At 35.0% G+C, this 144,179-nt stretch overlaps 6 protein-coding genes, 3 long non-coding RNA genes and 1 pseudogene across 15 annotated transcripts in view; 7 read left to right on the top strand and 3 right to left on the bottom strand.

The window, feature by feature from the left end:
* LOC147388487 (putative disease resistance protein At4g27220) overlaps nt 1-2,256 on the top strand; it is a 4,624-nt gene extending 2,368 nt beyond the window's left edge. The window contains exons 1-4 of the mRNA XM_086419245.1: nt 1-1,164; nt 1,285-1,419; nt 1,524-1,727; nt 1,898-2,256. The exon at nt 1-1,164 is cut by the window's left edge and continues 2,368 nt beyond it. Of these exons, the coding sequence (XP_086275371.1) occupies nt 1-1,164; nt 1,285-1,287 (1,167 nt within the window). The 3' untranslated portion in view covers nt 1,288-1,419; nt 1,524-1,727; nt 1,898-2,256. The remainder of the gene's footprint in view (nt 1,165-1,284; nt 1,420-1,523; nt 1,728-1,897) is intronic.
* A 22,441-nt stretch (nt 2,257-24,697) lies between these two features.
* Nucleotides 24,698-32,143, top strand: LOC147388486 (putative serine/threonine-protein kinase PIX13; annotated as a pseudogene). The gene is made up of 10 exons (XR_015170618.1): nt 24,698-25,336; nt 25,587-25,654; nt 26,424-26,563; nt 26,663-26,991; nt 27,240-27,518; nt 30,087-30,139; nt 30,278-30,349; nt 30,870-31,009; nt 31,102-31,223; nt 31,683-32,143. The product of XR_015170618.1 is annotated as a putative serine/threonine-protein kinase PIX13 (transcript).
* Nucleotides 32,144-33,465: 1,322 nt separating this feature from the next.
* On the bottom strand, nt 33,466-34,248 carry LOC147388485 (uncharacterized). The gene is made up of 2 exons (XR_015170785.1): nt 33,974-34,248; nt 33,466-33,806 (listed from the first exon to the last, which is right to left on the bottom strand). It is a non-coding gene; the product is annotated as an uncharacterized LOC147388485 (long non-coding RNA).
* A 15,180-nt stretch (nt 34,249-49,428) lies between these two features.
* Nucleotides 49,429-100,571, top strand: LOC147388481 (putative disease resistance protein At4g27220). Of its 5 annotated transcripts, none has more exons than XR_015170414.1 (4): nt 49,429-53,066; nt 99,555-99,690; nt 99,795-100,008; nt 100,175-100,571. XR_015170414.1 is itself a non-coding variant. In XM_086417580.1 (2 exons), exons 1-2 carry the CDS (start codon nt 49,863-49,865, stop codon nt 53,187-53,189), a joined length of 3,207 nt encoding a protein of 1,068 aa, XP_086273706.1. In that variant the 5' UTR covers nt 49,432-49,862; the 3' UTR covers nt 53,190-54,166. The 5 variants fall into 5 exon arrangements, 1 of the variants encoding a protein (XP_086273706.1); XR_015170413.1 differs by lacking the exons at nt 99,555-99,690; nt 99,795-100,008; nt 100,175-100,571 and adding exons at nt 53,187-53,322; nt 53,520-53,606; nt 53,771-54,165 and having other exon boundaries at nt 49,432-53,066; XR_015170412.1 differs by lacking the exons at nt 99,555-99,690; nt 99,795-100,008; nt 100,175-100,571 and adding exons at nt 53,187-53,322; nt 53,420-53,606; nt 53,771-54,165 and having other exon boundaries at nt 49,432-53,066.
* On the top strand, nt 80,311-87,426 carry LOC147388484 (putative disease resistance protein At4g27220). Its single transcript, XM_086417577.1, has 4 exons — nt 80,311-83,625; nt 83,754-83,891; nt 85,618-85,698; nt 86,937-87,426. Exons 1-2 carry the CDS (start codon nt 80,371-80,373, stop codon nt 83,766-83,768), a joined length of 3,270 nt encoding a protein of 1,089 aa, XP_086273703.1. The 5' UTR covers nt 80,311-80,370; the 3' UTR covers nt 83,769-83,891; nt 85,618-85,698; nt 86,937-87,426.
* On the bottom strand, nt 89,221-90,473 carry LOC147388483 (uncharacterized). Its single transcript, XR_015170856.1, has 2 exons — nt 90,304-90,473; nt 89,221-90,015 (listed from the first exon to the last, which is right to left on the bottom strand). It is a non-coding gene; the product is annotated as an uncharacterized LOC147388483 (long non-coding RNA).
* LOC147388482 (uncharacterized) lies at nt 93,221-95,503 on the bottom strand. Its single transcript, XM_086417583.1, has 7 exons — nt 95,430-95,503; nt 95,111-95,180; nt 94,814-94,970; nt 94,219-94,256; nt 94,013-94,083; nt 93,649-93,718; nt 93,221-93,319 (listed from the first exon to the last, which is right to left on the bottom strand). Exons 1-7 carry the CDS (start codon nt 95,501-95,503, stop codon nt 93,221-93,223), a joined length of 579 nt encoding a protein of 192 aa, XP_086273709.1.
* An 8,572-nt stretch (nt 100,572-109,143) lies between the features above and the next one.
* LOC147388480 (putative disease resistance protein At4g27220) lies at nt 109,144-113,665 on the top strand. Of its 2 annotated transcripts, none has more exons than XM_086417579.1 (4): nt 109,144-112,640; nt 112,761-112,896; nt 113,022-113,205; nt 113,373-113,665. In XM_086417579.1, exons 1-2 carry the CDS (start codon nt 109,380-109,382, stop codon nt 112,761-112,763), a joined length of 3,264 nt encoding a protein of 1,087 aa, XP_086273705.1. In that variant the 5' UTR covers nt 109,144-109,379; the 3' UTR covers nt 112,764-112,896; nt 113,022-113,205; nt 113,373-113,665. The 2 variants fall into 2 exon arrangements, with proteins under 2 accessions (XP_086273705.1, XP_086273704.1); XM_086417578.1 differs by having other exon boundaries at nt 112,850-112,896; nt 113,373-113,664.
* A 10,392-nt stretch (nt 113,666-124,057) lies between these two features.
* LOC147388479 (putative disease resistance protein At4g27220) lies at nt 124,058-128,521 on the top strand. Its single transcript, XM_086419626.1, has 4 exons — nt 124,058-127,379; nt 127,500-127,635; nt 127,732-127,952; nt 128,189-128,521. The coding sequence occupies exons 1-2, from the start codon at nt 124,164-124,166 to the stop codon at nt 127,500-127,502; spliced, it is 3,219 nt and encodes a 1,072-aa protein (XP_086275752.1). The 5' UTR covers nt 124,058-124,163; the 3' UTR covers nt 127,503-127,635; nt 127,732-127,952; nt 128,189-128,521.
* A 12,874-nt stretch (nt 128,522-141,395) lies between these two features.
* On the top strand, nt 141,396-143,347 carry LOC147388478 (uncharacterized). Its single transcript, XR_015170410.1, has 3 exons — nt 141,396-142,767; nt 142,890-143,026; nt 143,207-143,347. It is a non-coding gene; the product is annotated as an uncharacterized LOC147388478 (long non-coding RNA).
* Nucleotides 143,348-144,179: the final 832 nt, after the last annotated feature.

Below are 144,179 nucleotides of genomic sequence, written 5' to 3'. Positions count from 1 at the left end.
TTGGGAAACTTGACAAAGTTTCGTATATGCGGGAGTGGGAGAGGAAGCGAATGGAAGCCTAAATTCCCGAGGGCAATGAGACTAAATATCACATCAGCTCCACTTTCAAATTGGGTTAAACTGTTATTGAATCAAACAGAAGAGCTCGATCTTTACGATTGCCCGCGTCTCAAGAATATTGTCCAACTTGATAGAGGAAGATTTAACATCTTGAAGTTTCTTCGCATAAGACAATGTATTGGAACGAGATATCTTATGAGTGTGGTGGAGGAGCCTTCGGAAGCTGCTTTTAGTAACTTGGAGGTATTGGACATTCAGAGTATGAATAATTTCGAGGCAATTCATTTTGGACCACTCCCAAATGGATTCCTTGAGAAGCTAAAACTGTTATCTCTACGTGATTGTATCAAAATCACGAATGTTTTATCTTCTGATTTGTTGGCAAGGACGCAAAATTTGGAAAAATTGGAGGTAGAGATGTGTGATGAGTTGAAAGAGGTATTTGACTCAGAGGAGCTTGAGGAAGGGCATGCTTCAATCCCCAACTTAAAAGAGCTACATTTACATGATCTACCGAAACTGACAACCATATGGAAGGGAATGTGGAAAATAATACAATCAGAGGAAAATGAAGAAGAGGGTGAAATTATGGAAGAGGAGGTCCTTGAGACTACGGCTAGTTCATCCACCAGATTAATGGAGAACAAATATTACTATGTCTCTAGCAATTTTCCATCATCTCCAATCTTCCCAAATCTAAAAGTGCTGGAAATCTCGAGTTGTCATACACTAAAGCACCTCTTCCCAATAGAACTAGTTCGAGACTTGTTCCGACTACAAGTACTTAAAATTAAAAATTGCGAGGAGATGGAGGACATAATTTTAGGCTGTGAAGAAGATGAAGAGGATAAGAGGGTACTACCTCAATTGAAGACCCTGGAACTAGTTTATCTACCAAAGCTGTCCAATGTGCACCAAGGGGGTATACTTTTTGATTGGCCTTCCTTGGAAGAACTACGCGTGGAGGAGTGTCCAAATTTGAGCAGGATCCCTTTAGGCTACTGTGGTGCACCCAAACTAAGAAAGATTGATGGAGTTAATGTTGAATCGTTTGATTGGGAAGGCCCCAGGGTCAGGGAAGGCCTACAACCCCTCTTCAAGCAGGTAATTCTTTTGGCTTAACCCTTCTGTTTCTCCTTTAAATTTCATAAAACTAGATTGACATTTTTTTCTAATATAAATCTGAAATTAATATCTTTTCCCTTTCCCATTGCCTGTTAACAGTGACATTTTCCATAGCTGTCCCCTCTGTCCTTCTGGGTGCCATTGCCAACACACTTTCTTTGCACTCAGTATCGCCATCGCCTCAAAGAAATGAGAGATCCTTTTTACACCCATTTGACTAGAAATGATATTCAGGTTTGAGTTCATCTTTTTTGTTTTTATATTTGGTGGAGATTTGTAGTTTTTAAATTTTGTAGTTTTATGCCATTATATTTTCCATGCCTCACTGCAAAAATCAGGTTGAGATTGCAAGGAAGTCCATGACAAGACCATGTGACAAGTGGGGAGCTCACTCTAGAGGGTATCAAGATTTTCTATGTCAATGTAGATAAGGAAGAGTGGAAGCTGGAGACACTATGTGATCTCGATGGGCCTTTTGGCCATCACTCAAGAGTGTCATCTTACGTAAAGTCGACATAAATACTCCTTATGCACAAATTCAGGTCTGGGTCCTCTCTAATTCTTAACAAGTATCCTTAGTCATGGGTGGTTCAAGTCTAGCTTACCCATAAAAATAAAAATAAAAACTCATAAGGATTCTTGTAATTTGGGTTCTACTAATCAAAAATTTTGTTTTCATCAATCATTAACAATGATCTGTAAACTCAACCAGATAACTACATTCCACCGAATTGGAAGCAGTAACTTGGCTTGGAGGAAAGGCGTTGTAATCAACTTTGTGACACATGAAGACGTTTATGACAACCAAAGGTTTTATAATGTGGTGATCGATGAGTTAGTTGCCATCTAATGTAGCGGATTTTCTCTTGTATTGGAGAGCTTTGTGTCAATTGAGTCACAGCAGCACTAACTATAAATTTGATCTGTTACTAAAATTCTCTTTTATAGATTTGATTTGATTGGTTTAAAAGGCATCCTCGGTCTCTGTCGCTTGATGGCAGCATTCCTACCTTCATAGATTAATTGATCTCTATTTTTAAAATCCATAAATCATGTGTGATCTGTGATTAATTTTTTGATTGCGGCACTCCTACTTTCTTGATTTGTGATCATGTATGATCTATGGTTAATCTTGATTTAAACTTGTGATTAGCAATAGATTTTTTTATCAATGATCATGATTGGTGATGATATCTCTTAATTTATTTTTTTTAGTATCATTTTATTGATGGGGATGCAAAATGTAGTTCCAAATATAATATATGCCTTAGGAAGACCTCAAAATATCAATTGATGGCTCGGCTCTGGTCATTTTGCCAAAATCTAATAGTTTTGAAGCTATTTTTCCCTAGCAAGTTAGCAAACTAGCATTTATTTCAAATGAGATTCCAAATTTCAGAAATCGGTCTTCATGTGATCCGAGTGACGATCAAAGATCGAGAACTAAAAATTCAGATCTAATGAGATTGATAAGATAATGAGATGTAAACATATCAGCCATTGATGAGGACGGTTAAAGTTGGAGTGGTTTTGTATTATTAACATAAAATTGAAAGTACGATATAATATCTTAATGTAAGTTTCAGATTATAATATCAATGATCATGATGGTAACGCAACAATAGTGCGGGGGACCACTAAAGCATCAAATAATATCTTGATAATCTGACTACCCCTTGTCACAAACTCAATCGACTATCTTGACGTGACAAGTTTGGAACCATAGATCTGTACTCCTTGGTATACACAATTGCACCTCCCCATAAAAATAAAAATAAAAGTGTATGCCGAAGAGCACAGGTCAATGGTAATCAAACTTGTCACGTCAGGTAGTCAACAGAGTTTGTCACATGGGATAATCATATTATCACAACTCAACTTTTATTTTATTTTATTTATTTATTTATTATTATTATTATTGTTATTTTGATAACTAAGGGTATCCGGGCCAACTTTTATGGTGGAAGCGAATCTATATCTATCTATTAATATAATAGCAAGAAATGTTGGGTCACAAATTGGTCAGAAATGGAGACTTTTCTTCTTATGCTTTTAGTCATGATCCAAAGTTAAATATATAGTATCATATCACTTGTTTAGAAATCATGGTTCGTGATTATTATTTTTTCTCATAACGTGAGTCCAGTTGGGCCTCCCCTAGAAAGACCTTGGCCACAACATTGGTTTGCTACAAATTTTAAATAGGGAAAATTATTTAAAGGACCTTGGTGGAGGGGTTTCTTTTTTAATAGTTCTCAAGTTTTGTGCAGTTTGATAGTCCATTTGGTAAACCTTCTATCTTTTAGTCATCCAACTTCATCTCACGTTATAATGTTTTTGAAATACTGCAACTATCATTTTTCTCATCTTCTTCACCTACTTAGGTTTTTCACCGATGATTGCAATCATTTCCTACATTTGTTGATCAAGAATGATAAATAAAAATGATATACTTCTAATTTTGAACATTTAAACATATTTTTTATATATTTATTTTGATGATTTATAATAATAAAAAATGAATAATGAAGTTCATATTCCAATTTTTTTTATAATGTCGAGCTTCCCAATTTTTTTGTTGAGCTCACTAATTTTTATTGTCGAGTTCAACATTTTTTATTGCTAAATTTGACAATTTTTTAAAAAATGTTGAACTCAACAATAATAAATTGGTGAGATTGACAATAAAAAGAAGTAAATTCGACACTGTAAATGTGATCCTGATATATATATTTTTTTTTCCTTATTTCCGACTATGATACTAGATAGATCTTCTCAAAATACTTAAAATGCATATATTATAGTTGTGAAATAGGAAATGAATTTAAAGTTACGTTGAAATCTTCAAAAAAAAAAATTAAAATCTCAATTTTGTTCTTCATTTTTTGTTATAAATCATTCAAATAAATCGAAAAATATATCTAGATGTTCAACATATATTAGAAACATATCATCTATATTGATCTCAATCCCTGTTGGAAAACTTAAGTATATGAAGAAGGTGAGAAAAGGGTAGCTTGTGTATTTTAAAAGCATTATAATGTGAGATGAGATTGGAGGGATCATTAAGAAAAGAGTCAATCTATTTGCACACACCGAAACGGCTCATTGCACCCACTTAAGTGACTTTTGTTAAAAACAAATTACCATTTTACCCATTTTGTTTTGGCTTATTACACACATCACCACCTACCGAACAAAAACCCACTTTCTTTTCTTTCTTCCTCCTTCCTTCATCGTCGTCTTCTTTTTCTTCTTCTTCATATTCATCTCCTTCTAAGTTTTATGAGAGATTGAATCAAATCCATTAGGTTTTAAGTTTTTTTTTAAATTATCTTGTTTCCTTATTTTTTTTTTTTTGCATTTAATCATTTACGAAGAAGAAAAAACTACTATTAAAAATCTCAAAACACAATTTTGAATTGGAGAATTCAAATATTTTAAAATAATTCAGTTTGGTAGGTTCAAACCGAACTTGTTATAGCAAATTCAGTAGGTACCTACTGAATATTGCTAAATAGACTTATTAAGTACCTACTGACAAAAATTTATACCCACTATTGTAAAATCGATTCAATAAGCACCTACCAAACATAACTTTCTCTTGTGAATGGTTTTGACTCGATTGGAAGTGCTAAGGTAAGAAAAAAAAGATCAAAGCTTAAAATCTTTCAAGATGCAAAGAAGAAGAAGAAGAAGAAATGTGTGTGTGTGTGTGTGTGTGTGTGTGAGAGAGAGAGAGAGAGAGAGAGAGAGAGAGAGAGAGAGAGAGAAAAGAAATGAAGAAATGGTATGGTACCTTTAGGTATGTACAATAAGCAATGACGGTTAAAACGGATTTATTAGGTGTGTGCAAAGGAATATTTTAAAGTTAAGGTGGGTATCGCAAATAAGTTGGTGAAATGAGCCATTTTGGGTGTGGGCAAATAATCCACCCTGAAGGACATAAAATTTTATTATCCTCCCATTAGGGACCTTTATGTAATTTTTCCTTTTCAATATTGATTTTAACATACCGTTGGATGTTTTGATTAATTAATATTTTAGATACATCCCTGAATTTTCAAACTAATTAACATATCCCCTTGCCTCCATCTTTGAAAAAAAAATTCTTGTTTCTTATTCACAAAACACCCCCTTAATTTTTATTTTTGTGATACTTCAAATTAATCTAACATCTTCAAACCCTCAATTTTTCTAACAAAAAATCATCTTCTTCATGTCCCCAAAATTCCTATCTTGATCTTGAAAATGGAGATGAGGGTATTTAGCTTATTTCTATTAATTTATCTTAGAAAAGGTAGGTGTACATTTATACATTTGGAGAACTACTATTGCCACACCAACTTTTACTAATGCCACACCAATTCCTATATAAATCACCAACAAATTGCACATAGTTGGTGTGGCGTTATTAAAAATGATTTGGCAATAACAACTATCTAAATTTGGAAATAGAGGGGTATATCTAATATTTTAAAAAAGAGTGCTAATTTTTTTAACTCAACCTGACAGGGAAACTCAAAAACTCACTAGCATGGCATGGGCAAAGAACCGTAGATTTTGTCCCTTGGGATACACAATTAACTTGATAGATCGACCCAAAATCGGCAATTGTGTATCTCGAGGGTATAGTTGTGTATCCCAAGCGAAAGAATCTATGGTTCTTTGCGCATGACACGTCGGTGAGTTTTGAGTTTGAATTTCAGGTTGAGTTCCAAAATCATTTGTCTTTAAAAAATCAAGACGGGTACTCTCTAAATCACCAGTTTCTTAACTAAAGTTTATGTCCAATGATTTCAGTCGAGTGATTGTTTACTCACTGCCCAACACCTATTTGACATATGGTGTTGATGATAAGAAAGAAATTTCCCTCTCCTATCTGCACATCCACTACCCAAAAATCTTAATTTTTAGATTTCAAATCTTAAAAGGAATACTGGGATCCACATGGATTATCATACTGGCAGTCGAGCACCATAGCCTTCTAGATTTCATGAAAAAACTCATGGTAAAAAAATGGAAAAAAAAAAAAAAGGTTTTTTGAGCTTTTGCTATGGATAGCTACCAAGCACTTAAATTTAAAATTAAAATACAATGGTGAAAAATAACTTTTTTGTTTTTTGAAATTCATAGAATTTCATCATTGTAGATGTATTGGATCATATTTTTGAATGCCACAAAGTGATTTTACCAGGAAATTTCATTTTTATGACTTTGTTCAGGATAGAGAAAAATCTTCTACCATTGCTTATGTCACAGCACAGTAAAAACGGTGCTGGACTGTCAGTAAATTTCCTGGTAGTGTTGTGAGCAAACAATCACTCTGTAAGTTGTAACCCAAACAAATCACATTCACATGCGCTTCATCTAGCTTTGTTATTTGTTATTTGGAGATTTTGGTGCTTGTTTAATTGTTCCTCTTGGGAGTTGGGCATCAGGTCGGTTATCTTATCCATGAAAAAAGAAGTTTTCAATGCCTTATGCAAAAAAGCAGAATATTTGGAAAGAAGTAGAGATACTATCAATCCCATAGTTGAAGCTAGCGTGGCTAAGAAAGGTTTACGAATTTCCATATGAGGTCTTAGTATTAATTTAGAGATCCGAAATGATCAATGGCTGGTTCAAAGGATGGAACTCATCTCGAATTCTGCGTAGATAAGCAAAGAAGTTGATTACCATCGTCAACGATTTCCTAAATTAACGACGATCCTTCAGGTCTATATCATATCCTGCACTTCCTACAAACAACATTCATGGAATCTGTTTCGACAAGTTGTGGGTGATACTGTGGAATCTCCTGCCTTGCTCAAATTTGCTACGGAGGTTGTTAAGCAATGTTGTAATATTAGGCTTAGATTTAATGAGTCTATTGCCATGTGCTTGTGGTGACTTGTAGTGAGGTGTCATTACAGTTAGTTGGTTATAACAATCTGTTAATAACATTTTGTTGGTCAGTTATAATAAATGATATATATATATATATATATATATATATATATATATATATATATACATATATAGGGGGTTAGTTAACCAATGATAAATGGTACTCATTTTGATCTTATTGTACAGCAATCAAGATGAGAACTTGTGATTGTATGAGTATTCAATAAGATTGATAGATTTGTGTTCTGTTTTCATTTTTTTTTTTTTTCTTTTCTATTTTATTCTTTGATTCTTAGCTGTTCTTAGTCTAAGCTATAACCAAAATGAGTTTTTTCAGCAACAAATTGGTATCAAACCTTTTGGGGAAGGACAATAGCGTCCACCAAGTTTGACATAGAGAAGTTCACGGGGAAGAATGATTTCAGCCTTTGGAGGTTGAAGATAAGAGCCTTTCTTGTTCATCAAGGGCTCGAGGAGGCACTTACAGGAGAAAAGAATCTACCTCCAGCATTGACTGAGAAAGAGAAAAAGGATATGCTGGATAAGGCTCATAGTGCTCTAATCTTGAGTCTAGGAGACAAAATGCTGAGGGAAGTATCAAAAGAAAAGATTGCAGCAGCTATTTGGTTGAAATTAGAGAATTTGTACATGACAAAATCTCTAGCAAATAGGTTGTTCTTGAAGCAGAAATTGTATACTTTGAAGATGGCACCAGGAAACTCTCGTGAAGATCATATGGATGACTTCAATAAGATCATTCTTGATCTTGAAAACATCGAGATTAAGGTGGAAGATGAAGACCAGGCATTGTTGCTACTGAGATCATTGCCAATTGAGTTTGAGAGCTTCTCTGATACGCTGATATATGGCAGGGATTCATTATCATTGGAAGAAGTCCAAGCTATTTTGTTCTCAAATGAGCTCAAGAAGAAATCTAAAGCAAGAACAAAGGATGGAGCAGGAGAGGGACTTAATGTCAGATGAAGTACAGAGAAGAGAGACTTCAACTCAAGAGGAAAGAACAGATCAAAGTCAAAACATAAGAAGAAATACTTTATATGCCATAGAGAGGGACATTTCAAGAAGGATTGTCCAGAAAGAAAGAAGAAAAATGGAGAGAAACAAAGGGACAATGGAGTTGCAGATATTGCCTTGGATGAGTATGAAAGTTCTGATTTGCTGTGTATTACAACATTCAAGACTGATCAAGAATAGGTCTTAGATTCGGGGTGTTCTTTCCACATGTGCCCCAATAAGACATGGTTTTCAGAATTTAAAGAATGCAATGGTGGACAAGTTTTGTTAGGAAACAACAAAACCTGTCATGTTCTTGGAATGGGAATTGTAAAATTAAAGCTTCAAGATGATTCAGTCAGGATCTTAGAATCAATGAGGTATGTACTAGAATTAAAGAGAAATCTGATTTCTCTTGGTATGCTAGATTCTCAGGGTTATAGTATTAGGGCTCAATGTTGAGTCTTGAGGGTTTCAAAAGGGTCATTGACGATGATGAAAGGGAGCTTGATGAATGGACTGTACATTCTAAAAGGGACAGTAGTACCTGGACAAACTGCTATAGCAAAAAGTAATGAGATCTCTAAATCTCAACTCCAGCACATGAGTACCAATGGCCTGAGGGAGCTCAGCAACCAGAACTTGCTCAATGGAGTTAAGCTGACAAATTTGAAGTTTTGTGAGCATTGCATATTTGTGAAGGCTAAAGAGTGAAATTCTCAAAGGGCATTCATAGCACAAGAGGCACATTGGATTATATCCACTCGGATCTATGGGGAGCTTCAAGGGTGCCATCTCATGGAGGTGCTAGGTATTTTTTAACTTTAATAGATGATTACTCAAGGAAGCTTTGAGTTTACATTCTTAAAAATAAGAACGATGCTTTTGCCAAGTTCAAAAAATGGCAGGTGTTAATAGAAACGCAAATGGAAAAGAAGATTAAAAGGCTTAGAACAGACAATGGTCTTGAATTTTTCTCAACATTGGAAGGAGAAGAGTATTGCTAGACACCACACTGTGAGGAAGACTCCTCAACCGAATGGTCTTGCAGAAAGGATTAACAAGACAATATTGGAGAGGGTGAGGTGTTTGCTGTCAAATGCAAACCTTACCAATCTTTTTGGGCAGAAACTGTTCTTACAACCACTTATCTTATCAACAGGAGTCCATCAAGGGCCATAGACATGCTAACGCCTGAAGAAAGATGGTTAGGGAAGCCACTAGATTTGTCAAATTTGAGAGTTTTTTACAGCATTGCCTATGCACATGTTAATCAATGAAAACTGGAACCTAGGGCAATAAAGTGCATGTTTATTGGTTATCTACAAGGAGTCAAGGGCTACAAGCTCTGATGCATAGAGAAAGGATATCCCAAGACTTTTATAAGTAGGGATGTGGTGTTTAGAGAAGCTGCTATGTTTTATGGCAAGCTAGAAAAGACAAGTTCAGACATTGAAGAATCTGCTCAAAGAATTCAGTTTGAGGTGGAGCCCGAAAAGAGGTCTACAACATCACCAACCGATGATCAAGAAAAAGATGGAGCTAGTACTGAAGTTCTTGGTTCAATAGAGAATTACTCGTTAGCAAGAGACGGGGTGAGAAGGAATGTAAAACCACTTGAGAGGTTTGGCTACGCAGAAATGATCTCTTTTGCACTGATAACAGCAAATGAGATTGAAGAGGAAGAGCCAAGAAGCTATAAGGAAGCTATTATAGGGAAGCATTCAGAAAAATGGCTAGTAGCCATGAAGGAAGAAGTGAAGTCACTTCATGAGAACCAAACCTGGACTTTGGTGGAGAGACCACAAGGTTAGAAAGTGGTAGGCTGTAAATGGGTGTACAAACTGAATGAAGGAATTCCATGAGTTCAACCACCTAGATTCAAAGCTAGGTTAGTGGCTAAGGGGTTTACTCAAAGAGTAAGCATTGACTATAATCCTTAGTTGAAGAACAAGAAGATTTACGATGCTTTTCTTGATAGACAACTATCTTGTCCTAAAGCAAAGAAATAGAAAGAGGCAAAGAAGAGCTACGGGAATTTATATAAGCAACTTGAGGAGCAAATGCACAAGGCTTGTGATGAGTAGAGGGATCGAGTTTTGTCCGAACTTGGACTAGATAAGGATAGGAATACCATGGTTTCCCAAAGAGCTAATAAAAAGGGAAAGGAGGTAGAGAAGACTTTAGCGGCTTCTTCTGCTCTTGTTGTTGATGACACAGATCTAGATCGCAAGATTACTATTGCTACTACCCCCGAGACTTATGATACTAAGGATTATTCTTGAACATTTTTTTAGGTTTGTTTATCTTGTTTTGCTTTGAGTACTATGTCAGTCTGACTCTTTGAGCTATTGACTCTAATAAATTATGTTTTTATTCTAAATGTTTTATAGTTTGTACTCTCTTTTTGAGGAATGCTTGCATAGTCAAGGGTTATTCTTGGAACTTGAGCTCTATATGGTATGTACCTTTTTTGGAGAATATGGGCTCTTTTGTTTGGCAACGTGGGTTTCCTTCTTCCTGGCAAAACGAGGGACCTTTGATTGAGAAGCAAGGGCTTCTTGGAGAGCGAGGGCTTCTTTCTTGTTGGCGAAGTGAAGGCTATTTTGAGGGTAAAGGCCCTTTGATTGAGAAATAGGGGCTTCTTAGAAAACGATTAAGGGTTATTTAAGGAGAAGTGGGGGCTTCTTGGAGAATGAGGGCTCTTTGAGGAGAAGCAGGCGCTTCTTTGAGAGTGAGGGTTCTTTAAGGAGAAGCGAGAGCTTCTTTAAAAGCGAAGATTTTTGTTTTTATAGTGACGGTGACTCAGTGCCATGTCAATTTTGGAGCTATGATTCATCAAATTTATATTTATGGTGATTTGGCGTCACGTTGACTTTAGAGTTGTGGCTTTTTGATTGAGAAGCGAGGACTTCATCATGAGCTAGGGCTTGTTGTATCGTACGTATGTCACCATGTCGACATTTCAAGTTGGTTCTATTGGAAGCACTTCTGTTAAATAGATTCCACTGGTTGCTAAGTATGCTTAAAAGTTTTTAAGGATTTGACTGTTTGACCATAAACAATCTGTTTGCCAATAAGTTACATTGGGATAATTGAAATCAGGGGTGGACCTAGAGAACTTCAATTGTTGGGCTGAACTAATAGTGCAAAAATGAGATTAAAAAATTATAAATAATAAGAGGATTAAAGAAAAATCAATTTTCTATAGAAATAAGGAGATTTAGAAGAAAAAAATTAAAAACTTAGAAAAGATGGCTTAATAGCTTCTTGCAACTCAAACTTTCGGAGTAAAGGAGTACAAATCTTAACAATTAGTCTCATGCCATTTTGATCAAAATAACCTTTTATCTTTGAACCCCCACATAATTAACCTTTTATTGAATCCGAATGATAATGATCCTCAAACAAATGAAGAATTAATGTATGATCTAGCCTCTGAGATTTTAAGCACACATTCACAATTCAACATTCTTTATGTTGAATCCTTTTTCTTTGTTATGTGTTTCTGTTATGGATTTTATGTGGTTATGTGATGACATAACAGAAGTATTATGGATTTTAAAGAAAAAATTCCTAAGTATTCAATTGCAATCGATTATCTTCTTTATGATGAGAAGATCATCCTCACAAAAAATCAGCTCAATCTGAAGCTTCTATATCCATCAAAAGTGAGTTACAAATTATTGACAAAAATTGGCAAAAAATCGATAATGGTGGAGGATATAATTCCTGTATCGGCTTCTTGCCTGGTTTATGATCAAATACACTAGAATTTGGATCTTTCCTCTGAGATCTAACCGCAACCCCTTGCAGCGACTACATTAAACTCCATCGAACACTGATCCATTAGGCGAAGCTCACATTCCACACTCTCAAGTTCCTTAACAACTTGCCATACTCAGATCCTCCAACGAACTCGTCGAGGATGCGATCTCAATAAGACCTCCAACGAGACTTAATCAAGTCATTCCTGAGTCAACGAGCCTTTTCCAGCGAACACCAAAAGTTCGTTGTTTTCCTACCCCTTTCAATAATATTTACTCCCCATTGGTTCTTAACTTAGCTCGCTTTAACTTCAAACACCTTAAGTTACACCTGGATTAACCTTGTCCCTCCGCTGATTTGCACAAACTCATTAGTTATCTTCTTTACTTTCTTATCATTGTTGTCCTGTAAGTGAAACTTTATGTGAACACCATTTTAGGATTCTTGATAGTGTTCTGCAAAGAAAGTGAAAACAATCATACATTCACTAAAGTGGCTCCCCTTTCGCTAAGATAGACAAAATATCGAAGTAGAGAAAGGACCACCTAACTTGACAGTGGGTTACATATCACCAAAAGTATCATTGTGTCCGTCACACTCACACACACCATAAACACCTCCAAACAAAACTCAAATAAACAATGCTCCACTCCTCCCTTTCTCTAGTTTTATACTTACAAGTTAGTGGTGAAAATTCAGAGCAATTGAGCCAATAGGCTCGCTTAGCAACAACAAAAAAATAGAGTCAATAGGCTCATCATCCAATGAGCCCCACCTGTATCGTAGGATACATTTGTTATTTTATTCTAACTAACATACAAAATAGCTCTTATTTACTTGGACTAAAACTAAGTTCTCACTTATCACATTCCACATATCACATAAGATGACTTCTCAACTAGACAAATCTATATAGGCAATGGTGCAAGTAAACAACACTTACTGTCTCAAAGTTACATTTACATTTTAAAGCCAAATAAGAAATTGACCTAAAACAAAAATACCTCGACTAAGTTGAGTCATTGCCAAAACAAGTCAAGTTGGGCTCACATATTACATTTTCCCAACAAGAATCAATGGCCTCCACTGCATGGGTGCTAATAGTGAGACACCCAAGGAACTTGAAAAAGAAAACGTAAACAAAAATAAACCAACAAACACACAAGCCTGAAGTCACAATGGAAGAAAAGAAAAACCAGCATACCTTAAGTTGAAAATCTTCATAAAAAAAAAAGTTAAAACTTAACCAACCAATTGTTCACATAGCTACACAAAACCACACATCTTTTTCCCATGTATCCCCATGAGAATGATTTATTGTTCTGTGTCCTTGCCACGTTAGCCACGATATAAAAACTTGAAAAATGAGTAAATCTGCTTTTTTTATTCGTGAACATATTTAGAGACAAAACTCTTTTTTTATTTCTTCATTCACAACTACAGAGAACAACACCACATCCTCTATTTAAACACAAAGACTAAGTTAAGAAAAATACATTGAATACTGTATAGCTGGTAGCATAAAATTTGAGATATGATCCAAGATATGCTCTTGTTTAAAATCTATTATTTGCTCAATCAATTTGTTGAGATTTCCTTATCTAATCAAGCTATCATTTCGGGTTGAAGTTGTTGCCATAGATATGATCCAAGATATGCTCTTAGAAAATATCCCAAGATATGGATTTGCTTAATCAATTTGTTGAGATTTCCTTAGCTAGTCAAACTATCATTTTGGGTTGAAGTTGTTGCCATTGATACCCCTTCATCCTTCAACGTCTCTCCATTATTGTAGCTTGAATTGTGGGAGTTTTGAACCTTATCACTTCTCTGAGTCCCACAATTCAGGCTGAGATGCTGGGTTGTGCCAATACCCTCCCTCAAACTGTGTCGTGGCTGGAGGCAGAGTTTGGTTTGAAAGTTACTGAGTGCAACCTTTGACATTGGTTTGATGAAGAGGTCCGCTACTTGCTTTGTAGTGGAGATATGTTGAGTTATGAGAAGTCCTAGTGCAACTCGTTCATGCACAAAATAGTAATCGAACTCGATGTGTTTGCTACGAGCATGAAACACCGGGTTTATTGTCATGTGAAGAGCACTTATGTTGTCGCAGTAGAGAGTTGGTGTAGATGCCAATGGAATGTGAAGATTTTTAAGGATAAATGACATCCATGTGAGTTCAACTGATGTATTTGCCATGGCTCGATATTTCGCTTCGGTGCTCGATCGAGAGATTGTATGCGATTTTTTTGCACACCAGGAGATGAGATTTCCTCCAAGAAACGTACAGTATCTAGTGGTGGATCGCCTTGTGGTGGGACATCCCACTCAATCTGCATCAGAGAAAGCACAAAGATCAAGTATGGTATTGGAAGTAAAATGCAAACCTATGTCAATTGTGCCTTTGACATATCTTAAGATCCTCTGAATCATTTTTAAATGCACAACAATGGGAGCATGCATGAATTATGATGCATAGTTCACACTGTATGAAAGATCTGGTCTCGTGAGAGTTAGGTACTATAAAGCACCAAGAAGTCCTCTGAAATAACTCGGATCTTATAGCAAGACATTATTTGATGAGGTCTTGGTTTTGGCTTCAAGAGATGTGCTCATAGGCTTGCAATCGACCATGTTAGCTCTCTCAAGGATGGTAAAAGCATAGAGAGATTGGGATAGGTGAAGACCATCTGTTGTTTGAGAGATCTCGATGCCAAGGAAGTGATGAATTTGGCCCAAGTTTTTCATTGCGAATTCAGTGCTCAAGAGTTGAATGAAGGTTGATACTAGAGCTGTGGAGGAACCTGTGAGGAGTATATCATCTACATAAAGGAGGAGAATTAATGATCCAGGGTTAGAGTGAAAAAAAACAAAGATGGGTCGGCTAGGCTACAAAAAAATCCATATTTAAGATGAAAGGCACTAAACCGATCAAACCAAGCACGAGATGCTTGTTTGAGACCATAGAGAGCCTTTTGAAGTTACACACTTGTTTTGGATGTTCGGGATCAACCATTCCTGGAGGTTGTTCCATGTATATGTCTTCTAAAATTAAACTATGAAGGAATGCATTTTTTACGTCAAGCTGACATATGGGCCATTTTTTAACAAAAGCTATAGTGATGACCATTCGAATAGTTACAGGTTTGATGACTGGAGAGAAGGTGCCGGTGTAGTCTAGACCATCTACTTGATGATACCCTTTTGCTACAACACGAGCTTTAAGGCAATCTAAAGAACCATCGGGTTTGAGTTTTGGTTTGAGTACCTATTTTGAACCAATAACATGCATATCTGAGGTGCATGGAACAAGCTTCCAGGTTTGATTTTTATGCAAGGCTTTGAGTTCTTCATCCATTACTACTTTCCACCCTGGATGAGCTAGAGTAGCTCGTATGTTGTGGGGTTAACGAGGGATACTAGCTGAGTATGTGGATGAAGTCAAGGCATATTTTGAATTGGGTTTAATGATTCCTCTTTGAAATCGAGTCATCATAAAATGTGAAGGTTGTGTTTGTAGTGTTTGATTTTGGTGAGTTTGGGATTGCAGGCCGGGTTGACTGGGTTCGATATCAATATGAGGTAATTCTTGGTCAGACGATTGCAGAAACTCCATCTCAAGTTCAGGTTGTGATGTTTCGTGTGTGGAGGGTTGCGACACATCAGACTCAGGTGCAATCTTGAGCTACTGACTTCCATGCATGTTTGAGGGGGAACTTGTGACAATGCTAGAGACCGAAGTGACTAATGGTATTGCAGGTAGTGGACTTGAACATGGTGGTATTGATGTTTGGGACCCAATTTCAACAGTATTAGTGGAGTTGGTATGAGGCAACCATGAGTCAAAAATTCTTATGACATGTGATGTAGGTGGTATAAAGCTTTGGTTCCGAGTGTTTTTATAAGGAAAAAATAGTTCATAAAAAACCACATGGCAGGATATAAAAAATGTTCTGCTTGATGGATGAAAGCACTTGTATCCTTTATGTTTATCACTATATCCCACAAATATGCAAAGAACATTTTTTGGATCAAACTTGTGTTGCCATGTATCCCATGTGTAAGGAAAAAATTTGGAACCAAAGACACGAAGTTAAGTATAATCAGGATGAGTGTCATGAAGTGTAAAATATGGAGTTTCAGAGTTAAAAGCAGATGAAGGCAAGCAATTTATTAGGTAGATTGCAGTAGAAAAGGCTTCTACCCATAAAAATAGGGGAGCACCACTATGAAATAACATGGTCATTCCGAGTTCTCATATTATCCTATGCCGCCTTTCAACCATACTTGTTTGCTATAGAGTATATGGACATGATACTTGATGTATAATTCCAATGGAGAGGAAGTGTGGTGATAACTTGGAGTTTATGAATTCTCCTCCTCCATCCGAGTGAAGAACCTTGATCTTTTGTTACATTGTCTGTTGACATATTGTTCAAAGGTTAAATAAGCATTTACAAAATCAGATTTATGTTGTAAGGGAATGATCCAAGTATACTTAAACCAAAACTACATTGAATACTGTATAGTTGGTAGCATAAAATCTGAGATATGATCTAAGATATGCTCTTAGAGAATATCCCAAGATATGCTCTTGTTTAGAATCCAAGATTTGCTCAATCAATTTGTTGAGATTTCCTTAGCTAGTCAAGCTACCATTTCGAGTTGAAGTTGTTGTCATAGATATGATTCAAGATATGCTCTTAGAGAATATCCCAAGATATGCTCTGTTTAGAATTCAAGATTTGCTCAATCCATTTGTTGAGATTTACTTAGCTAGTCAAATTACCATTTTGGGTTGAAGTTGTTGCCATTGACTCTTCATCCTTTAACGTCTCTCCACTATTATAGCCTGAATTGTGGGAGTTTTGAACCTTATCACTTCTCTGAGTCCCACAATTCAGGACGAGATGCTGGGTTGTGCCAATACCACGTACCATGACCATGTGCATTCATCATAACTTTTTAATTTATAAAGTTTTTGGGAGTACCTGAATTACCTTTTTTTATCTCATTTCCAATGATTCCGATTGTGGATGATATACTCCTAATTTTGACACTAAGATGTATATTTCGATCTATTTTGACTATTTGAAACAAAAAGTGACAAATGAAGTTAGCATTCTAAATTTTCAAAGATTTCAACGTAACGTTTGATTTGAGTGTAAGTTTCACAACAATAATATATGCATTTTGGGTATTTACAAAATATCTATCTAGTGTCAAGGTCGGAAAAACGAAAAAAAATCTGAGTCACTTTGTAGTGTAATGTTACAACATTTTTTATTCTCGAGTTCACTATTTTTATCGTCGAGTTCAATTTTTCTTGTCATAATACAAATATTGATATCAACAATACCAACGATGATATTAGAATTTTTATTTATTTATTTATTTATTTTTCACTTTCTTTCAGAGTTACTTCTACTTTTTTACATTGCATCCCAAAAGGTAGAGAGTGAAATGAGCAAAATAATAATAATAATAATAAAAACCTGAAATTCACCTTCAAGAATTTTTTTTTTTTTTTTTTTTGTTCCTCTCTTTCAAGTCTCAAGCCCCAATATGAGGATAGGATTCTCGGAAAGTTAAAGAATATAATTTTTGGTAAAAAATAATAATTAAGAGTTTGAATGTAATATAAATTAAGTAGTTTAATATTCCAAACTTTCACAAGAAAAATCAACAGGTTTTCTGCTAGAAGATTTTAATCTCTTTCAAGGCTAAATCCCCAATATCAAGATAGGATTTTTAGGGGAGTTGAAGATCAAGAATTTTTTTTGTAGAAGATAAAAATCAAGGTTACGATGATGGTAGATTAAAAAGTGCCCAATCGAGACAAAAAATGATGGAGAGATCCAAGTCGCTATAAAATAATGTACCCGATGGAAGAGGTTTGCCTCTAAATTGTCCTTGAGTTTTAGACTGTATCTTTACAGTCCATTCTGTAAACTTCTTATATCTAAATGGTTCTTCAACCCCATCTCCCTTTATAACATCATTTGAAGTTCCTAAATTTCTTTTTTTTAAATATCATTTCCGGTAACTTTGACTGTGAAAATTCAATTTTCATGTTATAGACACACCGCTTTTTCTGTACCAAGGGTGAGAGAGCCCAAAAATCCTACAAAATAAAGGTTGCACCAAAACCCTTCAAGAACATAAGGTGCAAGCCTGGTACATGCCCAGTGCAAGCCCCAGAAAAGCCTAAAATAAATTAGGTCTGTGCCGAAGGCATAGACCATTGCATTTTGCAAAGATCCTTGCCCACATGAAGGACTAGAGGTTTTCAATTATTCTTTCTTGGAAATCCTAGTCCGATGTGTTACAAAGTTTCATTAGAGTACCACCCACCCACACACACATTAAAGTAAGACAATGATGCTGACTTTTGGTCAAGGTGGCTTACATTTTGCTGAGGGAGGGGTATCCTATTATCTCCAATTTTGTAAGTGTCTTACTAAAATTTCTTTAAAAGATTATTTATCCTAATTAAGTTTAAAAATTAAGATTTTAAAAGAGTTGTTCCAACTTTTAAGGGAAAATCTGTAAATCGTGCTTGGATTTGGGAGTCATGAAAAAAGTTTCCATTTGTTGTGGTCAATTATTGTAAGAAAATTTATTTAATTATTATTTATTAAAAAATAATATTTTTTTTAAAAGGATACTTACTAGTAGGTCATTGGACCGCCTTATTACAAAAGAAGGTCCTTTTGACCAGCTTGTTTGAACAATAAAATCTTGAAATACCAAAAGACCTTTATTATACGTTATTTAATTCGAAAGGTCATTTGAACATCTTGTTATGAAATAAGGTCATTTGACTAATAAAATTTGAGCATCACCACCAATGTATGTTATATCTTCACAATAACCTCAATATCGACATACAATCATTTTTCAAACCATTTATAAGCGAAAAGTTGACTATTGAACCGTCTTTTTAATCCAATTGTCTATTTCACAACTATAATATATGCATTTTAGGTGTTTCGGGAAGATCTATTTAATATTGTAGTTGAAAAAATGAAAAAATAAAAAATAAAAAAAATGTAGATCACAATTATTGTATCGATGTCACCACTTTTTATCATCAAGCTCTCAAATTTTTATTATCAATTTCAACATTTTTTTTTTAAATCGTCAAATTTAACAATAAAAAGTGTTGATCTCGACAGTAAAAAGTCATAAGTTCAACAATGAAAAAGTTGAACTCAACAAAAAACAAAAAATAATGGTGAGCTCGGCAATTAAAATTGTTTAGCTAGACATTGTATATATTTTTTGGCATCTAAACTTCGTTATGCATTTTTGTTATGAATCTTTGATCTAAATTAAAAAATACATCTAAATGTTCAAAATTGAAAGTATATTATTTACATTTATATTCACAATATATAAAAAATGAAAGTAATGCATGCAATCGTCGGAGGTACATCCAAGCACTTGAAAAAGATGAGAAAAATGCTAGTTTAAGTATTTCAAAAATATAATAGCATGAGATGAGGTTGAGGAACGGACCATTAAGAAATAAAAAGTTTACTAAATGGACTGTCAAGTTACTATGTAACACTTGGGGACTATTTAGAAGGAAACCCCCTCCCAGATTCCTTTAAATAATTTCTCCTATTAAAAAATGGTAGCAAACCAATGTTCTAGGGGAGGCTTAACTGGCCTCATGTTCAAAAAAATTTCACCTACCATGATTTCTAAACAATTGATTTAAATATTATTGTATATAACTTTGGATCATAACTCGAAGCATATGGAAGAAAGTCTCGATTTCTGGTCAATAATTATATAGAGAGATTTACCTAACAGACTTATCTATTGCAATTTTATTATAAAAAAACTCTCTTACTTTATTTAGTTTTTTGCTGAACAAACCTCACTTTACTAATCAAGCTAGCATGACTAACTTAGCAAGATTTCAAATCTTACTAAGGGTCATTGGGCCTACATGTATTATCAAATTGGATGCTTTTAGGGACGGCAATTTTGTCCCCTTATATAGGTTTTGGTTTTCACACCTTTAAATGAAGTGATTGTTTGCTCACAGCTCAACAACTATTTGACATGTGGCGCTGATGACGTAATTAATAGGAGAGAAATTTATCTCTCCCATCCGCAACTCCACAGAAGCGGATCTTTTGTAGCACACAGTTCCTGTAGTAACTCTGTAGCATATTTTCAATGTCATTTAAAAAGAAAAAAAAGCTAACATCTCAATCTCTTGTGATCATAACTTAGATCTATTTTTTTTTTTTCTTTTTTTCTTTTTTTACAAAAAAAAAAAAAAGTGTTTTGATGCTGATCCATGTCTTTTAAAATGAACGGCTAGTGAACTACCCAAATTTTAAGTGTGAGAGCTAATTTTTATCATTAATGCAGTGCTTTCTCAGCTGTTAAAAGCGTGCTACAGGAATCGTGTGCTATAGAGAGGATTCACTTCCCACACCCACTACCTAGAAATCTTAAGTTTTAGATTTCAAATCTTAAAAAGAATTGTGCATCTCTTTAAAGACTTCAAATCTACTCTCTCTAAAGGTATCTATTTTTCTCTCTAAACCTTAACCCTAACCCTAACCCTAGCCCTAACTCTCTCTCTCTTTCAATCAAAATTCTAATCATAATTTTTTTTTGATTGGTAAATTCTAACCATAATTTTCTCTCTCTCCCTCTCTCTCTCTCTCTCTCTCTCTCTCTCTCTCTCTCTCTTCTCTTAGTTGAAACCCTAAACCCAACCCTTAACACTTGATGCTTACATCTCAGAACCATTGAAATAAATTTTTTTCAAGTTCTTCTATTCTACTTCTAATATGTTCATTGCCTGGAACTAGCTTACATATCACTTCTTTATTGATGAAAAGGTAGTGTAGACACCCTCATTTTGTCTAGATTGAGTTTGAGAACTCATGAAATGTTATGAAAAAGGATTTGGCCTGAATATCTGACACAAAAAGGGCTCAAAGGCCCTATCAAAAGGAGATTTAAGGACCACAAGACTTTCCAATTAGGCTAAAAATACCATGTTTGTACCTTACATATTGATGGGCCAAATTTTGGCTTGTCCTCACAATTTTCGTTTGTCCTCACCTTAAGTACGAACATGCTAAAATTTGGCCTATTTATACCTCACTTATGGATAAGAGAATTTTCCCTCTCTTAACCTCACCTACAAATACTAAAGAACTATTGTGAGGACCATTTTACATTTCACCCCACTAACCCTATTTTTTCTTGGGACCATAAAACCTTTTACCACTTTAACCATATTTTATCTCACATAACACTTTTTCTTTTGTTCTAAGCTAATTTTGACAAGATTCTCATTTTTGACCTTTGACCAGTCTACCTCTCACCTCACTAACCCCTCTTGCTTTTGGGCTACAAGTCTTTTACCTTAATAACCTTATTTTATCCTCACTCAACACTCTCTACCTTGGTCTTAACGTATTTGTTCATTGTGTAAGATGTCTCTTAAAATTAAAAACCTACTTTAAATTGGTAGGTAGAATTGTTCCATTGAGGATTGGGGGGACTAGTATTTCAAATTTTAGAAATCAAATGAAAATGATGTGATTTTGAAAAACAAACTAAATTTTTTTTTAAAATAATTAAATTAACTAAAAAAACTCTAAATTAGAAAACATATAAGGAAATTGAATTCACCAAGAAAAATTTATTTAAATCAATTTATTATTATTATTATTATTATTTTGATAACTCAAATCAAGTAATCGACAAAGATTTTTTATTCGAGAAGTTTAATAATAAAAATCCTTATTTCTTTATAAATCTAAAAATTAGCTAAAATTTCATTTCCTTCAAAAGTTCAATTGCCTAATGATCCTACTTCATGGCGAGCATCTGATTTAATGGGTTCTTCTCAAAAGTAATGGATCATGCTCAAGATGAGGAATAAAGACAAATAAATAATAGAATTTTAGAAATATGGTTTGTTGAAAAAAAATCTATTAAGAACTTTGAAAAATATGTAAGAACTTTAAAAGTAAAAGAAATTAAAATTAATTAAACATCTTGACTCCATCACTCTCCCTAGATTGGGAAGTTAGTTAAGACTTATTCTAAAAATTTAACAAATAAAAGATGAAAAATAACTTATTATTTATTGATCTTTAAAATAAATCTTGAACAAATATTTATCTTTCAATTCACCGAAAATAATAACTAATAGTTATAAAAAAAGAGAAGAAGAAGAAATTATGATAGGAGAGATAGAGACATTAGAAAAAGTTAGGAGAAAATCCTAAAAACTTAGGGCTTGTGTGGATTGACTTTTTTAAGTACTTCTGACTTTTGCGGGGAGTCAGAAGCACATTAAACGTGTTTGGATAAATAACTCCTGCAAAGAACTACTTTACTGTGGAGTCATTTTAGTGCTTTTTCATGGAGTACCAAAGGTGCTAGTTTTTTAAATTACTCTTGCACGGAGCCACAAAACATTGTCAAAATTAAGGGATTGGGACAAGTATACCCCTCATAAATTTTGAAAATTACAAATCTAGCCTCAAAAAGGCAATTAGAATAATATTATATTACTATCCATTGATATGGTGGTTGCCTTTTGGTGTAACATTTGAGACATGTATACCCATCATAAATTTTAAAAATTACAAGCATACCCTCAAAAATGCAATTGCAGTAATACTATATTACTATCCATTGATGTGGTGGTAGCTTTTTGGTGTACCATTTGGGACAAGTATGCCTCTCATAAATTTTGAAAATTACAAGCATACCCTCAAAAATACAATTAAATAATATTTTATTATTATCCATTGATCTGGTGGTAGTCTTTTAGTGTAGCATTTGAATTTGGATTTCTAGCTCCCCCAATTGCTCACTCAATGATTTATCCATGAACATTCCAACTATGGTTGAAATTTTCTTATTACAAGATTGATGTGATCAATTACACACAAATTTACTATCCATTAATGTGGTGAAAGCTTCTTCATAGTTTTAGTGGTTGTATATATTTGCTCACAATTTCTTCTATTTATTTATAATTATTGTGTGTTTATATTAGTTTTTATGAATAAAAACAATAACTTTTATTTCTTTTAAAAAATAATTTGTTGAGTTATAATGGTAAAAATAGTAACTGATACTTATAAGGGCATTTTGATCATTTTAACAGAATCCAAAATAGTTTTCAAACACAAAACTCTATCAACAGTACTTCTGACAGTACTTTTCAGAACCTGCATCTAAACGCACAACAGTTATCCACCTACTCCAGACAGTACTTCAAAAAGTACTTTTGAAAATACTTATATTATAAGTACTTCTAGCTCCTGTATCCACACGGGCCCTTAGAGTGTTAATATTTTTTTATATAAAATAATTAATGTTGCTTTGGCAACACGTTTTTGCCATTTTTTGTCTAAATTGAATCTTTTACATGAAACAGAATCCTCTTACCCTCTCAATTAGAGTTCTAATCCCTATTGACCTTGTCCTATTTTGATAATCACGTCAAAATTTACTTCCAAAATGGTGAAACGTAATAGATTTGAAGTTTTTGATTTGTTACCTATTTTTAACAAATTCAAAGTCCAAATTGGTTTTCTTTCATAAACTACGAATTTGTTATCTTCGAAATTAATTTTCTAATCTCTAATCTCGTCTTATTTCAATAAATGAGTCAAAAGTTATAGGTAAAATGGTATGACATAATAGATTCATAACTTGATTATGTTAATTCGAAACCATCGAATCTCTTGGATCGTACTTTGACTTTGACTTTTGACTTCAATAATTTTTCCACTATTTGATTATGGAATTTCCATCTATTTTGAAATCATAGATATCCCTCTATTTTTCAAATTTATGATGATATATTTGAGAAAATAACCTAAATACCCTCACCTTCATCTTCAAGATTTTTTTATAAAATAATGCTGAAGTGACCTCAAGCTAGAACCTCACATAGCACTTCATGAAATGAAAGTGGATAGGAACTATAGATGCTTTTTCACTCGTATCTCAATGAAAAGAATCTATGATTCCCATCCACTTTCACGTCATAAAGTGCAATATGAGGTTCCAACTTGAGGTCACTCCAGCACGACTCTTTTTTATGTTATTTAAATATTAGATCCCAAGATAAATATAATATTTTCGAGTGATTGAAGAGGAATTTTGGTAGAAAAATCAAGATTTTTTATATAATATAAATTAAATATTTTGAATATTAACAATTTAGGAAGAAAAATCAATTCGTTTTTTGTTAGAGCAAATCATTTGTTTTATTTTAATGCTACAACCCAAAGACCAAGATTGGATTTTTGAGGGAGTGGAAGAGGAAGAATTTTGACAGAAAAATCAACCTTTTTTTTTTTCCGAATATAGTTTTGATTGATAGAAAATCAAGTTTTGAATACCTCAAATATCGGGAAGAATAATCAAAGGGTTTTAGACTACAGGTTGAAGATGAGGGAATTTGTGAATAAAAATCAAGGATTATCTAGGCAAAGAGAGGAGGACACCTTAAATCAGTTTGAAAATGCAGGGATACATTTCAATTATTCACCAAAATATGCGAAGAAACTTGAATCTGATTTCAATCTGATTTCAATACTTTGTCCTATGCGAAGAAACTTCAAGATATTAAATCTTCCTCTATCAAGTTGGACAATATTCTTGAGACCCTCTTCTGTTTGATTCAATAACAGTTTAACCCAATTTGAAAGTGGAGCTGATGTGATATTAAGGCTCATTGCCCTCGGGAATTTAGGCTTCCAGTCGCCTCCTCTACAAAACTTGGTCTAGTTTCTCAAAATTATGGAGATCTCTTTGGACAAACATCTAACATCACTTATGTCTATATCTAGAATAGTTAAGTATCTCACTACGTGAAAATCCCCAATTTTAACCAAAAAATTTGTTGGGCCTGACCCGTCAAATTTTGATACCGAAATTCCGCGGCCTTCGGACCACGTTTCTAATCTCACTCTCTCGATCTCTCTCTCTCTCTCTCTTTCTCTGTCTCTCGATCGATCTCTCCATATCTCTCTCTCACAGTCTCTCTCTCTTGTTCGACATCGCTCTCTCTCTCTCTCTCTCGATCGACCTCTCCATCTCTCTCTCTCTCACAGTCACTCTCTCTCTCTCTCGATCTTTCTTTCGATCAGTCTCCCTTGATAGATCTCATCTCCCACTCTATTTGATCGATCGATCTCGATCGAGAACTTCTTTCAAACAGTAGTTATCAAATTTGTTTCCAGAACTTCTTTCCAACCCTAGATATCAGTAGATCTGGCTCTGAAAATCGCAGCATTTTCGATCGATCAAGACTTGAATGAGGGGCATCTGAAGATCGATTACAAAAGACAAACAATATGCAGAGTCGAGGATCGAATAACCGATTAAATGGTTTGGTTATCCGATCCCGAGTTTCTGCTTTCATGCTCTCTATGTTCGCTACAATGGCTATGATATATGTTGCCGGCCGGTGAGTTTCCAATCTTGTTCGCATTTTTGTTTGATCGATTTCACTTTTTGTTGTTAGTGTTTTTATATATCGATGTTCAAATGAAATCTGTTTAATTTACGTAAATCTGAATCTTAAGTTAAATTATTTTTCGAAAATTTGAATTGGCTATTATGTAATTTTAGGCCCTGTTTGATTTCCACTTTACGATGCCAAAGTGATGATCCAAACAGGTCCTTAATTTACTCGTTTTTTATGTATAATTTTTTAGGTAGACTATGGCAGGATGCAGAGAACAAGGTTTATTTAATCAAAGAGCTTGATAGGATTACTGGTTAGGTAACTATTTGTTTCAATTTTTTATTTTTTATTTAGGTTGAAATTCAGTTATTTATGGAATTACTGATTGGTAACTAGGACCAGTGATTTTAGCCACTAGCTAGATCACTATCATTTTCCTTGGGTTGGACAGAATTTGACCACGAATTTGGCACCTCTCCATCTGAGTTATCACCATGGTATGAGATAAGGTGCTTGACATTGATGATATAATGTGGTCTTCTATCTAACAGTTTGGAGGAGTACAACTTATGCCTCAACAAAAGAATAGGTTTTAGGTTTTTGTGACTTACAGACCTAGATGATGAGATATTATTTGATCTTTTCCAACTACATGCCTCAACTGGTATGTTCTCATAGTTTTTGTTTTGTCATCACACCCTTAGATCCTTGGGGTTTCCAAAACAAACAGTTGGTGAGCATAAAGCAAAAGCTTAGTTGGCTCTCCTTCAAGCATAACCAACGTTAGAAAAGATCACATTTGGAATAGGCATCTCAATGGAACGTGTTTAATTCACTAGTTGGCAGATAGATGCACATTCTTTGCATTGCATGCAACATGAGTATTTCAAGTTTGCAACAGTACTTCAAGTCTACCATGATATAATGACACAAAACTTAGGATATATTATTCCACAACAGTATTCACAATCTCAGAAGAAGTAAGTAGTGTTTTTATTGAGGAAACTTGCAGGATCCAAAATAAAATTGGTTTGGCCTCTCTTTGGTATCAAAACTTCTACAAAATGCATTTTTCCTCCATGTACAGATGGCAATCAGTCATCGGGGTATAGCTTCAAAGGTGGTTCAACTTTGAATCCCAATTCTTTCATGAGAGATCATATCTGTGTTAGTTCAGAAACAGCATGAGACATTGCAATATATTCCGCTTTTGCAATGTTTTACGCCGTGAGTATACTCTTTTGAATGTTGAAGTTTCTTTCCATTTGATCTCCTATGATATGCATCTCTTTGAAGGTTGTTGTTTCTTGGGACACTATTTTTCAGGGTTCCAGCTGCACCTGCCCCTGCCCCTCCCAATTCAAGATAACTCATTTTGGTGGATCATCACTGCCAGGGCACTCATGCAAATCAGCTAAATTGAAGATATTAGAGATCTCATCTACAAACAAACCATTCTGATATGCATTGCTCTCTGTTGTCTTCAACACCTTGAATCATCTCACTTTTCGACCATTGGTTTGTTGTAGGTTTCCATCGGAAACATCTCCTCTGTGTAGCTTTCGTCCAGATTTTGTCATGCTTTTTCATGTACCTTTATTATGTTCATGGAAATTGCTTCGTGCCCCTGCTATCTTTCATGAAGATTGCCAAAGGTACCAAATCTAGGGGATAGTCAGATTTACTTCCATAGTCAGCCTCCATGGTCTCTTGCCTGTTGATTGACTCTTGAAACTGTTTTGGGAGATGAAAACTTTTAGTTGTTGAATTATTACTGCAAAGAATGGATGACTAATCTTGTAGGATCACCTTTTTGGATATGATATGGGAAAAAACTAAAATGATCTGCAAAACCTGGAGAACTCAGAAATGTTTCTCTCATTCATGCCCCTCCATGCTGCAGGTATGCAAGGCAAATTTTCCCAATCTTTTTGGCCCTCCAAAATATCCAGAGAAGATACTGTTCTGTGGGTGGCGTCGCGACATAGATGATATGATCATGGTAATTTGATTGTACATATTTTAGATCCTTCAGTATCACATTGAAGTCGTTTGTGTAGTTTTGATAATAGTTCCCTTTAGTTGTTTGGGTCCTCCGCTTAAAACCAGGTCTCAACGCCCATTGGATGAAGATTTTCATCCATAATCATCATGAATTCAGCTCTAATCAGGAATATTAAAGGTATGATTAAAACTTCTCCTTCCTCTGATTCTGTTTGCATAGTTTACCTAGAATTTATTTCTAGACGAGCAAAATCAGTAGAATAGGACAGGTTTAAATAGAATTTGAGGCCTAATCAATGTTCACAAAACATTCCTACCATATACCACATCATGGAAGGATTATAAAAAGAAAATAATTTACAAAAAAGAGCAATCAATTTTTAAAGGAAGGTTTCCTTTTGAAATCATTATATTGTAATTGCAAAAGGAACTTTCCTTCAATGTAGTGGGGGAGATTTATTATAACAAGAAACCATGTCTCCTAAGGAACCTTTGCTTGAAGTTGTCTTGATGTAATCTCTCAATAAGGCTGGAAGAACATTTGAGGTTATTGGAGAATGTGCTCCGTGACATCATGAACTTCCATCTTGGCCATAGATGAGTGAGCCCCTTGCCACCCCAAGCCTCAAATGAAAGATGATTAAGCCCAAATCAATACTGTTGTGCGGAAGCGTAATAAGAGTAAAAACAAAGAAGGAAAGAACGAACACGAGAACACAAGATTTACCTGGTTCAGCAAATTGCCTAGGCCCATGGAGGAGAGGGAGAAAAATCCACTATGAATGATAAAGATTATAGACTCTGTCTGAGCCCATACTTCTTTGGGGCAAAACCCCTTTTAATACTGCCTTACCTCTTGCTGTCCAAACCCAATAAGAATACTAGATATCTCACAACAAAGATTTTGCCTTGCCTTTGGGAGGTCCAATGCAGTCCAAAGTTCTTACCATGTGGCAGGGCATTCCGGGCTTTCCAGAGACTGTTGAGAAAGCTCAATGCTTAAAGTTACTTCAAAACTGAGAGCCTGTAAAGCATCCATTAAAGAGTAGAAAGTATTCCTTTGGAAGAATTAATCAGAGGACTGAGATGGATTGTTGGAAGCTCCAAGATATCCAAGCTCAAATTCAAGCTCGGCCCCTTGATCCCGACTTAGCTATTGTAGAAAGGAAAGCAATCTTAGACTCTAACAAAGAGATGGATCTGGAAGACAAATTTGTCAAGAAAAAATGTAGAGTTCAAAGGTTAAAAGAAGGGGATATGAACTCTAGACAGATTTGGAGTGGAGTCTTTATTGCTAGCTTTTTGGGAAATCATAAAGGAAGACATCCAAAAAGCAGTCCTAGACAATTTCTCTCATGGGAAGATTTTAAAAGAAGTAAACACTGTAATTTTCTTGGTCCCCGAAGTTCCTAATGCATATATATTAGAGCATTTCAGACCCATATCCCATTGCAACTTTCTTTATATAGTCATAACAAAAATGCTAGCTAAGATAATTATATTTCTCGCTGCCTTCCTTCATTAGTCTAGCCTAGCTACAGAGAGGAAAGAGTAATGCTAAGAGAAAGCACATTTGACAGTGTTCGATGGGATTTTCTTGAATCTCTTCTTATTCATGTAGGTTGCCTCAGAATTTGCGTTTCATGAGCCATGGAGTGTGTTTCTATGCCGAAGTGTTCAATTCTCCTAAGTGGGTCATGCCATGGATTTTTCTCTAGTGAATGTGGGCTACACCAAGGCAATTCTTGTCCTCACTGTGGAACGTCTCTTTTACCTTGACATTTATACATTTAAAATCATTATGAGGGCTACTACATACAAAAAATACACAAGGACTGATTTTTGGTTCAAGTTTTTGTGGAGAGAAGTCTGAAAGGTAAGAAAATCATAGGCATCCAAAGATTTGAAACATATAATAAGAAGGATTCTTACCATATAGAAGAAAGTATGGAGATGAGTGTTAGAGAATGGTGGTTGGAAACCGATTAATGATGTTGACTAGAGGCAAAGGTTCTACCCATAGGCAAGTTGGGCAATGCCTACAAAATAAATGAGTAAGACATTCCAATTATGCTCTATTTTAGTTGGGGATTTAGGATCATACCTAGTAAATGTAATGGATTAAACTACAAATATTAAGATATTAGAATTCGTATCTCAATGTACACTTGTTTGTATATTGTTCATTTAACATCTTAGCATCCACTTTCCTTCAACAACAAATCTGGACTAATCAAAATGGGGGTAAGAACTAAGAAATTTCTTAGTACGTGTTTGTATATTGTTCACTTTGTGTTGTCTTTTTATATTTTTCCTCTCAGTAGACCCCACATGAAGACTTTCTCTCAAACTCTACCAACCAAATGTAATGATCTAGAACTTTAAAATCAAATCTAAGTGCCAACTTAATTAAATTGATAAAGACATAGGAAGACAAATGCCCACTGAGAAGTGTTCATGAGGTTGATAACATCGATTGCCACTCCTTAAGTCCTTATTCCTCAAACCAAACCCAAATCAAAAGCGACAGAAACGCATCCTTCACGTTGTCTACAAATGATCATGAATGTTTCAGATTGCCTTAGAACGTTTCTGTTGATCAATTTTTATCCTTACTTGAAACATTGTCTCCACTTCTCTGTTTCTAGTTCATAGCCTTATAAGTTTTAGTTCACAATAGAATTGATGTACTTCAATGTGTGTTTCAAATGTTGATTAGCATTTCAAATTTTCATATTGACTTTAGGATGGATTGTCCACTATCCAGACATTTGCTCATGATCCAAGTAAATAAAGGAGGTATGTTTGCTCAACTTTTCAGTCTCAGCTTTTGATCTGTGCAGTCTTTGCAGAGTGTTGTTTTCAAGGAGGTATGTTTTTTTTTATTATCAAGTATCTTTTTTTCTTTTTCTCTTATACTTTTTTTTGTTGTTGCAGTATATCTCTCTGTTATTCATTGGGATGTTGGTCGTGATCTCTGTCCGGGGCTTCTTAACAAATCTAATGAAGGTAGACTTGGTTTTTCTGCTGCTTCATTGATTTTATTTATTTTTGTGAATTAGAAGAGTTTTCTTAAGATACAATACCCCTTTTACTCTGTTTTTTAAAGAAGGCTCATGGGGCAAAAATTATTTTTGAAAAGTTACAGGAAGACATATTTTTGTTATTTGTACATCCATATGTATTATGATAAGTTCAATGATTTAGCTGGCATGATTTTAAAACCTGGGTTTTTGAATCTTCTTAGTACTCACCGAGACCTCTTCATGTATCGGACAAGTCAAAACACTTCCAAACCAATTCAAATCATGGCTTTCAATTACGGTTTTGTGTCTTGTTCACGAATGATACCTAGATGGTTGAGAGAGACATCTTGGTTAAAACTTGGTGGCCAATTGCTTCCAATTTGGAAAGTCACTTATTTCGAAGTAAGAATCATGTTGACACGTGTGTACACACACACACACACACACACACACATGCACTTACAAACCATATTGTTAGTTATGCAACATTATTTATTGTGCAGAGGGTTCAGTCCAACCTCTTTCATGGAGCACACGACTCAAGATAGCCATAGGTGCAGCTCAAGGCCTAGCATTCTTGTACGCATCCAAAAAGAAAATTATCTATAGGGACTTCAAGTCGTCCAATATCTTACTCGACGAGGTAAATGTACTAAATCATCACAAAATTTGATATTCAAAGAAAAAAGTGTGTTTAATGCAATTAAATGTGCTTTTATTTTCTTTCTTTTGTAGTATCTTAATGTAAAACTATCGGATTTTGGTTTGGCAACAGATGGCCCATTGCCTGGTGACACATGTGACAACACGTGTAAATGGTACATATGGGTATGCAGCTCCTGAATATATTACTACAGGTAAAAAAAATATCCTGGCTCCTCTTCTGATCCCATACTACATAGCCATTCGACAGTCACCCCCGCCTAATGGTTTGATGTGCAAGGGACCGAATCGTGTTTTTCAAATCAACAGGTGAAGTTGCCCACATGTCACGGTCGTGCTCATGGGAATAACCATGACACAGTTTCCAGGCCCCTGACATGTGAATGTGTGGATCTACACAACAAAATCAGTAAGGGCTGTCAATGGGTGGGTTAGGACTTGGATGAGTCCTAACCCAAACCTAAAGAGGTAGTTACCTACTGAACAGAAGTCCACTGAGCTCAAATCCAATCCCAATGGGCCACAGTTAGGCTGATCGGATTTAATTTTTGATTTAATGCGTTTGAGTCATCTGAATTGGTGTGCATGCCCACAAAAGAAGAGTTAAAAATACTTGATATTGAATGAATAACAAATGTGCCCAAACTGAACAGGTCATTTATATGTGAAGAGTAATGTATATGGTTTTGGAGTAGTGTTGCTGGAGATGCTAACAGGCCAACGAGCAATTGACACAAACCGCCCAAGTGGGCACCATAATTTGGTGGAGTGGTTAAAGCCATCTCTATCGGAGCGAAGAAAGCTTTCGAATATAATAGATCCACGGCTCGATGGTCAGGATCCTGTCAAAGGAGCAGTACAAGCAGCTCAACTCACTCTCAAATGCCTAGGGACGGATCCAAGAAACCGTCCATCGATGAAAGAAGTTGTGGAAGCTTTGGAACGGTTGCAAGCCATCAAGGAAAAGTCCAAGGAATCCCAAAACGATTGCTTATTGGTGCCCAATTGCTTTGAATTGTAATAAAAAGCTTATCGGTGCCTAATTGCTTCTATTAGAGCTTGTTTAATAATGGAATTTCAATATATAATATGAATTTTGAGTTGTTTAGCTTAATTTGGAATTTTTTTATGATTTTTCTTTTGTTTTTTTTTTATTATTTTGATTTTTTTTTTATTATTTTGTTTATTGTGATTGGTGAATTAGAGGATCGTGCTATTGTTTGTTAAATCTCCAAATTCGTCATACTCTATGGAATTTTTTTTGTTTTTTTTGAAGCTCATTCTCCAATAATTTGATGGTCCAGGGCTGTCAAAAAAAAATTTCTACAAGAAAATATTTGACGGGCATATTTGATGGGAGGGTCCGTCAAATTTCTCAAAATTTGACGGGCTAAGACCGTCAAATATGGGCTTTTTTCACATAGTGTCTTAAGGATACCAACTCGGTTAATCTTGCTTTACATTCATCTCTCATTCCATCAATCTCCCACGCATCAAAGCTTGCCATCATGTATAATTCTTCTAAACAAGAGAAGCTCGAAAACACTTTTGATAGGATGGTTTTAAGAATGCGGTTTTTTGACAAATCTAACAACTTCAGATTGGTCAATTTCCCTATTTCTGTTGGCAATCTTTCTATTTTATTGTCACTTAGAGAGAGTATTTCGAGTTCCTATAGTTCTGTAACTAGAGATGTATCACTTAGTGAAGTTTGATCTAGAAGTAGTGCACGAAGGTTTATGAGGCATGAGAGTGATGGTGGTAGTGAGGAAATATCAGTCCCGAAGAACCTATCAGGTAGTCTCTCGAAAGAAAAACTCCGCGATGATGACAAGGTCAAGAGTCGTGTGTATTCAGGTTGATTAGGGAACTTATTGATTTCGTTTTTGATCAGTGACATATGCATGAATCTCCTTAAATTTTCTGACACTGGACAGCGTCTCAAACCCACGTCGGCTTTTACGATAAATCCATCGAATTCTTCATGTGCAATTGATATCGCTGCACTCTGAACAACTTCATGCATCATTACTTTTCCATCCTTCTCTTCCTTTGATAACAAGCACGAAGATACAAGTATGTCAAGCATCCCATGCAATCTATTCCTTGCTTCCTCTAAGGTGGCTTCATCTCGAAGCAGCTCGTCTCCCATCACATACAACAACAATTCATCCCCGGTAAATTTGAAGTCTCCTGGGAAAAGACAACAAAATAAGAAGCATCTTTTGGTTTCTTCCCTTACCACGCAATCGTAGCTAAACCTGATTTATTTAAATAGTTTGCTAACTTGCTAGGGAAAAAAACTTCAAAACTGTTAGATTTTGGCAAAATGACCAGAGCCGAGCCATCAATTGACATTTTGAGGTCTTCGTGAGGCATACATTATATTTTGAACTACTTTTTGCATCCCCAACAATAAAATCATACTAAAAGAAATAACTTAAGAGATATGATAACCTATCGTGATCATTGATAAAAAAAAATCTATTGTTAATCACAAGTGTAAATCAAGATTAACCATAGATCATACACAATCATAAATCATGAAAGAGAATTTTAGCAACAGATAAAATTTATAGTTCGTACTGCTGTGACTCAATTGACACAAAGCTCTCCAATAAAAGAGAAGATCTGCAACATTAGATGGCAACTAACTCATCGATCACCACATTATAAAACCTTTGGATTTCATAAACGTCTTCGTGTGTCACAAAGTTGATTACAACGCCTTTCCTCCAAGCCAACTTACTGCATCCGATTCAGTGGAATGTAGTTATCTGGTTGAGTTTACAGATCATAGTTAATGATTGATGAAAACATAATTTTAGATTACTAGAACCCAAATTACAAGAATCCTTATAAGTGTTTATTTATATTTTTATGGGTAAGCTAGACTTGAACCCACGACTAAGGATACTTGTTAAGAATTAGAGAGGACCCAGACCTGAATTCGTGCATAGTGAGTATTTATGTCGACTTTACGTAAGATGACGCTCTTGAGTGATGGCCAAAGGCCCATCGAGATCCCATAGTGTCTCCAGCTTCCACTCTTCCTTATCTACATTGACATAGAAAATCTTGATACCCTCCAGAGTGAGCTCCCCATGCTTCACAAGAATCGTCATGGTCTTGTATTAACGTGGCAGTGGTAAGAGAATCATGGATTTTTTTCCTTGATACCAGGGACAAAAAATCTAGGGTTCTCTCACCATTGCCATATCAGCCAGTGTCAAAGGACAGTAGGATGTGGGCCACTGAAGCACCAATGCCAACACGCTATTATCTATTCCATAATACTAATCATAAAATGACTTAGAAAAACATACGTGGTCAGTACTTGGTTGGCGTGACAAGTGCATAGAACCGTAGACTTTTTCCTTACGTACCCCTGAAGAAAAAGCTTCATAGGTCTATGCACCTGTCACATCAACCAAATACAGACTGACTACGATTTTTTCATAAACAATGAAATATTGGGTCAGATTCAAACACAGTGGTTATGCGGTAAAATATTAGAAATGGAGACTTCCTTCACGTGCTTTTGAGCTGTGATCCAATCCAAGTTGGTGCCACCTAACTCAAGTTGGGAATGCAGAGCTTCTACAGGAAGCACATCTGTTAAATAATCTCTTCTGATTGTTAAGTATGCTAAGTTTATTTAGGATTAATTGACCATTTTAGTATAATACAATTTATTTGCTAGCCGAATATTATATTGGGATGACTCTAACATAAAAAATTGAAACATTATTATAAAATTTGGGTTATTTTACTTCTTTAATTTTTACGACTTCTTGTTTTTAAATGAAGCGATTCCAAATTCATTCCCAAACGCTACTTATATCTTTTTGATATTCATATTCAACTAACGTCAACTAGAAAAAGTCAGGACTCAGGTGGCCAACTTGTATGGAATACTTTCATATATAAATCTATTGTATATAAGAAATCATGGGTCAATAAAATAATTGGCTTGCTTAACATGAGGACAGTTAAGCATTCACTATTGAATATTTTTTGAAATGTGATTTAGACTAATGTTTTTAAAATTCAATCAATGACTATTAGAAATTTAGGTAAAAATACTTAATGCACCTGCAGGAGGGCTTATTTATAAATCCTCCATACTTTTGAACAATAACTTGATAATCCAATTGGTAAACTTTTTCTTTCTTTATACACCCTCACCTTTCCTTTCACAAAAGTTTAGAAGTACCAAAAATATCCTTTCTCATGTCTCTTTTAAGAAACTTAAGTTTTTCAATTGCCAACCATTATGTAGATTTGTTAAGTGATCATGGAGAATGATATACTTTTTATTTCAACGGTTGGGATCCGTTGATTCTTAAGAATAACTCATGAAAAAACACTTGATCCCAACCTTTAAACACAAAATCCAATGATTGAGTATCTTGATGACACTAGTCCCAGAGATACTTATCCTGAGGATAAATCCCAACCATTGGATTTTGTGTTTAAAGGTTTGAGACCATGTATTTTTTCCATGAGTCATTCTTAGGAGTCAAAGATCCTGACCCTTATTTCAAAAATTTAGACATGCCTTTCAATTTGTCTTGATGATATGTGAGAATGAATAAAATTTGTCCGAGAATGATTATTCTTTGATTCAATTTGGTTGGATTGATTTACATTTACTAATATTAGTGAAAATGTATTTGCTTTCCTTCTCAAATTACTTTCATTTATTTTCACTTAGAATAATGCTGAAGTGACCTTAGGTTAGAACCTCATGTCACATTTCTTGACGTGAAAGTATATGGGAACCATAGATGTTTTTCATTGAGATGCGAGTGAAAAAGCTTATACGGTTCCTATTCACTTTCACGTCAAGAAGTGCAATATGAGGTTCTAACTTGAGGTCACTCTAGCACGACTCTTTCACTTAAACTAATATTCACAAAAAGCCATGATTCATCCACTTTTTTAGAAAATCTTGAAGAACTTGATCAACCATTGGTTTGATTTGATACAATTTTTTAAAATATCGATTTTGAAATACCCCTCTGCATTTTGGAGTATTTTTTAGATACACCCCATGTTTTCAGACTAATAACATATCCATGTTGTCTTCGGTAAAACTAATGTTTTAAAAATCGGACCTATCATTGATCCGTATGAATGAATGGGTTGGTCCAATAGGTGGGTCTAACCTATTGGACCCAAATATGAAATATTCAATAAATATTTTCGGTTTCTTCCTAAAATAAAGTAACTTTTACTTCAAAAACATGATTTAGTGTCACAAAATGATGTAGATTATAAGATTTTAAGAACTTTTATTCTAATTGATATTTTGGATAATGGACAATATGATCAATTGTAATTAATTGGAGTTTCTCTATTTAAAGGCCTTAAGGCCATTGTAAAAGGGGGGGAGAGGAAAGAGGAAGAGAAGAGAGGGGAAACAAGGGGGAAGAAAGATGAAGAGGTGGAGAGGAGGCTATGTAAATCTGAGATCTATAGTGAAACAGCTCATCGAGCCCGTGGACGTAGACACGTTTGCCGAACCATATAAAAAAACCTTTTTGTGTTCTTTCTCTTTTTTATTTTTTCATGATTTATTGGTAAATGATCTTGTTAAAAATTAAATCTCGAGATCAATCACAAAAATTACCTCACACATTTTGTATCATTATGTGTCAGATTGCTATAAAACAATATGTTTTTAAGTAGATGTGTAGTTGTATATAATGTCTATATAATGCTGAAAAGCTAAAGCAAGTGTATATTCTTATGAGAAACAGAATATAAAAGTAAATTGGAACCGATATAAGTTCACATAGTTTTCGAGTTAAGAGTTTTCTACCCTTCTACAATATATGCATGTTTACATAAATGAAAATCCTTACCCCTCTGTAAATATCACAAAATCAAGTCAAGTATGACAATGGTTGTCATGAAAAGAACCTACGGAGATGAGCTGAAAAATATTCTCAATTGAAAATAAGTTCTTTGAAGTAGTTGTTGAGAGAAGAGGAAAGCTGTGCTAGATGAGCTGAAAAATATTCTCAATTGAAAAGAATTTCCTTTTTCTTTAATACAAATGATTGAACATGGTGAGCAAGTCTTTGTTAGGATCATTTATTTTTGTAGTAAGTTTGTGGGTTTAATTTTATTTTTTAATTGTATCCGCAGCAACTGATAGCTTCGGCGCTTCAGCTCCACCAATGGTACAACCTACTCCAAGGAAAAGTTGCTGTGGACTGCTTGATGTTCTAATGGGTTGCCTGCAATAGATAATTCTAGGGGAACAAAACTTGTCTTGAGAAATCTATTTGTTTATTTACACAATTACTTCCTAAATATGTGGAAGCTTAGTTGTGTCAACGATCATCACAACTAGTTTTAAAGTGCTAGATGGTCACAATAACAAAGAAGATCTGAACCAGGACTCAAAAAGAAGTTTATGTTTCAAAATTTCTGTGGTATCAGAAGCATAGGCACGGACCATGATTTGTCTGCTAATGGCTCTTTCTTCACGAGGTGTGGCACAGCTCTTTGGACCCACTTACATTATGTAAATTGTTTGTGATTAGTGGCCATAAATGTTGTTGATTCGACTCAAATTTCACCTATTTTATAATATTTCTTCATGTGCAAGTTACTATTTTATTATTATTGGTGGGTTGAACCTATTGGCTTCTACTTTTGAGTCAGTTGTAGGTCCTACTCGATCCAATCCGAATCATAATCCAACTATTACGAAGTTGGATCATAATATCTTAGTCGTTGATCAATAAATGATTTGGGTGATGGAGATGCCGAAACCCAGAGTGGCTTCATTGTAATGTTTTTGGTTATTTTCTTTTCCTTAAAATTTTAATCTTACATCGACCAAATAAAAGACAACTTTTCAAATTGTGACTTATCTTCGAACGCAAATGATTTGTAGTGTACCAAGCAGGGTCTCAATAACAAATCCATCATATGGGGGCCAATATATATTATTCCGCCAAGTAACTACCATACTAGTCTCCAGTTTGTATTAATTAATCAAATTGCCAAAGCTTAGGAGTTATCGTCTTAGTGACATATCATAGTCCATCCAACAAATAGTTTAAGTTCATTCAATCAATTGGATTTCTTGGTCTATCAGCTCTCTTTTATATGGAATCACTAAGGGACATTTAGATTGAATTCTAGAATCGTGATTTTTGCTCATAACGCAATTTTAAAATCCGATATTAAGTTTGGTTCTGACCAGAAAAGTGATTCTCAAAACATTTAGAATTGGAAGTCCGCTAGAATAAAAAAAAAAAATGAGTGACTTTTTGCTCATGGTGATCATAGACTCTTCCCTACGTGCCAACGTCAATCATATCAAGGTAGTTTTGTAGGTAAGAAGGGTAGTTTTGTAAATTAGGGATGCCATTTAATCCACGTGGCTCATGTGATTGGTGGATCCCAGATTTCTGTGAGCTTTGTGAGAAAAACAAATTTCATAAAAAAGGGTATGAAACTTGTTTGGTACATTTTATGACTATAAGAAGACTATGATTTTAGATTCTAAAATTAATTTTCGAAAACAATGTAATCAATTCCAAATTATTTCAATCAATTTTCATGATCTGACAATTTAAAATTTGAATCTAAACATCCGAATCAAATGCTCCATATGAATTTATGGCACATGCATCACAATATGAAAAAAGACTGAATTTGACAAACCAAGGGGTTGAATTGGCGTCAAACTTTTCATTGTCAAATTCAACAGATCGAAACTATAAAATTAATGAAGGATGGGGGAAATTCAACAACTCTAAGCCATCAAATCTAGGAATATTAGGGATTTTGACAGTTCTAGACCGTCAAAATTCAATTTCTAAAATTCGTGGGCCTTGGCCCATCAATTTTTTTTGTCGAATTTTCCAATTTTTACGTAATGCATCCACATGGTAAAAAGAAATAAATGATAACACCGACATGAGTGGAAACACAATAATAGTGGGTGGGGCCACCGAAGCATCAACCAATGACTTTGAGATAAGAGCAAATATTTAAGGGAAAAGTACTTAAAGGATTCCCATGGAGGGACTTCTTTCTAAATAGTTCGTAAGTTTAGGATGATAGCTTGGCAGGACATTTAACAAACGTTTCATTTCTTTTCTTTTCTAAATGGTCCCTCCTTATTGGTGAACTGACCGTTTTTTTTATTTACTGTCGAGTTCACCACTTTTTGTTTATTGTCGAACTCAGTGCTTTTTATTAACTGTCGAGTTCACAATTCTTATTGTCAAACTCACAGCTATTTACTATTGAATTTAATACTTTTATTTATTGTCGAAGTTGATGCTTTTTATTTATAGTCGAGTTCACCACTTTTTAAATAAGAAGTGGTGAACCGGACACACGTAAAACCACCCATTTTCAATTTTTGAGTTTTTTCGACTACAATACATGGAAACATCGACTAAAAACTTGATATAATGACTTATTTAGACGATTTCAACTCAAAAGAACCATTCTTGATCGATTTTCATCCAAAAACTAAGCAAAAAAAGGTTAAAAAATCCTAATTCTTTTTTATATACATCTTCAAAATATTTGAAAATCCCTTTGAAAAAAACTTCTTCCTTCTTAAAATCTTTCTTAAAGAACGGAGTATTCGAAACTTGATTGAGATGCTAAAAATCCAATTTTTTTGGATGAAAACGATGGGTTTGAACTGTTAGAGCATTCAATCGTGAGAAATATGGGAGATGAGATCCAAGAACTATTAAGAAAAGAAAAATTTACTAAATGGACTATTAAGAAATTGCCTAAAACTTAGGAACTATTTAGAAAGAAATCCCTCTAGTGAGTGTGCTTTAAGAAAATTTTCCAATATTTAATTAATATTGAAAAATATACTTTCCTTACTCACATAGTAAAATTTTAACTTTCATTAAGGGTCGTTGAGCTCAAGTGGATGACCACATTTGCAATCCAACATGACAACCCTCTAGATTTCATGGAAAAACTCAGATACTAAAAAAAAAATCAAAGGTTTTTAAAATTGACAGCAACAAAACTTCCACAAAACTCCTAAATATATAGAATTAAAATTCAATTGCAAAAAAAATATTTTTTTTTCTTCAGATTTCATATAATTTTATCCCTCTAGAACTCTGTCAGGGGTAGAGCCAGGATTTTCTTGTAGTGGGGGCAAACTATGATTAGTTGTATAGTTGAAAAACTTGAATGGAGGGTGTGAGGAAAATTGGAGGGAGATGAGGGTGTGAGGGAAAATGGGGAGAGAGGTGACGGAGTGGAGACAAATGGGGCATGTAATTAGTTGAAAATATATGGGTGTCTCAAAGTTTTGTGGGGGCAATTGCCCCCACCAGCTCCTTACTAGCTCCACCCTTGAACCCTGTGGCATTGGATCATGTTTTGGATGCTACAAAGGAAGTTCAACAACCCGTCGTGAGAGTTGAAAGATCTTATTAAATTTGTAAGGCTAGTAATATGATATATAAAATGTTGTCGAAGTGGCAAGTAGCTATCAGGTTCACCTAAAATAAAAACAATGCCAAAAATTTGAATGTGTCGATGTTCCCCCTCGAAGTCTCCTCTCCACACCTTTATTTTTTTGTGATAAGTTCTTCAAAGTTGCAACCCCTATAATATATATAATTAGCGCAGTGTGAAATGCAGTCACTTCAGCATTACTATTTTCATATAATTCTTTTGACTTCTTCAAGGTAGTGTGAACCCGAAGACCTGCAAGCTTCAGAATTTTTTGATGTCCGCATGTCTTGTAGGGCCACTGAAGGCGACAAGAAGTCGCACCAATAATAGCGGGTGAGGCCACTGAAGCACGACCATTGACCTCTAGTCGTTAAATTAAAAGTGAAATGGTCCTTCTAACCTTACTAACTTAGTAGGGATTTTACCCTCATTAAGGTCCTTAGCCATTCAAAAACATTATCCGATGCTTCAGAGTTGTAGAGAAAGAAGTTCTATGAATTTGAAAAAAAGATATTAAAAAAAAAAAGGTTATCATTACTGAATTTCTTTTTTAAATTTGAAAGTTACGTAAATGTTTGGTAACCGTTCATTTTCAAAACATAAGTTCTAGCTCAAAAAAAATTATTTTCTGAATATTTTTTAGTCTAAATTTTTTTATGAGACTTAGAAGACTATGGGATTGGATTTCTGATGTAGTAATCAATTTGAGCAGAACAAACCCTAGTAAGACGCACAATCTTACTATGTTAGTAAGGAAAGGGTTTCACAAAGTGAAACTCTCTCCTAAACTACTAAACTCTCACTCTCAGCTTTAACCTTAAAAAAAAAATAATAATAATAAATAAATAAATAAATAAAAGGAAATGCAGATCCACTCACATTTTTGTATCACAAATTACATTAGTTTGTCAACTTTATTACTCAACAAACCTTACTTTAGGAACCAAGCTAGACTAAATACTTAATAAGATGTGAAATCTTAATGAGAGTTGTTGGGCCACAAGAGTAATCACATACACCACAGCTTTCTGCAAGACCTGATGCATGCGGTGTGAGGGGATTGCGTGTAACTCAAAAATTAGTCGGGTGCTCTAAGATTATTGATATTTAACCTATAAAAAGAAAAATAAAATTATTGATATCAATAATCTATGAGAATTGCCAAAGTTAAAGTGATTTTCAATTAACATAAAAGAGTCCACATCCTATGCACCCAGGGTGAAGGAATGAAACCCTCCTCCCACACCTCAATACATGACACATTAGGCACATTTCAAGGAAAATCTGAAAATAAGATATTTTAGGGTTTAATTCCTTGAATGCGGCAAACGTGATTAGAGAATCATGGATTTTTTTTCCTTGATACAAGGGATAAAAAATCTTGGGTTCTCTCACCATTGCCATATCAACAAAGTGTCGAAGGATGATGTTAATTTGAAAATATTCAATGCAATAATAGGATGTAGGCCACTGAAGCACCAATGCCAACGTGTTATTATCTATTTCATAATACTAATGATAAAATGACTCGAAAAAACATACGTGGTCCGTACTTGGTCGACGGGACAAGTGCATAGAATTATAGACTTTTTCCTTGTGTACCCCGAAGAAAAAGATCCACGGTTCTATGCACTTGCCACATCAACAACATATAGACCGAGTACGATTTTTTCATAAACAATGAAATATTGGGTCAGATTCAAACACAGTGGTTATACAATAATTGATTAGAAATGAAGACTTTCTTTCACATGCTTTTGAATTGTAATCCAATCCAAGTTGGTGCTACCTAACTCAAGTTGGGAATGCAGAGCTTCTACAGGAAGCACTTCTGTTAAATAATCTCTTCTGATTGTTAAGTATGCTAAGTTTATTTAGGATTAATTGACCATTTTAGTATAAAACAATTTATTTGCTAACCAATTATTTTGGGATGACTCTATCATAAAATCTCTTACATAAAAAATTGAAGCATTATTATACAATTTGGGTTATTTTACTTCTTTCTTTTTTACAGCTTCTTGTTTTTAAATGAAGAGATTCCAAACTCATTCCCAAACGCTAGTTATATCTTTTTGGATATTCATGTACAACTAAGGTCAACTAGAAAAAGTCAGGACTCAGGAGGCCAACTTGTATATAAGAAATCATAGGACAATAAAATAATTGGCTTGCTTAACATGAGGACAGTTGAGCATTCACTGTCGAATATTTTTAGAAATGTGATTTAGACTAATGTTTTTAAAATTCAATCAATGACTACAGGAGGGCTTCTTTTTTAAATCCCCCATACTTTTGGACAATAACTTGATAATCCAATTAGTAAACTTTTTGTTTCTTAATACACTCTCACCTTTCTTTTTACAAAAGTTTTCAAGTACCAAAAATATCCTTTCTCATGTCTCTTTTAAGATTTCAATTGCCAACCATTATGTAGATTTGTTAAGTGATCATGGAGAATGATATACTCTTTCTTTCGAGGGTTAGGATCATTCATTATTTCTTGAAGTTCGATCTCTCCCCCGAATGAACCATGTAGCCAAGAGAAACCATGAATCATAATTAAAGTGCTTGCCCCACCCATGAGTAAATATTTCGTAATAGTCTTATTAGACCGTATAACTCTCTTGGTATAACCAGATGAAAGGTAGGAGTATAAATTGAAATATTCTAAAGCTACAAAGATAGTTATTAAATTGTTAGCACCACATAAAAGCATTCCTCCTAGATTAGCTGTTAATACAAATAACAGACCTTGTTATAGCCATTTATATACATTCAATATACTCTATGAATAGAGGGCATTGTCCCTTAGTTCTTACCAACCTTCGATGTGTAATCGACATGTTGCTAGCTTATTATCGATCGAATAAGAATCATTGATTCCCTCTGCTATGACTCATGAAAAACACACATGATCCCAACCCTTTAGACACAAAATCCAATGGTTAAGTATCTTGATGACACAAATCTCAAAGATACTTATCCCGAGGATAAATCCCAACCATTGGATTTTGTGTGTAACGGTTTGAGACCATGTGTTTTTTTCATAAGTCATGCTTAGGATTCTAGGATCCTTACCCCTATTTCAAAAATTTAGATGTGCTTTCAATTTGTCTTGATGATATGTGAGAATGAATAAAATTTGTCGGAGAATGATTATTCTTTGATTCAATTTGGTTGGACCGATTTACATTTACTAATATTAGTGAAAATGTATTTGCTTTCTTTCTCAATTTACTTTCATTTATTTTCACTTAGAATAATGTTGAAGTGACCTTAGGCTGGAACCTCATATCACACTTCTTGACGTGAAAGTATATGGGAACCATAGATATTTTTCATTGAGATACAAGTGAAAAGCATATACGGTTCCTATCCACTTTCACGTTAAGAAGTGCAATATGAGGTTCCAACTTGAGGTCACTCTAGCATGATTCTTTCACTTAAACTAATATTCACAAAAAGCCATGATTCATCCACTTTTTTAGAAAATCTTGAAGAACTTGATCAACCATTGGTTTGGTTTGATCTAATTTTAACAATATCAATTTTGAAATACCCCTTTGCATTTTGGAGAAATTTTGAGATACACCCCATGCTTTTAGAGTAATAACATATCCATCTTGTCTTTGGTAAAACTAATGTTTTAAAAATCAGACCGGTCATTGACCTATATGAATGAATAGGTTGGTCCAAAGTGGTCCAATCAGTGGGTCTAATCAGTTGGACCAAATATGAAATATTCAATAAATATTTTAGATTTCTTCCTAAATTCAGGTAACTTTTACTTCAAAAACATGATCTAGTGTCACAAAATGATGTAGATTATAAGGCTTAAGAACTTTTACACACACACACAAAAAAAAGGAAATTTTACACAAAATAATAATAATGATGAATAAAAAAAGGAAATGTCTCCTGTAGATTTGAATTTGAAAATTAAATTTAAGAATTTAGTGGATTTTCATTTTCAAAGCATGGATTAAGCCTGAACGAGACTTGGTGCTCTAAGCTGACTTTCTTTTCGAAGCTAGTGGATTGGTTCGACCTTCAAGGTTAATTTTGAAGATGATAGATTGACTAGTTTGAATATCCCAAATTTCGAGAAGAAAAATCAAGAATAATGATTTTCTAACTCACCCCTACGCTTTCATCACAAAATTGCAGATCATTTGCATCAAGATATGTAGAGTCATAAATCTTTTTCTTGTGTATCCTAGAGGCAAATGATCTATAGTTCTGTGATGGGAGTGGCAGGATATCACAAGTCAAAAATCAATTATTCTTTTGGATTGAAGATAAAGATGATAAATTGATTAGTTTGAATATCCCAAATTTTGAGAAGAAAATCAAGAATAATGATTTTCTAACTCACCCCTACACCTTCATCACAAAATTATAGATCATTTGCATCGAGATATGTAGAGTCATAAATCTTTTTCTTGTGTATCCCAGAGGCAAATGATCTACAGTTCTGTGATGGGAGCGGCAGTGAAACAGTGAAAATGGCATGAGACTAATTGTTAAGATTTGTACTCCTTTACTCCGAAAGTTTGAGTTGCAAGAAGCTATTAAGCCATCTTTTCTAAGTTTTTAATTTTTTTCTTCTAAATCTCCTTATTTCTATAGAAAATTGATTTTATATAAATAATAATAATAAAAAATAAATAAATAATTAATTAATTAATTAATTATCAAGTAAAGCTAATTGGACTAAGTAAGTTTTAAAATTATGATTTGTTGAAGCATATAACTAGTTAGTGAAACAGTGAAAGAACTTTTCTTTCTTAAGATTTTTTATATAAAAGAGTAAGCTTGGCCTTATTAATATAGTATGATTTCAAATCTTACAAAGGGTCGTTGAGTTTACCTTATGACATCCTAAACATGATCCAATTCCACAAGGATACAGAGGACAAAATTCTACAAGCTTTTTTCAAAAAAAACTTTAAAAAGATTATTTTTCACCATTAAATTATAATTTTAAATTGCGAGTTTGATAGTCGGTCCATTTTCAAAACCTTGGATCAAGCCCCAAAATAGTTGTTGTTTTTTCTTTTCTTTTTTTGAACTGAGTTTTTACATGAAATCTAGTGGCCTGTGGTGTTGGATTGTCAATTTGGTTATCCATTTGTGTTGAATGAGCCTTAGTATGATTTGAAATCAAATCATACTAAGTAGAGTATTTCTCTACATACTAATATGCGGGATTTAGTCGACAGAACTAATTGTTGTATTTTTATTACAAAAACTCCCTTGGAGTTCTGACAGCTCCAAGAGAACCTTATTTCGCATCAATTTGTGGCATCCAACCCATGCCACAAGGCTATAAAAGACAAAAATTTAAGAACTTAAAAAAAAAAAAAAAAAAAGTTAATTTTCACTATTTTATTTTAGTTTTAAATTTGGAAGTTCGGTACCGTCCATTTTCAACACCTTCGATTAAGTTCCAAAATGAATTTGTATTTTTTAATGTTTTTCTTTTGGAAAGTTTTTCCATGAAATCTAGAAGACTAAGGTGTTGGATTATCAATTTGATAATCCATATGGGCGCCAACGACCCTTGGTAAGATTTGAAATCTTTCTAAGCTAGTTATGCTAGCTTGATTCATGAAGTAAGGTTTGTTTAGTAACAAACTTGATAGTGTGAGGGAGTCTTTTTAATATAATCTCTAAAAAAAAAAATTTTTTTTTGGAGGGGGGGTATATGAAAAACATATTTTGAATTTTTTTGTGTGGGCCATTCCCTATCCCTGTATAGTTCTCCCCCGATTGTAATATCGCTTACATTAAAAAAAAAAAAAAAAAAAAAAAAAAGCTAGGTGGCATATTTAAAATCACATGTATTTGAAAGGGCTTATTTATAATTTAAAATATCAATTAAAGAGTGATTTCCAACATAACACAGTAAATTGGATTTTTTTTTGTTTTTTTTGTTTTGAAATAACCTACATTATTTTATAATGATATGGATTGCAAATTTTTTGTTTTGTTTTTTTTAATAATCAAAATGACCTTTGATCATATTAAGTTTAAATGTTACAGTAAGGGCATTTTTTGAAATCCAAATTTTAATGTCGAATCATTTCTACTCCATCTTCAGTCATTATAATGGTAAAGAAATTTAAGTATTATTATGAAATTGGAGCCGATTTATTCATAACAAATAGAGTTAATTTATTTTCTGCTTTTTATTTCTGCGTGGAGCAATTCCAAGGCCACTTTACTAAAAACAAGGTAAATAGCTCCTGAAAAACTATTTTGAGAATCAAAATAACACGAGAAACGAGGTCCAACCTCATTCCAAACACTACCTAAATTGAAATACTGCCTGCTAGAAAAAGTCAATAAGAACTTACCAAAAGAAAAATAATAAGGTCAGTAGGAGGCCGGCCTAAATTACTTAATAGACACTGTGGGAGGGGCTTCTTTCTGACCATTCCCTAACTTTTAAGCGGTAGGCCATTATTCCATTTAGTAAACTTTGTATATCTAAATGGCCTCTCGTCCTCATCTCTTCTTATAATATTTTTGAGTCCCAATTTATTATTTTCTCATCTTTTTACATACTTAGATTTTTCAACAACGATTATAATAATTTATGACATTTTTTTATTATCCTGAATGAAAAATAGAGAATAATAAACTTATAATATTGAAGCTTTTTAGATTGATTACAATAATTTATAACAAAAATTTTGAAGTAGATGGGATTCAAAATTTTATAAAGATGTAGTCATTATTATAATATTATATATAAACGTTACCAATTCAGGCTAGCCTCCTATTGACCTTTTTTTTTATTGAATAATGATGAATGCACGTGGTATTGGTACACGATTGACAGGGCAAAGAAACAGAACCATACATCTTTTTCCTGTGTATCTCAATGAAAACGTTCTATGGTAATGTGCAATGAAGATACTTTTGGTATTTCAAGATTTTATTGTCCAAACAAAATAGTCAAAGGACCTTCTTTCCTAACAAGGCGGTCCAATGACTTAGTAAGTATCCTTTTTTAAAAAATTTAAAAATTATTATTTTTTAATAAATAATAATTAAATAAATTTTCCTATAATAATTGATCACAAATGGAGACTTTTCTCATTAGTCCCAAATCCAAGCACTATTTACAGATTTTCCCTTAAAGTTGGAACAACTCTTTTTAAAAAAATCTTAAAATTTAAATTTGATTAAGATAAATAATCTTTTAACGAAATTCTAGTAAGACACTCTTACAAAATTGGAGATAATAGGATACCCCTCCCTCAGCAAAATGTAAGCCACCTTGACCAAAAAGTCAGCATCATTGTCTTAATCTGGGCAAAATGCACCGGCCTATGCCTTCGGCACAGACCTAATTTATTTTAGGCTTTTATTGGGCTTGCACCTTATGTTCTTAAAGGGTTTTGGTGCAATCTTTATCTTGTACGATTTTTGGGCTCTCTCACGCTTAGTACAGAAAAAGTGGTGTGTCTATAACATGAAAATTGAATTTTCACAGTTATATATATATATATATATATATATATATATATATATATATATATATAATTTACCAACTTCAAATGATGTTATAAAGGGAGATGAGGTTGAAGGATCATTTAGAAAAATCACATCCATAGGATACATTATTTTATAGCAAGTTGGATCTCTCCATCATTTTTTGTCTTGATTGGGCACTTTCTAATCTACCATCTTCGTAACCTTGAGTTTGTTTTCTACAAAAAAATTCTTGATCTTCAAAGAGATTAAAAACTTCTTGCCGAAGACCTATTGATTTTTCTTATGAAAATTTGGAATATTAAACTACTTAATTTATATTATATTCAAACTCTTAATTATTATTTTTTACCAAAATTTCATGTTCTTTAAACTTCCCCAAAATCCTATCTTCATATTAGGGTTTGAGACTTGAAAGAGAGAGAAAAATAAATCTTGAAGGTGAATTTGAGAGTATTTTTTATTTATTTATTTATTATTATTATTATTATTATTTTGCTAATTTCACTCTCTACCCTTTAGGATGCAATGTAAAAAGTAGAAAATAACTCTAGAAGAAAATAAATAAAAAAACTAAAAAAATTATAATATCAACATTGGTATTGTCAATAACTGTATTTGTATTACAATAACAAAATTGAACTCAACGATAAAAATAGTGAACTCTAGAATAAAAAATGTTGTACCATGACACTACAAAGTGACTCAGATTTTTTTTGTTTTTTCGACCTTGACATTAGGTATATCTTTTTGAAATACACAACATGCTTATATTATTATTGTGAAACCTACACTCAAATCAAATCTTACATTGAAATCTTTGAAAATTTAGAATGCCAACTTCATTTGTCACTTTTTGTTTCAAATCGCCGAAATAAATCGAAGTATACATCCAAGTGTCAAAATTAGGAGTATATCATCCACAGTCAAAATCATTGGAAATGAGATTTGAAAAAAATGTAATTTAGGTATTTCCAAAAATATAATAAATTAAAGAGTCATGATGAATGTACACGGTCATGGTATGTGGCTGATGTGGCAAGGACATAAAATCATAGGTCATCTCCATTGGGATACACAGGAAAAAGATATGCGGTTCTGTGTCCTTGCCACTTCAATCGCGTATCCAATCGCGCGCATTCATCATTATTCTAAATTAAATGGTGATGGGGTTGAGGGACTATTAGAGAATGGACTATCAAGATACAGTCCAAAACTCTGAGGACTAGTTAGAGATAAAACTCTCCCACAAGGTATTTTAAGCATTTATAGTAGCCAAGTTGGATCTCCTCATCATATCAAATGGACTTCAGGTATATAATCATAAATTTAAAAATAAAGAGGTGTATAAAGTATTTTAAAATATTCAGAGGAGTAAACTCTAAAATCTAAAACACCAGTTTCTCCACCCCAGGGATCCCATACTTTCTCAGTCCTCTGCCTCTCTTGTAAACCAAACAGAGTGTTCTCAGTCCTCTCTCTTGTAACCAGTAACCAGTAACCAGTAACCAGTAACCAGCAACCCAAACAGAGTGTTTTGGTGTGTATGCGCTACTTCCAGCTCCCACGCCCTCACCTCCCTCCGAATTTCTCCCTAAAATCATTCATCTTCAAGTTCTTCAACCATACAACTAACCATAATTTGCCCCCACTACAAGAAAATCCTCGCTCCGCCCCTGCTTCTAGCTGTGTTCTTCAGAGATTCTGTTCTCAAACAATCCCTACGCCTCACCTCTTTCTCACAGTTTTTTTTTTCTTTACCAACTCTAACTCTCCCTCTCTCTCTCTCTCTCTCTGAAACAAAAGCTACTCATCATTCCCCCTTGTTTGCGTCTCAAGCAGAAGCAGCAACAGAAATGGAGGTAGCTGTTACATCCGCTGTAGAAGTTCTCACGAAAACAATTTGTGCTTTTGTCCCTAACAAGAGAAATTTTCAATCCCTTATGCATAAAGTGGACAATTTGGGAAAGATAACAGAGGAGGTAGAACAATTGGTCCAAATAGCTCGGAGGAAAGGAGATATTATCAATCGAGGAGTTGAAGCGTGGCTAGAAATGGTTTACCAATTTCGACGTGAGGCAATAGAATTAATTGAGAGATCCGAAAATACCAATGGCTGTTTCAATTGGTTGTTTTCCGCTTTTCATTTAAATAAAACAACAATGAATTTGATTGACATCGCAGAAGATCTCCTAAATGAACGACGATCCTTCAGTTCCATATCATATCCTGCACTTCCTCCCAGCAGCATTCAATCCATTATTTCCAGTAGTACTGGATATTTTCTGGATTTTGAATCCATAGAATCTGCCAAGAACCAAATCATCGAAGCTTTGAAGGATGAGAAGATCAAAGTAATTGGTGTATATGGGATGGCTGGGGTAGGCAAAACCACCTTGATGAAACAAGTTGAAACATTAGTGCGACGAGAATATCTTTATGACGAGGTTCTGATCGTGACCGTGTCTCATAATCCAGTCTTGAAAAACATTCAAGATGAAATTGCAGAGAGACTCGGGATGAAATTTGAACAGGAGAGCGAACGGATGAGAGCACGAAAGCTATGGATGAGATTGGAGCACGAGAAACGGGTCCTTATAATCTTGGATGATCTGTGGAAGCGTCTGGATTTAGCTGATGTGGGAATCCCTTACGGAGATTACCACAAGGGTTGCAAAATTGTGATAACCACCAGAAACCTAAATCTATGTGGTCACATGGATGCAAACTCGACAATTGAAGTTAATGTACTATCGGAACAAGATTCATGGAATCTGTTTCGACAGGCTGTCAGTGGTACCATAGAGTCTCCTACTTTGCTCAAATTCGCTACGGAGGTTCTTAATCAATGTGGAGGTTTGCCGTCAGCAATTATGACAGTTGGAAGGGCATTGCGAAAAAAGGACCAAATTGTGTGGGAGGATGCAGCACGACAAATGAGGCTGTCTACGTTTCATGATATGCAAATTGTCAACTCCTCGATCAGGTTGAGCTACGATTACTTGGTAAGGGAAGAAACCAAAAGATGCTTCTTATTTTGTTGTCTTTTCCCTAGAGGCTTGAAATTTACCAAGGATGAATTGTTGTTGTATGTGATGGGAGACGAGCTTCTTCGAGATGAAGCCACCTTAGAGGAAGCAAGGAATAGATTGCATGGGATGCTAGATGTCCTTGTATCTTCATGTCTCTTATTAAAAGAAGATGAGGATGGAAAGGTAATGATGCATGATGTTGTTCGGAGTGCAGCCATATCAATTGCACATGAAGAAATCAATGGGTTTATCATTAAATCCGATGTGGGTTTGAGACGCTGGCCAGATGCAGAAAATTTAAGGAGATTCATGCACATGTCTCTTATCAAAAACAAAATCAGTAAGTTCCCTAATCAACCTGAATATCCACGACTCTTGACCTTGTCATTGTCACGGAGTTTTTCTTTTGAGAGACTGCCTGATGGGTTCTTTGAAAGGATGACATCCCTTGTCACTCTAGATCTAAAAAGGACTGATATTTCATCACTACCACCATCACTCTCGTGCCTTGCGAACCTTCGAACACTTCTTCTAGATCATACTTCACTAAGTGATATATCTCTAGTTACAGAACTGAAGGAACTCGAAATACTCTCTCTGAGTGACAATAAGATTGAAAGATTGCCGACAGAAATAGGGAAGTTGACCAATCTAAAGTTGCTAGATTTGTCAAAAAACCGCCTTCTTAAAACTATCCCACTGAAAGTGTTTTCGAGCTTCTCTTGTTTAGAAGAATTATATATGATGGGAAGTTTTGATGCGTGGGAGATTGATGGAATAGGAGATGGATGTAATGCTAGATTAACCGAGTTGGCATCCTTAAAATACTTGACTATTCTAGACATAGACATATGTGATGTCAGATGTTTGTCCAGAGATATCTCCATAAATTTGGGAAACTTGACAAAGTTTCGTATATGCGGGAGTGGGAGAGGAAGCGAATGGAAGCCTAAATTCCCGAGGGCAATGAGACTAAATATCACTTCAGCTCCACTTTCAAATTGGGTTAAACTGTTATTGAATCAAACAGAAGAGCTCGATCTTTACGATTGCCCGCGTCTCAAGAATATTGTCCAACTTGATAGAGGAAGATTTAACATCTTGAAGTTTCTTCGCATAAGACAATGTATTGGAACGAGATATCTTATGAGTGTGGTGGAGGAGCCTTCGGAAGCTGCATTTAGTAACTTGGAGGTATTAGACATTCAGAGTATGAATAATTTAGAGGCAATTCATTTTGGACCACTCCCAAATGGATTCCTTGAGAAGTTAAAACTGTTATCTCTACGTGATTGTATCAAAGTCACGAATGTTTTATCTTCTGATTTGTTGGCAAGGATGCAAAATTTGGAAAAATTGGAGGTAGAGATGTGCGATGAGTTGGAAGAGGTATTTGACTCAGAGGAGCTTGAGGTAGGGCATGCTTCAATCCCCAACTTAAAAGAGCTACATTTACGCGATCTACCGAAACTGACTACCATCTGGAAGGGAATGTGGAAAATAATACAATCAGAGGAAAATGAAGAAGAGGCTGAAATTATCGAAGAGGAGGTGAAATTAATGGAGATCAAATATTACTATGTCTCTAGCAATTTTCCATCATCTCCAATCTTCCCGAATCTAAAAGTGCTGGAAATCTCGAGTTGTAATACGCTAAAGCACCTCTTCCCAATAGAACTAGTTCGAGACTTGTTACTACTACAAGTACTTAAAATTAAAAATTGCGAGGAGATGGAGGAGATAATTTTAAGCGCTGAAGCAGATGAAGAGGACAAGAGGGTACTCCCTCAATTGAAGACCCTGGAACTAGTCTATCTACCAAAGCTCTCCAATGTGCACCAAAGGGGTTTACTTTTTGATTGGCCTTCCTTAGAAGATCTAAGCGTGGAGGAGTGTCCGAATTTGAGCAGGCTCCCTTTAGGCCACTGGAGTGCACCCAAACTAAGAAAGATTGAAGGAGTTAATGTTGAATCGTTTGATTGGGAAGACCCAAGGGTCAGGGAACGCCTACAACCCCTTTTCAAGCAGGTAATTCTTTTGGCTTAACCCTTCTGTTTCGCCTTTAAATTTCATAAAACTAGATTTACATTTTTTTCTAAAATAAATCTGAAATTAATATCTTTTCCCTTTCCCATTGCCTGTTAACAGTGACATTTTCCATAGCTGTCCCTTTTGTCCTCGTGGTTGCCATTGCCATTACACTTTCTTTGCACTCACTATCACCATCATCCTCACAGAAATGAGAGATCCTTTTTACACCCATTTGACCAAAAATGCTATTCAGGTTTGAGTTCATCTTTTTTGTTTTTAAATTTGATGGAGATTTGTAGGTTTTTTGTTTTTATTCCATCATATTTTCCATGCCTCGCCGCAAAAATCAGGTTGAGATTGCAAGTAAGTCCATGAACAGGACCTTGACGATTCTTGTGAAGCATGGGGAGCTCACTCAAGAGGGTATCAAGATTTTCTATGTCAATGTAGATAAGGAAGAGTGGAAGCTGGAGACACTATGTGATCTCGATGGGCCTTTGGTCATCACTCAAGAGTACTCATTATGCACGAAATCAGGTCTGGGTCCTCTCTAATTCTTAAAGTATCCTTAGTCATGGGTTCAGTCTAGTTGACCCATAAAAATAAAAATAAACACGTCCAAGGATTCTTGTAATTTGGGTTCTAGTAGTAAAAAATTATGTTTTCATCAATCATTAACTATGATCTGTAAACTCAACCAGATAACTACATTCCACCGAATTGGACACAGTGAGTTGGCTTGGAGGAAAGGTGTTGTAATCAACTATGTGACACACGAAGACGTTTATGACATCCAAAGGTTTAATAATGTGGTGATCGATGAGTTAGTTGCCATCTAATGTGGCGGATCTTCTCTTTTATTGGAGAACTTTGTGTCAATTGAGTCACGGCAGCGTGAACTATAAATTTTATCTGTTACTAAAATTCTCTTTTATAGATTTGATTTGATCGGTTTAAAAGGCATCCTCAGTCTCTGTCACTAGATGGCAGCATTCCTACCTTCATAGATTTATTGATCTCTATTTTTAAAATCCATAAATCATGTGTGATCTGTGATTAATTTTTTGATGGCAGAACTCCCTACTTTCATGATTTGTGTCATGTATGATCTATGGTTAATCTTGATTTAAACTTGTGATTAGCAATGATTTTTTTATCAATGATCAGGATTGGTGATCATATCTCTTAATTTATATTTTTAGTATCATTTTATTGATGGGGATGCAAAAAGTAGTTCAAAATATAATATATATATGCCTTACGAAGACCTCAAAATATCAATTGTGGCTCGGATTTGGTCATTTTGCCAAAACCTAACCGTTTTGAATCTATTTTTCCCTAGCAAGTTAGCAAACTAGCATTTATTTCAAATGAGATTCCAAAATTCAGAAATCGATCTTCATGTGATCCTTCTCTCCCTATTAGTTTTTTTTTTTTTTGGAGGTCCCTCCGTGCTAGGAATTCTTCTACAATTTGTTCTACATCAATAGATCTGTACTCCTCGGTATACACAATTGTACCTCCCCATAAATTAAAAGTTGTATCCCAAGGGAACCATGTATACTGAAGAACACAGATCAACAGCAATCGAACTCGACGCATCAGGTAGTCGACTGAGTTTGCCATGTGGGATAATCATATTGTCACGACTCAAAGTGGAAGCGAATCTGTATCTATCTATAATATAAAAGTAAGAAAAGTTGGGTCACAAATTGAACAGAATGGAGACTTTTTGTCTTATGCTTTAAGTTATGATCAAAAGTTAAATATAATATTTAACCCCTTAATTATTCCCAATACTAGACATTTTCTGGAATTTGAATCAAGAGAATCAGAGGCATTGAAGAATGAGAAGATCAATGTAATTGATGTATATGGGATGGCAGGGGCAGGCAAAACCACTTTGATGAAACACATAGGGAAACAATATTTGCCAAGAAACTACCATCTTCTTTTCGACGAGGTTTTGACGACGACTGTGTCTGAGAAGCCAGTCTTGAAAAACATTCAAGAACAAATTGCTGATAGATTGGGGTTGAAATTTTAGAATGAAAAATTTCTCCACAAGTCTAAGGCTCAGCAGGCTATTTGTAGCAGTATTGATTATAGCAATAAAAGTTTTACTAAATAGACTATTAAGAGAGGCACTAAAACTTAGGGACTAATTGGAAAGAACTCCTTCTGTCAGGCCCTTTAAGTAATTTTTCCATTTTTTTTTTTTTTTTTTTTGGGTTGAGGAGCGTAGGTTGTCGTGGGTAATTGTTTGTTTTTTTTTAAGAATTATCTGACAGACTTAACTGTTACAATTTTATTATAAAAACTCCCTTATTCGATCAAGGTTGTTACCAAACAAAACCTTACTTTATGAATTAGGCTAACATGACTAATATAGTAAGATTTAAAATCTTACTAAAGTTGTTCAGCCCACATGGGTTATCCAATTGGCAATTCAACACCACAGATTTTTATATTTTATGGAAAAACTCAGATTCAAAGAAAAAAAAATCCTTTTTAAGGTTGATCAAATGTTTTGAAAATGGATGGCCAACAAACTTCCAAATTTAAAACTAAAATTCAATAGTGAAAATTAATTTTTTTATTTTTTTTCTAAATTTCTCAGAATCTTGTCCTTTATAACCCTGTGGTATGAGATCACATTTTTCGATGCCAAAAATTTATGCGGTTGTGGAGGGATAAAATCATCTCTCATCTAGATCATTCATTTCACAACAATAAATGGGAATCTTGAGATGGATACGTGAAATCGTTTGAGAGGATTCTATCTAATTAGGGAAGAATCCCAATTTAAGAAGATTATTTCATTTTTAGATAATTATTAATTTGAATAGGGATAAATAGAGAAATTAAAATTTAATTAGAACCAAGATTTTATTTATTTATTTATTATAGTTTTAAGATTTTTTTCTATATAAAGGATTAAAGGCCATTGTAAAAAAAGGATAGAGAAAATAGGGAGACAGAGAAGAGGAGGTCATGTAACGAACTTTATTATAGTGGAAGGATCCCCTAAGTTCGATTATTTTTTAAGTTTAATGATGTGTTCTTGATTCAACTCATGATCTTAAGGTGTATCATAAAATACACCTCTACAACGGTCCTAATCCCCTCTAAGGTATGTTAAGTAATAAATTAACGGCATTGATTTAAATTTTATGACATGAATCCCCACTCCAAGATTTGCTAGGTAACAAATTAGAAAAAGTAAGGTTTGGTGAGTGACAAACTTCATAAAGTGTGGTTATGAGGTTCTCTTGGAGTTGTTAGAACTCCAAGGAGTTTTTGTAATAAAAATGCAATAGTTATGTTTGCCGGCTAAATCTCTTATTCTTATTCTTTTTCTTTTCACATAAAAGAAGAGAAGTTTAGCTTTTAACTCTGATATATCAATCACATCTCTCCCCTGTGTTGAGGGAGTAATTGTTTATTATTTTTAAAGAGAGAGAAGAGCAAGCAAAGGGAGAAAAGCTGGCCAGCGTCTTATTTAAAGACTGTAAGGAAGAGTGAACGGTGGCATTTCCATTGAAATTGTCGTCCTCCCTTGTTTTTTTATTGGAAAGTTGCCTAGTAATGTGAAGAGGCCGGAATAGCTAAAATTGTCTTGTTTTTCGTGAAAAAGGTTGAATGTGAACGGTGACATTTCCATTGAAATTGTCATCTTCCCTTATTTTTTTATTGGAAAGTTGCATAGTAATGTGAAGAGGATTAGTTAAAATTGTGCTGCTTTTTGTGAAAAAGGTTGAATGTGAATGGTGGCATTTCCATTGAAATTGTTATCCTCCCTTGTCTTTTATTGGAAAGTTGCATAATAATGCCAAAGGAAACATCTCACCTCCTTAATGGGGGTATTGTAGGGGGATAATTTTTTATTCTTTCTCCTAAAAGAGAGAATAGTAATTTATATTTTAACTCATGCTCAAAGATAGGTTTGTTTGCATAATATAAATCATCGGATCCGATTTTAATATGATCGGATTAAAGTTAATTTGAAATTGATTAAAATTTTCATGGATCTTAAAGCTCAATCTGAAAATTTAAAATCTTAATCCAATTTTTTCCTTTTCTTTTTTTGGATAGGAACAAGTTGAATACGGGTTCAAATCTAGATCATTGCTAGCCCTACCTTGAAATAGCTTTTTGTAGCTTTGGTCATTTTGTCAAAATTCAATGAAACTATTTTTCTCAAACAATAGGGTGGCACTATTTGCAAGCACCAAAAGTACCCTACATACCCACCTAACATTAAAATGTAAAAATTAAAATTTACATCTTTGCCCTTTTTTGAAATTCTCTCTACACACACCCTAATATATCAAACAAAAAACTCGTTTCTTATATACATAGGGTGGTGTTCGAAGGCCCTAAAGAGAGTCAAACATTGTGCCAAACATTTTTTCAATGTATAGGATAAAATTTTTGAAATGGGTTGATTTTTGGTGAGGATGATCTCCTTGATGTAAAGATCATCCTTACCAAAAATCAGCCCATTATGAAACTTTTAACCCCATCAAAAGTGGTTTACAAAAAATGGATGGTCCACGATCCTTCAACTTGTAAATTAGGGTTAGAAGTTTCAGAATGAGCTGATTTTTGATGAGGATGATCTCTTCACCATAGAAATCCTCCTCACAAGCCGATTCCCAAACTTCTAACCCCTATTTTGAAAAAGGTTTGCCACAATGTTTGACTTTCTTTAAAGCCTCCGAACACTATATATATGGGGACGGATCATAGGACATGCGTAAAAACAATGTAATAATAATAAATTTAAAATATGGGTTAGAGGTTTTGGATTGAACTGATTTTTTTGTAAGGACAATCTCTATGTTGAGAAGATCATTCACACAAAAAAAAAAAACATTAGTTCAATCTGAAAGTTCTAACCTCATCAAAAGTGATTTAGAATGTGGACCGTCTATTTTTTACCAATAATTTGTAAACCATTTTTAATGGACTTACTAGTTTTAGATTGAGCTGATTTTTTTTTTTTTTTTTTTTTTTTTTTTGAGGAAGATCTTCTCATCATAGAAACCATATTTTGGAAAATCATTGTTTATACACATGTTTTTACACATGTCCCATGATCCGTCCCTTATATATATATTCATCTCATTTTGAGTTTTGGGAGAGACTGAATCAATGGAGATTAGGTTTTAGGGTTTCTCTTTCAAGTTATCTTATTTCTTTAAAATTATATATATTTGCATTAATTATCAAAGTAGATGGAAAAACCACGAAACCTCTAAAACGAAGAATTTAAATCGAAGAACTTGAAAAAAAAAATGATAGATTTTGTTGGGTAGATTCAAATCAAACTTGTTTGAGAAAATTTGGTAGGTACCTATCGAACAAAACTTTCTCATGTGATGGTTTCAACTCTGTTTGACGTGTTAGGGTAAGAAAAACAAGTAAGATTAAAGCTTAAAACCCTCATTGAAACTTTTCTAAATGCAAAAAAGAATAAACTTTTCAACGATTGCTACAAAAAAAGAAGAACGAAATTGGGATTATAAATTTTTGAAGATTTCGTTGTAACAATTGAATATCCATATTGCAACGATAATATATACAATTTGGGTATTTCGAAAAGATCTATCAATATGTTGAAAATGATATCTTTTGAGCTTGATCCAAGATGTTGAAAATGAACGGCTACCAAACTCCCAAAATTTAAAATTCAAATTCAACTGTGAAAAATAATTGTTTTTTTTTTTTTTCCAGAGTTCTTAGAATTCCATTCTCTATGAGCCCGTGCCATCAGATCATGTTTTTGGATTCCCAAAATGTGGGGCCACGACTCTTATTAAGATTGAAGTCATTTTTCAACAAATGAAAGATTTTGTGAGTCCTTACTCACTAAATTTTAGGATAACTAAAACAACATTTGTCCAATTTTGACAAAATATGCCCTTTATTCTAAAGAGAATCAGTGGAGATGCTCTTAGTGCAGGGGAACACCAGAAGCACTAAGAAATGTTGAGTCACACCTGTAGTTATAGATTAGTGGAAGTTATATTAACATGCCACTCACTTCTAAGGATGGGCCGAACTTAAGATCAAAGGGATTTTTCTCAAAATGTTCGCAACTTATGTCCAAATTCCAGTTTTGATACATTGTTCATTTAAATTCCCAAAACATGTATTTCAAGTGAATTCGCCACTTTTATAATAAATGAAATTGCTGGTACATCTACAAATTCATAGATATTTAAATTGATGAACTCAGAAATTTGTAGATTAAAAAAATGACAAAGTTAGTGAAATTTCAATAAGCATTAGGCCACTTGGGCCTCTCGTTTATGGTCTCAATTGGGACTTACTAATTAAAATATTTTTTGAAAGATAAAGGGATTGCTTTTTTTTTTTTTTTTTTTTAAAGTCATGATAATTAGATTCCCTCACGTGGCATACTCAAAATACTTTCCTAACGTGGCATGTGCTAGAATTATAGATTTTATGCCTCGGGATACAAAAATAAACATTCCCATATATATATATATATATATATATATATTTGTGTGTGTGTGTGTGTATCCAAGGGAGTAAAGATCTATGGATCTAGCACATGCCACCTCTGGAGAGTATTTTGAGTATGCCACGTGGGGGACTAAAAAAATGAATCGTGATAAAATGACTCTCCCATGTGGCATACACAATTGCTTCCCCTTAATGTGACACGTGTGAGAACTGTAGATTTGTACTCCTTGGGATACACAACTGCATTTTTATGGGGATATGTAATTATGTATCTTGAGAAGTACAGATCTACGATTCTCACTGTAGACACTGCATTTTTGCTTAGACTGAGCCCGAGAACATGTAGAATCTTTTAAAAAAGAATTTAACTCAAGTCAATTTTCTAGTGGTTGCAAGAGTCTTACATCAGAGGCAACAGATAAATTGTATTTATTTTTTTAGCCTGATATGTAGGTAACCAACGGTCAGACTTACTTTTTAGCTTGGTCATAGATTACCAACGGCTAGAAAAAAAAATGCACCGTATAGAGATAACCAACGGTCAGGCTTAATTTTTAGTTTGGCCATAGGTTACCAACAACCAGAAAAAGAATTACTTAGTATGGAGGTGACCAACGGCCAAAAGGAAAATTTGCATTGGCCATTGGTCACCTAAGACTAGTTCTATTAGGCAGTTATGAGTCTCATGTGCACTTAAATTTTATGAGAGTTAATTACCCTTTAACCCATTTCTTAATTGTTTTTCCCCTAAGAAAAACCCTCATTTTACCCTTTTACCCATAGTTTAATTTTCTAATAAATCCATTCAAAGTTGTTTGGTAAATTCTCATTTTCTTCTAATTAGGACCTTTGGTCTATTTGTTCCTCACATAAATGTAATTACTACTCTAACATCAAGTTGTTAAAGCCTAATTTAGGTAGTTTACACTTAATGCACCCTAAGTCTATCCTCAATCTTAGAAGAGTCAATATAATTAAACAAAGTTCTAAAGGTTTTGACAACTTTGCCCAACCCATAGATTTCTCTAGAACTTATGAGAAAAGACTAGACTAACCATAAGTTGTTAAAGAGTTAGTTGAATTAGATGACTCTAATATCCAAAATCCTCATTCATATTTACATGTCATCTAGTCTAATTTTCTAGGATTTGACTCAAAGCTAAAGACCTAAGACTTTTCTAGTCTTCTTAAAAAATTCTATAGAAAATAGAACTTTTTACAATCCTACCCTCTTGATCATCATGATTGGTGAGACCTTAGGTAAGTAAAAGACCTTTAAGTCCAAGGAAAGTAGAAGTCATTTGAATTTTCTCTAGAGGTTTATTTGCAAATAATGGGAACCTCAGAGTTTAGGACAAGTCTATCCTCAAGGGTTTCCCAAAATCCTATAAATAGGACCCTCATTTAAGGCAAAAAAGGATAGGAAAATGATCCAAAATTCAATCCAAATCTCTCCTCAAAGGACAAGGAAGTGATCCAAAATTTTATCCAAGTCTTTCCTTTAAACTCCAACCTATCTAAACTCTATCCAAATCCATTCCCAAATCTCCAATAAACTTTTAGCTAAGAAGAAAAAAGAAGAGTCCAAGGTGAGGTATTAGCAAAAATTTTAGAATTTCCCTATGTGGTTCCCCTCTAACTCCCCCCTTCTATCTATTCCCCTCTTTACATTTAAGGAAATTTATATTCATGCTTTCTTTGCTTACAATAATGTAAATCTTAAACTTGTTCTTGTAAGGCTTAGAGGTAAAGAAAAAAACCTCTTAGAAGCAATCTCCTCCTATAAGCTCTCAAGAGAGTTAGAATAGTTATTTTTTTTTTTTTCTTAGCTTTCTAGCCATATTTAAATTCCTAGAGTAATTGTTTTACTTTCATTGCAATTTAAATTCTAAAATATATATTTTGCTTTCTTTCTTAATGACTTAAGAGCTAAAGAATAATCCCTTTTGAAGGTAATTTTCCCTTTTTAAGTCTATTATATGCATACACTACATACACACACATCGCTTTCGCTTTCATTAAAATAACTAAGGGTTAAAAGTAAGGATCTACCTATATCTACACCTAATTTTCTAAGCTAACAAAAACAATTCCAAAGATAACACATTGCATGCATAAGGTCTCTAGTCTTTGTACAGTGGTGTCCAACTCATGAACACCTCCTAAAAACTAAACGAACAACAAAATGCTCCCAAGTGAACACATAAACTATAAAGAGCCTTTGGATCCCAAAAAGGTGAAATCCGCATGGATTTTCATCAAAATCCTAAGCTCATAAAAAATTCCAACACATTTTCCTATTTTGACTTGTCCATTGGTATAATCTCTGAGTTTCCTAAGACTAGACTATAGTTGTTTGATTTCTTAATTTTTTTTCATAATTTTTTTTTGTTGTTTTCAAAATCAAGTTAATCTTTCAAAATCACTCCTATAGTCATATATTAGTAACCATCTTAGGAAGAGTGGAATAATGTGCCTAACACCTTCTTTATCTCTCAACTGAACCTCCTTGTCATAGATCTTTAAATAGATCATTTCCCTTATCTTTTGGATATGTGAATCACTAAAAGCCAAAAAAAAAAAGAATTTAAAAGAAAATATTTTTTTATAATGTCCATTTACACTTTAATTGAATGGTGACGGCTCCTAAACCAGTGAGCTGAGCTCAAACCTCCCCAAATATTTCGAAACCCACGTATCTATACTCACTAATGTCATGTCAAGGGAGTTGATTAAATATGCCACGTGGGGGAGTCATTTTTTCATTACTCTAAAAAAATCGAGAGGTGTAGTCTCTAAATACCACGAAAGTAGCATTGTGTTTTCATGTGTCATATGCCCTCCTACATTTGAGATTCTATGCTCAAACAAACTCTACGCCCTCACAGTTTTCCTTACCAACACACACATTGTCTCTCTCTCTCTCTCATTTGTTTGCATCTTGAGGAGATGATCGGCAATGAATCTCTTGGTTACCCTCATTAGAAAAATTGGTGATTGTTCAATTGTTCCTCTTGGGCGTCAGACCGGTAACATTGCTAATTACAAGACAATCATTAAATATCTTCAAATAATGGTTGAATATTTGTTAAGGATGGTAACTGATGTAAAACGATTGGTAGAAGTAGCTCAACGAAATGGAGATTGGTGACACCGAAAGGATCAATGATGGCGGATTCAAAGGTGGGTGTTGCGCTCATCATCATCATCGTCATCTATATAAAGAAGTATATATGAAAATGCAAAAAGCATTGTATTTTATGTTGCAATGGAAAGAGGGAAAATGCATAAATAAATAAAAATCCTTATATAACAACAAAATTTATCCAAAAGAACTTTAAAATTTTCCTCAAATACTGTAAATCCTTGTAGAAAAAAGACACCCAGGCATAGACTAAATACAAATTGAAAAAAAAAAAAAAAAAACTAGAGAGAGAGAACTTTAACTTTCATTATCGAATAAGGTAGAGAGAAAAAGAGAGCGACGTAGTTTAAGGGAAATTTTAACTTGCTTCCAAGCTAATGATTCTTGTTAACTAAAATTTCTGCTGGTTCGAAGATTTTTTTAATTAACATTAACATCAATGAAGATTATCAGTGAGATCTTAGGATTTAAGTGATAAAAGAACTAATTACAAGATACATGGAAAGATGAGAATCTTAAGGCTTTTATGCTTCGTGGCTTCGTAATTCCATTATTTTGGGCCTTGTATGTCAAATTGTGAGCCATAAAAATCTTCAGCTTCTCATTTTTCACAAGTAAAGAAATTAGGAGACGTGAAATATAACAAATATTGAGAAAAAGTGATGATTTAAAATATGAATCATGCTGGAGTGACCTCTGCGAGGGACATTTTGACATGGTGGTGCACACATGTATGTAGATGTATTTTACTCGTATCTCGGAGAAAATGCATCTTCTGACATGCACGCATCACCATGTCAGGATGTCCCCGTGTGCCCCCCATTGAGGTCACTCTAGCGATAATCTTAAAATATATATAAATGTTTGCTTTTTTGTTTGTTTTCCACTTCTAAACATCCCACTTCAAATCATCATGAAGTAAACCGACAAAGATGTTCTAAATCATCACAATTCTATATCAACTCGAGTTTTGAATCAGCTTAATCGACCGGTCATCTTAGTCTTACATTTGAGAGAGGATGCCTCCAAAACAGCGAGAGAGAGAGAGAGAGAGAGAGAGAGAGATTATTATTATTATTATTATTATTATTATTACATAAGAACTGAAGATTATGAATTTGCGAGTGATGAATAAGTATTTTGCAATTTTTCAAAAACGAAATTAAAGCTAAGAAAAGTTAAAACATAAAATCAAAACTGAAGATCAAGAGCTGCAGCACGAAAAAAAAAATAAGAAAAAGAAAGGGGTTTGGGATCAATCTTCGCACTGATTGATCCAAACAAAAGAAGAAATTCCAGCTTTTCGGTGTTGCACTAGTTCCCATTGGAAACTGCATGTGAAAAAATAAAGTAAATAGAGGATGAGAACTGATAAATTTGATTTAATGTATTGTTAAAAATTGAGAAGAATAAGTTTTGCAAGTTACAGAGAAGGGCTTGGAGAAGGTGAAGAGGCAATGAAAGACCAAACCGACATTTAGGATACAAAAGGAATTTATTTTTAAAGAAGAATTTTTTTGTCAAATGAAAAAATGGAACCAAGAAATCTCTTTCTATATATGTAATATATAATAGATAATAAATATCATTTTATTGATGGGAATGCAAAAGGTAGTTCCAAGCCGTCGAGGGGCTAGAATTCCAAGGGGACAACCATGTTAGCAGGAAATTTATTGAAGGGGGAGAACATGAAAGCGCTATAATAGAAGATGTTGCATAGGAGACGATGGGTATGAATCATTCTCCATTGTTCAAGGTAGATATGGAAGATAACTTGAGTAATTGGGGTGTGAAAGGTCAAAACATCAGGTAGTGGAATTTTTAACCGATTAGATCATAAAGAATTTGAATGAGATTAGTTGGTCTGCCGACTTGATCACAGAAAGACAGATGGAAGGGTCAGATATTCTATTAGAATTGGCATTAAATAAACGTGACGAGATTGAATTATGCTATGATGCAGCGATTAATGAGGAGGAGTCACCAAACAAAGAATAAAGTATCCGGGACAAGGTGGAGCTCATTCTAAGAGCAGAGGGGGATTAGATAGAGATAAGACAGCAATGTTGTCTGAGTAAAGGGAAAGAACTAGAGGTGGTAGATGAGAACAGAGTTAAGAAGTTAAGAGTGAGACTAGCCAAAGAAGTCTAGGAGCTGCAGAAAACAGGAGCTATGATAAAGGCCGGAGCGTCTTTAATTTTAAGGAGTGGGCAAAAATTAAATGTTACAAATGTCGATTAGATTCCTTTCTTGGAATGTGTGTGGCATTAATGATAGAATCAAAAGGGTTTTAGTTAAGTCAATACTTCAAATGTACAAACCTCACATCGTGACTTTATAGGAAACGAAAATGAGTAGTGAATAAAGTTGTCTTGCGAGACATTTGGGGTAATTGGAACATGGGGTGGAAATATCTGGTAGCTAATAGGACAGCAGGGGGAATCTGGGTTCTTTGGGACAAAAAGGTGATTGAGGTTAATGATTCTTTAGTGGGAGCATTCTCTGTGTTAGTCCTATGCAGGTGTGTAGGGAAGGAAGACAGTTGGGTATTCTCGGGCGTAATGGGCCTACCAAATAGTGGGAACGAAAACAATTCTGGGAGGAGTTAGATAATATGAGTGCTTATTGGAATCGTCTATGGTGTTTGGGTGGGGATTTTAATGTTATCAGGTTTTCTTATAAGAAACAAGAGGGTTCGTAGTTAACAACAAAGATAAGAAGATTTAGGAAATTTGTAAACAGGAACAACTTGGTGGATATTCCTCTTCAGGGTAGAAGCTTCACCTGGTCCAACTATCATGATGTGCCTACCCTTAACAGATTAGACAGGTTCCTCGTCTCAGATGACTGGGCATTGTTGTTCGATCAAATTTTCCAGACGGCTATTCCAAACTCAGTGTTCGATCATTGTCCTATACAGTTGAAAGTAGGGTCATTTCGTAGAGGCCCTATCCCATTTCGTTTTAAAGTTATGTGGTTGAAGCACCAAAATTTCAAGGAGTTGGTGATAGAATGGTGGATGAGTTTTGTTTTTACAAGTACAGTAGGGAGGTGTTTAGAAAGAAGTTGAAGGCTCTAAATGAAGTGCTAAAAAAATAGAACAAGAAATCTTTTGGAAGGGTGGATATGGAGAAAAAAGAGGCCCCTTTGAGAATTGAGGAGTTGGATAAAATTAAGGAGCTGAAACAGATCTCGACAAGCGACAGGTCAACGAGAATTAGCCTTCAGGAGAAATACTAGTGGATGGCTCTTATGAAGGAGATTAGTTGGACACAGAAAGACAGAATTAAGTGGCTTAAAGAAGGGGATGATAACACTAAAATTTTTCATTACATGGCTAATGCCCGTAATAGGAACAATCGCATCACAAGAATAAATGTGAATAGGGAGAGGTTGGAAGGGGAAGAGGAGATTGCTAAAGGGATCGTAGACTTCTATGCGAAATTGTATACCGATGATATGTGTATCAGACCAAAACCCGAATTGCTTCAATTTAATAGAGTTTCTGAGCCTCAATGTGATTGGTTGAAAAGATCCATGGAAGAAGATGAGATCTATGAGACTATTTCAAGCATGAAGAATGATAAAGCCCTGGGCTGGACGGTTTTCCCATGGAGTTTTACAAAACTTGCTGGGAGATCATTAAGTGTGATTTTATTACAGTAATTGAGGAATTCTTTAGAGATGGAGTGGTTGATCTCGATTCTACTTGTACTTTCATCGCTTTAATTCCTAAAGTTGGGGGAATGGAAGATGTAAAGATTTGAGACCTATCAAGTTGGTGAACTCTAGTTACAAAATTATCACGAGTATCTTTGCGAAAAGATTAAAAGACGTCATCTAAGGACTTATAGGATGCAATCAAAGTGCGTTCATCAAAGAGAGGTAGATTTTGGATAGGGTTCTAATAGCAAACAAATGCATTGACTCTAGAATGAGATCTGGCAAAGCGGGGGTGGTTTGTAAGGTGGACCTTGCAAAGGCTTATGATTACGTCAATTGGCAGTTCTTGGAATACATGCTTGTTAGAATGGGCTTTGGAAGGACATGAATCTCCTAGGCTATGGTATGCGTCTCTTTACCATCCTTCTTAATCTTGGTGAATGGAACACCCCATGGTTTTGATAAGATCCTAATAATATCATTTTGGGACCGTAATTTCACCGAGATTACCATCGTATAAATACTAGTTCCCTTAAAATAATAATAAAATTTATTAAATCCTAAATTAATGTGGTTAACAATAGTTTGTTACTAATTTTAGGTGAAAAGGGCACATTCGGAAACCAACAAAAGAAATAACAATTACTGTTACAACATACGAGCAAAAAGGAAGCATCCGGCAAAATCTCGAGGATTTTGGGCGCCACGTCACCGCGCCGCGGTCAGTTCGAGGAATTTTTCCTCGAGATTTTTACAGAAGCTTCGGTGGTTGTAACTGATTGGGCCATTCGAATCGAATTATCCGCCAAATCATCCCGATTACCCGAATACGAACATTATAAAATTGAGGGTTGATTTCAAAGAAGGGGTCCCCTCTTGGGTCCCTCTTAGGCTCTTCTCTTCTATAATTTTCTTTAGTTTCTTCTTTTAATTCTCTGTAATTTTTCCTTTGGGTGAGCTTTTGAGAGGAGTGAGAACATCAAGAGTAATCCATTAGCTTTATTGTAACTCTTTTGAGAGATCATCAAGGAAGGAATCAAGTTGCAACACTATTCTACCTTCTCTTCTCCATCTATCATCTTCTTGCTTTTATTATTGTTGCAATATGATCCTTGCGATGATCGGCTAGATCCTCTTTAGAGAAATCAAGGATGCCAGAGCAATTTCATCCTACCAATGTTGTTTGATTCTTTATTTCTAGTTTACATTAATTCTGAAAATCCTCTTAGGATAAGATTAGCAAATTTATACATTCAAATCAAGCTTAGATGATTGTTACTTAGATAAGCTCAAGAACAATCATGCTATGTGAAGAATTGAAGTATAAGTCAGCTACACTTGTTTGAAGTTGGGATTCTCATGAATACTCTTCGGTTACCATCAATGTTTAATTCGATTTATCTTCCGATCCACGAGCAATGACTTGCTACGTGGATTGAGTTATAATTAGAATAAATCAGCATTTTGGATGACTTGCAATGGTAGACTTGAGCTCTCTAAGCCCTTTCTCACTAGTTTCAATTTCTCTTTTCTATTACTAATTTTCATTTTCTAATTTTCAACAAATCTGTTTTGTCTTTAAAAAAATCTATTTTCTAATTCTGTTTTGCCTTCTAACCGAATGAATCTTTGAATCTAAACAGTACCTGTGGAACGAATTCGACTTGCCCAAAGTCTTAGTTCACATCTTAATCTCTGCATTTATTTAGCAAGATTTACAATCGATCAAAATGGCGCCGCTGCCGGGGACAGCGAGTTGATTCATTTTTCAATTCGGAAAGTATCCGAAACAGTTTTCGAAACAGAACCGAATGTGTTTTGCTTGAAACAGAAGCCAAACGAACAAAAAAAAATTGAAAAAAATTTCATTACAATCCTCAAGATATCAGAAACCATTTCCAATTTGAAAAATCGATTTTCATCAAAATTTTACCGCGCTGCGGTTGCCCCTGGGTGCTCCGCGGTGACGTGGCAATATTTTCTGCTGATTTTTGTTGAAAAAGCTTCTGGCATCATGGACATTGTAATGGTCATATTTATTTTTGTCCTTAGTATTCTGATTTGAATAAATTTGTTATTTTCAGGTGGAGGACTCAACGGAAGTCAACGAAAAATTGGTGAAAAAGGCGACACGTGGAATTTTTATCCACTGAATTGATTTCCTCACCAAGAAGATCAGTAAATTCAAATTTTCTCTGCATTTTTATTTTTCTTAGAAAACAACTTATATTAGGAACTTGAACTTGTATTAATTTTTAATTTCATCCGAGAGAGCTCGGATTGTAATAGATTTAAGGACGGACGATAGTGGGACGAAACTATCTCAGTCCCTCGGGTTCGTACACCAAGTTTGGTGTTGGTGGCCCGAGTCGACTCAACTCGATCATCCCCCGTCTAGAACGGGAGGTAAATTTCGAAACACTCACGCATCACTCGCTAGTGAGTTTCTGTATTGTTTTTGAGTGACTAATCTATACAAATTGGATTGCACATAGTAACAAGGGCACCCTTACGAGGATGGCACCATAAGATAAGAATCGGAGTTCATTACCGATATCTTGCCCTTCTAGGAAAATCAAATTCACAGCAAATTAATTAATTAAAATTAATTAGACTGGACTCTAGGTTCCATCGAGCTCATTAAGCAAAGCTAATCAAAAGTTGCACCAATTGCACTTCTTAATCGTGAATAGTGCTTAAGCGCAATCTTGCCCTGCAATTCTACGTGAATTCAGGGGATAGACTACGTCTATTCAAGACGAGAGGTGATCTAAGAGTGCCCTTGCTCAGCATTGTGCGCCACCTCCCCTCTGGAGATTAAACTGGCTGTTCCGATTTCAGAGATTTGGGTTGGAGGCTTTGATTAATCCTTTGAACCAGTTAGGAGCTGTCTAGTCATAGGCACCCAATTTTCACGTGTGAATTCCTTCCTCTTCTGTGTGCAATTCAATAGTGTATGTTAGGTTAGATATATAACCTCGAGCAGATTTATATCGTCATGAAATTTAGGAGAAAATCATTGATCTCGTGCGGCTTATGTGATAATTATGGTCATTCTCCCGAGCATTGTCCGAGTCAGCCCATGTAACAGGCCAATATGCATCATTCTCAAAACTCGTATTGGATGCCAACACCTAGTTCATTCGACCAACCCTACAATGTTGATAATTTGTTTTCCCAAAATTCCATACTGTGTCAGAACGAGTTCACTCAGGGTAGTCATTTTGGTAACCATGAGGAGTTTTATTTGCATAACACCTTGATGATGAATCCAACCATAATTTCCCAACAATCCTATGATTCTCAACATTTCTCCGATTACAGAGCTACAGAGCCTGAGCCAACATCCACTCACTCATATTTGTCTTCTCATCAATCATCGTCATTAGAGTCTATGATGTCTGCCTTCTTAATTCAACAACAACAGTTAATCCAACAACAACAGCTCCATCAACAAATGTTGGTAAATCATCAACAACAATGGGATATGGGTCAAGCCTTAGTCAACATAGGAACTCAACTGAGTCACCTAGCGTTATCCTTAGAAGAAGGAAAATTTGATAAATTCAAAAATGAAGATATCTCAATCCCGGAAAATCCACCATTCTTTCAAAATAACCTTAGTGACCAGTTCTACTCTTTTGAAGATTTCGATGATTGTCCATCAACAATTGATAACCCTGTCTTAATTGAAGTTGAAATTCAAACCAATGAGGTTACAATTCCAACCGAAGCAACGATGGAAGTCCAACTAGGTCAGCTTATTGTGCCCTTAGAAGAAAGAGAGAATGGTCAATTTTTAAATGAGATAACCCATGAGGGCCAACCAATGTTTCAAAGTCCTAATAAGCAAGGTGATTGTACAAATTTGGCTAAACAAATTGATCCGCCATCAGAGGAGACTGTTGTCCAAGAGGAATCAACAACCAATTCTAATTTGTTAGTCACACCAATTCTGACCATTATTGAGTCAACTTCGTATCCTATCCAACCCATCATTTCACAAAAGTGTAAAGACCCTTCATGTCTTACAGCTTCCATTCTCTTTAAGAATACGATGATTGAAATTTATTTTGAAAATGTGATGACACTAAGAACTGAGGACAAACGAGGGTTGTTGATCATTTTTAAAAATAATTTCCAAGTCCTAACGATGGTAAAAATTTGTCTACCTATCAATTGGGGTGGGAAGTCGATCGTTGTGTCCGTCAAAATGAATGTTAGGAAAATTCCTATATATCAGACCTTTTGATAGGTCTGGCTGAAGACGTTAAACTTAGCGTTGCTTGGGAGGCAACCCATGTGCTTTTATTTTAATAAATAGCGTAGTTAGGAAATAAAATTTTTCTTTAAAAAAAAAAACCTCTAACCTTAATCCCTTTCTCATTCTCTTCATCTTCAAATTCACTATCAAAACAAATCAATGAGTGTCACTAGGACTGCAGCCTGGTCACTAATTATTGATTGAGTAGCAGAGATAGATGTTAGCTTATATTGAGGAGAAAAAGGCACAGACCACTGAATGTTCGGATTAAGATAGGTTTAAATTTTAGATTAGGATGTTTTTAATTTCTTAATTTCTTAATTAGGTTATTTTTCTATTTTAGGAAGGATTTCTTTTATGAAAAAAAAAAACTGCTTCGAAAATTATCATTGTTATAATTTTCATTCTTTTTAGAGTAGTTGTAACAAGACTTTGCACATTAATGCCCAATCCGTTTCAGGTGTGATCTAACATTTTTATTTTTTCTTACTGCTTGCATATTGAGGACAATATGTCATTTAGGTTTGGGGGTATTAAGTTAGCTCACAATTGCATTGCATTGCATCTCATTAGTATTTTAGGTTCATGTTTATTTCATTGCTAGTTTAATTTCATGTTTAAAAAAAAAAAATTTCAAAAATATTCAACACTTTCGAAATATTTTCTTCAAAATCTTTGTATATATTTTTTACATATGAATTTCAAATCTCAGGCCCACGTTCTAACTTTTGATCAAAAGTTCTTTTTGGTTATTCCTCATTAAGAAAATTATAAAAGAATTACTTTAAAAATTTACTTCTGATTAAGTATTTGGAAAGATAAGATTTTTTGGAATAAAAGTTGACCCACTTCTCTGTCTAGAGTGTTAGGGAAAATCTAGTCTAGTGAACTATGACTTCTTTGTCCCTTGGTTGGCTTGTTAGAAGAAAAACAGAATTGAAGTTAGTATTACTTGGATAACAACCATAGGATTAGACTGGGTACCTTGAAAAGGGCTACCTGCTTTTTGTAAAAAGAACATCAGAAAATGGTAAACTGTGATAAAATATAAAAAAGAAACAGAAAATACGAGAAAAATGTCAAAGATGGCTAGAACTGCAAAAATGAAAAAAGAGTCCAATGAGATCAAATAGTGCAGTAGGGTGAAAGCCGTCAATGGTAAAAATGTGAGTAAACTGGAATATCACAGATAAAGCCCCTTAGAGGTATTAAAGTGAATATCCACACCCTCACAACCCCAGACAGGATGCTTAGTTTTGAGTTAGAACTTAGGTAGAACCAACCATTCTTAGCAGTTAGGAGGTGAAATCTTATTCCTAAAAAGATGTTACTTTTAAAAAGAAAAAAAAATCAGAAAATCACACAAGCACTCAAGTTATCTTTCAAATTTTCTGAAAATGAGGAATAAAAAAAAAACTTAGAACTTTATTCAAACATAAATGACATTTGACTGATTTATGAAAAGTCGTTATGTTCACTTTACATACTTTGATTTTGATTTTAATATTTTTGTAAAATGTTAGAATTTTGTGAGTATATTCTTTCACTGCAAACCCTCACGAGTCAAACTCGTCCACTAGGGGTAACCTAGCGGTTTAAGGGCTTACTGCATAAGCTAAATGCAGTCGGGAACCTCACGAAAGAGGAGTTGTTTAAATTTAAGTTTTGCTCAGGACTAGCAAAATTGAGGTTTGGGGGTGTGATAAAGTCCCAATAATATCATTTTGGGATCGTAATTTCACCGAGATTACCATCGTATAAATACTAGTTCCCTTAAAATAATAATAAATTTTATTAAATCTCAAATTAATGTGGCTAACAATAGTTTGTTACTAATTTCAGGTGAAAAGGGCACATTCGGAAACCAACAAAAAAATAACAATTATTGTTACAACATACGAGCAAAAAGGAAGCATCCAGCAAAATCTTGAGGATTTTGGGTGCCACGTCACCGCGCCGCGGTCATTTCGAGGAATTTTTCCTCGAGATTTTTACAGAAGCTTCGGTGGTTATAACTGATTGGGCCATTCGAATCGAATTATCCGCCAAATCACCCCGATTATCCGAATACGAACATTATAAATTTGAGGGTTGATTTCAAATAAGGGGTCCCCTCTTGGGTCCCTCTTAGGCTCTTCTCTTCTATAATTTTCTTTAATTTCTTCTTTTAATTCTCTGTAATTTTTCCTTTGGGTGAGCTTTTGAGAGGAGTGAGAACATCAAGAGTAATCCATTAGCTTTATTGTAACTCTTTTGAGAGATCATCAAGGAAGGAATCAAGTTGCAACACTATTCTACCTTATCCTCTCCATCTATCATCTTCTTGCTTTTATTATTGTTGCAATATGATCCTTGCGATGATCGGCTAGATCCTCTTTAGAGAGATCAAGGATGCCGAAGTAATGTCATCCTACCAATGTTGTTTGATTCTTTATTTCTAGTTTACATGTTAATTCTGAAAATCCTCTTAGGATAAGATTAGCAAACTTATACATTCAAATCAAGCTTAGATGATTGTTACTTAGATAAGCTCAAGAACAATCATGTTATGTGAAGAATTGAAGTATAAGTCAGCTATACTTGTTTGAAGTTGGGATTCTCATGAATACTCTTCGGTTACCATCAATGTTTAATTCAATTTATCTTCCGATCCACGAGCAATGACTTGCTATGTGGATTGAGTTATAATTAGAATAAGTCAGCATTTTGGATGACTTGTAATGGTAGACTTGAGCTCTCTAAGCCCTTTCTCACTAGTTTTAATTTCTCTTTTCTATTGTTAATTTTCATTTTCTAATTTGCAACAAATCTGTTTTGTCTTTAAAAAAAATTTGTTTTCTAATTCTATTTTGGCTTCTAACCGAATGAATCTTTGAATCTAAACTGTCCCTGTGGAACGAATTCGACTTGTCCAAAGTCTTAGTTCACATCTTAATCTCTGCATTTATTTAGCAAGATTTACAATCGATCAGATTTCTTTAGGAGTAGTAGAGGCCTCAGGCAAATGAATCATCTATCCTCATTCTTGTTTATTATTGTGGAAGAAGCACTTGGAAAAATGATGGATAGAGGGGTGGCAAATGGCTATCTGTCGAGGTTTGACGTAGGACAAGGCACTATTTCTATTTCACACCTTCAATTTGCAAATGATATAATAGTCTTCTTAGATGACTCTATTGATCAAACAAGGAGAGTAGGAGGTTTATTATATTGTTTTGAAGCGGTGTTAGGCATCTCAGTAAACACGAGGAAAAATAAGATATTCCCGGTAGGCAGGGTTAGATGCGTCACTCTTCATGCGGCGTCGTTGGGATGGAAAGTGGGTAGTCTACCTTCCTCTTATATAGGGATTCCATTGGGAGCTCCATATAGGAGGGTGGCGATATGGGATCCGATAGTAGAATGAGTAGAAAAGAAACTAGCGGTGTGGCAAGCTAATTATCTTTCCAAGGGAGGTAAACTGACTTTGATTAAAAGCGTATTGTCTAATATCCCAATCTATTTCCTCTCTTTGCCCCGAAGTGTGGAAACAAGGCTAGATAAGTTATTTCGTAATTTTTTATGGCATGACAGAAATGTGAGTAGGAAGCACTATTTAGTGAATTAGAAACAAGTGTGTTCAGCCAAGAAGTAAGGCGGCCTCAGTATTAGGAGACTCGGGGAGATGAACATGGCTTTGAAAGGAAAATGGCTTTGGAAGTTTGGGACAGATGTGAATAATTTGTGGAGAAAGTTGTAGAAAGCAAATACGGATCGAGTCAAATAGGGTGGGAAAGCGGACCAGCTAGGCAGCCCCATGGTTGCGGGATGTGGAAAGGCATTATGAAGGACTCCCCTTTATTCAAAATGAGAACAAAATTCAAAGTGAGCCTAGGCAACCAGATAAGATTTTGGAAAGATATTTGGTATGGCAACCGGTCCCTTATGGAAGTATTTCTACATTTGTATTTCATATCCTAAAAAAAATGGTGTCCAATCAAATCAATCCGACGTCCTATGGGTGGAGAATGGGCATGGGATTTTGGGTTTATGAGAGAACTCGATGAATTGGAACTTGAAGAAGTTGGTAAATTAGTTGATGGCACTTCACGTATCATTTTACATACGAGTAGAAAATATGTGAGTATGGATGGCTAGTAAAGATGGAAAATTCTCGGTTCGCTCATTCTATCATTCTTTGTGCCATAATGGAGATGTTTCCTTTCTTCACGTCTCAATTTGGGGGTCGAAAGTGCCAAGTAAAGTTGTTTTCTTCACATGGACGACGTTTTTAGGAAGGATTCAAACAATGGACTTTTTGATGCGGCGTGGGATGTGTGGGGCAAGTTGTTGTGTGCTTTGTATGGATAATGGAGAATCATCGGACCATCTACTTCTTCATTGTAAATTTGCGCATGGTGTTTGGGCTCACTTCTTTAAGCTATTTGGATTACTAACTTGTTTACCGAAAACAGTAAATGACATCTTCACGTGTTGGTCGTCAATTTGTTTCTCATTTGGTGGAGCGATGAGGTTGTTGTGGAGCATTACACCATTCGCAATTTGTTGAGGAGTGTGAATTGAGAAAAATAGGCATATTTTTTAGGGGAAACAGGAAGATTGTACGACAACAATTATGTCCATCTTGAGTCTTATCTTTTGTTGGTCCAAAGTCTATAAGGAGTTTAGGGGGATTTTCTTTGAAGATTTTATCTTCAATTGGGATGGGATTCGATGTATTTCTAATAAGTAGCGTCATATCTGTAAGGTTTTGCTAAGTTGGTCACCTCGACTAGCCTAGTGTTGTTATTAATGAAATGCTATATATATATAAATATATGCCTGACTAGCCCTCAAAATGATTTGAAGTTATTTTTCACGAACAATAACCTAACTACTTTTGAACGCAGCATAATACTTCCCCCAACGTACGATCAAATTATAATTTACCAAAACACACTTCTCACCTTTTGTTTCTAGTTTTTTCCAATCACAATAACTAGCATCATTACCAAATATGCCTAATGCGATCAAATGAGATTCCAAATTTCAGAAATCGATGCCACATGATTATAAATGACAAGATTTTAAGAACTCTGAACAAAGAAAATTGATCGATTGTAGATCTTGCAATAGAGATGCAGAGATAGAGATTTGAACTAAGACTTTAGGCAAGTCGAATTCGTTCCACAGGGACAGTTTGGATTCAAAAATTCAATCGGATAAAAGTCCAAAACAGAATTGGAAAACAGATTTTTCTTAAAAACAAAACAGATTTGTTGCACAAATGAAATGGAAATTAACTTGCAATTTGAAATAAAAACAGAAAGTAGAGATTGAAGATATAAGAAATGAGGTTTAGAGAAATCAAATCAGCTTTTGCAAACTATCCATAATGCAGATCAATTCCAAGAATAATTCAATCCATGTAGCAAGTCATTGCTCATGGATCGGAAGGTGGAGCGGTTTAATTATCAAAGGTAACCAAGAGACATTCATGAAAATTCAGATTTAATTGAGATTGCCTAGCTTATATTCAGATTCTTCACAGAGCATAGCCGTTCTTGAACTTATCTAAGTAATGGCTATCAAAGTTTGAATCAGAAATATAAGTAGATCATCTAATCAAAGTAGAATTTCTAGAATAGTAAACATGTAAGTAAAATAAGGAATTAAAACTATATTAGAGGGATAAACTTACTTCGGCATCCTTGATCTCTCTAAAGAGGATCTAGCCGATCATCGCAAGGATCATATTGCAACAATAATAAAAGTAAGAAGATGATAGATGGAGAAGAGAATGTAGAATAGTGTTGCAACTTAATTCCTTCCTTGATGATTTCCCAAAATAGTTACAATTAAGCTAATGGATTACTCTTGATGTTCTCACTCCTCTCAAAAGCTCACCAAAAGGAAAAATTAAAGAGAATTAAAAGAAGAAACTAAAGAAAATTATAGAAGAAAAGAGCCTAAGAGGGACCCAAGAGGGGACCCCTTCTTTGAAATCAACCCTCAAATTTATAATGTTTGTATTCGGGTAATTGGGGTGATTTGACGGATAATTCGATTCGAATGGCCCAATCAGTTACAACCACCGAAGCTTATGTAAAAATCTCGAGGATAAATTCCTCGAAATGACCGCGGCGCGGTCTTGGCTAGCCGCGGCGCGGTGACGTGGCGCCCAAATCGATCGAGATTTTTCTGGAAACTTCCTTTCGGCCCGCGTATTGTAACCGTAATTGTTTCGCGATTTGATAACTTCCACGTGCGCTTTATTTATCTACAATTAACAATAAAATCTCATTAGCTCTATTAATTTGGATAAATAATTTAATTTTATAATTATTTAAAGGAACTAGCATTTATAATGTGATAGAATCCGAGAAATTACGGTCCCAAAGTCAAGTTATTGGGACCTTATCAAAAATGGAAAAAAAAAAATTAATTTTCACATTTGAATTTTACTTTTAAATTTTGGAGTTTGGTAGTCATCCATTTTCAACACCTTTGATTAAGGTTAAAAATGATTCTTTTTTGAATTTTGATAAGGTCCCAATAATTCGATTTTGGAACCGTAAATACACGAAGATTATCAACGTTTAAATGTTAGTTCTTGTAAATAATTACAAAATTAAATTGTTTCTCCAATTAATGAAGCTAATGAGATATTATTGTTAAAATACAAATAAATAAAGCGCACGTGGAAGTTACCAAACAACGTAACAAAGTCAGTTACAATGTGCGAGCAAAAAGAAGAAACTTCGTTGAAGATGAGCAACAAAAGCTGCCACGTCACTGCTCTGCGGTGGCTCCCTAGTGCTCCGCGGTGATCTAAAGCCATCTTACCTCGATATTTTCACAAGATGTTCTAGATACTTCGGTCATTGTAACTGATTGGTTCTTTCGAATCAAATTATCCGAAAAGTTGACCCAATAACCCAATTACGAATGTTATAAATTAAATGGTTGATTTCAAAGAAGAGATCCCTCTTGGGTCCTTCTTGACCCTCTTCTTCTCCCTAATTTCTCTGCATTTTCCTTGATTTTTCTTTTAGAGAGAGTTTTTGTGATAGTAAGAGGATCAATTGTTTCTTTAGTTCTTTTTATAATTCTTTGGAGAACCATTTAAAGAAGGAATCAAAAGTACAGCTTCATCTTACATCATCTTCTTCATCTATCATCTTCTTCCTTTTGTTATTGTTGAAATTATGAACCTTGCAATGAGTGGCTAAATCCTCCTTAGAGAGATCAAGGATGTCGGAGCAAGTTTATCCCTCTAATGTAGTTTTAATTCCTTATTTTGCTTACATGTTAATTATTCTGAGAATTCTCCTATGATTAGATAATCTAACTTATATTTCTGATTCAACTTTGATAGTCATTACTTAAATAAGTTCAAGAACGACTATGCTCTATGAAGAATCTAAATATAAGTTAGGCAATCTCAATCAAATCAGGATTTTCATGAATAAGTTTTGAGTTATCTTTGATGATTAAACTGCTCTACCTTCCGATTCATGAGCAATGACTTGCTACATGAATTGAGTTATTTCTAAAATTAATTTGCACCATGGATGGTTTGCAAATGCTAAATTGACTTCTCTAAGTCCCTTTCTTATATCTACAATCTTTACTTTCTGTTTTTATTTCATTTACAAATTAATTTCTATTTCTATTATGCTACAAATCTGTTTTGTTTTCAATCAATCTATTTTACAACTCTATTTTGATTTTTAATCTGAATGAATATTTGAATCTTCATTGTCCCTGTGGAACAAATTCGACTTACCCAAATTCATGTTTTAATCTCTATCTCTGCAATCGATAACAAGTTTTTACAACGATCAAAATTTTTTTTCTTTGAGATCTGAGTTTTACCATGAAATCTAGAAGATTGTAGTGTTGGATTGCCAATTTGATAATCCATGCAGGCCCAATGACCCTTAGTAAGATTTGAAATCTTATTAAGTTAATCATGCTAGCTTGATTCGTAAACTAAGGTTTGTTCAGCAACCAACTTGATAAAGTAAGAGAGTTTTTGTAATAAAATTACAATAGATAGGTTTGTCAGGTAAATCTCTCTATATAATAATTGAAAAGAAATCGAGACTTTGTTCCGTATGCTTCGAGTAATGATCCAAAGTTATATATGATAATATTTAAATCAATTGTTTAGAAATCATGGTAGGTGAAATTTTTTTTAACAGGAGGCCAGATAAGCCTCCCCTAGAAAATCTTGAAGAACTTGGCCAGACCATTGGTTTGCTAACCATCTTTAATAAGGGAAAATTATTTAAAGGAATCTAGAAGGGGTTTCTTTCTAAGTAGTCCCCAAGTGTTACGTCTTAACTTGATAGTCCATTTTGTAAACTTTTTTATTTTTTCAAGTACTTGGATTTACCAACAACGATTGCATTCATTTCTTTCATATTTTTTTTATTGTGAATGATAAATGGAAAAGATATACTTTAAATTTTGAACATTTAGATTTTTTTTTTTTTTAATTTAGTTCGAAGATCCATAACAAAAAATGAAGAACAAAGTTCAAATTTCAAAATTTTCATAGAATGTCTAGCTAAACAATTTTTATTACTGAGCTCACCATTATTATTATTTTTTTGTTGAGTTCAACTTTTTTATTGTTGAGCTTACAATATTTTATTGTCAAGTTCAACACTTTTTTATTGTTAAATTTGACAATTTAAAAAAAAAATGTCAAACTCAACAATAAAAATTGGTGAGCTTGATAATAAAAAGTAAAAGTGATCCCGATTTTTTTTTTTTTCATTTTATCGATCACGATACTAAATAGATCTTCTTGAAACACCTAAAATGCATATATTGTAATTGTGAAATGGACAATCGAATTAAAAGTTACAATGAAATCTTTAAATAAAAAAAAATTAAAATCTCAACTTTGTTATTCATTTTTTTGTTATAAATCGTTGAAATATATTTAAAATTAGAAGTATATCTTGCTCCATTCATCATTCACGGTAAAAAATTGTCGAAATTGATCTCAATCCCTATGAGAAAACCTAAGTATGTGACAAGATGAGAAAATGAGAATTTGAGTATTTAAATGCATTACAATGTTGGATGAGGTTGAGGGGCCAATACGAAAAGAAAATTTACTAATTGGACTATCAAGATACAGCCCAAAACTTAGGGATTTTTCCTTTTAAAAATTGATTTAGACATATGTCTCCTTGTTTTCATGAATATTTGAGATAGGTCGCTACATTTTCAAACTAATTAACATATCCTCCTTGCATCCATCTTTAGAGTAGTTTGAGTATGTGAAGTGGGGGACCAAAAAATCATTACTCTTAAAAGAATGAATCTTGATAAAAAGACTCCCATGTGACATACTCAATCGCCTCTCTTCATGTGACATGTGTGAGAACAGTAGATTTGTACTTCTTACGATACACAACTGCACTTTTGCGTGGAGTCGATTGAATATGACACGTGGGAAGCCATATTTTCATTACTCGAAAAAAAAAAATTTCCAGAGGGATAGTCTCTAAACACAACAAAGTATTGGGCCTCAGCTTCGCTCTTGTAACTCAAAAGAAAAAACAATTATTGTACAAACACACTGGTTTGGTGTGTGATATACGCTCCTCCACTGGAGATTCTGTTGCTGAAACAAACACTACGCCTCAGCCCTTTCTCACAGTTTTCCTTACCAACACACACACACACTCTCTATCTCTCTCTCCTTTGTTTGCATCTTGAAGAGAGGATCAGCAATGAAGCTCTCGGTTACCCTCATTAGAAAAATTGGTGATTTTGGGCGTCAGACCGGTAACATTGCCAATTACAAGGCAAATATTAAATATCTTCAAATAAAGGTTGAACATTTGTTAAGGATGGCAAGTGATGTAAAACGATTGGTAGAAGTAGCTCAGCGAAATGGAGATTCGATCAAGGAAGCAGTTCAATTGTGGCTACGCAACGTGGAGAACATTATAAATGAGGTGATGGAAATGATTGGTAATGCCGAAAGGATCAATGATGGCGGATTCAAAGGGTGGTGTTGCGCTCGTAGTCATCATCATCATCATCATCATCTAGATAAAGAAGCAGATAAGTTTACTTTCATGGTTGATGATATCCTAATTGAAGGGATGAAATTCAGAGAACCAAGTAATATATCAAATCCTTCACTTCGTTCCAGCATTCAATCCATGCACACTGGACATTTTCAGGAGTTGGGATCAAGAAAATTTGTAGTGAAGCAAGTCATCGAGGCATTAAAGGATGACAACAATATCAAAGTAGTAGGGGTATATGGGATGGCAGGGGTAGGCAAGACCACCTTGATGAAACAAGTAGAGTTACTAGTGCAAAGAGAACATCTTTTTGACGAGGTTTTAATGGCGACCATGTCGCCCTTCTCTGATTTAAGAAAGATTCAAGGCGCAATTGCAGAGAGATTTGGGATGAAACTTGAAGAGGAGAGCATACTGGCGAGAGCAGAACAGTTATGGTTGAGATTGACAAAGGCAAGGCGGGTCCTTATAATCTTGGACGATCTATGGGAGAGCCTGGATTTAGCTGATGTGGGAATCCCTTATGGAGATAGCCACAGGGGTTGCAAAGTTGTGATCACAACGAGAAGACAAGATGTATGTTATCACATGGAAGCACAACCAGTGATTGAAGTTGATGTACTATCGAAACAAGATTCCATGAATTTGTTTCGACAGGTTGTGGGTGATACCATGGAGTCTCATGCCTTGCATGAATCGGCTATTGAAGTTGTTAATGAATGTGGAGGTTTGCCCTTAGCAATTGTTACAATTGGAAAGGCATTGCGAAATAAGGACCAATTCGTATGGGAGGATGCAGCTCGACAGCTGAGACAGTCTATGTTCCATGATATGCAGAATGTCACCTCCTCTATTAGGTTGAGCTGCGATTACTTGGTAAGGGAAGAAATCAAAGCATGCTTCTTATTTTGTTGTCTTTTCCCTAGAGACTTCAAATTTACAAAGGATGAATTGTTCTTGTATGTGATTGGAGTCGAGCTGTTTCGAGATGTCCCCACTTTGGGGGAGGCGAGGAATAGATTGCACAGAATGCTTGACATCCTTGTATCTTCATCTTTGTTGTTAAAAGAAGACGAGGATGGGAAAGTAATGATGCATCAAGTTGTTCGGGGTGCAGGCATATCAATGGCACATGAAGAAAGCAACGAGTTTATCATAAAAGCCGGCTTGGGATTGAGACAGTGGCCAGATGCGGAAAATTTGAGGAGATGCATGCATATCTCATTGATCAAAAATGAAATCAGTGAGTTTCCTCATCAACCTGAATGCACACAACTACTGACCTTATCTTTGTCACGGAATTATTCTTTTGAGAGACTGCCTGATAGTTTCTTTGAAAGAATGACATCCCTTGTGACTCTAGATCTAAAACGGACTGCTATCTCATTACTACCACCATCACTCTCGTGCCTCGTGAACCTTCAAGTTCTTCTTCTAGATCATACTTCATTAAGTGATGTATCTCCAGTTGGAAAACTGAAGAAACTTGAAATACTCTCTTTAAGTGACAATAAGATAGAGCGATTGCCTGAAGAAATAGGGGCATTGACCAATCTAAAGTTGTTAGATTTGTCAAAAAACTATTTTCTGAAAACTATCCCACTGAACATGTTCTCGAGTTTGTCTCACTTAGAAGAATTGTACATGATGGGAAGCTTTGATGGGTGGGAGATCGATGGAATGGGAGATGAAAGTAAGGCTAGATTAACTGAGTTGGCATCCTTGAAATGGTTGACTATTCTAGAGATCGACGTAAGTGATGCCAAATGTTTGTCCAAAGAGATTTCCATAAATTTGAGAAACTTAACGCAGTTTCGTATCTGCGGGACTGGAAGCGGATGGAAACCTAACTTTTTGAGGGCTATGAGCCTTAATATCACATCAAATCCACTTTCAAATTGGGTTAAGGTGTTGTTGACTAGAACAGAAGAGCTCCATCTTTATAGTTGCAAGGGCCTCAAGAATATTGTCCAACTTGATAGAGGAAGATTCCATAACTTGAAGTTTCTTCGCATAGAGCAATGTCTTGAAATAAGATATCTTATGACTGCGATGGAAGAGATTCTAGAAGCTGCATTTAGTAGCTTGGAGACGTTAGACATTTGGAGTATGAGTAATTTGGAGGCGATTTATCATGGAACACTTCCAAATGGGTTCCTTGAGAAACTAAAGCTCCTATCTCTACGTGAGTGCCAAAAAATAATAATTGTTTTACCTTCTGAGTTATTGGCAAGGATGCAGAATCTGGAAAAATTGGAGATAGAGACGTGTGATGAGTTGAGAGAGGTGTTTGACTTAGAGGATCTTCAGGAAGGGCATGCTTCAATCCCCAGATTAAAAGAGTTATATTTGCGTGATCTACCAAAACTGACTACCGTATGGAAGGGAATGCAGAAAACAATACAATTAGAGGAGGACGAAGAGGATGAAATTATGGTAGATAAGGTCCATGAGATTACAGCTACTTCATGCACCAGACTAAGGTGGTCGAAATCTTACAATGTTTCTAGTTATTTTCCTTCACTTCCAATCTTCCCAAATCTAGAAGTGCTAGAAATCTCGAGTTGTCATTCACTAAACCACCTCTTCCCAATGAACCTAGTTCAAGGTTTGATGCAACTACAAGTACTTAAAGTAAATTTTTGCGAGGAGATGGAGGTGATAATTTTAGGTGGGGAAGGTGAAGAATGTGAGGACAAGATGGTACTCCCCCAATTGAAAACTCTAGAACTTGTCTATCTCCCAAAGCTCTTCAATGTCCACCAAAGGGGTTTACTTTTTGATTGGCCTTCTTTGGAAGAACTATGCGTGGAGGAGTGTCCAAATTTGAGAAGGCTCCCTTTAGGCCTCTGGAGTGCGCCCAATCTAAGAAAGATTGAAGGAGATAATGCTGAATCATTTAATTGGGAAGACCCAAGTGTTAAGGCACGCCTACAACCCCTCTTCACGCAGGTAATTCTTATTCATTAACCCTTTTATTTGGCCTTTTAAGTTTCATAAAAACTAAATTTACCTTTTTTTTTTCTTCTTATATAAACCTGAAATTAATATTTCTCTCCTTTCCCATTTCTTGTTAACAGATACCTTCGCCATAGCTGTCCCCCTTGTCCTCATGTTTGTCATTGCAGTCACCCATGTCCTTCCACTTACTATCCCCATCGTTCTCGCAAAAATGAGAGATCTTTGTTACAACCATTTGAACCAAGAAGGCTTTTCAGGTTTGAATTCATCTTTTTCTTTTGAAATGTTGTGGAGATTTTAATTTTTTATTTTGAATTCATCAATATACGATTAAAAATGAACTCTCTCATATAAAGATACATTTCTCAAATGAATTTTTCAATTTTTGCCAAATGTCTCTCCTTTTCTCATGATCCTGCTGATATTGGTTTAACCCTTTTCATCCAATGGTTTCTATCCTTAGTATTTGAAAGTTTTCTTTCCTTATCTTTTTTTTTTAATGTTGAATCCCAAAGAATGCTTTATATATATGGGGAGTAGGATAATTCTCTGCCAGGTTAAAACAATCAAGAAATCACCCCACCTTTAGTGTGGGATATTTGACATTTTATTTTGTTTATAAATTTTCGTAAGGGTATACATGCATGTTCTCGAAAAAATAATGTAGAATTGGTGAGATTTGTGAATAAATCGCAATAGCAAAGATAACATAACCACACAAAACACAAGGATTTACGTGGTTCGGCAGTATGCCTACATCCACAGAACAGAACAAGAACAATCACTATTTTCTCTCTAAAGTTTTACAATCTTAGATATCGCTATTTATGTAACGGAAAGTTACCAAAACAAGTAAAACTTCCCAAAACAGAAACCACCAAAAATAGAAAACTACTTAAGAAAATATTACACAATTACCCTTTACAGTGGGACCCCTATAGCTCTGTGTAGCGCAACAGAATACAAGACATTTACACAATAAAATTTTCATAATGTTTTTTATTTCCTCAACCCTTATCCCCCCCCCCCCCCCCCACCCACCCACCACCCACCCACCCACGCACACACACGTTTTTTTGTTTTTGTCAGGGTACTTGGTACTTGTTTGCTGTGATGAAAATGTTTCAAGGTTCAAATAAAGCTGGTTGGGTTTGTGTGTGTTTTTTTTCAGGCTCTCCAATTACAATGGTTCTGATGATATTGGCCAAAGTCCACCACTGATATTCTTGTTTTTTATTTGAAACCTTTGATTTGGTTTTCAACCAAATTATGACTTTGATTATATCATTAGAATGACTTATGGTATAGATGATGTTATTGGTGGAAACCATAGTCATCGAATTGTGTGACTTATTGAAAAATTTGCATTTAAATCGTGATTTTTTCCTTCACTGATTCAATCAAAAAAAATTTAGTAAGTCTCGACTTTTACTAACTTTGTGATTAAATCACGAACATCATGATTCAATCATGAACTTTGCTATTAAATCAACAAAAATAAAAGATTATTTTGATACGCAAGTAAAAGAAGATGGTCTTGATGAACATAATGATGACCATGTTATCGATTTAGTGTTGGATAATGAGGATGACATGGATTATTATAGACTTGTGACTACTTGTTGTAAATGCCAATAAGATATCAATATGGAGTTTGGTGACTTATTAATGTAGTTAAACAGGGGATTTGATTAGATAATAAAAGAGCACCACCTGGAAGGAACAATTACACAGCCCTAAGCCTAGCTCTAGCTAAATTATTTTTCCGATTTTTCCAAATTTTCCCTTGCCAACTTATTCTCGATCCCCTACTTGGTGACTATGGTGGAAACCGCTTGTGTTCGGTCCAACTCTGCAGTATATAGTAGGATGGTATTGGAAGTGTAAGACGGACTGGTTGGAATTTGTTTGTGAAATTTAATTTTTGCAGTAAAAGTTTAAATTTTTTTATTTCAATTAACAAACTTTTCTACGTCCATGTAGGTAAGGAAGAGTGGAAGCAGGAGACATTATGTGATCTCTATGGGACTTTGGCCATCACTTAGAGCGTCATCTTACATAAAGGTAGTCATCTTCATAAACACTCATAATGCATGAATTCAGATCTGGGTCCTTTCTAGCTCTCAAGTAGTATCCCTAGTCATGGGTTCAAGTCTATCTTATTTATAGGTTGGACTCAATGAAGGAGGTAATAAACTCAGTTGAAACCTCTCCCCCATGTTGTCCTTTATTTATGACACTTAATGCCCATGATGTTTTGATGATAAAGAAGGTCCACTCCTAATGATTCACTTGACCTACATGAGGATTGGCCTTAAATATGTAACCGACCTGACTCAGCAACAACTTGATTTTTGAGTTAAGTTGGTCAAGTGATGTAGTTAGGGTTCCTTCTGGCACCAGTTATACTTTGTGATACTTGGGTTGCTTGACATAAGAGTATCTCTCTAGTTTTAATGGGGATTTATCTCATATTGATAGTTGTACCACCTAGTGAAATACGTTTGGATAAGGGGTTAGCCAAGGAGCCGAACCACCTTAGTGAGTATGTATGGATGATGGGTCGGTCAAAGAGGTCAAACCACCTAGTGATCCCATATGGATGAGGGGTTGGCCTAGGAGGCCAAACCTCCTAGTGAAGCAAGCATGCATAAGGGATCGGCCTAGGAGGCTGAATCACCCAGTAGAGAAGCAAGTATGGATGAGTGGTCGGCCTTGGAGGTCGAACCATCTAGTAAGCATGTATGGGTGAGGGGTTGGCCTAAAAGACCGAACCACCTAGTGAAGCAAATTCAGTTGAGGGGTCAGCCTATGAGGCCGAACCTCCAAGTGAAGCAAATTCGGCTGAGAGGTTGGCCTAGGAGGCCGAACCATCTAATAAAGCACATTCGGTTGAGGGGTCAACCATGGAGGCCAAACCTCCTAGTGAAGCAAATTCGGTAAAAGGGTCGACCATCGAGGCTGAACCTCCTAGATAAGCACGTTTGGATGAAGGTTCAGCCAAGGGGCCGAACCTCTAGTGGGCCCGACTGAGCGTGCGCTTGATCCAATCCATTTTGATTCGGGTTGATTTGGGTTGAACTGAGTCATAATGCCTTGATTTAGTAACTTTACTAATCTCAAGGAAAATGGTTTTTTTTAGTTCCTACAATGCCCCCTCTTATAGATCTTTTATGAGTTCTAGGATTCTAAGAATCTTCTATATTTGGATTAGTGAAGAATATGTTAGGAGATCTCTTTACTCTCTTTTTTTCTTTGGTAGACTCCTTACCACATGATTATACTTACTGATCGTTTGGCAGCTATGATGGAGAAGTTGCTATACTTCATCTTCAAAAATTCCATTCTAAGCAATCTTGGATGTCCTCGAACCACTTTCATCAAGTTGTTGTCCGAGAGTTGAAGAACAAGAAGATTTACAATGCTTCTCTTATGGGATACTATCTTGTCCTAAAGCAGAGAAATAGGAAGAGGCAAAGAGGAGCTACAAGAGTTTGTGCAAGCAACTTGAGGAGCAAGTGCACAAGGCTTGTGATGAGGAGAGGGTTCGAGCTCTATCTGAACTTGGACTGGATAAGGATAGGAACACCGTGGTTTCCCAAAGAGCTGAGAAAAAGGGAAAGGAGGTAGAGAAGACTTTAGCGGCTTCTTCTGCTCTTGTTGTTGATGACACTGATCCAGATCGCAGGATTACTATTGCTACTAACCTCGAAACTTTTGCTACTAATGACTCTTCTTGACCTCTTTTTAGGGTATGTCTTGTTTTGCTTTGAGTACTATGTTACTCTGACTCTTTGAGCTATTAACTCTCTAATAAACTATGTTTTTATTCTTAATGTTTTACATTGTGTACTCTCTTTTTGAGGAATGCTTGCATAGTTAAGGCTTCTTCTTGGAACTTGAGCTCTATATAGTATGTACCTTATTTGGAGATCATGGGCTCTTTTGTTTGTGAAACGTGGGTTCCCTTCTTCTTGGCAAAGTGAGGGCCATTTGATTGAGAAGCAAGGACTTTTTGGAGAGCGAGGGCTTCTTTCTTGTTGGCAAAGTAAAGGCTGTTCTGAGGATGAAGGCCCTTTGATTGAGAAATAAGCGTTTCTTAGAAAGCGATTGAGGGTTATTTAAGGAGAAGCGAGAGCTTCTTGGAGAGCACAGGCTCTTTGAGAAGAAATAGTAGCTTCTTGGAGAGCAAGGGTTCTTTAAGGAGAAGTGAGAGCTTCTTTGAGAGCGAAGATTTTTGTTTTTATAGTCACAGTGACTTGGGCCCATGTCGACTTTGGAGCTATAGCTCTTCAAGTTTATATTTGTGGTGACTTGGCATCACGTCGACTTTAGAGTTGTGGCTCTTTGATTGAGAAGCGATGACTTCTTTAAGATTGATGGATCTCTCTTTGAGAAGTGAGGACTGCATCATGAGCTAGGGCTCGTAGTATTATAGATTTGTCCCCATGTTGACTTTTCAAGTTGGTTCTATCAGTAGCACTTCTGTCAAATAGATTCTGCTGATTGCTAAGTATGCTTAAAAGTTTTTAAGGATTTGACTGTTTTACTATAAACAATTTTTTTGGTAATAAGTTATACAGGGATAATTGTAATCAGGGGTGGACCCAGAGAACTTCAATTGTCGGGCTGAATTAATATTGCAAAAATGAAATTAAAAAATTATAAATAATAAGAAGATTAAAGAAAAATCAATTTTCAAAAGTTATAAGGAGATTTAGAAGAAAATAAATTTTAAAATTAGGAAAAAATGCTTCAATAGCTTCTTGCAACTCAAACTCTTTGGAGTGGAGAATGAGTGCAAATCTTAACAATTAGTCTCATGCCATTTTGATCAAAATAACCCTTTATTTTTAACACCCCCACCGTCAAAAATAAATAAATAAAATAATAATAATAATAATAAATAAATTATCGAGTAAAGGGGACTTGGTAAGTTTTAAAATTATGATTTGTTGAAGCATATGATTAATTGGTGAAACAGTGAAAGAATTTTTCTTTCTAAATATTTTTTACATAACAGAGTAAGCATGACCTTATGAATTTAGTATGATTTCAAATCTTACAAAGGGTCACTGAGCTTACCTTGTGGCTCCTAAACATGATCCAATTCCACAAGGATATAGAGGACAAAATTCTACAAGCTTTAAAAAAAAACTTTAAAAAGATTATTTTTCACTGTTAAATTTGAATTTTAAATTGCGAGTTCGGTAGTCGGTCCATTTTAAAAACCTTGGATCAAGCGATAAAAATTGTTGTTTTTTTTTTTTTTTTTTTGAACTGAGTTTTTACATGAAATCTAGAGGCTTGTGGTGTTGGATTGTCAGTTTGGTCATCCATTTATATTGAATGAGCCTTAGTATGATTTTAAATCTTACTAAGTAAAGTGTTCCTCCATTACGTCATAATGCGCCAAAAACGACTGTCCAAGATAGTCGTTTTTATAAAAAAACGACTGCCCCTACAGTCGCAAAAAGAGTCGTTTTAAAAGGAGTGGTTTTTTAAAAACGACTGTCCAAGACAGTCGGAAAAAAACGACAGTAAAATAAGGATATAGCGACGGTCAGCGACCGTCGCTATAAGGTATTTTAAAATAAAAAATATATATTTTACACCTGCCCCCCTTCACCTGTTGTTAAATAGTGGAAATACCCCTATGTTTGACATTGATGTCCTAGACCCCAACTAACAATATGAAAAGACCCAAATACCCCTCGTCTTCAACTTTCATAAATGTAACTAAAAATCATTAATGATCTCCCACTCCTGTTTCAAATCAACACCCACATTCAATTCAAACTAAAAATCACAAAGAATAATTCTGAAATAGATAGATATACAATCCATCAAGCACTTGGACACAGATAAAACAGAAATCATAAAGAAAAAGAAAAAAAAACTTAAAATTCCCTTCTTTTTTTTAATATGTAGAAACAACTCAAAATTGGGATAAAAAGGTTGATGGTGAAAGAATTTGAACCTAATCCCAAGTAAGATCTCGAAGTGGTCAGTATAAAACTTTTAAACAAATAATAAAGATAAAAAATGATCTAATAATAAAAAATTTAAAGACAGTATACGTACCTGCAAGGAGTGTCGGATTCACGATGATATAATTTTTTTTGATAAGAGGTTAAAGATGATATAAATAACAAAGAGAAATAATTAAAAGAACCACAATATGTTACCAATGGGGAACAATGAACAATCTAATGCTTGTAACGCAAAACATATCCAAATATACAGAACCTTCAGTTGTGTTTCGTGATGTCTCATGCAGTAACGCAAGTGATGTTGATAACGAGGCTTGAAGAGTGGAAAGAGAACGCAATTCTCATGAATGTTTGACATGAGCCCTTATAGATCTATCGCCGTACAATGCTGCCATAAATGCATCCTTATTATAGCCACAAATTATAAAGGTGATAAAACTACTACTAAAAAATTAAAATAAGCATTCACATACAAGGAACCATCTCCAAATAACAGATGTGTTAATTGTTCAAGAGAATTCAAATAGTTCTTTCATACCAGATCCAAGAGTTTGTAGCCCAAAAATTAGAAGAGTGATAAATATAACAAATAGGGAACACTAAAAGAAGAAAAAACAGCATACCCCAAATTCAGAATTGGCAAGAGATTGAATGAAATCCATTAAATAGCACCAACCTGGCAGTGGAAGGCAGGGTTCTCTACAAGCACTGTTGCGGGTTTAACATCCGAGAAGTCCTTCTCTTGCAAAGAATTGGATATGTCATTAGCGGAGAAGGGAATGCTGCACCAAGAGGCACTGATTAGAAGTAGTTCTTACTATAGTAAAAGTTCTACATCATCTTACAATGCTTCCGCCAAGATTGAAACAAAACATCGGCTTTGGGGAATGTTTCATCTTGTATGGATCAAGGCAGTCTCGGTTTTTCTCCTGACTAAGAGAATGCCTTATGGCAAGATTTCAAATCTTGGTTCAGACCCATGTTACCTGATTCATGGGTTCGCTTGGTTTGAATTCGAGTTTGCATTTCGTGGTTTGCCACTCAAGAATGAACCTGGTTTGTAGGGTAGTTAGAGGTGTGGGCAAAGGTCATTGGTGATTTCATCGTAGGAAATTCTTGACTTCTGGTGTATAACCTATGGAGAAACCAACCAAGGGAAGTCATGATAACATAAGATGGCGAAATTTTAAAGTAACTAAATTCAATGTGTAGACACCCCAATTTGCACGAACCCGTTAGGAAAGTCCAAATTTCCTCGAATTGATTTTGAGTTAGACTTAAACTTCTCAATGGACCCACATTGCCACTTGGCGTCATATTCATGCATACATGCATACTATTTGCATCTCATATTATGCCCATACCTTGTCCCTAATCCACTTTAAACATATGTCCATCACTCATGTCCTAAGCCCAAACCTAAGTTCATATCCCTAACACCAAGTCCATATCCAAACCCAACACCAAGTCTATACCCAAACCTAACACCAAGTCCCTCCTAAGCCCAAACCCAAGTCCATATCCTAACCCAAACCCAAGCCCAACACCAAGCCCATTCCAAGTCCATTCTCTCACCCCTTCACAAGATGACACATGTTGATACCTCATAAGCCTCCAACACCCAATGCATCATCTAATTGGAGAGTCAACCTTTCTTTTGTGAAAACTCAAGAATGCCCTTCTCAAAAAGTCTAGTCAAATCAAAAATGTTATGTGATTTTTGGTAATAATCCACAAAGGTGAGAGAACTTCCCATTATGCCCTCAAAAGGTGGGAATCTTCAAGTACACACATGGAGTTCTCCCATTGGTCCATTTCAAAATTATACTTCCACCCTTGCTTTATTTGTTATTTACAAATGAACCAAGATCTACTTTCCACCTACCACTTCACCTTTACACATGTCATTCTCCTATTCACCCTCCCAAATGTGCTTTTGTTTTCCCATTGGTCCATTTCAAAACTACACTTCCACCCTTGCTTTATGAGCTATTTACAAATAAACCAAGATCTACTTTTTACCTACCACTTACACATGTCACTCCCCCATTCATCCTCCCAAAAGTACTTTTGTTCTCTCACCTCTATTTACCAAAAACTCAAGGATCAAAGCATGCTTTTAGGGTTTCTTCACAAATGTCATCTTTACCCTCATACAAATGAAAAATCCAAAAAGAAACAACCTAAATCTCATGTCCATTTTCTTTATTTTTAGGGTTGGACCACTTTATCCCCAAAAGTTCTCCAAAAACTCTATAAATACCCTCATTTTCTATAAGCAATTCATGCTCTCAAGCCCCTATCTCTCAACCTAAAACTCTACCAAAATCTCTACTCATCTCTCATCTCTCAACTTCCAACCTTCAACTCTCTCAACCCTCAACTACATTCTTCAACTCTCAAGTTCATTACTCAAGCTCAAGTTATTTCAAAACTTCCAAAAGGGACAAGGTGGGATAGTAGTTAGTTATTTATTTTCTTTTATTTTTGCATCTTCTTCTTCTATCCCTCTCCTTTTTTTATTTTTAGAAGCCTTTAGGATGTAATGGAGAACCCTCATTCATCCGAGTAGATTGAACCTCAACATTGGGCATGGAATGCTTGAGGCGGTTTGGTCGAAAGGATGGAGGTTGAAGCCCTTCTTTAACCCATCCTCATATCATGCATCATAATGTACACTATGCACACACATCACACATGTTGGCTATGATGAAGAAATGTGTAACTCTCTTGATGGGGTTAAAACACTAAGTTTCTAGCTAAACATGCATGCATTAAGGTTATGGATCTAAGGGTATTCCATCCATGGAATTTCTCTAAAATCCTAAACCAACATCTCAACTCATGCAAAAGTATGTTGACTCCATAGAATGTCTTCTTCCATAAGATATTTCTTATGTCAACACCAACATCAAATCCTCTTCTAAAGAGGTACATACACACTATGTGCACCCACCCACTTCATGCATCTCATGCATTCTAATTGTTATTTTAATATTTTCCAAAAAATGGCCAAATCTAAAGGTAACCACCTTAGGTGGAGAGAATCGGGTGCTTAACACCTTCCCCATTCTCTAACCGAATCCCCTTACTTAGATTTTAGGTAGACCATACCTTTTTCATGATTGAGAGTCACTACAATGCCATAAAAAAATGGTTTTCGAAAGAATCGATTCGGGTGCCCATTCACACCCATTTACAAAAAAGAATGGTGGCGACTCCAAACAACGTAGCATCGAGGTTCAAAAGTTGAACATTCTCATGTCTACACAATGCTCGTAAAACATTATATTTTCAATAAAACCAACACACTTGTTGATGAAATCAACGGGTGCTAACTAAGAAAAAGTTACCAAATATGTTTTCCAAGTAATCTCATGCTGTTACCAAAACATCCTTCTTGAATGTCTTAATATTGTCATTGTTCCAAATTTGTATGGCTAATCATGTCTTAAATATTCACTGGAATTTTAATTTGGACACCAATGTATTTTGTAGGTAATAATTAATAAAATTTACAACAAACAGTAAAATGATTGATAGTATGAACTTCACAGTTGAACCAAATTGAAGTGGTCTACCAAGGTCACAAATTAAATAGCAGTATGCAACATCCACGCAAGTTCCATATCGATATACATATCAGCTTCAAGTGTTGGCACTATACCATACAAAAAATACTTAAGACCAGTCTGCCCCAAATTCAACAGTTTTAGTACTATCCATGCAGTCTAACAAGCTCTTAAGCCAAGTGAGAAACTTCAAATAATCAAAGGCATATCATACACCAGAAACTCATTAGTAAAGATAAATTTAACCAGTTGTGACAGTATCTACATTTTTAATTTTCTTTTCCTCTCTTTTCTCTTCTACTGTATTAGTAGGTAGGTCTCCTTAACCTCCTTTGTTCCTCTTGGTTTAGACTAATGTACCTCATGTTTATGAAAATTATAATAATAATAGTAATAACAATAATTACAATAACAATAATAATAATAGTTATCGTATTAAGCTTCAATACATGAAAGACGTACCAAGAACCCCATAGCTTGCCTAATGTGCTTAAGTTCATCCCAAGACGAGCCTGCATACTACAATGAACCAGGAATCTTCAGATATAATTAAAAAATAATAATGATAATAATAATAAAGTAAAGCTAACTAAACAGGCTAGTGAAAATCATGGAAGGGACTTGCGTCTTCTTTTGCTTGGGCACACCATAACTCTAATTCAGCCAACCCAGATTTCACATATTCTCCATTGCTGAATGTACAGCACTCATGACGTAGCAGAAGACTAAAGCAGCATGTAATAGCATCCTTATATATACAGTAAACTTTTTAAAGATTTATGTCGAAAGACGGCACAACAGAACAGTTATTACCTGTTAAAAAGTTGGACGTTGATATAGGAGAAAATCTGAGTAAAGATCTTCTGAATAAGAACCGGAGGGACCTGAAACAAGGGAAATTATAAGCCTAACTGGGCAATATAATGCACTTGCTAATGGTGCTCAAATCCTTAGTAGCTTAATATAATGCACTTGCTAATGGCGCCAATGATAAAATGCACAAGTTATTGCTAACTTACGCAATAGGTGGAGAAGCGGTAGGGATCACTCCTATTTTCTTTGATGAACCATCAAAACATTCCAAAAGTAAGATTGTTAGCTACTACATGAAATAAATGGAGTAAAGTACATGGTAAAATTATGCACCAAAAACCATGCATGTGGACCAGAGACATTGATAAAGTATCTAGGTATCATAGGTGGCGAGCTAAAACTATGAGCATGAGAAGCATAACTAAGCATAGAGTCTTAAAAAAGGAATTCCATGGCTGCTGACAACTTGTATTTGTGCTCCTTACATGCCTTACGGCAATATGACGTAGTGGCTAAACCTCATATATCATATAGGTAGACAACACACCAACCAGTCATTTGGAAATACACAAAAAACAAAAACAAAAAAAATCAAATAGTTAAAATAGCCTACCGAGCACAACTCTAGAATACAACCAACACTCCATATATCACATGGGTAATTCCATCCAAGTCCAGTACGGACAAAATCACAGTGGTTAACAGTAGTACAAAGCTGCCAATTATTCTTAAGAGACAACCAAAAATAAATAAAAATAAAGGTAGGCAACAAGGGAGATGCGGATATCAATAACATCATACCAAGAATAACCTCAGGTGCACAGTAATGCCGTGTTGATACGATGTACCTATGATCCTGATGCTCATAGGTTGTGCTACCAAAATCAATCACCTTGATAGCACTTAACTTCGGAAGTATCTTGAAGTAAGACCCATCCTTGGGCGATCGAGATGAAACCTTTACATCTACAATATTTTAATGGTGTTATTAAACCAATGAAATAATAATAAAAGAAGGTAGGCAAAGAAAAAAGAAAGAGAGGATTTTCAATTTCTGGTAGGAAGAAGATGAGATCCATCTTTTAAAACGTAACTAACCTTGAAATCTGGAATTTTTACATACTCTGGCGAAACAAGAAGTATGTTCTCTGGCTTCAAATCAGTATGACTATTGGCACCCCAATTTTTACTTATTAACGTCAGGTTCGTTGAAACGACGGTTAAACGACAGCTAAAAACTGTCGCAAAAAACGACAGCCTTTAGCAGTCGTTTTTAGCGCAATTTTGGCGTCGTAAAAAACCCAATATGACGTAGTGCTCTATACACAAATATGTGGGATTTAGTTAACAAAACTAATTATTGCATTTTTTTTACACAATCTCCCTTGGAGTTTGGACAGCTCCAAGAGAACCTTACTTTTTAAAGTTTGCTACCCACGAAACCTTCAAGTGGGCAGAAACGTCATAACTTGGAGTGGATCGTAACTGCATCAATTTGTGGCTATAAAGGACAAAATTCTAAGAACTTTGAAAGAAAAAAAAAAATGTTAATTTCCATCGTTTAATTTTAATTTTAAATTTGGGAGTTCGGAACCATCCATTTTCAACACCTTCGATTAAGCTCAAAATTGAATATTTTGAATGTTTTTCTTTCGGAATATGATTTTTTTATGAAATCTAGAAGGCTAAGGTATTAGATTGCTAATTTGATAATTCATGTGGGCCCCAACGAATCTTGGTAAGATTTGAAATCTTTCTAAGTTACTTTTGTTAGCTTGATTCATAAAGTAAGGTTTGTTTGTAACAAACTTGATAGTGTGAGGAAGACTTTTTAATAGAATCTCTAAAAAAAAATTATTTTGTGGGGCCCAAACAGGTTCAGCCTTGGTTTGTTAGGTGGAGTCAAGTATATGAAAAACATATTTTAAATTTTTGTGGGGGGCCATTCGCTGTCCCTCTATAGTTCTCCCCCGATTGTAGTATCTCTTACATTTGAAAAAAAAAATAAAAAACGCTTGGTGGCATTTATAATTAAAATATTTTAGTATCTGAAAGGGTTTATTTATAATTTATAATATTAATTAAATAGTGATTTTGAAAATAATCCAATAAATTAGAATATTTTTTTGTTATTCTGGAACTAACCAATGTGATTTTATAATGATATGAATTGCAATTTTTTTTTTTTTTTTTATCAAAATGACCTTTGATTATATTAAGTTTAAATTTTTTAAGTGAGGGTATTTTTGAAATTCAAATTTTGATGTAAAACCACTTCTACTCTGTCTTCAGTCATCATAATGGTAAAGAAATTGAAGTATTCTTATGAAAAACTATTTTGAGAATCAAAATATAAGGAACAAGGTCCAACCTCAATCCAAACGCTATCGAAATTGAAATACTGTCTACTAGAAAAAGTTAGTAGGAGCTTACCAAAGGAAAAAAAAAAATTACTTAGGGTCTATTTTTTACAAAAGCCAACTCCAACTCCAAAAGTTGACTTTTGGAAGAAGTAAAAGCCCAGAGCCTAAAAAGTCATATCCAACAAAAGTTTGTTTGTTACAGAAGCACATAAGCCAGAAATTGATATTCGTTTAATTATTTTTATTGTTAAATTCTGATAAAATGATTAAAATACCTTTAATGTTGATAATGCACCCAGAATGCACAAAAAATGAGCAGAATACCATAATAAATATATTATTACACTATATATATTAAAAATTATAAAAATAATTATTTTCAATTTAAATAATTATATAAATTTTATAATTCTATCGAAATTTCAACAACATCTCCTCTTAAAAATGAACATATGAAAATTTTCTAATAAAGAAAAAACCTTCATAATACACAATCCAACATCCACATAAAGATAAAGGGTGTTTTGGTAATAAAGTAGTGATGATGAATTACTTTTGATCTTAGTAGTAAAAATGAATGATATTTTGGTAATCCCTTTTTATTTTTTAAGATTAGGTTTGGTTGAAAATTCAATTAAAGATAAAAATGAAGGGTACTTTGGTAATTCCCTTTTTTAAAGTTAAATTTTGATTGAAAATTTGATTAAAGATGAAGGATATTTTGATAATTCACTTTTATTTTTTAAGATTAAGTTTGGTTATAAATTTGATTAAAGATGAAAGGTATCTTGGAAGATGAAGGTTATTTTGATAATTAAAAAAGATGAAGGGTATTTTGATAATTACACTTGAGCAGTTTTACGTTTTTGACTTCTCGCAAAATCCATTTGAAGAAGCTTTTCTTAGACGATTTCTTTTAGGAGTTAGTTTTAGGCTTCAATTGAATTTTGTGGGAACCAAAAAGTCTAAACGAACATCATTTATCTGACTTTTTTAGCTTAAAAGTAAAAAAATAAAAAAATAAAAAAATTCAAACAAAATAAAATAAAACAAGCTAACTCTTAAAGCTCAAATGAACAGGACCTTAGCAAACACTGTGGAAGGGGTTTCTTTCTGACTATTCCCTAACTTTTAAGAGGTTGGCCATTATTCCATTTAGTAAACTTTGTATATCTAAATGGTCCCTCACCCTCATCTCTCCTTACAATAGTTTTAAAGTACCCAACCTACTATTTTCTCATCTTTTTCACAGACTCAGGATTTTCAACAGGGATTGCAATAATTTTCAACGTTTTGTTTTTATCCTGAATTAAAAATGAAGAATAATATACTTATAATATTGAATTTTCTTAGATTGATTTCAATAATTCATAACAAAAAATTACGAAGTAGTTGGGATTCAAAATTTTATAAAGATTTAGTTGTTATTATAATATACATAAAAATTACCAATCTAGGCCGGCCTCCTACTGGCATTTTTTTATTGAATAATGATGAATGCACGCGGTCTTGGTACACGACTGACGTGACTAAGACACAGAACCACACATCTTTTTCTTGCGTATCTCAATGAAAACAATCTATGATAACATACAATGAGGGTACTTTTGATATTTCAAGATTTTATTGTTCAAACAAGGTAGTCAAAGGACCTTCTTTCGTAACAAGGCGGTCCAATGACCTAGTAAGTATCCTCCTTAAAAAATTAAAAAAAAAATTATTTTTTAATAAATAATAAATAAATAAAATTTCCTTCAATAATTGACCACAAGCGGAGACTTTTCTCATGAGTCCCAAATCCAAGCACTATTTACAGATTTTCCCTTAAAGTTGGAACAACTCTTTCAAAATCTTAATTTTTAAACTTAATAAACATGAATAATCTTATAACGAAATTTCAGTAAGACACTCTTACAAAATTGGAGATAATAGGATGGCCCTCCCTCACCAAAATGTAAGCCACCTTGACCAAAAGTCAGCATCATTGTCCTGTAAAGAGATTACGATCCTATCTTGAATTTTCACAGTCAAAGTCACCGGGAATGATATATATTAAAAAAAAAAAGAAATTTAGGTACTCCAAATAATATTATGAAGGGAGATGGGGTTGAAGGACCATTTAGATATAAGAAGGTTACAGAAAGGAATATAAAGATACAGTCCAAAACTCAACGACAATTTAGAGAAACCACTTCCATAAGATACATTATTTTATAGCAAGTTGGATCTCTCCATCATTTTTTTTCTCGATTGGGCACTTTTTAATCTACCATCTTCAACTCCCCTGAAAATCCCATCTTGATCTTGGGGATTTAGCCTTGAAAGATATTGAAAACTTCTAGCCAAAAACCTGTTGATTTTTCTTCTGAAAGTTTGGAATAGTTTAATATTAAACTATTTAATTTCTGTTATATTAAAACTCTTAATTATTATTATTTTACCAAAAATTCATCTTCTTTAACTTCCCCAAAATTCTATCTTCATAGTTTGAGACTTGAAAGAGAGAGAGAAAAAAATCTTGAAGGTGAATTTCAGAGTATTTTTGGTTTTTTTTTTTTTTTTTCTAATTTCACTCTCTGCCCTTTGGGATGCAATGTAAACAGTAGAAAGTAACTCTGGAAGAAAGTTTTAAAAAAATAATTTATAATATCAACACTGGTATCGTCGATAACAATATTTGGATTACAACAACAAAAATTGATCTCAACAATAAAAATAGTGAACTCAAGAATAAAAAATGTTGTAACATGACACTACAAAGTAACTCAGATTTTTTTTGTTTTTTCGACCTTGACACTACATAGATCTTTTTGAAATACCCAAAATACATTTATTATCGTTGTGAAACCTACACTCAAATCAAACCTTACATTGAAATTTTTGAAAATTTAGAATGCCAACTTCATTTGTCATTTTTTATTTCAAATCGTCAAAATATACATCTAAGTGTCAAAATTAGGAGTATATCATCCACAATCAGAATCATTGGAAACGAGATTTTAAAAAAATGTCAGGGAAGACCCAAGGGTCAGGGAACACCTACAACCCCTCTTCGAGCAGGTAATTCTTTTGGCTTAACCTTTCTGTTTCACCTTTAAATTTCATAAAATTAGATTTACATTTTTTCTAATATAAATCTGAAATTAATATCTTTCCCCTTTCCTATTGCCTGTTAACAGTGACATTTTCCATAGCTGTCCCCCCTGTCCTCGTGGTTGCCATTGCTGTCACACTTTCTTTGCAATCACCATCGCCATCATCCTCACAGAAATGAGACATCCTTTTTACACCCATTTGACCAAAAATGCTATTCAGGTTTGAGTTCATCTGTTTTTTTTTTTTTTTTTTAATTTGGTGGAGATTTGTAGGTTTTTTGTTTTTATTCCATCATATTTTCCATGCCTCACTGCAAAAATCAGGTTGAGTTTGCAAGGAAGCCATGAACAAGACCATGACGATTCTTGTGAAGCGTGAGGAGCTCACTCTAAAGGGTATCAATATTTTCTATGTCATTGTAGATAAGGAAGAGTGGAAGCTAGGAGACACTATGTGATCTCAATGGGCCTTTGGCCATCACTCAAGAGCGTCATCTTACATAAAGTCCACATAAATACTCATTATGCACGAATTCAGGTCTGGGCCCTCTCTAATTCTTAACAAGTATCCTTAGTCATGGGTTTAAGTTTAGCTTACCCATAAAAATAAAAATAAACACTTACACGGATTCTTATAATTTGGGTTCTAGTAATAAAAATTATGTTTTCATCAATCATTAACTATGATCTATAAACTCAACCAGACAACTACATTCCACCAAATTGGACGTAGTAAATTGGCTTGGAGGAAGGGCGTTGTAATCAACTTTGTGACACATGAAGACGTTTATGACATCTAAAGGTTTTATAATTGTGGAGAGATAAAATCGTCTCTCATCCAGATCGTTCATCCTCATCATCAACACGTATTCCGAGATAAACACGTGGTATTATTTGAAGATGATTCTTCTCCTTTTTTAAGTAATTAGTAATTTGGATAAGGTCAATTGTAACTAAATTAGGATTATGACTCTTTTTATGATTTTTCTATTTAAAAGTCTTAAGGCCATTGTAAAAATAAATAAATAAATAATGTAGAGAAAGACGAAGAGGAGGTGAGGAGGACATGTAACCATGAGACTTATGGTGAAATGGCTCTCCGAGCTTGTGGACGTAGGTACGTTTGCCGAACCACGTAAAAAATCATTGTCTTCTCTATTTTTTATTTTTTATTTTTTTTATTATTATTATTTTTTGGATTGAATAATGAAATTATGATCGAGGTTGATTTACAGAATCGACCTCCACAATAATGTGGTGATCGATGAGTTAGTTACCATCTAATGTAACGGATCTTCTCTTTTATTGGAGAACTTTGTGTCAATTGAGTCACGGCAGCACAAACCATAAATTTTATCTGTTACTAAAATTCTCTTTTATAGATTTGATTTGATCGGTTTAAAAGGCATCCTCGGTCTTTGTCACTTGATGGCAGCATTCCTGCTTCGTAGATTAATTGATCTCTATTTTTAAAATCCATAAATCATGTGTGATCTGTGATTAATTTTTTGATGGCAGCACTCCTACTTTCATGATTTGTGATCATGTATGATCTATGGTTAATCTTGATTTAAACTTTTGATTGGCGATATCCTTTTTTTATCAATGATCATGATTGATGATGATATCTCTTAATTTATTTTTTTTTAGTATCATTTTATTGATGGGGATGCAAAAAGTAGTTCAAAATATAATATATGCCTTACGAAGACCTCAAAATATCAATTGATGGCTCGGCTCTGGTCATTTTGCCAAAATCTAACAGTTTTGAAACTATTTTTCCCTAGCAAGTTAGCAAACTAGCATTTATTTCAAATGAGATTCCAAATTTCAGAAATCAGTCTTCATGTTATCCGAGTGACGATCAAAGATCAAAACCTAAAATTCCAGATCAAATGAGATCGATAAGATAACGAGATGTAAACATAACAGCCATCGGTGAGGATGGTTGAAGTTGGAGTGGTTTTGTATTATTAACATAAAATTGAAAGTATGATATCATATCTTAATGTAGGTTTCATATTATAATATCAATGATCATGATGGTAATGCAATAATAAGGCAGGGGACCACTTAAGCACCAAATAATATCGTGATAATCTGACTACCCCACATGGAAAACTCAATCGACTATCCTGACATGACAAGTTCGGAACCATAGATCTATACTCCTCGGTATACACAATTGCACCTCCCCATAAAAATAAAAATAAAAATCTATCCCAACAAAAATGTTTTCGAGCTTCTCTTGTTTAGAAGAATTATATATGATGGGAAGTTTTGATGCGTGGGAAATTGATGAAATAGGAGATGAATATAAAGCTAGATTAACCGAGTTGGCATCCTTAAAATACTTGACTATTCTAGATATAGATATAAGTGATGTCAGATGTTTGTCCAAAGATATCTCCATAAATTTGGGAAACTTGACCAAGTTTCGTATATGGGGGAGTGGGAGAGGAAGCGAATGGAAGCCTAAATTCCCGAGGGCAATGAGACTAAATATCACATCAGCTCCACTTTCAAATTGGGTTAAACTGTTATTGAATCAAACAGAAGAGCTCGATCTTTACGATTGCCCGCGTCTCCAGAATATTGTCCAACTTGATAGAGGAAGATTTAACATCTTGAAGTTTCTTCGCATAAGACAATGTATTGGAACAAGATATCTTAAGAGTGTGGTTGAGGAGCCTCTGGAAGCTGCTTTTAGTAACTTGGAGGTATTAGACATTCAGAGCATGAATAATTTAGAGGCAATTCATTTTGGATCACTCCCAAATGGATTCCTTGAGAAGCTAAAACTGTTATCTTTACGTGATTGTATCAAAATCACCAATGTTTTATCTTCTGATTTGTTGGCAAGGATGCAAAATTTGGAAAAATTGGAGGTAGAGATGTGTGGTGAGTTGAAAGAGATATTTGACTCAGAGGAGCTTGAGGAAGGGCATGCTTCAATCCCCAACTTAAAAGAGCTACGTTTACCCAATCTTCCGAAACTGACAACCATATGGAAGGGAATATGGAAAATGATACAATCAGAGGAAAATGAAGAGAAACTCAATTTCTCTCCACCATGGTTGAGGCCCACTATCTACCAAAGCTCTCCAATGTCTGCCCACGGGGTCTACTTTTGGCTTGGCCGTCTTTGGAAGAACTATGTACGGAGGAGTGTCCAAATCTGAACAGGCCCCCTTTAGGCCCAATGAGTCTACTCAAACTAGGAAAGATTGAAGGAGATAATTTTGAATGGTTTGATTGGGAAGATCCAAGTGTCAAGGCACGCCTACAATCCCTCTTCAAGCAAGTAATTTTTATGTCCTGACCCTTTCGTTTGGCCTTTACATTTCATAAAATTAAATTTGTAATTTTTCCTATATAAACTTGAAATTAATATCTTTCTCTTTTTTCCATTGCCACCATCCTTTTTTGACCCAAAAATGCTATTCAGGCTTCGAATTCATCTCTCTTTGTTTGGATTGAGAGAAGAGAAAGTCAATTTCTTTCCATCATGTTTGGATTGACAGGAGAGAATTTTAGACAACTTTAAAATTTTAAAATATCTTAAAAGAGATCTAGGGGCAGAGTTGGAATTATAAAATATTTTAAAAGGGTTTCTCTCTATTTCTCTCCTCTCCTCTCCACTTTTGGAAAGAAAGAAAACTCACCTTTTTTTTTTCTCTCCAATTCTTTTCTCTTCTCTCCCCACTTAATAATCCAAACAAGAGATTAAAAAATGAACCCATTTGTGTTTAATTCATCAATAGTTAGTGTATAAGATTAAAAAATGAACTCTATCATCTTATACTTATTTCTCAAATGGGTTTTTGGATTTTTCCCCAAAGTCTCTCCTTTTCTCATGATCTAGCTGATATTAATTCAATACTTAACAATCCAAACAAGAGAAATGGAGAGGAACTTATTTATTTTCTCTTCTCATCTCTGCTCTCCATTTCGCTCAATCCAAACACAGTGTTATTGTTTTTTTGTGTTTAATTCATCAATAGTTAGTGTATAAGATTAAAAAATGAACTCTCTCGTATTATATTTATTTCTCAAATGGGTTTTTTGATTTTTCCCCAAAGTCTCTCTTTTTCTCATGATCTAGCTGATATTAATTCAACCCTTTTCATCCTAGTTTCTACTTTACTATATGAAATTTTTCTCTTATTTTCAGAATTTTCTTGTTCTTTTTCTTTTCTTCTGCATATTGAAATCAGATGTGTATAAGTGTCATCAATTGAGCTGAATTTGAGTCTAGGTCTATTAAGGTGTAGACCAAACATTAGTATGGTCAGTGGAGATGAAATAGTGTCTCACATGGAATTTTTTACTTGTTAGGGTTCTTATTTTTGTTGTAGTCCACCACTGATACCTGTGTTTTTTATTTGAAATCTTTGATTTGATTTGGTTTTCAACCAATTATGATTTTGATCATATTATTTGAACCAATTATGATTTTGATCATATTATTTGAATGATTTATGCTACAGATGATCTCATTGGTGGAAAGTGGAAACGACTTATTTTTATCAATGTAGGTAAGGAAGAGTGGAAGCTGGAGACACTATGTGATCTCTATGGGACTTTGTTAGAGCATTACGTAAAGTTGATTAACTGACCTACAAAATGAGGGGTCATCATCACATGAGTATGGGTCATCTTCATAAACTCGCATTATGCACGAATTCCAATCTAGCTTACCCATCAAAAAAGGGAAAAAAAAAAAGGTTTATGTAAGGATTCTTGTAATTTGGGTTCTAGTAATCAAAAATTATGTTTTCATCGACCATTAACTATGATCTGCTAATTCAACCAGATAATTACCTCCACCGACTTGGGCGCAATAGTTGGCTTGGAGGAAAGGCATTGTAATCAACTTTGTGACACATGACGACATTATATGACATCCAGAGGTTTTATAATGTGGTGATCCATGAGTTGCCATCTAATGTAGCAGATCTTCTCTTGTTGAAGGGTTTCATGTCAATAGAGTCACGGTGGCACTCAATATTAATTTTGTTTATTACTGAAATTATCCTTCTTAGTAGTGATCCTCATCCAAGACTGGTATTTGAAACATGGAGAAATATCGCATTTTGTTAGAGTTTGCTTTTGGTTACAGCATCTTGTGATTCTAATATTGTCAAGTTAGTCTTGGCTTCAGAAGCATTAGGTGATAGCAATGATCAATTATATCTATGTTTACTGTGTTCCTATATGGGAAAATTGACTAATTAATAAATTTAATGTGCAACAAGCAACAACTTATTTGTAGTAATGATCATCCCTACCAGGGCTTGGCAACACTACTTGAGAAGAAAAGAGGTAACTTTGATGCCAAGATCTGTTGAATTTGTTTGGATTTAGCCAAATTCAACAGACCTTGGTGTCGAATTTACCCCTTTGTTCATGTAGTGCAACCTAGGCAAGAACTCTCGTTGATCAGATTTGAATATATATATATATATATATATATATATTGTTTAAAATGGCGGCACTCCTATCTATGAATAGAAGAGCCTAACAAAGGTGATTAATTGATCTCAATTTTTAAAATCCATAAATCATGTGTTGTCTGTGATTAATTTTGTGAACAAAGGTATATTTATATCCAATGACATGCATATTTTGTGATTAGTATCAAATGATTTTTAATCATGCGTGGTCAATAAGATCAATAAGGTAATGAGATGTAAATGATATCAACCAAAGTTGGGTTTCGTATTAGAATAAAGCAGTGGTGTTCGATTTTCAATATGATAATCCATTTGGATCCCACAATTCTTTTTAAGATTTGAAATCTAAAAATTAAGATTTCTAGGTATTGGATGTGGGAAGTGGATCCTCTTTGTAGCACACGGTTCCTGTAGCACGCTTTTAAAGCACTACATTAGTGATAAAAATTAAGTCTCTTTTGAAGCCCTAACACAATATTTTGTTGTGTGATATACGCTCCTTCATTGGTGATTCCTGTGACAGAAAGACACTCTACACCTCAGCATTTTCTCACAGTTTTCCTTAACCATCTCTCTGTGTGTCTAAAACAAAAGTTCATATTATTCCCCCTTATGTTTGCATCTCAAGTAGAAACAGCAATGACACTCATTACTGAAGTTGTCAAGTTTGCAATTCTTCCTCTTGGGTGTCAGTTAGGTATTATTTCTAATTACAAGATACAGATTGAAATAGGAGCTTACCAAAGAAAAAATAAAAGGAAAATTACTTAGGATCTATTCTTTACAGAAGTCAATTCCAATTCCATAAGTTGGCTTCTAAAATAAGTAAACACTCAAAGTTTGAAAAGCCACATCCAACAAAGGTTTATTTGTTATAGAAGCACATAAGTCATAAATTGATATTCGTTTAATTGTTTTTTACTGCTGGATTGTAATTAAATAACCAAAATACCCTTAATGTTGATAATGCACCCAGAATATACAAGAATGAATAGAATACCTTAATAAATATATAATTACAATATATATATATATATATATATAATAAATTCATATTAAAAAATTATAAAAATAATTATTTTCAATTTAAATAAATTTATAAATTTTATAATTCTATTGAAATTTTGACAACATCTTCTCTTAAAATGAACATATGAAATTTTTCTGATAAAGAAAATACCTTTATAATACACGATCCAACATCCACATAAAGATGAAGGGTGTTTTAATAATAAAGTAGTGATGATGAATTATTTTTTATCTTGATAATAAAGATGAAGGGTATTTTGGTAATCCCCTTTTTATTTTTTAAGATTAAGTTTGGTTGAAAATTTGATTAAAGATGAAGGGTATTTTGGTAATTCTCTTTTTTAAGGTTAAGTTTGGTTAGAAATTTGAGTAAAGATGAAGGGTATTTTAATAATTCCCTTTTATTTTTTAAGGTTAAGTTTAGTTAGAAATTTGATTAAAGATGAAGATGAAGGGTATTTTAATAATTACACTTGAATAGTTTTACGTTTGTGGCTTCTCACAAAATCCATTTGAAAAAGTCTCTTTTAGACAACTTCTTTTAGGAACTATTTTTGGGCTTCAATTGAATTTTGCGAGAGTCAAAAAAGTCCAAACGAACATTATTCATCTAACTTTTTTGGCTTAAAAGCAACAAAAAAATAAAACCAAATGAAACAAAACAAACTGGCTCCTGACGCTCAAACGAACAGGGCCTTAGCAGACACTATGGGAGGGATTCCTTTCTGACTATTCCCTAACTTTTAAGAGATTGGCCATTATTCCATTTAGTAAACTTTGTATATCTAAATGGCCCCTCACCCTCACCTCTCCTTATAATATTTTTAGAGTATCCAACCTATCATTTTCTCATCTTTTTCACGTACTTAGGTTTTTCAACAAAGATTGCAATAATTTTCAACATTTTGTCTTTATCCTGAATTAAAAATGAAGAATAATATACTTATAATATTGAATTTTTTTTATATTGATTTCAATAATTATAACAAAAAAATTACGAAGCACTTGGGATTCAAAATTCCTACTAACCTTTTTTTATTAAATAATGATGAATGCACGCGGTCTTGATACACGATTGACATGACTAAGGCACAAAACCACACATCTTTTTCTGGCATATCTCAATGAAAACAATCTATGGTAATATACAATGAGGGTACTTTTGATATTTAAAGATTTTATTGTTCAAACAAGATAGTCAAAAGACCTTCTTCCATAACAAGGCGGTCCAATGACCTAGTAAGTATACTCTTTAAAAAATTTAAAAATATATTATCTTTCAATAAATAATAAAGAAATAAAATTTTCAACAATAATTGACCACAAACAGAGACTTTTCTCATGAGTCCCAAATCCAAGCACTATTACAGATTTTCCCTTAAAACTGGAACAACTCTTTCAAAGTCGTAATTTTTAAACTTAATTAAGATACACAATCTTTTAACTAAATTTTAGTAAGACACTCTTACAAAATTGGAGATAATAGGATACCCCTCCCTCAGCAAAATGTAAGCCACCTTGACCAAAAGTCAGCATCGTTGTCTTGTAAAGAGAGAACAAAATATTTAAAAATTCTTGAATCTCAACAATCCTATCTTGAATTTTCACAGTCAAAGTCACCGGGAATGATATAAAATAAAATAAAAAAAGAAATTTAGGTACTCCAAATAATGTTATGAAGGGAGATGGGCTTGAAAAACCATTTAGATATAAGAAGGTTACAGAATAGACTATAAAGATACATTCCAAAACTCAAGGACGATTTAGAGAAACCACTTCCATAAGATACATTATTTTATAGTAAGTTGGTCTCTCCATCATTTTTTGTCTCGACTGGGCACATTTTACTCTACCATCTTCGTAACCTTGATTATTATTTTTTTCTACAAAAAAATTCTTGATCTTCAACTATCCTAAAAATCCCATCTTGATCTTAGGGATTTAGCCTTGAAAGAGATTAAAAATTTCTAGTCGAAAACCAGTTGATTTTTCTACTGAAAGTTTGGAATATTAAACTACTTAATTTATATTATATTCAAACTCTTAATTATTATTTTTTACCAAAAATTCATCTTCTTTAACTTCCCCAAAATCCTATCCTCATATTGGGGTTTGAGACTTGAAAGAAAGAGAAAAAAAAATCTTGGAGGTGAATTTCAGAGTAATTTCCGGTATTTTTTTTTTTTCCTTTCTAATTTCACTCTCAACCCTTTGGGATACCATGTAAAATGTAGAAAACAACTCTGATAGAAAAATTAAAAAAAAATTTATAATATCAACATTGGTATTATCGATAACAATATTTGTATTATGACAACAAAAATTGAACTCAATAATAAAAATAGTGAACTCAAGAATAAAAAATGTTGTAACATGACACTACAAAGTGACTCAGATTTTTTTCGTTTTTTCGACCTTGACACTAAATAGATCTTTTTGAAATATCCAAAATGCATATATTATTATTGTGAAACCTACACTCAAATCAAACCTTACATTGAAATCTTTGAAAATTTAGAATGCCAACTTCATTTGTCACTTTTTGTTTCAAATCATCGAAATAGATCGAAATATACATCCAAGTGTCAAAGTTAGGAGTATATCATCCACAGTCAGAATCATTGGAAACGAGATTTTAAAAAAATGTAATTTAGGTATTCCCAAAAATATAATAAATTAAAGAGTCATGATGAATGTATACGGTCATGGTACGTGGCTCATGTGGGAAGGACACAAAATCATAGATCATTTTCATTGGGATACATAGGAAAAAGATGTGTGGTTCTGCATCCTTGCCACTTCAGCGGCGTATCCAATTGCCTGCGTGCATTCATCATTATTCTAAATTAAAGGGAGATGGGGTTGAGGGACTATTAGAGAATGGGTTTTAATTTTTTATTGAAAGAAACACTAGTTTTTAATTACTTTAATGGCGAGAAGAGGAGAAGACGTTAGGTTTTTCTTTCGTTTTTTTTTTTATAATAAAAAATGACGTGACAGCTGACTCATTAAGTGGGTGACGTGGATACTGTGCCACATTACAACTGTGAGAATCACAGTGCGCATGGCGTGTGTAGCAAGTGGGATCTCCTCATCATATCGAATGGACTTCAGGTATATAATCATAAATTTGAAAATAAAGAGGTGTATAAAATATTTTAAAAAATTCAGACGCGTAGACTCTAAAATCTACTTTCTCAGTCCTTTGCCTCTGTCTTGTAAACCAAAGAGTGTTCTCAGTCTTCTCTCTTGCAACCAGTAACCCAAACAGCGTGTGATGTTGCATTCACATGCGCTCCTTCTAGCTGTGTTCTTCAGAGATTCTGTTCTCTAACAATCCCTATACCTCACCCCTTTCTCACAGTTTTTTTGTTTTTTCCTTACCAACTCTAACTCTGAAGCAAAAGTTTCTCATCATTCCCCCATGTCTGCATCTCAAGCAAAAGCAATAACAGAAATAGATGTTTTCCTTTTAATATCTGGTTCTGCATTAATTATAATTGGTGCTACTCTCTATCGCAAGAGAAAAGTTCAATCCCTTTTGCACAAAGTGGACAATTTGGGAAAGATGACAGAGGACGTAGAACTATTGATCCAAATAGCTCAGAGGAAAGGAGATATTCTCAATCCAGTAGTTGAAGCGTGGCTAGCAAAGGTTTACAAATTTTTACGTGAGGAAACAGCATTTGATGTGAGATCCACAATGCTCAATGACTTTTTCAAATGGTTGTTTTCCTCTCCTCTTTTCAATAATCCAGTAGTGAATTTGATTGACATCGCAGAAGATCTCCTAAATCAACGACGATCCTTCAGTTCCATATCATATCCTGCACTTCCTCCCAGCAGCATTCAATCCATTATTTCCAGTAGTACTGAACATTTTCTGGATTTTGAATCCAGAGAATCTGCCAAGAACCAAATCATGGAAGCGTTGAAGGATGAGAAGATTAAAGTAATTGGTGTATATGGGATGGCTGGGGTAGGCAAAACCACCTTGATGAAACAAGTTGAAACATTAGTGCGTCAAGAATATCTTTATGACGAGGTTCTAATCGTGACCGTGTCTCATAATCCAGTCTTGAAAAACATTCAAGATGAAATCGCAGAGAGACTCGGGATGAAATTTGAACAGGAGAGCGAATGGATGAGAGCACGAAAGCTATGGATGAGATTGAAGCAGGAGAAACGGCTCCTTATAATCTTGGATGATCTGTGGAAGCCTCTGGATTTAGCTGATGTGGGAATCCCTTACGGAGATTACCACAAGGGTTGCAAAGTTGTGATAACCATGAGAAACCTAAATCTATGTGGTCACATGAATGCAAAGGCAAAGATTGAAGTTAATGTACTATCGAAACAAGATTCATGGAATCTGTTTCGACAAGTTGTGGGTGATACCGTGGAGTCTCCTGCCTTGCTCAAATTCGCTACTGAGGTGGTTAATCAATGTGGAGGTTTGCCCTTTGCAATTGTGACAGTAGGGAGTGCATTGCAAAATAAGGACCAAATTGTGTGGGAGGATGCAGCTCGACAACTGAGACAGTCTACGTTCCATGATATGCAGAATGTCAACTCCTCGATCAGGTTGAGCTACGATTACTTGGTAAGGGAAGAAACCAAAAGATGTTTTTTATTTTGTTGCCTTTTCCCTAGAGACTTCAAATTTACCACGGATGAATTGTTGTTGTATGTGATGGGAGACGAGCTGCTTCGAGATGAAGCCACCTTAAAGGAAGCAAGGAATAGATTGCATGGGATGCTTGACATCCTTGTTTCTTCATGCTTGTTATTAAAAGAAGAGGACAACGGACCAGTTATGATGCATGGAGTTGTTCGGAGTGCAGCCATATCAATTGCACAAGAAGAAATCAATGGGTTTATCGTTAAAGCCGATGTGGGTTTGAGACGCTGGCCAGATGCAGAAAATTTAAGGAGATACATTCACATGTCTCTGATCAAAAACAAAATCAGTAAGTTCCCTAATCAACCTGAATATCCACGACTCTTGACCTTGTCATTGTCACGGAGTTTTTCTTTTGAGAGACTGCCTGATGGGTTCTTTGAAAGGATGACATCCCTTGTCACTCTAGATCTGAAAAGGACTGATATTTCGTCACTACCACCATCACTCCTGTGCCTCGTGAACCTTCGAACACTTCTTCTAGATCATACTTCATTAAGTGATATATCTTTAGTTACAGAACTGAAGGAACTCGAAATACTCTCTCTAAGCAACAATAAGATAGAAAGATTGCCGGAAGAAATGGGGAAATTGACCAATCTAAAGTTGCTAGATTTGTCAAAAAACCCCGTTCTTAAAACTATCCCACCGAAAATGTTGTCAAGCTTCTCTTGTTTAGAAGAATTATATATGATGGGAAGTTTTGATGCGTGGGAGATTGATGAAATAGGAGATGGATATAAAGCTAGATTAACCGAGTTGGCGTCCTTAAAATACATGACTATTCTAGATATAGATATAAGTGATGTCAGATGTTTGTCCAAAGATATCTCCATAAATTGGGGAAACTTGACCAAATTTCGTATATGTGGGAGTGGGAGAGGAAGCGAATGGAAGCCTAAATTCCCGAGGGCAATGAGATTAAATATCGCATCAGCTCCACTTTCAAATTGGGTTAAACTGTTATTGAATCAAACAGAAGAGCTCGATCTTTACGATTGCCCGCGTCTCAAGAATATTGTCCAACTTGATAGAGGAAGATTTAACATCTTGAAGTTTCTTCGCATAAGACAATGTATTGGAACGAGATATCTTATGAGTGTGGTGGAGGAGCCTTCGGAAGCTGCATTTAGTAACTTGGAGGTATTAGACATTCAGAGTATGAATAATTTAGAGGCAATTCATTTTGGACCACTCCCTAATGGATTCCTTGAAAAGCTAAAACTGTTATCTCTACGTGATTGTCTCAAAATCACCAATGTTTTATCTTCTGATTTGTTGGCAAGGATGCAAAATTTGGAAAAATTGGACGTAGTGATGTGTGGTGAGTTGAAAGAGGTATTTGACTCAGAGGAGCTTGAGGAAGGGCATGCTTCAATCCCCAACTTAAAAGAGCTACATTTACACGATCTGCCGAAACTGACAACCATATGGAAGGGAATGTGGAAAATAATACAATCAGAGGAAAATGAAGAAGAGGGTGAAATTATCGAAGAGGAGGTCCTTGAGACTACAGCTACTTCATCCACCAGATTAAGGGAGATCAAATATTACTATGTCTCTAGCAATTTTCCGTCATCTCCAATCTTCCCAAATCTAAAAGTGCTGGAAATCTCGAGTTGTCATATGCTAAAGCACCTCTTCCCAATAGAACTAGTTCGAGACTTGTTCCAACTACAAGTACTTAAAATTAAAAATTGTGAGGAGATGGAGGAGATAATTTTAAGCAATGAAGAAGATGAAGAGGACGAGAGGGTACTCCCTCAATTGAAGACCCTGGAACTAGTCTATCTACCAAAGCTCTCCAATGTGCACCAAAGAGGTTTACTTTTTGATTGGCGTTCCTTGGAAGAACTACGTGTGGAGGAGTGTCCAAATTTGAGCAGGCTCCCTTTAGGCTACTGGAGTGCGCCCAAACTAAGAAAGATTGAAGGAGTTAATGCTGAATCGTTTGATTGGGAAGACCCAAGGGTCAGGGAACACCCACAACCCCTCTTCAAGCAGGTAATTCTTTTGGTTTAACCCTTCTGTGTCACCTTTAAATTTCATAAAACTAGATTTACATTTCTTTCTAATGTAAATCTGAAATTAATATCTTTCCCCTTTCCCATTGCCTGTTAATAGTGACATTTTTCATAGCTGTCCCCTCTGTCCTTGTGGTTGCCATTGCCGTCACACTTTCTTTGCACTCACTATCTCCATTGTCCTCGCAGAAATGAGAGATCCTTTTTACACCCATTTGACCAAGAATGCTATTCAGGTTAGAGTTCATGTTTTTTTTCTTTTTTTTCTTTTTTTTTAATTTGGTGGCGATTTGTAGGTTTTTTGTTTTTATGCCATCATATTTTCCATGCCTCACTGCAAAAATCTGGTTGAGATTGCAAGGAAGTCCATGAACAAGACCATGACGATTCTTGTGAAGCGTGGGGAGCTCACTCTAGAGGGTATCAAGATTTTCTATGTCAATGTAGATAAGGAAGAGTGGAAGCTGGAGACACTATGTGATCTCGATGTGGCGAGTGTCATCTTGTGTAAAGTTGACATAAATACTCATTATGCACGAATTCAGGTCTGGGTCCTCTCTAGTTCTTATCAAGTATCCTTAGTCATGGGTTCAAGTCTAGCTTACCCATAAAAATAAAAATAAACACTTACAAGGATTCTTATAATTTGGGTTCTAGTAATCAAAAATTGTGTTTTCATCAATCATTAACTATGATCTGTAAACTCAACCAGATAACTACATTCCACTGAATTGGACACAATAAGTTGGCTTGGAGGAAAGGCGTTGTAATCAACTTTGTGACACACGAAGACGTTTATGACATCCAAAGGTTTTAATCTGGTGATCGATGAGTTAGTTGCCATATAACAGTGTTGTAAAGGATGAAATGTTATGAAAAAAAATAATAATAATTAATTATTTTTCACCGTTGTATTTTAATTTTAAATTTGGGTGCTCGATAACCGTTCATTTTCAACACCATTGATCAAGCTCAAAAAATCTTCTTTTTTTTTCATATTTTTACCATGACTGTTTTCATGAAATTTAGAAGGCAGTGGTGTTCGATTTGAAATCTAAAAATTAAGATTTCTAGGCAGTGGATGTGGGAAGTGGATCCTCTCTGCTGCACAAGATTCCTATAGCACACTTTTAATGGTTGAGAAAACACTACATCAGTAATAAAAATTAGAGCTCACACTTAAAATCTGGATACTTCACTAGCCGTTCATTTTAAAAGACATGGATCTACATCAAAACACTTTGGGCTTTTTTTTTTTTTTTTTTTAAATGGCGTTAAAAACATGTTACAGGAACTGTGTGCTACTGACGATCTGCTTCCGTGGAGTTGTGGACAGAAGAGAGAAATTTCTCTCTTATTACTTATGTCATTACCGCCACATGTCAAATAGTTGTTAGGGCTGTGAGCAAACAATCACTCGTTTAAAGATGTGAAAACCGAAACCTATATAAGCGGACAAAATTGGTCCCTGAAAGCATCCAATGCTTTGAGGACTCCGCCTCTCTTGTGTGGAGATGCCTGTGACCGAAACAAACTCTACGCCTCAGCCTTTTCTCACAGTTTTCCTTAACCATCTCTCTTTCTCTGTCTGAAACAAAAGCTTCGTATTATTCCCCCTTATTTTTGCATCTCAAGTAGAAGCAGCAATGAATGTCTTTATTGCACCCATTACTGGAGTTGTCAAGTTTGCAATTCTTCCTCTTGGGCGTCACTTCGGTATCATTGCTAATTACAAGATAAAGATTGAAATTCTCCACTTAAATGTTGAACATTTGTTAAGGATGGTAAGTGATGTAAAACAATGTGGCTACGCAATGTGGAGAAGATTATAGATGATGCCATGAAAATAACTGCTGAAGCCGAAAGGATCAATGATGGCTGGTTCAAAGGGTGGTGTTGCGCTCATCTCATCGTCTAGGTAAAGAAGCAGAGAAGTCTATTGGCATCGTGCAAGACCTCCGAACTGAAGGGATGAAATTCAGACAACCCAATAATATATCATTTCCTACCATCAATGTATCAATGCACGCTAGACGTATTCAGGGGTTTAAATCTAGAGATTTTGTTGTGAGTCAAATCATCGAGGCATTGAAGGATGAGAAAAACAAAGTAATTGGGGGTATATGGGAAAGCAGGGGTAGGAAAGACAACCTTGATGGAAGAAATAGAGCCACTAGTGCGACGAGAACATCAATTTTACAAGATTTTGATTGCGAAGGTGTCCCCCTACCCATATATGAGGAAACTTCAAGGCAAAATCGCAGAGAGTTTGGGGATGAAACTTGAAGAGGAGAGAGCATACAGATGAGATTGAAGCAGGAAAGCCAGATCCTTATAATCTTAGATGATCTATGAGAGATCCTGGATTTAGCAGATGTGGGAATCCCTTACGGAGATGACCATAGGGGTTGCAAAGTTGTGCTTACAACAACAAGAAAAGACGTATGTTATCACATGGAAGCACAACCAGTGATTGAAGTTAATGTACTATTGAAACAAGATTCCATTAAACTGTTTCGACAGGTTGTGAGTGATACCATGGAGTCTCCTCCCTTGAATGAATTCACTATTGAGGTTGTTAATGAATGTGGATGTTTGCCCTTAGCAATTGTTACAGTTGAAAGAGAATCGCGAAATAAGGACCAAATAGTGTGGGAGGACGCGGTTCGACAACTAAGACAGTGATAAGGAAGAATTTTTTGGGGAGAAAAGAGAAGAAGAAGAACAGAGGTTTGGGGAGTAATTTGTATTCAAGCTCATGGTCATTTATTTCTTTCAAGAGTGAACCTAAATAAGCCACAATTGTTACAACAATAACCCAAGATAATAGGAAGAGCTTTCAGCAACTCCAACTAGTGGAATTGAATACTAGGAGAGCTTTCAGCAACTCCAACTAGTGGAACTGAATACTAGGAGAGCTTTCAACAACTCTTTACATTTAATAACTAATTATTACTTGACTATTTCAATTGCAAGGAAACAATTAATAAATTAACAAAAGAAAATATCTCAGCCAACTTCCCCAATCTTTCTATGTGCAACTTCTAAACAGGACCAAAGCCACATATGCAAGTCATGCAAATTAGGATTCTTATCAATCCATCCCCCTAAGAACGTCCTTGTCCTCAAGGTCGAATTTTGGATAAGTTTTAGAGAAACGCCACAAGTTCTCCCAAGAAGCATCTTCTAGAGGAGCTCCCTTCCACTGGACCAAAATTTTCGTTTTCGGACGGTATTTTCCGTTTTTAAGAACCCTACAGTTCAAGATGAACTCAGGTTCTGGTAGCACAGTAGCGTCCGTTGAGACGAGAGGAAGTGTTACAATCGTTGTCTCGTTGACGGGTCCCCACTTCTTTTTGAGCAAACTAACGTGAAAAATATTGTGTATTCATGCCTCCGTTGGAAGGTCTAGTTTGTAAGCCACCGACCCGATTCTGGGCAAGGATTTTGAAAGGTCCGAAAATCTAGGTGCCAATTTTAAGGAACTTCGAAAAGTCGCTGATTTTTGGCGATATGGCTGTAGCCTTAAGAATACATAATCACCTACCTCAAAAGTGACTACGCGACGATGCAGGTCCGCCTGTGCCTTCATGCGCATTTGTGCTTCCATCAAATTTTGTCGTAGCTCGCAAAGTATTTCTACTCTTATGCGCAGCAAGTCATCTACAGCTTGAACTTTGTTATGCCTGGAATGTAAGATATCATAGAGGGAGGAGGAACCCCGTAAACTGCTTCGAAAGGAGACAATTTGGTAGAGGAATGGACGGTTGTATTGTATCCATATTCTACCCAAGAGAGCCACTCCATCCACCTTTTGGGCTGGTCGTAAGTGAAGCATCGTAGATATTTCTCAAGGGTGCGATTCACCACCTTGGTTTGGCCGTCGGTTTGTAGGTGATAACTGGAACTGAAACATAGTGACGTGCCATGCAAGTTGAACAAAGATTGCCAAAAAGTACTAATGAAAATTGTCTCGGTCGCTGACGATTGAAAGAGGCATACCATGCAATCGCATAACATTATTGATAAAGCATTTAGCTACTGATGTTGTGTAAAGGTGCTTTAATGGCACAAAATATGCATACTTCAAGAGACGATCAACAACAACCATGATCACGTTGTGGCCCTATGATATCGGCAATCCTTCGACAAAGTCCATGGATATTTCCGTCCAAACTTGCTGCGAAATTTGTTGGGGTTGAAGCAATCCGGCTAGACGAAGGGTCTCATTTTTACATCGTTGACACACCTCTCAATTTCGAATGAATTTCTTAACAGAGGGCGGATGCCAGGCCAAACAAAACTAGCAGAAATTCGACTGAGAGTCTTCAGGTAACCGAAATGGCCAGCGACTGGAGAAGAATGGCCATCGGCCAAAACAGCTGGTAACAGTGACGAGGTGGGACTCAAGTGAATTTATATAAATCACATTACTATTGAGGAATTTCCTGAAGAAGATTCTATGTCGTCAGATGAAGAACTCAAAAATACTCCATCAATCTTTGAAGAAGGCAGGCAAGCCACTGTCGACGACTTGAAAGAAATAAATCTTGGGATAATTGAAGATCCACGACCTACATTTGTTAACACTCTTTTAAATCAGCATGAAGAATCCGAATACTTCAAGTTGCTAAAAGAAAACAAAGATGTATTTGCTTGGACTTACAAAAAAATGCTAGGACTTGACCCGAAGATCGCTTTTCATCAACTTGCAGTCAAACACGAAGTTCGTCTAATAAAACAGGCGCAACGTCGTTTTCAACTAGAGTTGGTACCACAAATTAAGACAGAAGTCAACAAATTGATAGAAACTAGTTTCATCCGAGAAATAAAGTATCCAACCTGAATTTCCAACATAGTTCTGGTAAGAATGAAGAATTGACAGATTCGAGTGTGTATAGATTTTCGCGACTTGAATAATGAGTAAAAATGTTAAAGTGAGGGCATTTTTAAAATCCAAATTTTAATGTTAAACCACTTTTACTTCGTCTTTTATCATTATAATGGTAAAGAAATTTAAGTATCATTATGAAATTGGAGTCAATTTATTCATAAAAAGATAGAGTTTATTTTATTTTCTACTTTTTATTTTTGCATGAAGCAATTCCAGGGCCCCTTACAAAAAACAAGGTAAATAGCACGTGAAAAGCTACTTTGAGAATCAAAATAACACGAGAAGCAAAGACCAACCTCATTCCAAACGCTACCTAAATTGAAATACTGCCTACTAGAAAAAGTCAATACAAGCTTACCATTGGAAAATTTTAAAAAGGTCAGTTGGAGGCCGGCCTGTATTATTGGTTTTATATATATATATATATATATATATATATATATATATATATATATATATATATATATATATATATATATATATATATATATAAAATATTATAAGAAAAATTACTTAACAGAGACAAAGTGGGAGGGATTTCTTTCTGACTATTCCCTAACTTTTAAGTGGTAGGCCATTCTTCCATTTAGTAAACTTTGTATATCTAAATGGTCTCACCCGCATCTCTCTTTTTAATATTTTTAGAGTGCCCAATCTATCATTTTCTCATCTTTTCACATACTTAAAATTCTCAACAGCGATTGCAATAATTTTCAACATTTTTTTATCCTGAATGAAAAATGGAGAATAATATACTTATGATATTGAATTTTTTTTAGATTGATTTCAATAATTTAGAACCAAAAATTACAAAGTAGTTGGGATTCAAAATTTTATATATAGAAGTTAGCAATCCAGGCTGGCCTCCTATTGACCATTTTTTATTGAATAATGATGAATGCACGCGGTCTTGGTACGCAATTGATGTGGCAAGGGCAAAGAACCACACATCTTTTTCCTATGTATCTCAATGAAAATGATCTATGGTAACATACAACAAGGGTACTTTTGATATTTCAAGATTTTATTGTTCAAACAAGGTGGTCAAAGGAACTTTTTTCATAACAAGACAATCCAATGGCCTAGTAAGTATCCTTTTTAAGAAAAATATTATTTTCTAACAAATAATAATTAAATAAATTTTCCTACCATAATTGACCACAAACAGAAACTTTTCTCATAAGTCCCAAATCCAAGCACTATTTACAGATTTTCCCTTAAAGTTAGAACCACTCTTGCAAAATCGTAATTTTTAAACTTAATTAAGATAAATAATCTTTTAACATAATTTTAGTAAGACACTCTTACAAAATTGGAGATAATACGATACCCCTCCCTCAACAAAATGTAAGCCACCTTGACCAAAAGTCAGCATCATTGTCTTGTAAAGAGATAACGACATATTTAAAAATATAAAATGGTCACAAGGGTCAAGTACCTTACTTTGAATCTCAACAAATTAAGAATAAAGAGGTAATTGACTCTTGAGAACACGGAAAGAAAATTGCCTTGGAGAATGTCATAATCCATAAAAATACCTTATCGAAAGTTTGCATTAAAGAATTCAAAGAAGGGTAAACAAGAATGGTAATGAGGGTGATTAAAAAGGGTTAAGACGTTAAAAACACCTCAAAGAAAAGAGTCGTGATAATCAGATTCCCCCATGTGGCAAACTCAAAATACTCTCATGATGTGACATGTGTTAGATTCACAGAATTTTTTATCTCGGGATACATGCCTGCACATCCTCTTAAATATGTGCAATTATGCATCCCGAGGCAAAAAGAATTATGATACTGGCGCATGCCAGAGTATTTTAAGTATGCCACTTGGGAATGGGTTCAGAAAGTCATTACTCTAATGGAACTTTGTAGCACATGGGATTGAGATTTCCAAGAATAGTTGAAAACCTCTAGTCCTTCACGTGGGCAAGGATCAGTGTAAAATGCTCTGGTCTATGCCCTTGGGCACGGCCATAGTCTATTTTAGGTTTTTATTGGGCTTGCACCTTATGCTCTTAAAGGGTTTTGGTGCAATCTTTATCTAGTAGGATTTTTGGGCTCTCACGCTTAGTACAGAAAAAGCGGTGTGTCTGCAACATGAAAATTGAATTTTCACAGTCGAAGTCAACGGAAATGATATACAAAAAAAAAAAAAAAGAAATTTAGGTACTCCAAATAATGTTATGAAGGGAGATGGGCTGAAGGACCATTTATATATAAGAAGGGTACAGAATGGACTAATATAGTATTAGATAAAAACAGATTTTTATATTTTTACTTCACTGAAATGAAGTTGACTCCAGTGTTGTTAAATAGCATATGCGATCATATACAACTTGCATATGTTGTGTGTATATCCGAAATCGCATATTGGTCAACAATTTTTTGTTTTTTGAAAAATCAGAAAAAAAAAAATCAAAATAAATCACAATATATTATGTAAGACTCGTAAACATATATATAATATAAAAGATCAACAAAATTTTATAAAATTCAAATAAAAAATCTCAAATCTTTATTAAAACTGTAAGTTAAAAATTAAAAATTACAAATTATAGTCTTTAATATTGATAATTTGTATCATATTCCACATAATCATCCGTAATCCATCGGGGAACAACATAGTCATTAGGTGACTCATCCATGTCATTTGTTCATGGATGAGTCAAATAGTTTAAAATTATATATATATATTATTAGAAGATGGATTAGTAGATGTTCAGTTACAAAATCTCTCTCTCTCTCTCTCTCTCTCTCTCTCTCTCTCTCTTTTTATGTTTTTCGCGTTTAGATAACAGGCATTTAAATCATAAAATGGGAAGTTGAAAGCAGTATGATCAAATGAAAATTAGAAAGATAAATGAATTATGCACTCTAATTGAGGCCAATAAATCTCTTTCAGAGATAGACAACTTCACAATCAAATGATCTGCGCCATCGATTTAAATTTATAACCTCTTAAAAAATAGTGTTCAGAGTTACTTCCAGAAATTTTCGCTTACCATTAAGGTTAATAATCTTCTTGCCATTGACGTCTGATTAGGATTCACGGTATACATAATTGCATCTCCCCATATATATAAAAAAGTGTATCCCGAGGGAACCATGTATACCGACGAGTATAGATCAATGGTAACCATACTTGTCATGTTAGGTAGTCGATTGAGTTTGCCACGTGGGATAATCAGATTATCACGACTCAACTTTTATAGTGGAAGCAAATCTATATCTATCCAGTCGTGTTGGGGTGACAAAAACTCGTGGTGGTGCGCATGTAAACGTAGATGCTTTTTTGCAAGATACAAATAAAAAGCATCTACCGTTATGTGCACACCAGCACATCATTTTTGTTATGTCTCCATTTGTATCATTCCAGCATTTTCCATATCTATAATATAAGAGTAAGAAATGTTGGGTCACAAATTGAACAGAAATGGAGACATTTCTTCTTACGCCTTGAATTATGATCCAAAGTTAAGTATAATATTTAAATCAATTGTTTAAAAATCATGGTTGGTGATTATTTTTTTTCTCAGAACATGAGGCCAGTTGGGCCTTACCCAGAAAGACCTTGGCCAGAACATTGGTTTGCTACAATTTTAAATAGGGAAAATTACTTAAAGGACCCCGGTGGAGGGGTTTCTTTCTTAATAGTCCCTAACTTTTGTGCCGTAGTTTGATAGTCCATGCGGTATTTGGTAAACCTTCTATCTTTTAGTTCATCTCACACTATAATATTTTCAAAATACTCCAACTATCATTTTTCTCATCTTCTTCACATACTTAGATTTTCCATCGGTGATTGCAATCATTTCCTACATTTGTTGATCGAGAATGATATATTTCTGATTTTAAAATTTTAGATATATTTTTGAAATTATTTTAATGATTTATAATAAAAGAAAATGAATAAGACGTAAACTCGACACTGTAAATGTGATCCAAATTTTTTTTTTCTTTTTCATTTTTTCCGACTATGATACTAGATAGATCTTCTCGAAATACTTGAAATGCATATATTACAATTGTGAAATAGGAAATCAATTTAAGGTTACATTGAAATCTTTAAAAAAAATTAGAATCTTAATTTTGTTCTTTATTTTTTGTTATAAACCATTGAAATAAATTGAAAATTATATCTAGATGTTCAACATATATTAGAAATATATCATCTATATTGATCCCAATCCCCATTGGAAAACTTAAGTATATTAAGAAGGTGAGAAAATGGTAGTTAGTGTATTTTAATAGTATTATAATGTGAGATGAGGTTGGAGGATCATTAATAAAAGAGTCGGTCTATTTGCACACACCGAAACGACTCATTGCACCCACTTAAGTGACTTTTGTTAAAGGTAAATTACCTTTTTACCCATTTCGTTTTGGTTTATTGCACACACCACCACCTATCGAACAAAAACCCACTTTCTTTTTCTTCCTTCCTCCTTCCTTCCTGCCTCCTCGTCTTCTTCTTCTTCTTCTTCATATTCATTCCTTCAGAGTTTTGTGAGCTGTTGAATCAAATTTATTAGGTTTTAGATTTTTTTTTTTTTTTAATTATCTTATTTCTTTTACTTTTTTGCATTTAATCATTTATGAAGATGAAAAAACTACTATTAAAATCTCAAAACGCAATTTTGAATTGAAGAATTCGAAGATTTTAAAATAGTTCGATTTTAGCAAATTCAATAGGTATCTACTGAATATTGCCAAATAGACATTTTAAGTACTTATTGACAAAACTGTCTACCCACTATTGTAAAATCGATTCGATAGGTACCTATCAAACATAACTTTCTCTTGTGAACGACTTTGACTTGATTGAAAGTGCTAGGGTAAGGAAAACAAGATCAAATCTTAAAATTTTTCAAGATATAAAGAAGAAAAAGAACAAATGTGTGTGTGTGTGTGTGTGTGTGTGTGTGTGTGTGTGTGTGTGAGAGAGAGAGAGAAGAAAAAGAAATGAAGAAATGGTAAAATACCTTTAGGTATATATAATAAGCAATGGAGGTTAAAATAAATTTATATAAGGTTAAAATAGATTTAAAGTGTATGCAAAGGGATGTTTTAAAGTTAAGGTGGGTATCGCAAATAAGTGGGTGAAATGAGCCATTTTGGGTGTGTGCAAATCCTCCCGTCAAGGTCCTTTATGTAATTTTTCCTATTAAATATTGATTTTAACATACCCCCACATGTTTTGATCAATATTTTAGATACATCCCTGTATTTTCAAACAAATTAACATATCTCCTTGCCTCCATCTTTAAAGAAAATCCTTGTTTCTTATTCACAAAGCACCCCCTTAATTTTCATTTTTGTGATACTTAAACTAATTAATCTAACATCTTCAAATCCTTAATTTTTCTAATAAAAAATCTTCTTCTTTCATGTCCCCAAAATTCTTATCTTGATTTTGGAAATGGAGATGAGGGTATTTAGGTTATTTTTATTAATTTATCTTATAAGAGGTAGGTGTACATTCATAAATTTGGAGAACTGCTATTGCCACACCAATTCCTCTATGAATCACCCAAAAAATTGCACATAGTTGATGTGGCGTTAGTAAGAATGGTTTGGCAATAACAACTCACTAAATTTGGAAATAGACGGGTATATCTAATATTTCAAAAAAAAGCGTTGATTTTTTAACTCAACTTCAAAAACTCACTGACCTGGCATGGGCAAATAATCATAGATTATGTCCTTTGAGATACACAACTAACCTGACCGACTTGACATCTGCAGTTATGTATCCCGAGCAAAAGAATCTACGGTCTTTTGTGCATGACACGTCGATGAGTTTTGAGTCCAGCTTTCAAGTTGAGTTAAAAAAATCATTAGTTTTTTATAAAATCAAGACGGGCAGTCTCTAAATCGTAAGTTTCTTAACCAAAGTTTATGTCCAAGTCTTTCAGCCGAGAGATTGCTTGCTCACAGCCCAACACCTATTTGACATGTGGCGTTGATGATACACTCGAAATTTCTCTCTCCTAAGTGCACACTCACTACCTAGAAATCTTAATTTTTAGATTTCAAATCTTAAAAAGAATTGTAAGAACCACATGGATTATCATATTGGCAATCGAACACCACAACCATCTAGATTTAATAAAAAAAAACTCATGGTAAAAAAATAGAAAAAACAATAAACAAAGTTTTTCGAGCTTTTGCTATGGACGGCTATCAAGCAGTCAAATTTAAACTTAAAATACAATGGTGAAAAATAACTTTTTTGTTTTCTGAAATTCATAGAATTTCATAATTGTAGATGTATTGGATCATGTTTTTGAATGCCACAAAATGATTTTATCAGGAAATTTCATTTTTTTTTTACTATGTTCAGGGTAGAGAAAAATTATTCTATCATTGCTTATATCACGGCACAGTCAAAACGGTAAATTTGCTGGCAGCGTTGTGAGCTAGCAATCACTCTGTAAGTTGTAACCCAAGCAGATCACATTCACATGCGCTTCATCTAGCTTTGTTATTCGGAGATTTTTTTGCTGAAACAAACCCTACGCCTCACCCTTTCTCACAGTATTTTTCCTTACTAACTCCCTCTCTCTCTCTCTCTCTCTCTCTCTCTGAGAAGAGAGGAAGATCAACAATGGAGATCTTGATTAGTAAAATTGTTCCTCTCGCCGGTTATCTTATCCCTGAAAAAAGACGTTTTCAATACCTTATGAAGAAAGCGGAAGATTTGGAAAGGAGTAGAGATGAAGTAGAACAATTGGTCCAAATAGCTCGGAGGAAAGGAGATACTATCAATCCAGTAGTTGAAGCGTGGGTAAGAAAGGTCTACGAATTTCGATATGAGGTCTTAGTATTGATTGAGAGATCCAAAATGATCAATGGCTGGTTCAAACGATGGAACTCATCCCGAACTCTGCGTAGAGAAGCAAAGAAGTTGATTGCCATCGTCCATGAGTTCCTAGATGAACGGCGATCCTTCAGTTCTATATCGTATCCTGCACTTCCTACCAACAACATTCAATCCTTTATGTCCAGCACTAGATATTTCCAGGAGTTTGAATCCGGTAAACATGTTTGGAATCAAATCAGCGAGGCATTGAAGGATGAGAAGATCAACATAATCGGGGTATATGGGATGGCAGGAGTAGGCAAGACCACCTTGATGAAACAAGTAGAAACACTAGTGCGGCGAGAACATCTTTTTGATGAGGTTTTGATGGTGACCGTATCCCACAATCCAGTATTGAAAAACATTCAAGACAAAATCGCTGAAAGACTCGGGATGAGATTTGAAGAGGAGAGCGAACGGATGAGAGCACGAAAGCTATGGATGAGATTGAAGCAGGAGAATCGGGTCCTTATAATCTTGGATGATCTATGGGAGAGCCTGGATTTAGCTGATGTGGGAATTCCTTACGGAGATTACCACAAGGGTTGCAAAGTTGTGATCACCACGAGAAACCTAAATCTATGTAGTCACATGGATGCAAATGCAACAATTGAAATTAATGTACTATCGAAAAAAGATTCATGGAATCTGTTTCGACAAGTTGTGGGTGATACCGTGGAGTCTCCTGCCTTGCTCAAATTCGCTACTGAGGTTGTTAAGCAATGTGGAGGTTTGCCCTTAGCAATTGTGACAGTTGGAAGGGCGTTGCGAAATAAGGACCAAATTGTGTGGGTGGATGCAGCTCGACAACTGAGACAATCCACGTTCCATGATATGAAAAATGCCAACTCCAAAATCAGGTTGAGCTACGATTACTTGGTAAGGGAAGAAACCAAAAGATGCTTCTTGTTTTGTTGTCTTTTCCCTAGAGACTTCAAATTTACCGAGGATGAATTATTGTTGTATGTGATGGGAGATGAACTGCTTCGAGATGAAGCCACCTTAGAGGAAGCAAGGAATAGATTGCATGGGATGCTGGACATCCTTGTATCTTCATGCTTGTTATTAAAGGAAGAGGAGGATGGAAAAGTAATGATGCACGAAGTTGTTCGGAGTGCAGCGATATCAATTGCACAAGAAGAAATCAACGGATTTATTGTAAAAGCCGACGTGGGTTTGAGACGCTGGCCAGATGCAGAAAATTTAAGGAGATTCATGCACATGTCTCTTATCAAAAACAAAATCAGTAAGTTCCCTAATCAACCTGAATATCCACGACTCTTGACCTTGTCATTGTCACGGAGTTTTTCTTTTGAGAGACTGCCTGATGGGTTCTTTGAAAGGATGACATCCCTTGTCACTCTAGATCTAAAAAGGACAGATATTTCATCACTACCACCATCACTCTCGTGCCTTGTGAACCTTCGAACACTTCTTCTAGATCATACTTCACTAAGTGATATATCTCTAGTTACAGAACTGAAGGAACTCGAAATACTCTCTCTAAGCGACAATAAGATAGAAAGATTGCCGACAGAAATGGGGAAGTTGACCAATCTAAAGTTGTTAGATTTGTCAAAAAACCGCCTTCTTAAAACTATCCCACTAAAAGTGTTTTCGAGCTTCTCTTGCTTAGAAGAATTATATATGATGGGAAGTTTTGATGCGTGGGAGATTGACGGAATAGGAGATGGATGCAAAGCTAGCTTAACCGAGTTGGCATCCTTAAAATACTTGACTATTCTAGACATAGACATAAGTGATGTCAGATGTTTGTCCAAAGATATCTCCATAAATTTGGGAAACTTGACAAAGTTTCGTATATGCGGGAGTGGGAGAGGAAGCGAATGGAAGCCTAAATTCCCGAGGGCAATGAGACTAAATATCACATCAGCTCCACTTTCAAATTGGGTTAAACTGTTATTGAATCAAACAGAAGAGCTTGATCTTTACGATTGCCCGCGTCTCCAGAATATTGTCCAACTTGATAGAGGAAGATTTAACATCTTGAAGTTTCTTCGCATAAGACAATGTATTGGAACAAGATATCTTATGAGTGTGGTTGAGGAGCCTTCGGAAGCTGCTTTTAGTAACTTGGAGGTATTAGACATTCAGAGCATGAATAATTTAGAGGCAATTCATTTTGGACCACTCCCAAATGGATTCCTTGAGAAGCTAAAACTGTTATCTTTGTGTGATTGTAACAAAATCACCAATGTTTTATCTTCCGATTTGTTGGCAAGGATGCAAAATTTGGAAAAATTGGAGGTAAAGATGTGTGATGAGATGAAAGAGGTATTTGACTCAGAGGAGCTTGAGGAAGGTCATGCTACAATCCCCAACTTAAAAGAGCTATATTTACGTGATCTACCGAAACTGACAACCATATGGAAGGGAATGTGGAAAATAATACAATCAGAGGAAAATGAAGAAGAGGGTGAAATTACCGAAGAGGAGGTCCTTGAGACAACAGCTACTTCATCAATCAGATTAAGGGAGATTAAATATTACTATGTCTCTAGCAATTTTCCATCATCTCCAATCTTCCCAAATCTAAAAGTGCTGGAAATCTCAAGTTGTCATACCCTAAAGCACCTCTTCCCAATAGAACTAGTTCGAGACTTGTTCCAGCTACAAGTACTTAAAATTAAAAATTGCGAGGAGATGGAGGAGATAATTTTAGGCGGTGAAGAATATGAAGAGGACAAGAGGGTACTCCCTCAATTGAAGAGCCTGGAACTAGTCTATCTACCAAAGCTCTCCAATGTGCACCAAAGAGGTTTACTTTTTGATTGGCGTTCCTTGGAAGAACTATGCGTGGAGGAGTGTCCAAATTTGAGCAGGCTCCCTTTAGGCTACTGGAGTGCACCCAGACTAAGAAAGATTGAAGGAGTTAATGTTGAATCATTTGATTGGGAAGACCCAAGGGTCAGGGAACGCCTTCGACCCCTCTTCAACCAGGTAATTCTTTTGGCTTAACCCTTCTGTTTTGCCTTTAAATTTCATAAAACTAGATTTACATCTTTTTCTAATATAAATCTGAAATTAATATCTTTTCCCGTTCCGATTGCCTGTTAACAGTGACATTTTCCATAGTTGTTCCCTCTATCCTCGCGGTTGCCATCGCCGTCACACTTTCTTTGCACTCACTATCGCCAGCATCCTCACAGAAATGAGAGATCCTTCTTACACCCATTTGACCAAAAATGCTATTCAGGTTTGAGTTCATCTTTTTGTTTTTAAATTTGGTGGAGATTTGTAGGTTTTTTGTTTTTTATCCATCATACTTTCCATGCCTCACCGCAAAAATCAGGTTGAGATTGCAAGGAAGTCCATGAACAAGACCATGACGATTCTTATCAAGCATGGGGAGCTCACTCTAGAGGGTATCAAGATTTTCTATGTCAATGTCAATAAGGAAGAGTGGAAGCTGTCGACACTATATATGTGATCTCGATGGGCCTTTGGCCATCACTCAAGAGCATCATCTTACGCAAAGTCGACATAAATACTCATTATACACGAATTGATCAGGTCTGGGTCCTCTCAAATGCTTTACAAGTATTCTTCGTTCATGTGGGGGCAATCAAGAGTCAAAAAAAAACCGTTGTAAGGGCAACTAAGAGTGGAAAAAAAAATTGTGGGGGCAACAGTGGCAGATTTTTTTATCCACCACTAAAATCTGTTGCAATAATTCTTGTAATTTGCCTTTTAGTAATCAAAAATTATGTTTTCATCAATCATTAACTTTGATCCATAAACTCAACCAGATAACTACATTCCACCGAATTGGACGCAGTAAGTTGGCTTGGAGGAAGGGTGTTGTAATCAACTTTGTGACACATGAAGGCGTTTATGACATCCAAAGGTTTTATAATGTGGGGATCGATGAGTTAGTTGCCATCTAATGTAGCAGATCTTCTCTTGTATTGGAGAGCTTTGGGTCAATTGAGTCACGTCAGCACGATCTATAAATTTTATCTGTTACTAAAATTCTCTTTTATAGATTTGATTTGATCGGTTTAAAAGGCATCCTCGGTCACTGTCGCTTGATGGCAGCATTCCTACCTTCATAGATTAATTGATCTCTATTTTTAAAATCCATAAATTATGTGTGATCTGTGATTCATTTCTTGATGGCGGCACTCCTACTTTCATGATTTGTGATTGTGTATGATCTATGGTTAATCTTGATTTAAACTTGTCATTAGCGATAGATATTTTTTATCAATGATCATGATTTGTGATCATATCTATTAAAATATTTTTTTAGTATCCTTTTATTGATGGGGATGCAAAAAGGAGTTTAAAATATAATATATGCCCTCCGAAGACCTCAAAATAAAACCAAAATCCAATCTTGATCTTTGGGCCGTAACCTTAAAATAAAACAAAATGATGTGCTCAAACCAAAAACCAATTGATTCTTCTTCCTAAACTGTTGATATTCAAAATACTTAATTTATATTATATACAAAATCTTGATTTTTCTATCAAAATTCCTCTTCAATCACTCGAAAATATTATCTTTATCTTGGGATCTCATATTTGAAGAATATAAAAAAGAGCTGTGCTGGAGTGACCTCAAGTTGGAACTTCATATCGCACTTCATGACGTGAAAGTGGGTAGGAATCATAGATTCTTTTCATTGAGATACAAGTGAAAAAGCATCTATGATTCCTATCCACTTTCACATCATGAGGTGTTGTATGAGGTTCTAGCTTGAGGTCACTTCAACATTATTCTATAAAAAATCTTGAAAATGAAGGTGAGGGTATTTAGGTTATTTTCTCAGAATCTATTATCATAAATTTGAAAGATAGAGGGATATCTATGATTTCAAAATAGATGAAAATTGCATAATTAAATAGTGGTAAAATTATCAAAGTCAAAAGTCAAAGTCAGAGCACAATCCAAGAGATTTGATGGTTTTGAATTTGACAGAATCAAATTATGAATCTATCATGTCATACAATTTTGCCCATAACTTTTAACTCACTTATCGAAATAAGGCGAGATCAAAGAATTAGAAAATTAATTCTGAAGAGAACAAATTTGTATATTACAAAGAAAAATTAATTTGGACTTTGAATTTGTTAAAAACATGTAACAATTCCAAGACTTCAAATTTGTCACGTTTCACTATTTTGAAAATAACTTTTGGCGTGGTTATCAAAATAGGACAAGGTCAGTAGGGGTTAGAACTCTAATTGAAAAGGGAAGATAATTCTATTTCACGTGGAAGATCTAATTCAAACAAAAAAGGGCGAAAACGTGTTTTGCCAAGATAACCCTAATTTTTTTTCTATAAAAAAGATAATAACTCTCTAAGTTTTTGGGGATCTCTCCTAACTTTTTCTTATATATTTATCTCTCTTGTCCTAATTTCTTCTTCTTCTCTTTTTTATAGCTTTTAGTTATTATTTTTTACAAATTGGAAGACAAATATTTATTTAAGATTTATTTTAGAGATCAATAAAAGATAAGTTATTTTTCATCTTTTATTTGTTGAGTTTTTAGAATAAATCTTAGCTAACTTCTCAATCCAAGGAGATTGATGAAACTAAGACGTTTAATTAATTTCAATTTTTTTTTACTTTTAAAGTTCTTGCATATTTTTTAAAGTTCTTAATAGATTTCTCTTCAACAAACCTTGTTTCTAAATTCGATTATTTATTTCTCCTTATCTCTCATTCTCGAGTATGATCCATTACTATTGGGGGGAACCCATTATATCAAATGCTCATTGTAATGAAGGATCATTGGGCGATAAAACTTTTGAAGAAATGAAATTTAACTAATTCTTAGATTTATAAAAAAAAAACTAAGGATTTTTATTATTAAACTTCTCAAATCAAAAATCTTTATCGATTTCTTGATTTGAGTTATCCAAAAAAAATTTGAAAAAAAAAAATGATTTAAATTAATTATTCTTGGTGGATTCACTTTCCTTGTATTTTTTTCTAATTCAAAGTTTTTTTAGTTAATTTAGTTATTTTAAAAAAAAAAATTAGTTTTTCTTCAAAATCACACCATTTTCCTTTAATTTTTTAAAATTTGAAATATTAGTCCCCCAATCCACAATAGAACAACCCTACTTTTCAATCTAAGGTAGGTTGTTAATTTTAATTTTATATTTTATTATTATCATTTTAAGAGATATCTTACACGACGAAAAAGTACCTTAAGACCAAGGTAGAAAGTGTTGAGTGGGGATAAAATAAGGTCATTAAGGTAAAAAAAATTTGTGGCCCAAAAGCAAGAGGGGTTAGTGAGATGAGAGGTAGAATGGTGAAAAGTCAAAAATGAGAGTCTTGTCAAAATTACCTTAAATTAAAGAAAAAGTGTCCGATGACGTAAAGTATGGTTAAAGTGGTAAAAGGCCTTATGATCCCAAAAGATTAAAAAAAAAAAAAAAAAAAAGGGTTAGTGGGATGAAATGTAAAATGATTCTCACAATAGTTCTGTAGTATTTGTAGGTGAGGTTAAGAGAGGGAAAAAATTTGTGTACGTAAGTGAGGTATAGATAGGCCAAATTTTGGCATGTTTTATATGTGAGGTACAGACATGGTATTTTTAGCCCAATTAGAAAGGCTTGTGGGCCTTAAGTCTCATTTTGATAGAGCCTTTGAGCCCTTTTGTGTAAGATCTTCGGGTCAAATTCTCTTCCGTAACATTTCTTGAATTCTCAAGCTCAATCCAAACAAAAAGGGGTGTCTACATTACCTTTTCATCAAGAAAAAGTTGATATGTAAGCTAGTTCCAGGCAATGAACATGATACAAGTAGAGTAAAAGAACTTGAAAAAAAATATATTTCAATGGCTCTGAGATGTAAGCATCAAGCGTTAGGGGTTGGGTTTAGGGTTTCAACTAAGAGAGAGAGAGAGAGAGAGAGTTGTGGTTAGAATTTTGATTGAGAGTGAGAGTTAGAGTTAGGGTTAAGGTTCAGAGAGAGAAAGAGATACCTTTAGAGAGAGTATATCTAGAGCCTTCGTCTGAAAGCAACAATCAACAAATCATCTGAGAGCATCAACAGTCGAGTTTAAGCTTGAGCATAATCTTCGCATGAGAGGGTATCTTGGTTCTCCAAGAGAAAAGGAGATCAAGAATATGATGAGAGGAAGACAAGAGATTGAGAGAGATACGTGAGAAATGGTTTCATTGGTTCAAGTGAGATGGAGAAGACACAATCTATTTTTACGTGAATAAAGAGACTAGAAAGAGTTGAAGTAGAGGGGCTTAGTTTTAATTTCTAGGGATCAATTTTATTTCACAATTTTTAAACGTAAAAATGCTTTCCAGTTGGTTTATTAAATCCGAGCCATTCAATCTTGCTTCCAATAATTTAGGTGCAAAGCTTGACACAGTTTAGGGCCTCCGATCCGATTCCCATATAAATCAGGATGGGTAAATCAAAATAGTCCCCGTCCCAAATCCAAGTCAATTTTTATTTTAATACCAAAATCGTTTAAAGAGAGTGTTCGCCCACAATCCATCACCGTTTTGACATGTAGCACTAACGACAGAAGCGATAATAGAAGAATTTTTCTCTGTTGTCCATAGTAAAAAAATTGAAATTTCCTAATAAGATCACTTTGTGGCATTCAAAAACATTAGCCAATATAACTTTGTTGTAAAGGATTAAATTTTATGAATTTCAACCCAAAAAAATTTTAATTATTTTTTACCATTGTATTTTAATTTTAAATTTGAGTGTTCGATGGCCATCCATTTTCAACACCATTATCACGCTCAAAAAATCTTTTTTTTTCATTTTTTTACCATGAGTGTTTCCATGAAAGTTAGAAGGTAGTGGTGTTCGATTTCCAATATGATAATCCATTTGGATCCCACAATTCTTTTTAAGATTTGAAATCTAAAAATTAAGCTTTCTAGGCAGTGGATGTGGGAAGTGGATCCTCAATAGCACACGGTTCTTGTACCACACTTTAACGATTGAGAAAGCACTACATCAATGATAAAAATTAGATCTCACACTTAAAATCTTTAGTAGTTCATTGGCCGTTCATTTTAAAAGATATTGATCTGCATCAAAACACTTATTTTTTTACTATTTAAAAAAAAAAAAAATTAGATCTAAGTCATGATCACAAGGTTGATATGTTAACTTTTTTTTTAAATGGCGTTGAAGACATGCTACAAGAGCTCTGTGCTACAAAGGGTCTACTTCCGTTTGCGGACAGGAGAGAGAAATTTCTCTCTTATTACTTACGTCATCAGCACCACATGTCAAATAGTTGTTGGGTTGTGAGCAAACAATCAATCATTTAAAGGTGTGAAAATCGAAACCTATATAAGGGGACAAAATTGCCGTCATCCAATGCTTTGAGGACTCCACCTCTCTTTTGTAACCCTAACACAGTATTTTGTTGTGTGGAGATTCCTATGACCAAAACAAACTCTACGCCTCAGCTTTTTCTCACAGTTTTCCTTAACCATCTCTCTCTCTCTGTCTGAAACAAAAGCTTCATATTATTCACCCTTATATTTGAACTTTGAAAAGAAAAATAAATAAATAAATAAAGATATTTTTTAGATTTGGGAGTTTCGTCAACATCCGATAACCGTCCATTTTCAGAAGCTTGGATCAAACCCAAAACAATTGTTTTGAAAAAAAAAAAAATTTGGATCCGAGTTTTTCCATGAAATCTAGAGTGTTGTGGTGTTGGATTGCCAATGTAATGATGCATTTGGCTTAGTAAAATTTAAAAACTAAGAAAGTGTTTTTCCATATCTCCACCATCATTTCAAAAGATGAATTACCTATATATTACCCCCAATTCTTATAATAAATACATAGTGTAGATTCTCTCCTCATAACATTTGTTCTCTCCCAAAAAATGGACGAAGCCAAAAAAAATAAGTTTTTTTTTTTTTTTTTTGAATTTTAGTTTTACCATGAAAACTAGAGGGTTGTGGTGCTGCATTTCTAATGTGGCCATGTGGATCCAATGATGGTTATGTGACAGAGAATCGATGTGGAGAGAAGAGAAGATATAATGGGTATTGACTTAAAGAACCGAATGCATTACAAATATTCAATCTTTTAAAATGATATGCGTCACACTCCAAGGTTTGTAGATTAATGAACTCATTAAAGTAAGGTCCGCTTGGAGTTGTCAAAACTCCAATGGAGTCCTATAATAAAACTACTATAGATAAATAATCGTGATATAGCCTTCCAAACCCTGTGTTTTACAAACGGACAAAATCTTAAGGGCCCTCACCTTCAACCTCTATTCAACTTTTGAAAATAAAAAATAATATAACCCCCCCCCCCCTCTCTCCCTTCCTCCCCAACTTTATCAATACAAGAGATATTCTTGTGTTTTTCGAATTGACAACATGCCTCCCTTGTAGGGCCATTGAACAATTTTTTTTTTATAAAAACTTCAGCGATCCCCCCTCCCCTTTTGATTGATTTCAAAGATAACCATGTGTTATTGAATCTCAAGTCTTGTAAAAACGTTGAAAATTTTAAAAATAATATTTTTGAGTTTGTTGTCAAAATCCATCATCTTCAACTCCCCATTATTCTTGAGATTTTAATGTTGAGGAAAATAAAATTTTGAGAGAAAAGATGAAAATGATATCATATTCAATGATTAATTAATATTTTTTATTAATATGTCGTCTGCAAATTTAATCAACTAATCCCTTATTTTGAGAATTTTACGAGTTTTCTCAACAATTTTGCTTCAGACCAATCATCTTTACGTGAGTGCTCGAAAATAATCATCACAATGTGAAAAAAAGTCAAAATTTGACGGCCTTGGGCCATCAAATTTCATAAAATTCAACAAACCAAGAGGTCGAATTGGCGTCGAATTTTTCATTGTCAAATTTTTTTTTCAACGAGCCGAAACTATCAAATTAATGAAGGATGGGAGAAATTCAACAGCTCTAAGCCGTCAAATCTGGAAACATCAAGAATTTTGACAGTCCTAGACCGTCAATATTCACTTTCTAAAATTCTTAAGTCTCGGCCTGTCAATTTTTTTTGCCGAATTTTCTAGTTTTCACGTAATGCATTGTTTTACCTTCTGAGTTATTCGTAAGGATGCAGAATTTTGCAAAATTGGAGGTAGAGACATGTGATAGTTAAAAGAGGTATTTGACCTAGAGGATCTTGAGGAATGTAGCTTTGATCCCCAATTTAAAAGAGTTATATATGCGCAATCTACCCTAACTAACAACCATATGGAAGGGAATGTGGAATATAATACAGTCAGAGGAAGAGGAAGAAGACGATGAAATTATAGTAGAGGGGGTCCTCGAGACTACAACTGCTTCATCCACCAGACAGGCAGTCGAGATCTTACTTTGTGTCTTATTCTTTTCCATCAACTCCGATCTTCCAAAATCTGTAAGTGCTAGAAATCTCGAATTGTCACACATTAAAGCACCTCTTCCCAATAAAACTAGTTCGAGGTTTGTTACAACTACAATTTTGCGAGGAGATGGAGGAGATATAATTGTAGGTGAGGAGGGTGAAGAGTATGAGGAGGACAAGATGGTACTCCCCGAGTTGAAGACTCTAGAACTCGTCTATCTCCCAAAGCTCCTCAATGTTCACCACAGTGGTTTACCTTTGTATTGGCCTTCCATGGAAGAATTGTGAGTGGAGTGTCCAAATTTGAGAAGGCTCCCTTTAGGCCCCTTGAGTGTGCCGAAACTAAGAAAGATAGAAGGAGATAATGGTTCGATTGTGAAGACCAAAGTATTAAGGCACGCCTACAGCCCCTCTTCGAACAGGTAATTCTTATGTCTTAACCCTTGTGTTTGGCCTTTAAATTTAGTTGCCCTCCTTGCATTTACTATTGCAGTCTTCCTCGCTGAAATGGTAGGTCCTCATTACACCCATTTGACCCAAAAACGCTATTCAAGATTTATGATATTTTCTAACTTCTCCCCATGAAAGTTCAAGTTGGTGTTTTCTACACCAGGAGCTCTTGAGATCACAAGCAAGTCTATTACAAGCTCGTGATGATTCTTGTGGAGCGTGAGGAGCACTTACTCTAGGGTATCAAGCTTTTCTATGTCAATGTGGGTTAGGAAGAGTGGAAGCTATAGACCCTACGCGATCTCTACAAGACCTTAGCTTTCACACGAAGTGTCATCTTTGTAAACACTCAATACGTCTGAGTGTCATCATGCACGAATTCAAGTCTGAGTTCTCTTCTTTTTTTTTTTTTTTTTTTTTTTTTTTGATAACGAAGGGTATCCGGGCCAGTTTGCACGCACCAGACTAGTCCCTACGCTCCGCACTCAGGCTATACCCCACTACGTGGAGCGGTGCATGGCCACCAAGGTTTTTTATGGGTAGTGGGATTTGAACTTGAGACCATAGAAAGAGCAGATTCCTTGGCCCCAAGTTACTACCATTCAGCCACCCCCATGGTGGTTAAGTCTGAGTTCTCTTGAGTTCTCAATTAGTATCCCTAGTCATTATTTAAAAGATTAATGCAGGAGTGACCTCAGTGGGGACACCTTAATGTGGTGGCATGTGCATGCCCGTGGATGGATTTTCTTTGAGATACGAGTAAAACTCATCTATGGACATATATGCGCCACCACGTCAAAGTGCTCCGGCTGAGGTCACTCCAGCACAACTCTAACACAATGATAAGCCTGAATCACGTTCTCATGAGAATTAGGTTAAAGATTAGATTTGGCTTAGACTTAGATCAGATCAATTAAAATATACTTCTAACAAGATTATTTTCATTATTTTCTAATATAAATCCTATTAGGAATATTATAATTTGGGATATAATAATCAAAATTTTATTTATTTATTTATCAGGGGTTTACTATGATCTGCCAACTCGATTAGAGAAGTACCTTGGTTGAATTGGGTTGGTTAGGAAGGAAAAGTGTCTTAATCAACTTCGCGACACTCAGCAACAACGATGCGGTGATCAAGGAGTTGCTTTCTAATGTACTGAGTGTCGTCTAGAGGGCTTGGCAACATTGGCAAGAAGTCTCAACTTTCAAAAAAATTGTGATATTGGACACGGTAGCCTATTGTTTCTCAGCTATCTCTATGTATCTCTTCTTTGCTATTGATTTTTCAAAAAATCACAGATTTAATTGTCAATTTTTTTGAATAAATCACATTTTTTTTGGCATCTTTTTAAGTGTTTTTTTCTCATTTAAAATATAGAAAACATATTTTTTATTTTTTTTATTTACTCCCAATGTTATTGACTTCTGCCAATTTTTTCAGAAACTTTCTCTTGTCGAATTATTCCTGACACCCGGCCTTGTCACCCGGTTTTACAAAGCATCAAAAATGAACTCATGGGAAGCTGAGAAACCATAAAATGTATCGTAAGAGCCAAAATGTATATTTTACGCATGTTTCTTTTACAAAATACAAAAATCAATTTCACACATACCTTCGATTTCAACCCTTCTTCTTCCTCCTCACCCTCTTTCCGACATTCGTGATGGTCAATCAACTCTTGTCGATCACCAATCAATGATTTCTTTCCAAGTAAGAAATGTAGACTTTCTTTCATATGCCTTGGAGTTATGATCCCAAGTTGTATATAAATATTAATTATTCAGTGTAGATAATGAAAATTTAAACTAGACACTAAAAAAAAGTTGAATTAGACAATAAAAAGTGGTGAACTTGACACTAAATTTGATTCAGATTTTTTTCATTTTTATTTTATTTATCAACTTCGATACTAGATAGATATATCTATTCGAAATACTCAACTTGCATATATTATAATTGTAAAACAGAGACCCGAACCAAAACTTACAATAAAATCTTCAAAAAAATTAGAATTCTAACTTCATTTGTCATTTTTCTATTATAAATTGTCAAAAAATTAAAAAAATAAAAATACATTCAAATGCTCAAAATTAGGAGTATATCAATCTACATTCATCATTCACGATTAAAAATGTTGGAAATGATTGCAATCGTGATTGAAAAATATTAGTATGTGAAGAAGATGGGAAAGATAGTTTGGGTACTCAAAAGAATTATAAGGAGAGACCACGTTGAGGGTGTAAGAATCTTATTTGATTGAGAATTCTTTTATGGTTATTACAAATGCCCAAATAGGGTATTTATAGGCATTACAAGAATAATCTAAAAAGTCTTAATTATCCTATTCTAGAAGATTGTAAGAATAATCTAGAAAGTCTTAACTATCATAATCTAGAAGTTTATAAGAGTAATCTAGAAAGTCTCAACTATCATAATCTAGAATATTACAAGAATAATCAAGAATAATCCGGAGATATCTTATTAGGCCCCCTCAAGATGGTGATCCAGAGGAAACACCAATCTTGAAAACTAAGTCACGCACTCGAGTCCGAGAAAGAGGCTTTGTAAGAGCGTTGGCAAGCTGATCAGTGGAAGAAACGTGGGACACGAGAAGCATAGAGCGTTGAACAAGATCCCGGACAAAATGATAATCAATGGAGATGTGCTTCATGCAAGAGTGAAAAACAGGATTAGCACAAAGATACGTTGCACCGATGTTATCACTGTAAATAACTGGTGGTGAGGGAAGTGAGACCCCAAGTTCAGCAAGTAGAGACCTAACCCATTGAAGTTTCGATGCAGCAGAAGCAATCGCTCTATACTCAGCTTCAGTAGATGAACGGGCCACAAAGCGTTGCTTCTTCGAGCAGGAGATGGGATTAGGACCAAGAAAAAGAACATAGGCCCCTATAGATGTGCGATCATCAGAGTTTCCGGCCCAGTCAGCATCAGTGAAACAGTGAAGGGACAAAGAAGAGCTTGCACGAAGACGAAGTCCAAGATCACGAGTACCGTTTAGATAGTGGAGCAGACGCTTGGCAGCACCCCAATGACATTCAGACGGTGCATGCATAAATTGTGAAAGCTTGTTAACTGCGAAGGCAATGTCTAGGCGCGTGACAAGGAGGTACTAAAGACTTCCAATAACCTGTCGATACAAAGTGGCATCCGTGGGGGGAGAGCCATCATAAAGTGAAAGTATAGTACCAACTGCAAGAGGTGTCTGAACCGGTTTAGAAAAGAGCATGTTGTGTCAAGCAAGTAACTCCACAATGTATTTCCGTTGAGAGAGGAAATATGAGTTTTGGTGCGAGAGAACTTCGATACCGCGAAAGTAAGATAACGATCCCAAGTCTTTGATAGAAAACCTGGCAGCCAGCTGATCAATGACGCGAGAAACAAAAATAGTATCGCTACCCATGATGATTAAGTCATCAACATATATCAGGAAGTAAGCAATGAGACCATCGTGGTTAAACACAAAGAGAGATGTGTCCGACTGGGCATGAACAAAGCCCAACTGAAGCAAAAAACTACGAAGTTCTTGATACCACGCCCGAGGTGCTTGCTTAAGACCGTAGATAGCTTTCTTAAGTTTACAAACATAAGAGGGAAAATTGGCATCAATAAAGCCAGGTGGCTGTGCCATATAGACCTCTTCATCAAGATGACCATGGAGGAAAGCATTATTGACGTCAAGTTGCCGAAGAGCCCAACCTTGTGACAATGCTAGACTCAGAACAAGACGAATAGTAGTAGGCTTAACAACCGGGCTGAAAGTGTCATAGTAATCAATGCCGGATCGTTGGTGAGAACCCTTGGCAACAAGACAAGCTTTGTATTTGTCAATAGATCCATCAGGATTGCACTTGATTCGAAACACCCATTTACAACCAACTATATTCTGCAAGCCACTAGAAGGAACAAGATCTCACGTACCATTCCGAAGGAGAGCATCAAATTCAATAGACATAGCAGAGCGCCATCGTGGATTAGTAAGGGCTTGAGTTACACTTGTGGGCTCAAAGTCAGTAGATGGATGGGAAGAGATAAGGCAATACTTGGGGTTCAGCTTGTGAATGTTATTTTTGGAGCGGGTGAACATAGGGTGGCTATTGGAGATGGGTCTGGGCAAGGTGGAAGTGATCGAGGGAATGGAAGGGACAGAGGAAGAGCTCGGTGGTGAGGAATCATCGTTAAAAGCCGTGAGCAAGATCGAGGATAAGGGTTTATCATTGAGCAAAAGAGACGAACTGGCAGCACCACCACATGAGGTAGACTGGGCTTTAAAGAAAAGAGAGGAAGATGACGAAGGACTCAAGGGTGGGACAGATGAGACGGGCATGGAAAATGGAAAAACGTCTTCGACGAACTCAACATGACGAGAAGTAAATATTTTGGAAGAAGATTGATCATAGCAGATATATGCACTTTGTATTAAGGAGTAGCCTAGAAAGACACATACACGAGATCGAGGTTCCAATTTATAAGTGGTATACGGACACAACCATGGGTAACACTGACAACCAAAGACACGAAGCTTTTGAAAGTTTGGGGGATGATCAAACAATTTTTCAAATGAAGACATCATGGAGAGATTGGTTTTGGGCATGCGGTTGATGAGGTAGGTAGCTGTGGCAAAAGCAAATGGCCAAAAAGTAAGAGGGATGAACACATGATCGAGGAGGGTGAGACCGATATCGACAATATAACGGTGTCGACGTTCTAAAAAGCCATTGTGTTCGGGAGTACGTGGAGGTGTTGTGAGATGTGTAATCCCACTAGATGCAAGAAAGGAACGGAGTGCAATATATTACCCCCCGTTGTCTGTGTATAAGGTAACTATTTTAGTTTTGAAATAGTTTTCCACAAGAGACTTAAATTTGACAAAGGTTTCAAGAACATCTGTTTTTCGCCTTAGAGGATATAACCATATGTACTTAGTAAAGTGGTCAACAAAAATAACATAGTACTTAAATCCATCAACGGAGAGAGCAGGAGAAGACCACACATCAGAAAAAATTAATTCAAGGGTTGTTGAAGATGAAAGGGTAGATTCATAAAACGGAAGTTTGTGACTTTTATTAATTTTGCAAGAATTGCAAGAAAAGTTTGATAGAAGACGGGAAGATAAAGAAAAAACATTAGATGAGGCTAAATGACGAATAATTTTGTGGGATGGGTAACCAAGACGGGAATGCCACAAAGACAGGGAGTGAGTGACAGACAAAAGAGCATGGTGGAGCTAACGAGCTCGTCGTGACCAACCAATAATAAACTCCGTCCTTATGTGGTCCTTAGAGAAGAAAGGCCCCCGTTTGACGATCCTTCACCTGAAAGCCAAACATGGAAAAGACAACAACAACATTGTTAATGTTACATAATTGGGAGACAGAGATAAGATTTTTTGTCATAGTTGGAACACAAAGAGTATTTGGGAAGGATAATGAGGATGAAGTGGGTAGGTTTAGGGAGCCAGTATGAGTGATGATCAGGCCTTTACCATTACTAATGACAATGTCATCAAAACCATTATAAGGAGAGTGAAGCAAAAGGTTCGCAAGATCAGTAGTGACGTGATGAGAAGCACCCGAGTCTAGGATCCATTCAAATGGTATTGAAGAAGTTGATGGATGAGTGGCCATGTGAGCACTTGGCGCCGTATAGGCTGGACGAGGCCGGGGACGTGACTGTTGGACAGTGGGAGTCCATGGAATATGCTTGAAAACGGAACAACGTTTTGCGGAATGGCCGTGTTGTTCACACAACTGGCAGCGACAGAGATACGGGCGTTGTCCTTGATTGTCGACGAAAAATGGAGGTCGAGATGTCAAGGAGGCGTGTGGCGATCGAGCTGACTGACCGCGAGTTTGGTTAAAGGAACGGGGAAGACCACGTGATGGTTGGGGCGATGAAGCATAACTCTGTGGGGAAGACCGAGTAGCAAGGAAAGCCGTGGCAGGGATAGAAGAAAATGAATCTGTTTTGACCGTCAGTTGTGCTTCATGGTTGAGCAGTTTCTCATGTAGCTCATCGAAAGAGATGGATGTTTCTCATGCTTGAATAGCATTAGAGAGTTCTTTATAATTCTCGTCAAGGCCATTAAGAATTTTCATGACGAGATCTTCAGAATCAACCGAGACGTTCATAAGGGCTAGTACTATTTTCTTAAAACTATCCCATTAAACTTCTTCTCGAGTTTGTCCCATTTAGAAGAATTGTACATGATGCAAAACTTTGATGGGTGGGAGATTGATGGAATAGGAGATGGAAGTAAGGCTAGATTAACTGAGTTGGCAGCCTTGAAATGGTTGAATATTCTAGAGATAGACGTAAGTGATGCTGAATGTTTGTCCAAAGAGATTTCCATAAATTTGAGGAACTTGGCAAAGTTTTGTTTATGTGGAGTGGGAGTGGAAGTGGATGGAAGCCTCACTTCTTCAGGGCTATGAGCCTTAATATCACATCAAATCCACTTTCAAATTGGGTTAAGCTGTTGTTGAGTAGAACAGAAGAGCTCCATCTTTACAGTTGCAAGGGTCTCAAGAATATTGTCCAACTCGATAGAGAAAGATTTAACAACGTGAAGTTTCTTCGCATCGGACAATGTCATGAAATAAGATATCTTGTGAGTGTGGTGGAAGAGACTCCAGAAGCTGCATTTAGTAGCTTGGAGGTATTAGACATTTGGAGTATGAATAGTTTGGAGGCGATTTATCATGGACCACATCCAAATGGATTCCTTGAGAAAGTAAAACTTCTCTCTCTACATGAATGCCAGAAAATAATCACTGTTTTACCTTCTGATTTATTGGCAATGATGCAGAATCTGGAAAAATTGGAGGTGGAGACATGTGGTGAGTTAAAAGAGGTATTTGAACCAGAGGATATTGAGGACTGGCATGGTTTGATCCCCAATTTAAAAGAGCTACATTTGCATGATCTACCCAAACTGACAACCATATGGAAGGGAATTTGGAAAATAATACAGTCAGAGGAGGAAGAAGATGATATAATTGTGGTAGAGGAGCTCTTTGAGACTACCATTACTTCGTACCATTCTAAGGCAGTCGAGATCTTACCATGTTTCTAGTTATTCTCCTTCACTTCCAATCTTCCCAAATCTAAAAGTGCTAGAATCTCGGGTTGTCATTCACTAAACCATCTCTTCTCAATGAACCTAGTTCAAGGTCTAATGCAACTACAAGTACTTAAAGTAAATTTTTGCAAGGAGATGGAGGAGATAATTGTAAGTGAGAAGGGTGAAGACTATGAAAAGGACAAGATGGTACTCCCCCAATTAAAGACCCTAGAGCTCATCTATCTCCCAAAGCTCTCCAATGTGCACCAGAGGGGTTTACTTTTTTATTGGCCTTCCTTGGAAGAACTATGCGTGGAGGAGTGTCCAAATTTGAACAGGTTCCCTTTGGGCTCCTGGAGTGCGCCCAAACTAAGAAAGATTGAAGGTGATACTGTTGAATCGTTAGATTGGGAAGACCCAAGTGTCAGGGAACACCTACAACCCCTCTTCAAGCAGGTAATTCTTACGTCTTAACCCTTTTGTTCGGCCTTTAAATTTCATAAATACTAAATTTACATTTTTTTTCTTATATAAACCTGAAATTAATATCTTTCCCCTTTCCCATCACTTGTTAACAGAGACCTTCGCGATAGCTGTCCCCCTTGTCCTCGTGTTTGTGATTGTTGTCCCCTTGTCCTCGCACTTAGTATCACCATCATCTTCATAAACATGAGAGATCCTTGTTACTCCCATTTGACCCAAAAATGCTATTCAGGTTTGAATTCATCTTTTTCTTTTGAAATTTGGTAGAGATTTTTAGTTTCTTGTTTAGTTGTTCAGTAGTTAGCAAACATAAGATTGAAAATTAACTCTCATTTTATTGTATAGTTCTCAAATGGTTTTAAATTATCTTGTTGCCGGATTAATGATATTTTCCAACTCCTTCCCATGAAAGTTCAAGTTGGTGTTTTCTCCACCAAGAGCTCTTGAGATCACAAGCAAGTCCATGTATGAGCCCGTGATGATTCTGGTGAAGCTCACTCTAGAGGGTATCAAGCTTTTTCTATGTTAATGTAGATAAGGAAGAGTGGAAGCTAGAGACTCTATGCATCTCTATGAGGCATTTGCCATCACATGGAGAGTCATCTTTGTAAACACTATGTGATTCGTGTGAAGTTGACTGACTGACAAGATGAGGAGCCGTCGTCACACAGGTATGGGTCATCTTTGTAAACACTAGTCATGCATGAATTCAAGTCTGAGTTCTCTCGAGTTCTCAATAGATATATAGCATAATAATAGACCGAATCACCTTCTCATGAGAATTAGGATAAAGAGATCGGATTAGAATTAGACTTAGATCAGACCAATTGGTATAAACTTTTAATTAGATTACTTCCATTATTTTCTAATATAAAGCCTATTAGAATTCTTTTAATTTGGGATCTAATAATCAAAAATTATTTATTTATCAGTGATTAACTATGATCTGCCAACTCAACCAGAGAAGTACCCCAGACGAATCGGATGCAGTGGTTGGCTATGAAGGAAAGATGTTGAAATCAACTTTGTGACACTCGATGACAAAGATGCAATATGACATCCAGAGGTTTTATAACATGATGATCAAGGAGTAGCCATCTAATGTAATGGAACTTTTTTTTATGAATTGAAAGGCTTCCTATCAAAAGAGTTATGATATGTGTGTGTGTGTGTGTGTGTGTTATATTAATTAGTAAATTGTTGAATTGGGCGGCTTAAACTTTGTTTTGTTTGTTACTTTTTTTTTTCCAAGTAGAAGTCCAAGACTGATATTTGTAAGATGAGGAAATATCATATTTTTGTTGTGTTCTCTGGTTATGCAAATTTCAGAGCATCTGATCTGTAAATTAACTTTATTTTTGGTCATCTTTGCATAATCAAAAGGA

Source organism: Akebia trifoliata, chromosome 12, assembly GCF_017979445.1.
Source record: "Akebia trifoliata isolate Shusen 1 chromosome 12, ASM1797944v1, whole genome shotgun sequence".
Lineage (NCBI taxonomy): Eukaryota > Viridiplantae > Streptophyta > Magnoliopsida > Ranunculales > Lardizabalaceae > Akebia > Akebia trifoliata.
Note: the sequence above shows the minus strand (reverse complement) of the source record. Positions and strands in the feature narration are given on the sequence as shown.

What these genes read in the sequence shown, in the direction of transcription:
- LOC147388481 (XM_086417580.1), top strand. Translation starts at nt 49,863, where the DNA reads ATGGAGGTAGCTGTTACATCCGCTGTAGAAGTTCTCACGAAAACAATT.
- LOC147388484 (XM_086417577.1), top strand. Translation starts at nt 80,371, where the DNA reads ATGAAGCTCTCGGTTACCCTCATTAGAAAAATTGGTGATTTTGGGCGT.
- LOC147388482 (XM_086417583.1), bottom strand. Translation starts at nt 95,503, where the DNA reads ATGCAGTTACGATCCACTCCAAGTTATGACGTTTCTGCCCACTTGAAG. An exon ending in TGGGTAGCAAACTTTAAAAA is followed by an intron (nt 95,181 to 95,429) that starts GTAAGGTTCTCT and finishes GGGTGCCAATAG; the next exon opens with TCATACTGATTTGAAGCCAG. An exon ending in TAAAAATTCCAGATTTCAAG is followed by an intron (nt 94,971 to 95,110) that starts GTTAGTTACGTT and finishes GTAGATGTAAAG; the next exon opens with GTTTCATCTCGATCGCCCAA.
- LOC147388480 (XM_086417578.1), top strand. Translation starts at nt 109,380, where the DNA reads ATGTCTGCATCTCAAGCAAAAGCAATAACAGAAATAGATGTTTTCCTT.
- LOC147388479 (XM_086419626.1), top strand. Translation starts at nt 124,164, where the DNA reads ATGGAGATCTTGATTAGTAAAATTGTTCCTCTCGCCGGTTATCTTATC.